Source organism: Galendromus occidentalis, unplaced genomic scaffold, assembly GCF_000255335.2.
Source record: "Galendromus occidentalis unplaced genomic scaffold, Mocc_1.1 scf7180000077471, whole genome shotgun sequence".
Taxonomy (NCBI): domain Eukaryota; kingdom Metazoa; phylum Arthropoda; class Arachnida; order Mesostigmata; family Phytoseiidae; genus Galendromus; species Galendromus occidentalis.
Window position 1 is genome coordinate 700,294 of NW_003805459.1, and position 111,079 is coordinate 811,372.

At 51.7% G+C, this 111,079-nt stretch overlaps 12 protein-coding genes and 1 non-coding gene across 13 annotated transcripts; 5 read left to right on the forward strand and 8 right to left on the reverse strand.

The window, feature by feature from the left end:
- Positions 1-9,441: 9,441 nt before the first annotated feature.
- Positions 9,442-12,524, forward strand: LOC100907611 (uncharacterized). The gene is made up of 7 exons (XM_018640054.1): positions 9,442-9,853; positions 10,104-10,186; positions 10,332-10,462; positions 10,861-10,983; positions 11,140-11,261; positions 11,385-11,390; positions 11,688-12,524. Exons 1-7 carry the CDS (start codon positions 9,554-9,556, stop codon positions 12,300-12,302), a joined length of 1,380 nt encoding a protein of 459 aa, XP_018495570.1. The 5' UTR covers positions 9,442-9,553; the 3' UTR covers positions 12,303-12,524.
- Uba4 (Ubiquitin-like activating enzyme 4) lies at positions 12,521-15,774 on the reverse strand. The gene is made up of 6 exons (XM_018640056.1): positions 15,104-15,774; positions 14,627-14,816; positions 13,929-14,115; positions 13,440-13,729; positions 13,071-13,282; positions 12,521-12,957 (listed from the first exon to the last, which is right to left on the reverse strand). The coding sequence occupies exons 1-6, from the start codon at positions 15,104-15,106 to the stop codon at positions 12,661-12,663; spliced, it is 1,179 nt and encodes a 392-aa protein (XP_018495572.1). The 5' UTR covers positions 15,107-15,774; the 3' UTR covers positions 12,521-12,660.
- A 765-nt stretch (positions 15,775-16,539) lies between these two features.
- On the reverse strand, positions 16,540-18,985 carry LOC100897747 (GTP-binding protein 10 homolog). The gene is made up of 8 exons (XM_003744596.1): positions 18,924-18,985; positions 18,673-18,838; positions 18,332-18,440; positions 18,047-18,256; positions 17,689-17,907; positions 17,236-17,474; positions 16,976-17,158; positions 16,540-16,742 (listed from the first exon to the last, which is right to left on the reverse strand). The coding sequence occupies exons 2-8, from the start codon at positions 18,706-18,708 to the stop codon at positions 16,590-16,592; spliced, it is 1,149 nt and encodes a 382-aa protein (XP_003744644.1). The 5' UTR covers positions 18,709-18,838; positions 18,924-18,985; the 3' UTR covers positions 16,540-16,589.
- Positions 18,986-23,674: 4,689 nt separating this feature from the next.
- Positions 23,675-42,119, forward strand: Ask1 (apoptotic signal-regulating kinase 1). Its single transcript, XM_029111809.1, has 21 exons — positions 23,675-23,923; positions 28,680-28,890; positions 29,101-29,304; positions 29,895-29,999; positions 30,418-30,581; positions 30,786-30,915; positions 31,020-31,165; positions 31,462-31,713; positions 31,845-31,998; positions 32,086-32,283; positions 32,404-32,685; positions 32,806-32,944; positions 33,039-33,550; positions 34,543-34,775; positions 36,152-36,346; positions 37,611-37,715; positions 38,525-38,660; positions 39,633-39,857; positions 40,788-41,092; positions 41,239-41,502; positions 41,613-42,119. The coding sequence occupies exons 1-21, from the start codon at positions 23,913-23,915 to the stop codon at positions 41,686-41,688; spliced, it is 4,047 nt and encodes a 1,348-aa protein (XP_028967642.1). The 5' UTR covers positions 23,675-23,912; the 3' UTR covers positions 41,689-42,119.
- Positions 42,120-45,468: 3,349 nt separating this feature from the next.
- On the forward strand, positions 45,469-49,875 carry Ars2 (arsenic resistance protein 2). Its single transcript, XM_029111804.1, has 8 exons — positions 45,469-45,560; positions 45,698-45,985; positions 46,958-47,224; positions 47,357-47,933; positions 48,088-48,819; positions 48,937-49,238; positions 49,491-49,573; positions 49,842-49,875. Exons 1-7 carry the CDS (start codon positions 45,469-45,471, stop codon positions 49,561-49,563), a joined length of 2,331 nt encoding a protein of 776 aa, XP_028967637.1. The 3' UTR covers positions 49,564-49,573; positions 49,842-49,875.
- Positions 49,876-50,309: 434 nt separating this feature from the next.
- On the reverse strand, positions 50,310-54,251 carry LOC100897892 (body wall muscle protein HR-29). The gene is made up of 3 exons (XM_003744597.2): positions 54,195-54,251; positions 51,309-51,709; positions 50,310-51,164 (listed from the first exon to the last, which is right to left on the reverse strand). Exons 2-3 carry the CDS (start codon positions 51,697-51,699, stop codon positions 51,043-51,045), a joined length of 513 nt encoding a protein of 170 aa, XP_003744645.1. The 5' UTR covers positions 51,700-51,709; positions 54,195-54,251; the 3' UTR covers positions 50,310-51,042.
- A 1,698-nt stretch (positions 54,252-55,949) lies between these two features.
- On the reverse strand, positions 55,950-60,238 carry Prp16 (ATP-dependent RNA helicase l(1)G0007). The gene is given in 8 exon segments (XM_029111811.1): positions 55,950-56,362; positions 56,470-58,096; positions 58,236-58,510; positions 58,624-58,885; positions 59,000-59,151; positions 59,271-59,647; positions 59,700-59,904; positions 60,124-60,238. Coding segments are annotated over 8 exon segments (3,423 nt in total). The 5' UTR covers positions 60,236-60,238.
- A 1,425-nt stretch (positions 60,239-61,663) lies between these two features.
- On the reverse strand, positions 61,664-61,868 carry LOC114828296 (small nucleolar RNA U3). Its single transcript, XR_003777113.1, has one exon. It is a non-coding gene; the product is annotated as a small nucleolar RNA U3 (small nucleolar RNA).
- Positions 61,869-62,677: 809 nt separating this feature from the next.
- LOC100898275 (glyceraldehyde-3-phosphate dehydrogenase 2) lies at positions 62,678-64,937 on the reverse strand. The gene is made up of 3 exons (XM_003744600.2): positions 64,737-64,937; positions 63,371-63,929; positions 62,678-63,240 (listed from the first exon to the last, which is right to left on the reverse strand). The coding sequence occupies exons 1-3, from the start codon at positions 64,854-64,856 to the stop codon at positions 62,918-62,920; spliced, it is 1,002 nt and encodes a 333-aa protein (XP_003744648.1). The 5' UTR covers positions 64,857-64,937; the 3' UTR covers positions 62,678-62,917.
- A 2,168-nt stretch (positions 64,938-67,105) lies between these two features.
- SamDC (S-adenosylmethionine decarboxylase) lies at positions 67,106-73,469 on the forward strand. The gene is made up of 5 exons (XM_003744599.2): positions 67,106-67,233; positions 69,745-69,831; positions 71,429-71,549; positions 71,682-71,907; positions 72,069-73,469. The coding sequence occupies exons 1-5, from the start codon at positions 67,106-67,108 to the stop codon at positions 72,512-72,514; spliced, it is 1,008 nt and encodes a 335-aa protein (XP_003744647.1). The 3' UTR covers positions 72,515-73,469.
- A 209-nt stretch (positions 73,470-73,678) lies between these two features.
- On the reverse strand, positions 73,679-75,332 carry LOC100908316 (ribosomal RNA-processing protein 8). The gene is made up of 4 exons (XM_003744663.1): positions 74,592-75,332; positions 74,281-74,418; positions 74,023-74,189; positions 73,679-73,895 (listed from the first exon to the last, which is right to left on the reverse strand). The coding sequence occupies exons 1-4, from the start codon at positions 75,330-75,332 to the stop codon at positions 73,679-73,681; spliced, it is 1,263 nt and encodes a 420-aa protein (XP_003744711.1).
- Positions 75,333-75,698: 366 nt separating this feature from the next.
- LOC100898424 (NADH dehydrogenase [ubiquinone] 1 alpha subcomplex assembly factor 4) lies at positions 75,699-77,573 on the forward strand. Its single transcript, XM_003744601.1, has 3 exons — positions 75,699-75,994; positions 76,142-76,227; positions 77,012-77,573. Exons 1-3 carry the CDS (start codon positions 75,847-75,849, stop codon positions 77,381-77,383), a joined length of 606 nt encoding a protein of 201 aa, XP_003744649.1. The 5' UTR covers positions 75,699-75,846; the 3' UTR covers positions 77,384-77,573.
- A 766-nt stretch (positions 77,574-78,339) lies between these two features.
- Positions 78,340-90,088, reverse strand: lin-28 (protein lin-28 homolog). The gene is made up of 5 exons (XM_003744664.1): positions 89,986-90,088; positions 89,630-89,766; positions 78,809-78,981; positions 78,519-78,718; positions 78,340-78,398 (listed from the first exon to the last, which is right to left on the reverse strand). Exons 1-5 carry the CDS (start codon positions 90,086-90,088, stop codon positions 78,340-78,342), a joined length of 672 nt encoding a protein of 223 aa, XP_003744712.1.
- Positions 90,089-111,079: the final 20,991 nt, after the last annotated feature.

Here is a 111,079-nt window from a genome sequence, read left to right on the forward strand (position 1 = left end):
CGGGGTTCCGCAGGTAGACTTTGGGGTTCCGCGCAATCCGCCACGGAGCCCTTGGGTTCGGTGGGACCCCGTTTGGGAACCTCTGCCGTTGAGTACCTACCGCGAACTCGACCCCGTTCGACTCATCTCGTCGATGGAGGTTTCGGCTTCTAACATTTTCGAGAGGACGATCATGGAAGTCTGCCGTCCGTATCTCGTTGATCCTGTCAACTGAGTTTTCTCTCTCTGCGTACGGGAGATTCTGGCCGAAGATGCCTGATGGGGAAGTCGCTGCTGCGTCAGAAACCTGGGGCTCGGACCGTGACGGGGGCTCCGAGCGCATAAGGGGCTTCGGATGATTTGTTGCATTACCAGTGGTAAGTTTTCCGGAGTAGAAGGAGTGAGATTCCGTCATCCGGGCGGGGGCAGTTTCCAGGACTCCCTTGACGGATTTGCTCAATGACGGCTCCTTGCGCTGCATCGCGAGCGTACGCGGCCGACGCTACGGCCTACTCTCGAGAATCGCTGGCGGAACCAATGAAAAGCATCGGAAGGGAGGCCTCGCCCTGCTGGGCCCTATACTCCCCATATCGACGTCTACACAGGCGCCATGTACGGGTAGCCGCTTCGATCCGCACTCACGTTCTTCCGGGGAAATGTTGCTGAGGATGTGAAGAATTTCTGTCGATCCTTCATTCCTCGAGCGTGCTCTCGTACGCGTTGTTTTTATACATTCTTCATCTTCGCGGAGGGCTCGCTGGCGAATGGGTGAGTGAGCGGTGGCTCGACTGCTTACGGGTCTGCCTGGAGATTCGTGTCATTCATCTCGAGCTAGCTGTCGCAAGGAGCCGTTTGGAGTTCCGGGGAAGCACTGAGAGCGGTCGACAAGGATCGGAGTGTCCCGTAAGGAGTCGTCGCCTCGGTGGAGCAGGAACCTCAGTATTCGAGGTGGAGAACTTTGGGATATCCCGGACGATATAGGCGCGAGCTCGACGTTGCTCCTGACGGAAGAGGCACAGACTCTCAGGGGGGACTGTTTGTCTCTGGCCTCAGATTCGCTGGGGGAGCCGCAACTCGAGAGAGCTGGGAAGCCGGGGTATAATTCTGAAAACGATCAACTCCTCGACCCTAGCTCATCCCGGGCCGACGGGTGATCCACGTCAGTTATTCTCCACCACCGTCAACGAAGCTTTCCGTGATAGACTGATGCGGCGTCTCTACTTACCGAGTAATTTCTCGGCCGGAGCAGCCCCCTCAAAAATGCTGACGTCCTGCAGAGAAGACTTTCCGACCTTCACCGATCCCGGATCATCTCCGATGGACACGCTTTCGTGTTTCCAGATCTTCATGCTTCCCGATCTAGATCTCGAATATGGGCGGAAGAACGGCGAGCCATATGCGAGTTGAGGCATCCGTTCATTCTTCGCGAAATAGGCCTTTCCGAGCGAAGGCGCGAGACTGGTGGCGTTGTTCCGGTGGACGCTGTCGCCAGTCTTCTCGAGGGATCAGCGACGCAAAATACTCCGATGCACTTGCTAAATGGAGAAAATACGATACTGGAATCAAGTGCCCCCCATGGTGTCAATTGTCAGCAATGGGCGCCGTCGGATCAGGTACGTTGGACACGTCGGCTCTTAGGGAGACGTAAACCGTTTCATATTATTCTATTAGCCTTTCTGAATTGACACGCGTGGGGAGAGCCACGGGAACGAGAGTTTCTCAAGCTTCTTGGCGGTATTCTCGCGCTCGTCAATTGTTGTTTCCTTCGTAAGAACAGACCGCTTGGCTGGTTTTACCAGTTCGTTCCAGACCTTCAGATCTTCGGATGAGGCGGGTGACCGAGTTTTGAGGCAAAGCCAGGACTGATCTCTCAGAGAGGACTTGACCTCTCTCTCCTGCATTCCTCTCTGCGGAAGGAAGTCAGCTACCTGGGAAGGGGGTTAGTCGAGGTGAAGCTCCGGTGACACCAAAACGAAAATGCAGTCACGAAATATCCGCTGCTGCTCAGCGAGGGGCCGCGGCAACACGAGCAACAATTTCAGCTTTTGCCCGGAGCTTGGTGGCGACTTTGAAGCTTCTGTTGTGAAATACCGCTCCGCGCTTTCGATGGCGAGGGTGGACGTGCCTGCCCAGTAACTTCTGTGGGCGACATCAATCGAATAGGGATTGACTCCCCGTATACGTGGATCCAATGAACGATCATTCGTGATCTCAAATTTCATGGGTCCTTAATTCTTCGCGGTGTCTAGACAGATGTCATACACAACCTCGATTGCAGTACGTTTCCGCTCCGCGTCGGTGAGCCAGCCGCGTTTTTCCTTCCTCATATTTGCGGTCGAGAATCGATGAGCGCCTCGGACCATACTGCTTCTAGGTTCTAAGCAATGCTGTCTGAGGCTGTATTGCTCGCAGAATTTCGCATCGGCTCATCTACTCGGGTGTTGACTCTGCTGGCTGCGATTATCGATGTGAAGTCGTGGGTGAGCTCGTGAATGACGCTCTGATGCGGCCGAGAGCAGGAGCGAAATTCCCCGATGAGATTTCATGGAGCGTGAGAGATGCGAATAACTTTTTGAGTTTATCTTTTTCGCCCTATCGGAATCCATAGCTAAATCAGCCATCCGGGATCGGGTGGAAGTGAGAATGACGAAATCGATCTCGCATGTCGATTCGAAACGACTACAATGTCTCCGCGAGATATTGCGCAAATATTTTTGCCTCTCGATTCGCTCGGGATCCGAACAATACGCGACCGACGAGGTCTCTAGAGAGATCGATTCGCGGAGTCTTCGCGACGTTCTCACATCCACCGCGAGCGAAGTCCGCGAGAGCTCAGCATTCTCTGTCGTGCTATTTCTCTGTCGGAACGCGGGACGGACGAGACGGGCGAAGATCCGCAAGGGACTACCGACATCCGCTTCGGCGAGTTCCATCGATTCGATCGTCGTTCTCCTTTCCATGTCGATTCCAATATGCCCCCCTCCGGAATGGAAAATGTCGCGACCACGAGCTGTGTTTTGCCTGCAGATTTCGGTCCGAGATCTGTCCACATCCGATTCTTATCGGCTCCATCTTGAGAGCTTAACGCGTCGGTGTCGCTCCTGAATAACGATATTCGGACTCTCCTCGATGGAAGAGGAACCGAGGAAATATCTCATTTTGCATCCCCCGTTTGGAGGATGGAGTCCCGGACAGGCTTTTCGAGCGCCGATGGCAACCAGGAGGGCACGTCCCGCCGTTGGAATTGAGCGATGCTGACTGCTCTTGCTGGTGGTGTTGTTGCCGCCGCCGCCAGTGATGATGCAGCAGACATTAGGCGCGATAGAATGCCAGGGGAAAGATAGAACAATTGCGCCCCGTCGACAGCGCTGGTGGATGAGCGAGCGGCCGTCCGAGCGAGCGAGCGAGCGAGCGAGGTCAAGCGCAGCATAGTTCCTCGCGAGCAAGCCCGTTGGCAAAAATCCGGGCGGACGCTTTTGCTCTCAGTCCGCGAGTCCCACATGGACGACATCGGAAGACTTCCGAATAGCAACGGTGGCGAATGTGGTCGCCATCCTCTTTCAGAGGAGCAATTTGGCTAGAACTCGGCCTCTTATGCCGGAGCTGGAAGCCGATGTAGATCCTTCATGTGAACGATCGTCTCTGGTCTCAGGTAGTACTTCATTCCAAGTACGTACGCAGGAGCCCGGGCCGCAGTAACAGCGGAATTGAACACGTCCGGGTCGCTCCTGTAACGAGTTTTTCGTGCGCCCCACAGATTTTCCTGCGCTCTGGCGCGTCCTTGACCGGGACTGGTTCTGTACCATACACCGGCTCTGAGCTGTGCGCGACGCTCGTTTCGGATGTCGATATTTTCCCTCTCCCCGACGCCGAGACTTGGACTGGTGGGCATCCTCCCATCTTGCAGCTGAGCGGGAAGCTGGCTCTGGGAGAGAGAGAACGTATTTTTCGCGGGTTTCTTGAAAGAAGAAGAAAGCGATTGGGAAGCCCGCCAATCGCAGCTCACAATGAGCGGAGAGGAGTGCTCCTTCGTAAGAGCCACCGACACGGGCCGCGGATATTTTCCCTAAATCCTCCTTGCGAACACGAGCTTCTGTATACGGAGCACCTATTGGGTAGATCCCAGCCAATTCGAGCGGAGGCCCCCGGGCCAGGGCCCTCTCGATAGATGCAGGGGGACCAAGCACAACGGAAGAACGTGATATTAGCTGCTTCAAATCAATAGGATGTGGTGCGAGAGTCCGAACTCGGTCTTGATTTCTCACAGAAAACTCGGAGATGACTTCGAAACTCCTTGACATCCACTCGATTGTCGCATATCGTTCTCTGTAGGCACGAAACATGATCCCGTGAATCAGGAAAATGCTCCGGGAGCCGTGCTTCTCGCTCAAGGCGGGATACCACGCCGCGCGTCGAGAACGGACAATGGATTGTATCAAACTTCAATTTCGTTTCTTTATTCGTCACTCTGTGTCCAACCCACTGCGGCGGCCAGCTCACGAACGAGACGCTTTTGCGATTGTTCGCCAACTCGGCGAACTATCCAGCTGGAAGACTCTGCCAGGGAAAAATGAAAGTCACGATTCAACGCGTCCTGTCGTTGGAAGAGAGGGAAGAAAGCTACAACCGATGGTTTTGTCTGTGCGCGTTGCTGCTCTCACTGATCTACGACACTCCGCCATACGGAGCGTAAGCGGCTCTCTTCGTTTCCTTGTCTGGGATTAGCATTTCGGCGTTGAATGTTATCGGTGGCTAATGTCATCACTCTCTTGAAGAAAGATGAGAAATTTATTGTCTTCGACAGTCTAAGCTGTTTCGCTTCCATGCGGGAGAGATCCTTGATCCGATATTGGTCGCCGCGATCTTCGGAACACGGTACCAGAATTTCTCCAGCGAGCGATACGAGCACCGATGGGAACCAGGAAACTCGTGAGCGGAAATTCGGAGTCATCTCAGAGAGTCAAGGACTTTCCGCGTCGAGCTCGTTGATCTCGGTGAGCCGATTATCTGGCCGCTCGTCCTCTTGGCGCATTCCGTCCAATTGAGTTGCATCCCCTCCGCTCCTGGGTCGTCCGTACTGAAATCTAGCGATTTGAAGGAGGTAAAGCCGAATGAGGCACGCGTTCCCATGGGCGGCGTTTTGGTCGGTTCGGCGGTTGGTTCTATCCGTCAGTAGCCTCTGACCAATGCCAACTAGATCGTCTGGGCTAATGAACTAGCGAGCGCCTAGCCGGCCGGGATACAAAGCTTGCTAAATCGTCGCCGACAAGAACAACATCAACAGCTCGGGACGGGATTCAAACACCGACTCGGTCAAGTGAACGCTGCCCGACTCGTATTGCTTTGGATGCTTGGTTACTCGCCGGCTCGCTTGCCTTCTCGCTCGCTTGCGCTGACTGCATTGCTCGATGGCTTGGTGGGCGTTGTCGTCGGGAGCGGTTTCTTTTGCCAGATCGGCGTCATCACTGATATAACAGACTCGAGGCTAGAACATCGGAGTCGCACTCGAACGTGATATTTGGTATTTGGGTCCCGAAGAGTAGGGTAAACGTTTCCCGAGATTAGAGTCGCGACTCGTCTTCCGAAAGCCCAGATCCGACTCTCCGGAATCACGCTGGATGGACTCGTTCTCCACCGTCGATTTCCCGACGTCCGCCAAGCGACGATGCTCCCGCTAATTGGCTCCGAGGAAGTTCTCTTGGAGTCTAATTTCCTCTTTTTCGGGCCCGTATGGAGCGACTCCCCTGTGAGAATCTCTCTTATGAGCATTTCCTCCTGAACGGACAACGAACGAAGCGCCGCTGCGAACTTCTGGGTAAAAATACGTCGAGCGAGGTATCAAGAAGCGGAAAATAGGCGATTCGGATGCAGGACGTCCCCGTGCATCATTTGATATCAGAGAAACTCCTAATTCTTCTCGCTCTCAGGAGGGCAGTTGCAAAGTTGTATTTTTCGCGATCGTGTCTCGGGATAGACGGGGGCTCAGGGCCGGGTAACGGGTGAAGCACCCGGTCGACGCACGTTCGAAGCAGAGAAAAAAACTCAAAGTTCCGAAGAGCTTTTGCCGACGGGAGCCTCCTCGAGCATAATACGCTCCGCTTCGCCGCTGCTCTCTTCTGTGATGGCCAGGGTTCGAGGCCGCGCGTCGAAAGAAAAAAGGCCCACCCATCCGGGGGAAATTCCAACTTCTGTCGATTGCGTATTCCCGCGAAGAGAGCTCATCTTGCCTTCGGTGATGGAAGCCACAATGCTATCGACCGTCCGCCACTCAGGCGCGCTTACAAATGCTGACAACGGCGGCGGCCGGCACCCTATCGCAGGACAGATGCACGGCGGAGAGGGAAGCGGAGGAGATCCTCCTAAAGATAGCCGAAGACTTCATCATCAGCGTCCGAAGACGCTAAACGACTGCGGGACCGACAGGTTCGCATTGAGAATTGTCGGGTCAGTCCGTCGGTGGGTCGGTGAGTGGCGTGCTTCGTTGACGACAGCGACTACGATGTCGGTTGCTGCTGCTGCCGCCGCCGCCGGTGTTGCAGCCGCCGACGTCGTCAACACTAAACCAGCAACGGACAAAGGAAACGACTACGTGAGCAGGGATCGAGAGAGGGATCGTAAGGGGAGGCATGCGATCATCGTTGACGGATTCGTCGTAGTACCGATGCGATGAGATCTGCTGGCGTCACGAAACCGAGCCTTGCGACTACTCCCATTCGACTCGTCTCTTCTCTCGAACAACTGATGAATCGAAAAAATGGGGCGATTCGGGGACTCTGCCCGGACAACCCAGCCCGGAATCGACTCGATGAGTATCGTCTCCCGATAAGCTCGATCCGTTCGATCACTGTGTCATGATACACCGCTAGATATTTCGTGGATCGGGTTCGTGAAATTCGGTCAGTTTCGATTCCAATGATTTGATTTAGGCTTGCGGCGCCTCTTCCGCCACGATTGGTATCCTGACTCGATTCGTCATTCCCGTTCCTGACGGGGATTCCCCGGGGAACGACTCTGCTGGGGGTTACGGTGCGGAGATCTGTCAGTATCAGAGAATACCGGACTGGGAATTCCCAGGAGTTTTTTCCTCTTCCCCTCTCATCCCCCGGAATAACGGCGACGAGCTGGTACGACTGCAAAACGGTTCCTGGAGGGGCCACGTAGTTCTCCGGTATCAGAACGACTCGATTGAAAAGTTTGTTTATAGGATCAGCTCCGACAAGGTTCGTGGAAATCGTTCGGCTGAAAGGTTCGTTTCCCGGTCGGCAGCTGTGTCTCACTTTCATTCTGTGCGACGACTACCCGGCTGGGAGGAATGGTTGAAACTTCCGTCACATTCGTCCATGGCCGATCTCAAGCCGGCAAGGGTAAGTTCTGTGGAGGACGGGGAGACGGACAATTACTCCTATCGGTTTTCAGGCGTTAATAATAAACAGGAGAACCCAGCTAGAGAGGACCCGGAGATAACGGACACCCGCTTGGAACAAACGAGTGGCGCGAGCCGTCGGCTGCCGATGCATCCCATGTTCATGCTCGGATATAGATATAGATATATCCGCTTGTAGGAGACATTTTTTCAAGATCCAGTGGAATCCGTTGAAAAATGGGCCTATCTGTACTTATACCTCCATTATGACCAGAAGAAGATCGTTCCTAAGGGTTCACCTTCAGAACTTTTTAAGGTATGCATGGGAACTATCGGTTTCGGAAATCCTGAAGTATGTACCAGAAAAATTCGTTTTATGCTTTTAGTGGCCTGTCCATTCGCAACAGCTCTGTCGGAGTGAGTAAGCGTATCAAAGGATCAAAGTCCAGACATCGTTAGCATCGTATAGGCTGGGTTCCCCAATTGTCTTACCCTGATTCGAATCGTCGTGAACAAATTCCGGTGGTGTAAGAGGAAACACATCGATGCACAGAAGAAGCTGCCGAGCGCAGCCTTCATCCTGTGCAAAGAAGAACCGGGTTCGATTCCCGGCCGGAACTCCGATCGTGCGATTACGATTCAGATGACAATAGGGATTTGATGTTCCTCGAGTATAATATTTGAATGCAGAGCTGGCGCTTCACTTTCAGACACTCTTTATCTTGGTTCGACCGCAATATTTTGAAACTAGCGATCCATACCGCTCAGTCGTCCTCACAGCGACTTGCTCGGAAACCGCGAAACACATGAGATCAATCCGCTCTTGCTCCCATCGAATATCGACGACTTACTCTGTGCGGACTGTGATCATCTTGTTTTGACCGAGCTGCCGATATTATATGAATGCGAAGAGCAAATAATCGACTTGCGCTGTACGCTGTACCTATAAGATTGAAAGAGGAGAGAAACGCCCACTCAGATCGGAGGAAGTGACGAATGCCCCAGATGCCAGCTCACTGACGATCTTCCTATCGTAGACCGAGGATATTTTCAAAAGCTACGAGAGGTTTCGGACCCGTTCGCTCAAGCCAGGAATCGTTCTACGGTGATAGATCATCTTCTGGAATAATTTTTCGCTTCACTCCCCTATCGTCCCAGACTCGGGAATTCCGCCTAGGAACGGAGGTCCCCCCGTATGGGGAACCCGAGGCTGGATCCGATGTCAGCGGCTTCTGGCTTCGCACTGAATAGCAGGGTATCGTCAGAATGGACCGGCCGGTTGAGGCTGAGGCTGCTGCTGTCAGGTTGGAAGTAGTCCGGCTGCCGTTAATGTCGCGTCACAAAATCTCGTTCGATTTCCCAGGTGGAGGCCCGTAGCAACGGGCTAGGTATTCTGGGTGACCTTGATCCGAAAGTGGTCGGTTGCTCGGTACTTGTTTTCTCCCAGAAAGTTTAGATACGTTCCAACCAGAAGGTTTGCTCGCATCTGAGCGTTTTCGACCTTGTAGTTTGTAGTCGGTTATAGGCTACGTGGTGAACCGAATCGAAGAAAGCGCTGTCTACGGGAGAGTGCCTCGAAGCTGGAATTCCCCGAGGAGAACTCATGGAGAGTTTGGAGGAAGCCGCGAGTGTCACGTATGCCCGGCAGCGTTGCTCGTGTAGATCATCTTCCGCGACAACTCCTATTCTACCGAAAATTACCTTCCGGGAGCGGCTCGAGAGGCCAAATAATGCGCTCTCACGTCGAATGTTTGATTTGACTTCACCCGACGTGGGGAAATTTCTGCACACGAAAGTCATTGCGGTCAAGGATTTTCTTGCTCAACAGAATCACCCTTCGGGTTTCTCATCCCGAAAGCGTCTTTTTCGTTAACAAGCGAGATGTCTACAAGCGCTGAAGCGTCTCGGTCAACAGGACGAAATAAAACTGTCGATTTGGGAATCTGCATGGGCTCATAAATTTTCGTGCGCCGCGGACGATTCACCGGAAATTTCGCCAGGGCGTAAGTTCCCTGAGCGGGCAAAGCGGCATCGGGCGAGGCATCGGACGCACGTCGAACTTTCCTGTTTCGGATGTTTGTAGAACAACATTCACATCGCTCACATACACGATACATTCCGTTCTCGACACACAGACGCACACCAAGCAAACAAGAGCGGGCGTTCGCTACGAGCAGAATTTTGTAGAGACCACCGTCAAAAAGTGTCAGCATGCGGTCCATCGTAATCGCGTTCCTCGTTTGGCAATGCTTCTCGCATGGGATCGTCTCTCAAGCTCGAACAGAGACGTCGCCACCGACAGTTAGATCCACGCACTCGGATGTGAACAAAATAATTGCCGATGCCAACGACAGAAAAGACCCAGTCATCGTCGCGAAGAATGGGAGTGTTTCGGATGAACTTCGCATAGATCCCGCCGCTGGTGAACTACCTGTCGAGGCCAGTCAAGCGGAAGTTGCATCGGATCCGATTTCGCGTGAAAATGTCGCGAAGACCCGTTCCAGAGTGAGGGTGAGATTGCGGAAGGGCTAGCTGATCGAAGATACGCCTGTCGCTCCGATTGCTCCGCAGCTTTAGTTCGAGAGGGACAGCGGTTCATTCCTAGAAAAGCGAAAAAGCGGGAGGTTCGAGAGTGCGAGCAGATTTAAGCCTCTATCATTCCGGATCTTCACGGGAACAGAGATGTGATCCGTTGAAGATCTCATAGCGACGATAAATCTTAATTTTCCTAGCAAATCATTAATCATGCTTCGCTCTCTAGGCTGCTCCAAACGACCAGCGCGAAATTGACGATATCAATGAGGATGACGTAAGCGCTTCAAGCGTCGACTCTCGGACCGTAAGGTGAGTCGAAATCTTTCAGAGCCTGTAACCTGCCAACTTTTCCATGTCTCTCAGGAGAAGATCACTTCCGGACTCCGAATATGATAATGATGGTAGTTAACCAAACAATACTCCTGACGTGACGATGATATTGCAACTTTCGTAGACCCTGCGTTACATCACGTGATTGCGACTCATCTCGGAACGAGAGATGCGTGGATTCCCCGGCAGGTCTCGTCTGCGCTTGTGGCCAAGGATATGTCCGAGACAAAGATGGCGAAAACTGCGAGATTGCTGGTGAGCTTCATCCTGACATGGAACTATCTTTCCTCCTGCTTCTCCCGGTCGGTCGACCGAGATTCATTTGACTTCGCGAAGTGCCGGCTCTAGTCAAATCTGTTTGATTGTTCAACGACCCGTCGTGCCGAATAGGTCTCCTTCACTCGCGAGATAAACATAGCAGAAAACATTCAGACCTCTCAGATAATCCAATTTTCATCCCAAAGCCGGCATGGTTCTATTGGTGGCAGTCTGATTAGCTCCGAGACCTCGGGAATGCGAATCTCGAACAAGCGACGACGCATCTCGTCCAGCAACTCCCCGACCCTCATGGGATAGAATTTGGCTCTGTGATCGGAGCCATAAACCATACAATTGTTCTGCTCCTGGAACCACGACTCGGATCTGTATTGCAGCAGGAATCGATCCGGTAGCGAAGGAGTATGAGGCCGCTTGGCAAGAGCATCTTCGCAAGCTTCGTGGAAGCGGGGAAGACCGTAACGATAGAGGAAGCAGACCAGGTCCCCAGGAATCATATGGTGAGCTCCTTCCTCCGGTTTATCCTTCCGGGATCATATTCTTCCGGAGGATATTCACACAAGCGATACATAAGGAGCTCGATTACTGGCTGAGTGGATCCAAATCGATCGTATCAAAACGTGAGACATCTTTCATTTATCGCCCGTGGTTTTTAGGCCACATGCCCCGAAAGGATTTTGTGAGAGGTTTGAACGGAGAGGATGAGTCCGATCTTCGAAGAGAAAGAGAAAGTTGGCTTAGAGCGGAACTCCGGAGGATCGAAGAAGAAACGCCGCAGGTACGCTTCCAACAAATATGGATTGTTGATGTGTCACGTGAGGAATGGAACGGTGGGAGTGCTTCCCCCACCGAGTCGAACCGCCATCGAGTCTGCATAATATCGGATGGTAATTCCTTCCAGGAAGTGGTAGCCCATGAGATAGCCTACGAAGATGGTGGGTTGAGGAGTGACGTCGAAGAACCTTCTGAAGGCTCGCAGAGGCTGTCGACAGAATCTGGCACCCCAGAAGTCCATGTGACGGAGAGACCGACCGGGAGCCCGTCCGAATTCGAGAATTCATCTACGGATTTTACGCTTGTACCCGCGGTTTCTGAAGCCTCTCCCGAAAAATCGCCGAAGTCTCGCGCCCCAGGCAGACACCGAGCTCCTACTGAAGAAGACCCCAGCCCAGAGAACCTGGAGGTAACCCGGAATTCCCCACAGGGAGCCGACGAGCCACTGATTCTTGGGGAGCCGTTGAGTTCTTCGGATGAGTCAGAACGTGCTCCAGGAGGTGGGGACGAGAGCCCGCTGATCCCAGAGGACCCACAGGCTTCGATCGAGGGAGCAGTAGAAGTTCCAGCTCTCGAGCGGCCGCGAGCTTCTGAAAGCCGAGCGTCCCGGATCTCGATCCCTCATGGAGTCTCAGGCTCATCGGATGGAGAAAACGAACCATTGACGCTGGAGAAAGCACAAGCCCCTGAAGACGGTCCCGATGGGATCTCGACCCCACATGAAGTACGAGATTCATCTGATAGGAAGCAGGAGGACGAAAAATCTTCCTCGACGGGAGCGCGAGATCCCACGAGCGAGCCTTCCCGAGTCTCAACTCCCAACCGCGAAGCTCAAGATCTCGACGAAGATGATCGCTCGGAATCCCCTCGAGCGTCGGATTCTGAGGAGAGAAGGCTAAGAGAAATGCGCGATACCTCGGCCCCGGAGCAACGGCGAGCTCTTACACACGGACGACCCCGAGATTTGGCCGTACCGGAGCCGGAATTCGTCCTGGCCCCTCCGGATGCCAACATGGAATTTCGTCGAAAGCCAAAGTCTTCCTAGTTCGTAGCAAATGCAGCTAACCGACCGGTTTCTCCGCTGATAATTGAGCGATCCAAGTGCTGCTCCTACCTCTACATGAAACAGCTATCTGGGAGACGGAAACTCTTTGTCGATCACGTCTCTCCGAAGGCGAGGAAGGAGAAATTTTACATTATTATATATTTAGAGCACAATTGTTAAATGCTTGTGTTTGTAGGATTCCATAAAGTCAACTCATACACTCGATCAAGTTTATTCTAGTGCTTAGATACACACTGGCTCCTTCGCTCCTAAGGAGCGATCTTCCCCATTTGCACAAAGCAACTCGAAACACGAATCACACTCAATCCAAAGCCAGGTATTCTACACATTTCGTTTTTCAATAGGACGGGAAGGAGACACCGGGTAATCGGCTCCACGCTTGAAGACCACCCACGACATCTTTTGCGGTAACTCCCAAATCTTTGAGCATCTTCACAGCGAGTTGGGACTCGTTGCCCCTACGGCACACAACAATAACATCCTGCAGGCCTTCGTAGAGTGAGCTAGGGCTCGCTTTCAGTTCTTCGAATGGCAGATTCAGAGAATCGGGTATGTGACAAACCGCGAACTCTTCCGACGGTCGTACGTCGATTATGTGTACGTAGGGATCGTTGAGCAATCGCTCCTTGAACTCCTGAAAGCCATGGAATGAGCATTAATTATTATTGACCTGCTACGAATAGGCAGCGCAGACCGAGCGTTGCCAGAATTCGATCTGATCGCCATCGGGAACATCTCCTAGCTCACCTCTGGTGAATAGCGGTCTTGAGGGGCAAGGATTTTCAACGAGGGGATTTTATCGCACGCAGATGAACCGCAAAAAGCATCGTAGTCGATAAGCTCGCTGACTGTCGGCTCGTCGCCGCAAACTGCACACTGCGGGTCTCGATCACGGAGACGGAACGTCCGGTGACTTCCGGACAGCCCGTCGAACATCACTAAGCGGCCGTAGAGGACACCTGCTCGAAAGAAATCGACGCATGGAGAAATCATCCTCAATACCGGGAATAACGATAATAAATGCTCAACGGGGGAGTGTGGGTACAGGGATGTGGGATCGAGGACAGACGCGAACGCGACCGAGAGGGCGTGGCATATCCCGAGTCGTGCACTAACCGTCTTCGTCCAGCAGAATCTTGATAACCTCCAGTGCTTGCATCGAGCCGATAACACCGGTGACCGGTCCCAAGACTCCTCCATCCGAGCAGTTGGTCACCGTCTCGGGTGGAGGTGGTTTCGGGAATACACATCTATAACAAGGACCCGTCTTGTGGTTGTAAACCGTGAGCTGTCCCTCCCAACGGAGCGCCGACCCTGACACAAGGGGTTTGCGGAGGAGCACACAAACATCGTTTAGTAGATATCGGCTGGATACGTTGTCGGTAGCGTCCACGACCACGTCGAAACTATCGGGAAAAGAAATCCGAATAAATATTCAGTCATGTTTGTCTCCGGAGAACAGGACAGTCGCTCGGCCGAGGGAGGCCAAGGCGTCAACGACCCTCGTATCGAGGAATATCCGGGGAGCCAGAAAGAGAATTGTGATTTGAGGGGACATTATTCTCTCAATCATCGAGATATGGAATGATCGGTCCAGCGACATACTCTTTGACGATTCCTTTGGCATTGCTGTCGCTCAGTGCTGTTTCGAAGGACATGTAGTTGATCGATGAGTTGAGCGTTTTCAAAGTGCTCACTAGGCTCTTGGCTTTGCTGAAGCCGACCGACGCCTCGCGATGTCCGATCTGCCGGTGGAGGTTCGACAATTCCACGACGTCATATTCAACAATACCTGGAAGAAGAGCGCAAACAAGATTGAGTGTCACTGCATGTGCACATTCGCTGCCGGGGAAGCTTCGGGTGGAAATCACCAAGTCCCCAGCCTCGGATTCCAGTCGGGGAAGTTGAGATCCGTCGTAAATTTCCCGAAATATACTCGAGTCGTTTCGGGGTCGCTGTCTCCGACCGTGGATTCCCTCGAAATCACGCGGACAGATTCCTCCCGGAAAACGGAAGATTCGGTCTGCTTCACGAATGAGACGTCGCTCTCCCGATCGGAGTCCGCCGGCCCAGGAAAGCGTCGAATCGGACACTCATCCAATATGACGTCAGCAGGTAGGATTAGAGGATGCGCGCGGCACGCCGGGGAAATCGATTGCCGGAGTTTGAGTCGGCTTGCAATCACGATGGACCCTACACGTCCGTACTCGGGAGCTCGTACCCGACCTATAGATGGGGGGACAGGTCCATGGGAGCGGCATAGATCATGAGAAGTCTCAGCTATGGGGTGGATTTCAACCTACCGATTGTTCCGACACCAGAAGTTGCTAAATACATGGCCACGGGGCATCCCAGACCCCCTGCTCCGACGATCAATACGCTGGCAGCTGACAACTTGTGCATTCCGTTGACACCGATCTCAGGCAGGAGAATCTGACGACTGTAACGCTCTATAGACTCGTCCGGGAGGTACTGCGAGGCTTTTAGACGATTCTGCAATGGCGTGCTGTAGTGAGCTCTCGGCATCACGATCGACGAGCAGTAGACCGCCTCGAGAAAGTCGGAGAGTCCAACTTGTGCATGGGATCGCCAGAGAGGGCGTAGAGTGGTTCTCTTGCGTCGATCGGAGGACGATCCGATCGAGAGAATCCCCTTTGATCGGAGCTCGATGGCGTCTCGGTGTGTATCCAGCCAACAGCTGTTTGTTGGGACCTATTTCGCAACATCTCGACGCCACTTCCAGAAACCCGATCGTAGCCCTTGGACTCTTGGAACCTCACCATCGTCACATGTGTTCGAGAAGTCTTCTTTTATTCCAATGTAGTCTCTCATACAGCTGAGTAAACACTCTCACGATCACAAGACGAGCTTTCTTTGGTAGACACGTAGCGCGAAGTTAAGGTGAACTCTTAAACGATTGCTTCTTTTTTACATGTATTCGACTTCTGCATTCCTTCTCGTACCTTCCTGTTCAGCTAATGGAAAATAAATCCCTCGAACGAGTCGAAATAGAGACCCGGATCCGCACGGACACAAAAGCGGAATCAGCTCCTGGACGGTGTATCCGCATCACGGAAACGACGAGAAAATGTCGATGAATACAAGAACCGCTGTGATTAGCAGGCTGTTCGGATAGAACCGGGGGAGGGGAATAAACGCTCTTCTCCTTTAGCCGTCGATCTGCCTGCTCCTACAGCTGTTATCGTGGGTATTGCTGCTCTTTCCGACCGACGATGCTTTCGCTGCTCAACAACAACAACTGGTGTGCACCACCTCGGAGGTCAACACTTTCTCCAGAGTGAGCGCCCTGACAACGTCCGGGGCTGAAACTGTCTCCTGAAGATGAGCGTCCGTAGAGACGGAACTGAAAATTTGTCAACCACGTCGCGCCAGAGCAGCACAACAAGCAAGATGCGCAAGAAAGGAGTCCTTGGAGAAGACCCTCATTCACTCAACTGACGGAATAGCAGACGGAAAAGCCTGAGCCGCTTCCTGCCTGCACATCACCAAAACAGCCGGTACCGGTGAGATGGAGAAGAGGAGAAGAGGCTTCATGAGTCCTGACAGAAATGGAGCGCTAGTCTCTAAGGCTGGGAGACGCTCGATTCGCGGGTATGAACTTCAGAGACAGGGAAATTCTCAGGTATCTCCTCCGAGGATTTCTTCGTTCGTGAGCGCTCGCGGATCGCGGAAGAGGTCCGATCTGTTGATGCTGCTGCTGATGATGATCCCTGACTGGGCACTTCGGAATCCGTGAAGGCTTCCGGCATGCACACGTCGCTCATTCTACCGCGGCAGCCGGGGCGTCGATATCATGAACTCGAGCTCGTCATGAATAGCGATAGACGATAGACTATCGCCGATAGTCGTTGAGTGGATTCGGCTCTCTTGGTTGAGTACAAGCGGTGCTGCAGATGAAGCGAGCGGACACGATGAACCAAATCTCGGAGTACCTGGAGCGCGTTCAAGGGAGACAAATGATCCGCAACTTGTATCCCAAAGAGCGGGAATCGGAATAGCTCTCCCCTTTCTGATGACTCCGGTTGGTCGTACGCCGAACTATCGAGCAATGGAAAGTCATCGACAATACCAAAAGGAAAATTCGCCGACGACCACTTTTCCCGGGAAAACTCAGGGAATTGCGTATCTGATCACGAGCACGTCTACTGGGCTTGAGCGGCTTCGCTAGGAAACTAAAGAGCATCCGGACCATGGGTGAATATATATTCTCTTCAATATATGTACAGGTATGACCAAATTGGGTCTTCACATCGATTGACGTTCCAGCTTCAGCGGTCGGGTCGATTCTGTATCTTTTTTCCCTGTTCCCTCGTTCCCTTCGAACGATTCCTCCAGGTGCTTCCTCAGATCTTCTTTGAGTTGCTCAGTATTTTCCCTTTTGGCTGCGGATATTCCAACCTGCGGGAGAACCCTCTTGATGAACTCTCTCGATAAGCTTATAGCGGGAATTTCCCCTCTGCTGATTGCGGCCGACGAATGAAAACTCGGATCGATTTTTCTCAACGATCGAGTACAGATTGGAAAGACCAACGTGTGACGACTGGCCATTCGAAGGAGGATGGGGAATGAGAACTGGACGCCTCTAACGGCCGATGCATTATCGGGCTTTAGCCTAAAAAACAGAAACTAACCAAATCCCTGAATTTAATCCGCTGCATCGGTCTGACTTCTGCTGGTAAGTCTTCGTAAGCTCCATCGCTGGTCAGTTTGTAGCGTAGATCTTTCAGTTTTTGATCCGCTCCTTCAGTATCCATTTTGTTCACGACAAGGACGGCCGGCTTCGTCAGAAGATCCTCGCGATAGAGCTCCAACTCCTGCAAGAAAAAGTGGCGTACCATTGAATGATATCTCGAGCGAGTTCTGATACCGTTCGACTCGGGGGTGGGCTCACCTTATTCAAGCTCATGATAGTTTCAAACACATCGCGTTCGGGGCTGGCAGGACCCAAACGAAAGCCTCCAATGTCGACCACGAAGAGAAGCAACGACGTTCTCTCGACGTGTCGCAGGAAATTGTGACCAAGACCAACATTCCTATGGGCGCCCTCGATCAGTCCGGGCAAATCGGCGCAGGATATTTGTCGGGCGTCAGCGTATTCCATGATTCCGATATTCGGCCGTATCGTAGTGACTGGCAGAAGAAAGCGATGCTTCATGAAGCAAGCGACACCGGATTCGAGTTGCGTATTCGACTTATCATTTCGTCTAGACTCTAGACCACTCATACAAGCCGTAATTTCGTGCGACAAGCAACGACGCATCTTCTCATATGGCCGATAAGAATACGTGTATTGAGCCGAGACTTTGCGAAGGGCCTCGGAGTCAGAGGTCTCAGCTTCACTCACATGGATAGTTGGCAACTTTTGGCTGAGCCCTAGATAGAGCCCTCAGGAGAGTGGATTTTCCCGCGTTCGGGAAACCGACGAAACCGATGTCCGCGATCAGTTTCAGTACCAGGTCTATCTGTATCTGGCTGCCTCGAAGTCCCCGATATTTGTTCTTGCTAGTTCCACCCTCCCCTCCTTCGGCAATCAAGATTTTTTGATTTGGCTTGATGAGGTCGGCTGGAATCGAAGACATATCGATCGATCAAATATTGCTCGCCGTCGAGGTGAGAGCTCGGCTCCCGAGGATCTCAGCGAGAGGTCCGAGAGACCCGGATGTAGCAAACCCTGAGTTCCCGCAAGACCGAAAAAAGCTCACCTATCACTTCTTTCCGCGGACCCATTACCGTGACACCGAGGGGGACCTCAATCGTTGTATCCGTCCCGTTTTGCCCAAGAAGCTGATGATGGGCACTGTTGCCGCCGGAACCGCCCCTCACCTTGTGATCGGGGAACGACCTCAAAATCTTCAGGAGGGTCGCCTTCGGATTCGTTTCGATATAAACGTTCCCACCTCGCCCGCCAACACCTGGAGCGAAATATTTCGAAACGTGGAAGCCTCGTCTGGCTCGCCGAGCTGTGACTCCCGATTCTCGGAACATACCCATGATCTTCGGATATCCCGATCCTCCGACACCGCCACATACGGTCAGGTGAACCCTATCGAGGAACCGTCTTCGCGGAAGAACGAGGGGTGCCGCCCGGGCGATTTGCTGCGGAAAAATAATCCATCGACAACGAACGATAGAGGTACTGGGGAGCATCGATAATTCTCTCGGGACGAAGTCATGGGTGATACCTAGGGCTGGACATCCATCGCGGAGTTTTCTCCGGAGCTCCGCGAGACATTACAAATGCCATGAGCTCCTGTTGTAGAACCGGCTCCGAATGACGCACCCCGCGGATCGCGTCTCGCGATGAATGCCAAACCCTAGTGATATGTACCTTTTCACAGAGACGCGCGATGCTGCACCGGACCATGATTCCGCGCACACGCTTCAAACAAGAGAGAAACGATTGTATGACACTAGAGATCACTGCTCTCTCGGCAGACTCTCGTTTCGGTATCGTTCGACTTCAGCAAAGAAAAGCGGCGGAATCCACCACACATCTGGAACACAGAATTTTTCAGAGCCTTCACTGATCAGTTGATCAGTGATCAGCTGGTATGAAAAGCGTGCATTGTCGGCTCTAACCATGAAAGTTTCGGCTCGAAAGCCCCTACGGTCTGGAGACGTGCTTTGTACGCCCGTACGTATGCTTGAGATAACGTACAATTGACCGTATATCACTCTCTGGGTGGAAGCGTACAAAATCAGCGCGGGGTAAAGTCCTACAAATGTGGAGGTCTGTCGAGTGTGGACAATGATGTCCATGATCTTTACTGACGATTTGAGCATGATTGGGCTATCCCTTCCGCTAAGCTACGGAATAAATTTCCTCCTTCCATTGATACACTCGGATCACCCTCGCAGTATCACGAATTGGGGGCAGCGTTTACGGGTTAGAGTCTTCTGTGTTTATTGCACGCCTTCAGAGAGCTTATACCCGTGTCTGATTCAGCAAGGATGCATGTGGTTGGGGGAACACCCGACATTGGTTCTCGGTAAGCTGATAGATGAGCGACCCCCTATTTACGTATGACGGCCACGGGGTTCGGGGAGCAAGCTCGGGTGATATCGGCCGCCCCCTGTCTACGTACGGTGGGCACGGAGTTCGTAGAGCAAGCTCGGGTAATCAATGAGAAAGAGAGACTACCGTCTCGAGGCTTGTGCTAATGACCCGCCATCGTCGTTCACGGAATTCCCCCCACGAGAGGGGAAGCCTGGTTTCTCGCGAAAACTCATTTATTTGTTATGGATTGGAAATAGTCATCAGATATGTAGTTATACTGTCGATGCGTTTGGAAGCGAGGAGAGGGATCCTCGGTCAGAGTCAATCATCTGCGGATAACTCGAAAATCTCCACAAATATCGAATAAGAGCTACGTACCGGAGTCAGGCTGCCAGAGTTGGGCGAGTTCAGGGCTAGTCGCGTCGCTTTCGCTCATTCCTACGGCGCGGCGGTGCGTTCGAGAAAATCTGGAGGAGATGCGATTCGGGTATGCGTGATTCAGGGATGTGCGATTCGAGGATCCTGGAGAATATCGAACGCAGCGCGTCTTTGACTAGATCCAAGAATTCCAACATGAACGATTCTTCGAGAGGGAAGCCGCGATCGCTGTCCGCGGCACGATGCTTCGGTAGTATCGCCCGCTTCGTGATTTGTATGTAATCGATGATATACTGTGCTTGTGATCGACCGCTACTTCTCATCTTCGCCTCCCGTGGCAGCCTACAACTCGCTGCTCCTCCATCGTCCTCGGACAAGAAGTCATGAACGAACGACGGAGTCGGGGGGGGGGGGGGTTTCTCACCCAGGATTCGATGATCCACTAGGAGAGCGAGGTTGTGCCACAAAGACAACATTGACTGGGGGTGACTCAGAGAGGTCTCGAATAGACCGCGCCTGTGAACTCTATCCCTGATCTAGGGGTAGAGAATTGGCGTCAGAAATTCCATATATGCCCTGTAGAGAGTCTATTGGGATCCGGAAATGTCGCACCAGATCTCCAGCCTCGCTTTTGAAGCTCCCAGGAGATCCAATCTCTCACGAATCATTTCAGATGAGAGCGTCTCTCGCGAGGCTTCCTGCGCCATCCAGGATGAGGAGACCTCCGTTTCAGTTCCGCGAGGAAATATATTCTGGTCCGCAAAGGTGGAGCATCAGGTACACTACGACAGAGTATTCGGGGAAGGAATATTCAGGCGAGCCAGAGCCTTCAGAGGGATCCAGATGAATGGACAATGATTCATGAACCTTCGGTGTAGATGACGCAGACTAGATCTTCAATTTTTGTGACGATGTCGCTCTACCCTGGGTGCTGATGACGGTATGCTTCACGAATGCGCGTCCGAACGGTGGACATCGCTCCCTCGATCCAGACACCTCGATCCCCGATGGTCGTGCGAAACTTGACCAGAGTTCGCCGAAATAGGTTCTCATGCGATGAATCCGCTAATTCGCTTCCCCGCCCTGATGGGAAGGTCTTCGTCGACACCAACTAACGACCGACCGAGCGACTCCCGGTGGTGGAGAAGAGCCAGTGTCGGAAGTAAGTGTCGAGATTACTCGTGCTTCGTGCTTCTAGGCACAGGCATCGTTCCATCGAAAGTTCAAATTTTCGAGAACGTGTCGCTCCAGAGGTAGCCTATGTTCTTCCTCATCCACGCGCGAAGAAGTAGAGCTTCCGATATGGCGTTCGCGATGCCCGAGTTCAACATTTACCTCTTCCAGAGGTTGGAAATCACGAACACCTTATCTGCGGGCCGTCTCGTCGAGTCCACAATCTCGTGCAATTATACCGAGTTCACCTCACTCTGACGAATCATGCTCTGTCTGAAACACTGGTTCCAAGTCATCTCCCAACCGTCGAAAGGGAAAGAAGATTATTTCCTGAGTCATGTACCCTCTTGACGATTCCCTCAGTAGGAAACGACGCCTCTGCCTAAGACCATTCCCCTGAGACCTACCACTTTCGACGCTAACATTTCTACTTGACTGGTGTCAGATGTTTCCAGCTGACTCGGACCTCGGAATCGTCCCTAGAAACTCCAACTGTCGCTGACGCCTCCCGAAGTCTCTAGAGATACTACATGATCGGACCGCGACGGAGATGTTTGCGATCATGTGGCTCAGAAACGGACAGTCCGAGCTTTTATCAAAGAGAAGACACACAGCAAATGGGAGCCTGTGCCTATTGAAGCCCGACTCCCCTTCGCAAATCCAGAGATTATCTGCATCGAAACTTTAACCTACATTGAGCGGCCGTAACAACGAGAATACACCGGGTTCTCCGGGACATAGATGAACAAAACTTTTTCTGCGTCTCGGGACACTTTCGAGGATCTTTCTACTGGAAGTTCGTCAAGAGAGGCGATTGTCCTTGCAGCGAGGAATGAAGGTACGAGAGGAAACAATGTTGATGCAAACTCCCAGGCTGGTCAGCCATGCCGGCTCGGCGTCGCGGTCTTCTACGGGTGCTCCGCATCCGTGGAAAGTGGATTGACACGCAACAGTTGGTAGACGAATGCTTTTTCATTTATTGGAATTAGGGAACGCCGGACGGTATGAAACCTAAACTCACTTGGGAAGGAATATCTCCCTGATGAAGGAATGAATAATCCGTACGTATTTATACGTGTGGATCATTGGATGTAATGTATCGTTCCCCTAACGAGCGCAGAGCGTTCCCGGATCGGGGAAAGGCGGTAGTCGACTACTTGCTCGATCGACTTGCTCTGTCCACATCGGATCCCGCCTGAGCTTCTGAGTGACAACGGCACGAAGTTGAGTGGCCGATCCTACACAGCGCTGATGACTTCGTTTCGGATAAAGCAGTTCCAGAAGACACCGCACCTCCCGCAGGGAGATGGAGTGACAGAAAGATTCGGCACTGCAATCATGCAAATGACACTCCGCGACGCTGACAGCGATATCCATCCTCACCGAGGCTTCGGAGCGGTCGGTGCCTCTTATCAATCGAGCTTATCCGTCAGCGGCCTTGATCTTCGACGGGCAGAAATCTGCAAGTGCACTAATCATTATACCTTGTTGGAGCCGATTGCAACCGCTCCGGCTGCTTCCTCGTGGACCCGGTCCTCGGCCTGCCGAACTGTCTGCCTGACTGGTAGCTTATTATACAACTGTCGACTACTCCGTGCCCTGTCGAGAACATAACGATCGCATTTGAACGTCATCAAGACGCAGCATTGCCGTTTCGCCTCACTGGCCCACTGGAAGTGCCGGTCCGATCGGCAGTTCATCTCCTGCCGCTGTCACAGTCATTGATGTGTTTCCCCGACTCGGCAGGCATCGCGGAGCGCAATAGCTCGGTTCGAGCTTTCAGAAAACCCGTCCCCTGAGTCTCAGTCGGCCGGAGCGCATCTGCGACGAAAACGTTTTGGTTCTTTTGTTTTCACCATCGATCATCGGAGAAGAATTTGGGTGAGAGCTTGTTTGAATCACAAGGAAGTTTATGGATTTCGATAAGAGTTGACTCGATAGGGACGTAAACCGAGCCCAGACCACAGACTACCTCTTTCGGAGAACTACTCCCAGCGCAGTATTTGTGTGATGATTGTTCACCTGCTTGCTTGCGGCCATGGATAACCTACGACTGTGTACAGGGAATATCGGGTTATCTACGCAGGATTGTTCCATCATGAAAGCTCTGAGCCAGATACGAGAGCATGATCTCAGGTAAGTGGGAGTAGATAGGTATCGAATTGTGGTGGAGACTTTAGAGTGACCGCAGCGGTAGCGATCGCGCCTCCGGGGAGCTCTGTGACCGCTTGGAACGATGATCCTGCGACCTCCGCTTGCTCCTCTCGATCATTTAGTTTTGAGGTCAAAGGATCCGCGCGGATTTGCGATCAAATCCCCCTGAGACGAGAGAGGTGGCTCGCGTGAGCGAGCGATCTCGGGGACTTATCGCAGCCCGATGATCTGAATAATTTGGAGCTCGTTACAGCCTGGAACAGAATGGCGGGGGGAGGGGCGGAAAGGGGGGAAATATTCAAGTTCGAGGGGGAGAACGCCGATCCGTCTCTCGGTCCCGGAATATGCGGCCGAAGGACGCTCCTCATAATCCGGTCACTCTGCTTGTGGTAAATGTTCGAAAGCCCGCGCCGTTTTACTTTCCTCCTTGCCTCCGACGCATGCGCGGTCACGGGAAACACTTTGTCAAGAATCTTTGTGTATGTGTGTGCGTTGATTCTAACGCGACGACGACCGTCTGTTGTTTGTGCTGCTGCTGGTTGGCTAGTTGTCGTCGCCGCCGCGAGTGTGTCTTTGTATGTGGTGGTGTCGATGATCTGCTGTTGCCGCTGCTGTTACTGGCACGGCCAAGGAGGTCTGTCCGACTGACTGAGTGAGGAGGCTGGTGCACAGCTGAGAACTTTGTTCAGCAGTGAGTAAAGCAGAGCGTGTTGTGGTACATACAACGGCGACGTCGAATAGAAGTGAGCAGCACTCGTACGAGAGCTCCCAGACCGAGTGCTGTGGCGTTTCGAAGTGCTCTGTGTGTTGTCGAAGATTCCGTCCCATGTGACTAACCCTCAAGGTCTGCTGGAACCAGCTCCTCTATGCTCAAAAGGTAAGTAGGATGAACAAGGACGACGATGGCGGCGGCGGCAGCGGCGGCCGCGACCGAGACACCTGCTCACTCGATCTCCCGGAGCAACAATTATCACTATTCATTTATTGATTCCGAAACTCGAGGTGACAAGCCGACGGATCGCGTGACCGAGCGGACCGGATCGAGCGAGTACGATACCGACCGCCAGGATTATAGAGGAGAGCTTCTTTGGCCATCACTTTGTGTCCGATGCAAGTGCGGTGTGTTTCAGCGACGTCAACGACGACGATAGCGTAGACAGCGAGTCGTCCTTCCGGGTTATTATTAGCTTTATTGGTTTGGATGTGCGGAGAAGTCGGCCGCTTCGGTCCTGCTCCGATTATTCGGCGAAAAGAGGACTGAGCGCGGGATTCTCAGTGCATCTCCGAGAACGGCATCCAGACGATTCGATCGGACTGTACGCCCTTGCTCGCGCAACTCGCTCGCGCAACTTGCCGCGCGGCAAAAACTCGAGAAGAGAAGCCGTGCGTCGCTCGAGAGTCTGTCTGTCAAAGGAGAGAATCAGTCATCGACATTAATCTAGGAGTCTGGAGTCTGACAGAAGACATCAGTGTCTTTTGACCGGCGGCTCGGAGTGGAATCTGTGGTGATGGTGGTTGTCGAGCCGCTAACGCCGCGCCGCTACCGACCACATGAAATAAACTCTCGTAATTGTCGGTGAGCGATCAGCGTCAATTGGAACAAGCTGCTGCTGCTACTGTCTTGCAGTATTCGCCACCACAAGCGACGAGTGACTCGCCTTGTGTGTTCTGACGCTGGACTAGGAGATTCGGAATCCCGAGCTAAGTCAGTTCAACCGCGGCAATCCATCTGGCTCGCGCCGCGCCGTGGGTCGATGCTGCAAGGCTTCGAGTGACTCGACACGAGCGGGATAATCCGTCGAGAGGTCTCTCGATCGAATTCGGCACTGGATAAAGTTTGCAAAGTTTACCCGAGCCGCTTTCCTTGGACTTCCCGCTTCGGGATCCAACGGGATCGAAGCTCTGACACCTCTTCGAATATGCTCGATTGTTATCAATCGATCGTAATCGTTCTTCCAAGCCTGTCCCAGCTCAATAGGGACCGCTGACAGCGTTTGCATCAGCGAGATTCAATGAGATAATCTACTGCTCAGCGTTGAGCGAATGCAGTCTGACATTTACGCGACCGACCGGAGAACTTCGTATCGTTGTGCATTCGCGCACGAGTAGTATCGCGTTACCGATGCTCTGTCGGATTCGGAGATGAAATGAGGTAGCTGTTCTGGCACAGAATCGGTCTACCTCGCGCGCGGACGATGAACAACCGGGACGATTCCGGGATCGGACGAACCAAATCTCCGGTCCCCCGGACAGTCAGCTCACTTAGGAAGGTTCGCGGAACCGGTTGTCGATGCGGTCTGTGTTCGCCTTCGAGCGCCGTGCGTTCTTTAGCGACTACAGGGTGAGATCCTCGCTGACCACTCTAGGTGGCATTCCACACTCGAGCGTGGCAATTCCAGCCATGAGATTCCATTGACGATGTCTCGTTCCGCAAACTCGTTACTGTCTCCTCGGGGGCATCCTAACTATCCCTTTCGGTTTCCTCGATCTCTCTGGGATTCGCGCTACGTTCCCGGAGTCGGTCTCGAGGAACCTTCAACATGAGCAAGTATTGGCCAAGTGAGCTTACGGCCTGGAACCGGTTCCCTAGCCGGACGGAAGAGCGTCGTTTTCGCGATTTTCTCGTCCCCGGGTTTCCCAGACGCGAGCTTGATCGCATCGACTGTAAAGGGGTCAAAATCTTGAGGATTTGAATGCGCAGCACGCCGAGGGAGCTTCCGAGATGGGAATGTGCGTATCTGGAGCTTTCCTGTGCGGCAGAAATCCGCGCAAATGGAGAAGGAGTCCAAGCGGAGCTCTTATTCGAAAAACAGGGTCCAAGAATGCCAGTCCAGACAGAACAGCGCTCTGTCGATAATTTACAACCAGGCAGTTGGAATCGCGAGAGCGGGTCAGCTGGTACGTGAAACCGACGTGATCTTCAGCTTCGCTATTCATTATTATTATGAACGAGGGCTTTAGAATAGACGAGAACATGGCAACGATCTCGCGCGAATTCTCGGAATGGTTTACCAAGGGAGCACACAGGGAACGGAGAGCCAAGCCGGTGAGGCAGACGAGGCGAACCGTGCGATCGGCTACTTGTGCGGCCAAATGACCCGCCCTCCCGCGACCTTGGCCCACACCCGAGAGTTCAAGAGTGCTCTACGGCACCGATCGCCGCAACCGACGTTGACAGCGAACTCGTCCAACTCGGGATGTACTCTCCAGCTGTGCAAAGTTCTGGAGCAGAGTTGGGTGCGTGCATGGAGTGTGATTTCTCGCTCAAGCAATGGGAAACGACTCTCGAGTGCCTCTGATAATTGTTCCGGCTGCGCGTGGGAGAAACGTGATGCCGATTGTGAACTTAGCGCTCTGGGTTGGCTTCGCGCCCTCTCTTTTCGAAAGATTGCTCTTTCTCCATCGAGCACTCCCAATATCGCGCTTCCTAGATCTGCTTGCCGTGGTGCGGAATTCTAGACTCGTTTCTAGCCCAAGTTTCGTCTGACTTCAATTTGTCGTGACAGTCGTCCCCAGTGACTTTAGGCTCGAACTGCGGACAGAAGTTCACTCTACCGTTGCCCTATACAGTCGAAGGTATTTCCACAGTCAGATTAGGCTCAATGTGCGATTTTTCCCTGATGCTAAGGCTTCTCATTGCCGTGTTTGAGCTCTAGCGAACGTGGTTCGTATGGGTCTGCATTCTTCAAGATACGAAGGAGCATGGGTATATATAAGTTTTCGCATCCCTCTGGTGAGACGCGAGACTTCAACGGCTGCTCCTCAAGACCTCACTTTTTCGGGCTGTTCCACACAGCCAAGGTTTAACGTCCCGGGTACTGTTATTCACATTGCTTCCGAGGACGGATCCATAGAGAAAATGTACCCAGGAGGATCAAGGCCGAGTACCTGCATATTTTTCCGGCAGCAGGGATCGAACCCACACCGCCTCCCGCGCGAGCGGCGTCGTTGCGGCTCCTCAAGACCTCAGCGGGCTTTACCAGTTTTGGCATTCGCGCAGAATCCCCCAACTCATGCGGAAGATCATTGACTTTTGCGGGAAATTTCCGTGACACTCGTCTGAGCTACAATAAGACCGAGAACCCATAACGAGTCACCCCGCGCGGAAATCCCAAGCTGGAGAATCGAATCTCTCTTCGCGCTGAGTCACGCTCCCGTCTCTTCGTTTACCCACTACCACAAGCACGACTTTAATGAAACGAAAACAAACGCATTCACGATCGCGTCGAGCTTGAGGAGGCATCTTCCCATGATCCGAAACATGGAGTGCATCTGAACGTAGGCTTCAGAATTCATTTATCAGTCTGTTTTCCGGTGAATAGGGAATCTAGAAGCTCAGGAATCCTCTCAGAAATGAAAATACCATTTGAATATCTTCAGCTTGCTTCCGCCTGATCAAAAGCACCAAAACTGGCGCGCACACATAGAATTGATAATTGGCATTTTTTTTCTGGACGATTCGCGGAATCCCTGAATCCGATCCCTACCGTTCCAGAAGAACTATGCTTTTGCGCGAGCTTCAAATTGATTCTCGGGCGTCAACTTGCCTGGTGGCGGCTGTAGCGGGAACGCTCGAAAAAGAATCTTCGTGGGTCGCATAAGAGTCCTTTACGGTCGGCCGGGAGGGCAGAAGCGCTCCCGGGGTTCCGCATGCTCCGGTCGGGCACCAAGCTGAGAATCTCCCGATTTCTCTGCCCCTTATCGTATCGACATCATTGAACAATATTTATTTTCCGAAGACCCCTCACCTCCGTCAGGACGATCCCCAATTGTCTTTCGGCGCTGGAGTATTTTGTCTCCGGACCTTGCTCTCAATCGTTCATCTCCGATGCGGAGGTGGGAATTCTGAAGGGAAAACTGGGAACCTTTCTGGAGAAATTTACGTTCGTCGCTCCATTATACGGGCTCCGACCAGAAGCGATCTATGCCGTGAATTTTGGATAGCTGTCGAACTCAGGTTCTTCAGGAAGCATTTCAAGGCTGAGCAGATTTCCGCCTCGCATCTTCTCCCTCACGAAGGCAGCTACGAATACTTCGAACCAAATATTTCAGAGGCAGAAACAGAGAATAAAAAAGTTTCCACTGCCAACTGAGATCACGGACAGGAACTTAGGAGGAGGTTGATCTTTCCTCTTGAGGAGTTTTCGAAGGAACACGTGACTCCAGTACTTCGGCTCCTGGCATTAGTTTACTTATACATGCGAATTCAGGTGGTCAGGTCGGATGAAAAACATCTTCGGACGGGGTCCCAACGCGAGTCGTGCCAAGAAGCGGGGAATTTTCATGGAGCTTTTTTTTGTCAGCTTGACAGACCTCTGGGCGGAGCTTCTTCCTCTTTACCGTAGTAATGCTCTTCGGAGAGACGTCAACGAGAACAGTGATACCGTCAGAGTGCTCTCTGACCTGGGAGATGCAGATTCATTTGCGATTTCCTCAGGATGCTCTCATGGAATTATTATCGACTGCAGGAGTCTAAAGCCAGCGCTCTGACCCGCTGCAAGAGTGCTATGTCCCCAACACAGAGACTACCATTATTCATGGATTGCCTTTGCGAATTTCCGGCTCTCACGAAATCTCCATTATTCTATCGATCCAAGCTCAAATCTAATACAATCCCCTTCCTCCCACTACAGGAAATGCAGATCGCAGGACAACCTCGTTGAGGCCGCGGGACACGCAGCGAAGCGGCCGAGCGTCACGGCATTCAACGTCACCCCCAATTCAGGATTGCCAGCTGCTTCTTCGTCGGCAACCGCGCAGATGGACCCGGATCTACCTCCGTCGCAAGGCTCCAGCACCACCACGACAGTCGCAAAAATGGAGGTCGTCCTTTTGATTGATCTCGTGAGTGTTTCCCTAAACCGCCGACCGGGTCGCATTTCTTCTGATCCTAAGGTCGACGTTCAAGCTCAATTGATCCGTGAGCTCCAGACCCCTTCTCCTCTCCTGCACCTGCTTCTCGCGTTCGCGTCAGAAATATCTCTCCTGATAATTATAATGGAGCGCGATGAAGCGACGAAATTAGCACGGAGTATTGTCATACCGTTTTCGCAGGAAACTCGGCATTCGGAATGGGGCGATCCCCAACACAGGGCAATTGCCCTCGAAGAGATCCGGAAAGCTAGTCGATGTGCGGGCGCGGAGTTCAAGACCTGTGACCTCAAGGATCTCGCTTATCATGAAGGATTCTCAGGATCAGGAGATGCTAGAGAGCAATTTTATCAGGCCGACGTAGCGATCGTCGACGTCAGCGTGCGGGTGAGTTGGAGCGCCGGGGCTCAACTTGAACACAACTCCCGAAATCAGCGAGCGACATCAATCGCATATTATGTTAAAAAGTGAATATTTAGGCAGATGGATTTGTCGCTTTTTCAAAGAACAATGGCTCGACAGCAACTGTGTCATGATAGCGCTTCGTGACGCTTCCTCTCTCGACGGACTCAGATGTGCAAGACGTCGTCTATCAAATAGCTGAAACGAAAGATCTATACAGATAGGTAGCGCTGCCTCAGCTTTCGGTCTGGCTAGCGGCTACGTAGTTGCCAAGCTCGCTAGAATAAATAAAATCGTGGTGACGTTGTCTTGGCCGCACGAACCTTCTTTGGTGAACCGTGGCGTTTTCTCCGGGAGTCATTTGACTGCTTGAGTTCATCCAAGTCTTTGCGATCAGGTTTCTATAACTCTTTGGAATAGCGTCAGCGTGATACCGGGAAGCGGGAATAGGTCTCTGTAATCTGTAAATAAACACCGAGCGCTACATCACACATATGGAAGCAATTCGATGCGACCTCCTCATCAAGGACGTTCGGCTGCCGAAAGCGATTTTCATTCCGTTTTTCCGATTGCAGAGCCAATGGAATGTATTGTTCTACCACCTGGGAATCAGAGAGAGTTTCGGGATGTCGCAGAGCATTCTAATCGGGAACGCATCCAGTAAAACGGGCGACCACAAGGTATGATGAGCTCTAATGAGCGATCTGGAACGATCCCGATTCAAGGGACGATTGGCCCTTAAGCCGGCTGGCCTATAGACAAGTTCAGAGAATGGTCGACACTGGCGACCTGAACATCTTCCAATAGATTCTCCCGTCACCATGGAATCTGATCAGACCCGCATGAGTGAGAGATTAGGTGGAAGGAATTAAAAAATCCCAAACAAGCTGCGCCGCTCACACCGCCCGCGACGACCGTGACCGGTGAAGCCATCGCTCCATAGCATTAACAAACGAAAGTTCCGGCTTATCGAGATAGCGGATGCCTCAAAACATCACAAAACACTACCCGGAACCGCAGATGCCTGAATTCAGCGGCAGACGAGGAAAATCCGACGCGAATGGAGTTCCCGAAAGACTCAAGTCCAATCGATTTCAGAGTCAGCTATTCAGCTACAAGCCAGTCTACTACCGTGTGACAGAGAAAAATTTTTGTTACGTCAGCGACATCGGGCCCTTCCATGACAGCATAACGTCTTCAAATGAGAAATCGCTCACCGAGGTCATCAGGAAGAGTCTGCTCGAACTCGAAGTTCAAACGAAGTAAGATCGGATCTCTTGCTGTCGGGACGGCGCGGACAGCCGCCACGGTGCTTAGTCCCCTCTTGTTCTCGAATAATTGTCGGAACGATGCTCACACTCATATTCAGAGCTTTCGGCTCCGAATCGCATCGGTTTGAGGGTGCCCAAACGAAACTGTGAAGAGCGCGCGAACGAAATTGTGAAGGGCGTCGAATCGGATTCCAGGGAATTCCTAAAAGACAGATTCCTGAAGGACCTCCGACACCTCCCAGAAACTCTGAGGGGGGACGAGCTGAGAGCGGCGTTGAAGAACTTCCGGATACGGCTCGACGATCCCAACGTCATCTCGCTGGAAGTGAGTTCGGATTGAATCTCATGGTGCTTCCACCAGATTCAATGAAAATCATAATCTCTAAAAACCATGTCCAAAGTCTAATCTGTTCCCCTGCGATTCCGCAGGTTGTACACGCGTTACTGAATGCATTGAACGACGCACAGGATTATGACTCCTCAGTGAAGCTCGTCGAAGATCTCCAGGAGGTTTCGACGCTGAGCTTCATGCACTGTGCTGCCATCCAGTACTTGTATGCTTTCGCCCTCAATAGGTAAGCTCTCCCTGGCTCTTCCGAACCGCGGGGCATTCCGTAGGTGGGAGAGTTCCATCCAAACAAAAGCTCCAGCAGACCAGGATGGAGAGAATTAATTCAGATGATTCCACGGAAAAATAATCCAAACATTCGATGTTTTTGTTGGAAGCGGATTCGAAGATTAGCTACTAGGTAGTTTCATCCATCTATCGCTATACCAGTCAATACATGAGATTATACATGAGCATGGCACGTCGGCTGGGGGAGGCTGTAGCTCCGGTCCAAGCCCGGCTAACGCTCCGACTGATCTACAGGCGGAAGAAAGAAGGCGATACCGACCGAGCCCTCGCTGTCATGGAGAAAGCCCTGGAAAAAAAAGAAAACGAGATCCCAGACTACTTGGGGCTGTGCGGGAGAATATACAAGGACAAGTACCTGAACAGTGACTGTAAAGATACGGACTCACTGAAGAAAGCGATCGAATGGTATCGAAAAGGTTTCGATGCCCTCCAGTCGGTCTACAACGGCATAAATTTAGCGACGCTACTCACCGCTGACGGCCACAGGTTCGTTTATGAAAGATCGATGCTGATTCGTTGTGGCTCCGTGATTGTGCTTCTCGATTGATGGTCTTTGTATTCCTCGCCTCATGGTACTGCGAGTATGTCGAAAGTGAAGTCTTCCGTCCGACCCACAGATCCGAGGAGAGCCACGACCTCCAGTACGTGTTTTTGGTGCTTAACAACTTGATCGGGAAGAAAGGCGAAATCGATGCGATGACTGATTATTGGGACGTAGCGACATACTTCGAGGTTTGCTACTTGGTCGAGGACTACACGCGCGCCATCAAGGTACTCGAGTCGTTCTTCATGATTTGAGCTTGCGGGAGGGTTACGCAGCGGGTGGGCCCCAGTTGACGATCGGTTTCCGGTCCCCAGGTTGCCATAAAAATGTTCCACCTCAACCCGGCGAGTTGGTGCTTGGCGAGCACGCTTCTCAACATTCAACTCATAGCGAGAAAACGAAGAAAAGGCGACACAACGGAAATCAAACCTGAGGAACACATCATGGGTTTCTGGATCGACTATTTCAGCATGGCCACACAGAAGGATCTAGAGGATCATATTTTGTTTCCGGTGAGTCATGTGGGAGCTTTTCCTGAAAAGGACTCCGAACGCCTCAGACTGTTTGAGAAAATGTCTCCGCTCCACCACGCTGTACGTCGACACTAATACGATCCTCTGGCCCATCTCCAGGTTCTGATCAATGAACCCACCGAGACTCTTATGCCGTCGTACGTCACGCTGAATTTAGACACGGGCGATCAGAAGAAGTCCATCCAGATCTCCCACAAATGCGTCGACACGATGCGTGGCACCTGCAAGCGGCGCCACGAATGGCTCTTCACTTCGCCGACGATAAAGGGCGTCTCGCTCTACAAACAAGACGACCGCTGCATCTTATTATACGTACACGAGAACTCTGATGATTTCCAGATGTTCTTCCCCTCATCTGCTGCTCGAGGAAGATTCTATCAGGTCAGTGCCGGATCGCTATCGGATATTGTCTGATTGATTCATGAAGGGGCATATTATTTATTCTCCCCAAGCCGTTCTTGTGATTGAACTCCCGAGAATGTCCACACGCTCCTCACGCAGGTGGTCCAAGGTATGATCAACGAAAACCAGCAGAACGAGGACGCCATGTGTCTTGCTTTCGACTACGATGCTCAGTTTCAATGTATAGACTTCGAATACGAGCTCGACGAAAATCGACAGAAGAAGGTTCTCGGCAAAGGTTCGGAACATTTCGAGTAGTCAGACACAGGCACGGCTTCCTTATGAATGATTCGATCCAGGGGGTGCGGAATACCCACTCTGATTTCCCGCAGGAACCTACGGTGTCGTCTACGCCGCTACGGACACGAAAACCATGACTCAAATAGCCGTGAAAGAAATTCATGAAAAAAATCTCAAGGATGTTCAACCTCTGCACGAGGAGATCATGCTGCACATGCATCTCCGACACAAGAACATCGTCCAATATCTAGGATCGAAAAGCGAGGATGGCTTCGTGAAGATCTGTATGGAGCGCGTGCCCGGTGGGAGCTTGTCACACCTGCTACGCTTCAACTGGGGTCCTCTGAGATTCGAGAGCACAATCGCGCATTATACGAAACAGATCCTGGAGGGGATAAAATATCTCCACAAAAACAACATAGTACACAGAGACATCAAGGGCGACAATGTGCTAATAAACACCTACTCCGGGATCGTGAAAATCTCCGACTTCGGAACTTCGAAACGAATGGTCTCCGGCCGTCTTGTGGAAACTTTCGCTGGAACCTTCCAATATATGGCGCCTGAAGTGATGGACAACGGTGACCGAGGCTACGGAAAACCGGTAAGCTCACCATCGAAGTATCGCTGCTCGTCCCGAATGGATCCTGACCGTGCCCCTCTTATGTCTGTGTGCAAACCCTCTCACAAATCTCGTCATGAGCACCAACGTTTTGGAGACATGGGATGCGCTGCCTGTTCCCGTCGGATCATTGGGCATACGAACTCGAGAGATTTCCGGGAATATCGATTGACAAGGGCCGGAGCGCAGTATAACCAGTACAGTATAACCCCGGTATTACGGACTCGGATATAGCGAACACTCCATTCTTAGTGTGCGGTCACGGCCAATGGTATCTCCCGATTCTAGGTGACTGGGCTGTAGTGGACTGAAAAACGGACATTCGGATTTGACGGACTGATTCCTCGGTCCCGGTCCTAACTCGTCCCGTGTTATAAGGGACCCGCTATACCCCTCTCGCGAGGCGGAACTAACTAACTTCGATCTAACTTTGAACAAGATTGAGATTGGGATTAGGGATCCGTGGGAGCATCCGAGCGGCTCTTCTGATTCACCGCGGGTCTCACGAAGTCCAGGTCCGGATACAGCGGACTGTTTATACCGGTCCCGTGGAGTCCTTTAATTTCCTCAAGTTTGCTTCTGAAAAATTATCCGCGTCATTACATAGCTGGCTCGCTGACTTCTCGAACCCGGAAGACTCTTTTCCGAGTCAATCAGGGGTTTGTGTGCTGCGTCATTGCATGAGATATGCCATTCGTTCGTCATCCCTCTGCACTCTGCACGTAGTGATTTTTCCCGGCTAGCTTGCCGTGTCTACCTCGTGCTGAATAGATGCTCGGCATCGGGTCTTGATATACTGCTTGATGCTCTTACCGGAGATGCGCCGTCAGTGCACCCTCATTCTCACATCTGAAGATCCTCTCTGAGTCACAGCTCTTACACCTCGATATTCCTGTGACGAGGCCATCAGGAACACGGTGTTTCTTTGGCATCCACGAACAGGAAGAATGAACCGAATCTCGATTTCGTTTCAGGCCGACATCTGGTCATTGGGCTGCACGATCATCGAGATGGCGACGGGAAAGTACCCCTTCCCTAATCTTCCCCCGCAAGCAGCTCTCTTCAAAGTAGGACAATTCAAGATTCACCCGGATATACCCGAGAAGATGAGCGATATCGCCAAAAATTTCATCGAAAAGTGTTTCGATCCGGATCCGGATAAACGAGCGACAGCGGATGACCTCCTCGTGGATCCCTTCCTGAACGCGTGAGTTCTCTCATTGTGGACTGAAAGAGCGTGATTTCAAGGAGACCAGTCCGTTCATTGGTACCTTATTCGGAGGCTCCTGAGCATTAGTTTCAACGCTTGTGATGAAGCTCCCGGGCATAATCGTTATGGATCTGTGATGGTCCGGCAACCGTATTCCTAGTCTGTAGTTTTCCGCTCCTCTGATTAATTCCTTTGAACTCTCACGATAGTGTGTGTGGCGGTCCTGGCTCATTGTTCGGTCACATCATTGTCCGGAGCCCTTCCGCCTTCGCGGTGAGGAATATTTCCTGGTCAACATATTCATTGACCGTGCTTTCCTCCGAGATTTGGCGCCGTCGAATCGTGCCGCGGAAGTTTCCCGATATGATGTCTCCGTCGAGAGCCGTCTCAGACCTTGGCTCTCGGGGGGGATTCATCCGAGTTTCTTTTCGCAGTTTCGATATCATCCAGCTTCTGGGACCGTGTCCCTCTCCAACCAAACAATCCAGCTTGCCGAGCACCACGTAAGGAATTACGTATTATGAGTATTCGCTCATGATTCTGAGTCTTGTTTCGAATCCTCTGCTCCTCCGAAAAGCTCGCTTCCCTCCATTCGTCACCGCGTCCATCATTCGCCAAACAAGAGAGATGTGTGATTGAATGGATTTATGGGAGTCATGTATCCACGATGGCCTAGGTCCTCGGTAGAGGAGAGGAGTCTGGCCGCTTGACGAGCTGAAGTGAAACGGATAGCCATTGCGGTCAAGCCACACCACGATTGGACCCTGAAGCGCCAGATGATAGAATGAATAGAGAAGCCCTCGAACGATGTGCTTCTATTGTTATGCAACAATCAGGCACGTCTCGGATCGTGCTCAGGGCAGACGGGCCGGCGCTTCCCTGACCCCTATGAATGGTCCCGCATGAGCTTTCGATCTAGAGCGGAAACAAGTCTTGCCACAACCGCCAGCGGTATCTCTGACAAAGAACTTCCCGTGAAAGACTCCTCGCGACGAACTACCGCCTCATCACAGGATCTTCGCGCTCTTTCATCCTTTCGATCCGTCTCGAAACTATTTCCAAATCCACCGGTTGCCAAACATCTTTGTGAGTTCGCATTGATTTCACCTCAAGGAGCTCCTTTCTGACGCTTGAATATTCTGCTCATGCAGACTTCTCATCCTCTCGGGGATATTCCTTGGAACGCCTCATTCATTCTCTGATGTTTTTGAAACATTCAGACCGGGCAAGCGAGTATCAGCGCATCAGCGCCGTTCCAACATTGTCACTCCGCTTGAACCTAGCTATTAAGTAAGGAGGGCAACCTCGCGAGGGAATGTTCAAAATTACCTCTGATGACTAATCGCAGAAACCCGATTTCTCCCGAATCCTAGGCCCGAGCGTAAGAAACGACAGCGACCGACAGGACCCCCGATCGAAATTCCGCGCAGCATGTCGGTACCCTACCCGGGCCACACCGGGGGACGCGTGAGCAGATTTTCATCTACCGGTGAGGACGGAGCGTACCGTGTCGCGGCTAGTCCGACATCAGAAGGTTTGCCCAGAAGTCCTGGAGCTTATTCGTACAGGTGAGCTTGTTCGACCGAAAGACAAGAAGCATAGACCCGCACTGGTGGTGGAAAGCTTCGGTGCAAAAACTCAATGATCAGATGATCGGCACTTCAACGCGAGTCTCGAACATCGAGGGGAGACAGAAATTCGATGAGAGATTCTCGCGTCGACATTCAGACTACGGGAGAATCTATTCTCGGGACTCGGAGATCCGCAATTCGTTCTGAGCCCTCTCTAGGCTCTCGTAGGAGCAGATTTGACATTTGTGAGATCAGGCCCCTGCCTCTGGAATCTCATTCCAGCTGTCAAGCTCCGTTCTATATTTCCTCTGCGGTGGATTCTCTCCTCTGCAAGGGATCGCTCTTTGAAAGTGTCGTCACAGTAGGAGATCCCGACGTGGAAGTCGCTCGATGCGATCGAACATCATGGCCACCGCGCTCTGTGGTGTTTACGCCGACCCGGCCGTAATCCATGCCGGAGCGAAGAAGATGAAAGGTAACCAGGGACAGTTAGAAACATCAACGCCGTTGAAGAGCCATCGGAAGCTCGAGCGGCTCTCCCAGACATTCCCTCTCCAAGAGAACTTCGTCTTTCCAAGCGATGACCCGCCACACGCCACACTCCAGTAGAAAAGAATATTCGGAACTCTCGACTTACATTCCGAGCGTTGATTCATCCAATAATCATCGCCGAGTCGGACCCTCCGGTCTGTTGATCTTTTCCCGCGTAGCATCGTAGCTCCACGGAGCGAAAACGCAATGGACGCTTTGTCTCGGTTCGTTCGCGTAACCAGCTTCCCCGAAGCTTCTCCGCTGTTCCCAGTTGGTGACGCGGTCTGACGTCACGTAATGCCAGATGCCGGCGGAGGGCTGTACCGTTCTTGCGCGCCGTAGCTCTTTTACAGAGGCACGCTTTGAAACCTCTGCAGCAACCAATACAAGCACCGTCGCCGTCGCTACAACTTGCTGGGACGAGCTAGACTGTGGCGGCCAGTGTGGTAGATTGATAGATTTCCTCCACCGAATTCGCCTAGGGTTGCTTACGACGACGATTCTGTCGTGGATCTCCAGGTCCGGATCCCGCTTTCGTTCCTAGATCAGCAGTGCGTGCGTGCATTTCTGTAGTGGATGACATCGCGAATGTTTGCGTGGACGACTAGGACGAGTTCATGCTATGCATAGTTCGGCGCGCGATGAGAAGGTCGATTCGATTCTTCTGGAGATCAATGTAGAAGATTCTGAAGTCAGGACCCGGACTGCCATTTGAGTTTTCTAAATTCAGAACCCGATCATGTTTATGTTCTAGTCGTGGTGTCGATCCTCAAACTCCTTTGACGCCGTCGATGAGTTCCACCTTCAACTGGAACTTGGTGGCCACGGGTGCAAAGTAAGACAGTGAAAAACTATAGACGAGTAGTTCTCACTCAGTGCGTGCACGCCGACTCCCGCTGCTGTGTTCCTCTCATTCGGCATTGACTGGGTGTGGTTGTGTGTTTTCGCTTAGTTGTCGTAAAAGAAAAACTCGATATCCCTCGACCGGTGGAACTAGACAGCCGTGGCATCAGCGGGTGCTGAACAGAAACAAAAGCAGAATATTGAAACGCGGTCCGTTAGCAGCTGACGACGGCAGCCGTTAAGGACCCTCGTTGTTGAAGCCGCGCGCCGACTTGCCGGAATGAAAACACTCTTGGCAAGCACCGGGAGCGTTCGCCGTGGCAAGCCAAGATCTTGAATGCTGCATTTCTGTGCCTTCTGCGATCCGTGTACCTTCAGACGATTTCGCTTCTCCGTCAACGAGCGAAAAGAAGAAGTGCATGATACGAATGCCTAGATTCTCTGCGTGGTCTTCGGTTTCCGTATGAACTCAAAAATAGTGACTCCCTAAAGTGAGATTTTGAGAGAAAGCTTGGCCTGCTGGCTGTGTACCTCTGTGGACAGAAGAGAAGCGCAGGGAAAAGCAGAGAGCATGTTCGAGTCAGGTGCTGCTAGATCGACCGTTCCGAACCTCGAGAATCGCGACCCTCTGGGTCCGGGTCCTCGGGAGCTGCGATGGTCGTTGATGCGGGTGCATTGCTGGGACTGTTACGATGAGCCAGGTGCTTGGTCTGCATGCGAAGACCTCGACTTGGACTCGAACGATGAAAACCACGAGCTCACTAACTCAATGACCAACGTTGTGACTCCGCTCGTAATCAGCTCGGCTCTTATCAGTCCTCCAGTGGATGGGGGCCCACAGAATGGCGTGGAGGAAGGTCAAGAATTCTATATGCTCAAGAAGGATTCTCAGCGAAGACAAACGATTGTGAAGGTTCTTCAGGACGACGGTGAACAGGTGAGTGTCGTTTATGAGGAATTTCGCTCAAGAGGCGATTGAATAGAGAGGGGATTTGGATAGTCCAGAGATCATCGGGAATTACGCACTGAAAATGAGCCGCCGGACACCAGTGACACGTTTCGTGCATTTCTGCTGCTGATAGGAATCGAAGAAAATCGATCGATGTGATATTCAAACTTTCTTTGGTTGGCCTCGTGAGCCTCATGGGATCTGTCGATAAGAGAAATGTCAAGAAAAAGTTTCCGAGCCACGAGCTGCCGCTCTTCATAGCCGCAACGCATGACGCTGTCTGATGTAATTCTCCGAAATGACTCTGTCTATCGAGTCGGAGCGTCGAGAATTCGGGCTAAGTAATAGAAAATTCTGGATTGGCGACGCTCCCAAGCGCGCATCTTTTCTGTGAGAGCGGTTCCAGACTGGAAGAAACCTCTCGAATTTCCTGGTTTCTCCATCGCGTGCGTCCTCTGTGGATTGCTCGAGGTGTGATCCCGTCGAATGATAGAGGTGCTGTAGCGCTCGTTCGTGGGACGACATGGTCGATTCAAGTGATTCGGATCGATCTGAGGTTCGTTTTGCGCAGATTCGGATTGCAATCGCTTTCTGGAGAACCTCACGATCCGTGAGTCGACCCGATGCATATTCATCAACCGGAAAATTTAATCAACGCCTTGATTCCGAGCGATTCAATCGAGGCACCCGGACCGTATCAGACATATCCAGTCGTCCAGCTCTGATTTTCCATGGACGAATCTGGCGACGACAATTTCGAATCGAAAATTTCTTACCCTGTCATTGCGACTCTGCCTCGATCACCGGGAAGACTCGCGCTTCTCCGGATGAAACAAGCGGACCCTTCTCTCGAGAACAAATCCAACATTGAGTCGGGAACTCAGTCTTATTGTGAATTGTTAGAACCACTCACGAAAAGAAAAACAGTGCTTACAGGGAATCGGATAATTTTTTTCGCAGATTTTGAAAATCTGGATGGACAAAATCCAAGCGAACTTGGGCTCGTCCGCTCTCCTGATCAACGAGGAGCATCTTACGAAACTCTTGAGTGGAATGATCTCATTCCTCCCCGAGCAGAACAAGAACCAATTGTCAAAAGTTCTGGCCCAGCTGAAAGAGTCACTCGACTACGACGGAAGCGCTCTCAATCAGCTGCAGACCGCGCTATTCGTATTTCAACATTCGGTGAGTTCAATTTAAAACTCGATCTCTCATCGGCGCCCACGTCATCCAACGGCATCTGTGGGAACGTGCCCTAACTATGTCACTCCGCGCCGAGAACATACCTAAACCATCCAATCCGCGACGGACGCGACCGGGACGGAGACCGAGAGATCAAGCATTCCATACCGAGAGCGCTTTTCACGACTTTCCCAGCCCGGAAAATCGTCGATTGAGCCCTCAGCCCTCATTCTATTCCGCATGCCACTAGGAAGCCATCGATCTACGTGAGCGGAGTGCGTGTCGAGCTTTATTTTGGTGGCGGCCAGCCTCGTCTCAAGGAATGTCCGGCGAACTCTCTGAGGGCGAACAATCTCCTGGCATTTCCGCTTTGATGGAAGAGAAGATTTTAGAGGCGCCGCCGGCTGGAGTGCCAGCGTTCGCCATCGTCCTTATAAGACGCTATGGGGAAGGATCATCTCTGGAAGACATTGAACGCTTTTCTCCGTCATTTCCGCAGTCGTCGAGTCATATTAGGAAAAGTATAAAAATGTCCCGGAAAATATGCGACAACGGAAGCAGACCGGAATGCTTGCGCACTGAGAGATCCGTTATCTATCTAGCTATCTTTGGTGATCTGCTCAAGGAGGCGGTCAGTCGGTCGCTCGACTGACCGCGTAGCGTTTCCATTGACTTGTTTAATCCATTATGACGTCATCGACGTCATGACTGCGATTACAGCAGATACGCCTGGTCGAATGCGGCCTTCGATTCTCCGCCGTCGTCCTCCTCTTTGTTCTATTGATACCTGGATGAAGGAAAATGCAATCGCCTACTGATCATCTTCGGCTGACAAGCATATGAAGACACACCGAGGAGGACTGAAGCACGTATGACAATTCGACGGCTACCGACGAGTCGCTCGTCTCTCACCTCTCTCGATCTCCGTTCCAGGTCATGGATATTCTCAAACGCCAGAATATCAAGCCCCATTGGATGTTCGCCCTCGACAACCTCGTGAAACAGTGTTGTCAAGCCGCGATTTCCATCCTTTCTCCGGAGCTGGCCGCGAACATAATCGGACACAATATCGAGGAGGAAGAAGATCGGGCGTCAAGTGTTACGAGCGGCGTATCCACGACAGCGTCGATACGATCCGCTCAGAAACAGGACGGTCTGTCGCACATGGACGGAGACGTTCTGGGCCGGGTGCTAGATCAGTTCGGAAATCTGCCCGTGAATAAAGAGGACACAACAAAGTGAGTGTTCCCATCGGTGCCAACCCCTTATCCCGGCCTCGTTGGGTGCCCATGATTTCCTCCGATGAGTTCCCCTCATGAGTCCTAACGCATGGGCGATCAGAGCGACCGAAACCGGCTCTCATCCGATCATTTTCCTCCAACAGCTTAGTCAAAGCTCTGATGGAGCAGGAGATGCGATGTTGTGGTTTGGTCCTGTCTCTGATTAAAAACGGTCAAATGGGTGCGGACGGAAGCTCATCCACATCGAGACTCTTAGCCAAGGATGACGGCGATCCTGAAATGGTGCGGTGGCTGGAGAACATAGGGCTCGATGAAGCAAGTGTGATGAAATTCGTGCAGGAACGCTTCTCCATGGAAGACGTTCTACAGCTCGTTGATCGAGAAGATTTGAAACGCCTTGGACTCAAGTAAAGTTCCTCGACTTGTTCCCTTTCGCATCTTCCCCATCAGTATAGGTTTTGACCTGCACAAAGCCTCACCATAAATATTTCTGCTCTCTAATCGTAATTTCTCTCAGGTTGGGCTACGAGGTTCGCGTCTGGACGGCGATTCAAAAACATCGGAATCGGAAGGATTGCGAAAATACGACTTGACATCGGATCGGCCACATCTTCGGAACTAGGAAATTACTCCCATGATCACGGAGAAGGATGCACGAGCGTTTGTGGGAACTGCTCTGACGATTGAAGAGGGCGCCAGGTGTTGTTTTGAGCTGTCTTGTGCTCCACGACGGAAGCTACGATTAATGTCTCCGAGCCCTCAATTTCCCCATGATCTCAATCCAACTTGTTAATGTTTCTGTTAGGAAGGCCAATTGTGAGTTTGGGCACTCAGAACACTCATAATTTGTATCTATATATATTTCTAATAGAGCCGTTGAGCCGCGCAAGTCGATCGTGGCCAGGAGTACAGTTGTTCAGAGAGAGTTCAGGGACGAAAGTGACTGACTCATTACTCGACTGAAACTTTTGTGTGGTTGATGAATACAAATCCTCCGATCTTGGTGGAAACCGACTTCAGAACACGTTCCAGATTTATTCAAGGATGGAGGGGACGTGTGCACCAGCAAAGCCTTTCGTTGATTTGAATTATTCGCGTAGTTTGTTCCGCTTTGGAACCAGGATATATACCTGAAGGTTTTTCTGAGGGAGCACGTGCGTTCCTCAGGGATGAGAGCTCGTGGGACGACGTTGTTGGAGAGAGGCCTTTTCTCGCCTTCCGAAGCGGTCCTTCAGCTAGTCTGGAGCATGGATCCGGAATCGAGACAGGAAGCGACATCATTCCGTCCCCTTGACTGGCCTCGTCTCTGTCATCCATATAATGAATAACAATCCATGAATTCTCCCATGCGCTCGCCGAAATGTCATGCGGTCACTCGCAGGTGGGCATGATCAGATCCCGGCGGTCGGGCGGAATGTGCGTAGGGGGGCCCATTTGAGCAAGCCAGTGGACCCCACTTGGATTCTCCGGGACCCGGTCACAAGAACTCGCGAGAGCTTCGTTTGGGTACCGGAATGTTCCTCACGGCAGCTACTTTCGGGTGTCTGGCTCGAGAGAAAGTGAATCCACGTTCGATCTTACTGGGGGATTCTTGCACTAGAGAAGACTCCATAGATTGTTACCCGATTCTCGAATTTCATGGTCGAGATTCTGAGGGGGCTGAGACCAGGGAAAGGATAGGATGCAGGAAACGGGTGTTGCACGAGATCAATGAGGACATTAGGTGGGAGAAAGAAAGGCGAACGAATATACATATGGTAGGATGACGATAAATCTACACACTTCATACATACCGCTGATATTCCAAGAAGAAGGCGGACTTTAGTATACAGCAGTCGCCGCCGAACAGGCAAATTTCGGAGGATAGATGAAATCGACGCACAGTCTCAATTAAATGGTCAGTTTTGAGGGTAGCAATTCAGGTACTCGACTCGCGAAGAGTGCAGAACTCCTCTCGTTGCTCTGTTGAGTGAGTATCAACTAGGCTTGCGGTATTCATCTGATTGAATTAGACGGGCAGGTTTTGGGTTCTCGGAGAAGATGGATGGGCAGTCTCTCATGAAGGGGCGGGTTCAGGATGGTCGGGAAAAAGATGGGCATCCCCTTCAATCAGGATAGTACGGTAACTGGCACGGATAAGGTCTCTACGCGTCTCTGATTTCGTAGGCCAGAACGCTTTTTCGCAAAATCGCGCCTTTGTTCAGAATTATGTTCGAATAGGCTGGCTGTCTCGTGAGATTTGCATGATCAACGGCTGAATCGCAGGCGATATCCTTATTCTGAAAGATGAAATTCAGAACCGCAAGCGTGAGGGAGTGATATTCTCGCTGGGCTTGGCAGGGAAAACGATTCTACACCATGTTCGAACTTGCCGACCATGGCTTGGGATCGTCCAAGTTAGACCTGCTGGGCCGTCACGAAAATCACGCATCGGCAGGGATGCTCCCCGGGTCGGAAGTCAAATGCTCTGAGAAACGTTCGATCTCGGTTATCGGGGAGCCCTGGGTTGAATCGAGCCCCCGCCGACGCGCGGCGCTTCCTTATGCTCTATAACGATAAGCACAGCTCCCAAATCTTCCTTCGATGTTTCCACAGACTCGGTAAATGGAATCCGACGAATCATCCATGGCGAACATAGATGTTCCGATGAAATTCGGAGAAACAGAGCGTGTGCGACTAGTCGAAGTCCAGTGTTCCACATCCGTTACCCTGTTAATTCAATGGCATGCCTGCCCCGAGCATTCCCTCTGACACAGCTCTTCTTCGAATAGACCGATGCTGCCGAGAAGATCATTTCAGCATCTGGGATTCTGAGCAGCGCGCTGGAATTATGCCCACCCCGTTTTCGAATTATCGGAACATTCATCCAATCGGATCGGAGTGCTCCGGTCTCGACGTGTTCCCAGTACGTTGATCCCACTTTATTCCGAAGACCAGGTTCCCCCCGCTCTGTACAATCAATCAATCAATCAATCACAATTATTTCTGTCGTCGTGCTCGTTCGAATTAACACGAGAATCGATGCCGAGAATATTTGCAGGGTCCCACCTCGGGGTCCCGATGGTATTCGCGCGAGGATTGTGGAAGTCGTAGCAGGGCTGGGAGAATTCCCTTCCTCTCAGCAGCAAGTCCGAAAATATGATTGACTCAGATGGGAACGATTATCCGTGAAGAGACGACGCTTCTACAATTATCACGGCTCGCCCTACTTGAGGAGATCTTGACAGATCATAGAGACCGAGGATCTACCTGCTGATGGGTGGGCGACCGCAGTGTTCCCGCCGAACGCATCCAGAACTACGCGCCAAGTTCAAAAGGAACGCACTCCGAGCGCAGACTCGAGATTTCTCTGCGAGATATTTGTCCGAGATGCCCGTAGATGAGTGGCGGTGGTGTTTTTTTGTTGCGACTGGTATCTCAGAGGGAAAAGTTCTCCGAGCTCCCGCCAGTCATTCCTCCTCCCTAGTCCTGGTTAATGCGGCGCCCGGCGGATCGATATTCCGAGTGTTGCCATTGTGGGAGCGTCTGCAGCCGAGCAAGAGGACAAAACTACCGGTCCTTCGCCGTCCGCGTTTCTGTCGTCACTTGATTCGCGTTGGTTTTTGAAATACCGCTGAGCTGATTGTCGCGAAGTCCCTGGGAGGAAAAGTAAGTGATTGCTAGATTCGAATTCGAAACTCCGTGCGCTGACTTCTTCGGATGGATTTTGGGACTCGGAGGGGTCTCTCGATACGCGTTTTGCTTTCGGCGTCCGGTCGGCCACCGATCGTGAGAAATCTGCAAATTGAATCAGTGATACGTTCATCGTCTCTATAAGCTGTGTAATGTGGAGCTATGTTTCCATTGAATGACGATGCGACTGATTCGCTCCCGTCGTGGGGTTGTTCTCAGTCAGTCGCCCCAAGTGATCACGGCGTACGGAAGGTGGAAGAAACCCCTGGGATGTCTAACGTCTCACGACGAAGTTCTCATCCTCATCTCGGCGAAACTCATGGCACAATTTTCCGGCTACCTTTAAACTCCAGACTGCTAGTCCTCGAATTCCGCCCGAGCGGATACCGAGAGTGATACTAGAGAGGATACCAGCAATCCGGTAGAGGAGGACCCTCGGAAATCCCAGCTCCGATTTCCGTCCATGTCCTTCAGGACATCAAGGCGGACTCGTTCGATGGCGTAGCCGAACGAGATTTCCGAATCGCGCTTTCATAATGACTGGGTCTTCCGAGCTTTCTCTCTCCGGATATTCGTTCTCGACTCCGTCCAAGGTTTTCGGGAACGTCGTAGGGTACATCGATTTTGGAGGTCGTAGGCTGATCAGGACTGTTGTTTTCCGTAGTCGTCGTTGCTAACCCCAACCCCATCTTCCAGGACAAATGGCGGACAGCGACGATGAGTTCGATCGCCGCCGCAGAGATAAATTCACTCGCGAGCGAAATGATTACCGAGATCGCAGGGATTACGAAAGGTGTGAGCCCATCCTCTGATCATTCAATCATATCAGTGCCTTTCTGGGACGCCCCCCCCTCTCCCTGATCATGGAAGAGGGTGAAAAATTTCGGATCATTCGGGCAGCATGGATACTTAACCTCCCGACTTCTCCAGAGACAACTATGGACGAGGTGGACGTGACTACGGAAGGGATTACGACCGTAGGCGCGCGTATAGTCCTCTGCGCGGCGGCAGGGATGTCTCGCCTCCTATGAAGAGGAGTCGGTACGATTCGGATCAGGGTCTCAGCCAACCGGCCATGATGACTTTCAAACAGTTCCTCGGACAACAGGACGACTGCATCGACGACCAGGACGCCGTCAAGAAATACGCTGACTACAAGACCGACTTCAAGCGTCAACAGCTGGAGGAATTCTTCAAAAATCATAAAGATGAGGAATGGTATGTAATTTCTCGATTCTAAGACTTGAATTCGGAATCATCGGGGATTCTGATCCTGTTCTCCGAGAATATTTGCCGTCGAGTCCATGGTCGGTCTTTGTCCTCTGTGGGCTCGGAATGTTCGGCCACGGCTCGGAGTGCTCGCAGAGGCCAGGATCGTCGAGAGGCGTCTTCTTGTCTTCGAAGTCACGAGAGTCCAATTTTAATCCTGTGGGTAGTTAATGTTCGAGTCAAGACTCCAATCGTCGACGAGAGTCGCCGGTTGAGGTGCCCGTCACTGGTCGCGGCGTCCAGGTGACCTCTTATTGAAAAGGTCGTGTCCGGAGGAGCCTCTCGGAGCCCTAATTAACTCGGAATTTAAGTGGCGGACTCCATGAATTCCGTGCGCCCCTGAAACGATTGCCCGACTCGAGGGGGCACCCCGCTCGGGGTCCGCTGGAGGAGGTCTCGATTCGAGTGGATGCTCATACTTTTGAGATCTGTGGAGAGCTTGAAGTCGGGAATTCGATCGTCTCATCCATCGATGATTGCACGAGAATAACGCCAAACTTTCAGGGTGGACTCATTTGACGCTGAGCATGTTGGCCAACTTCACCCTTGGACATGTGTTTACTGTTTAGGCACGGGTATGCGCGCAAAGCATAACCCTAGATTTTCAACAGCGGGCCTTCAGTCCGACTGGTGTAGGCTGTTAGTTTCAATCACGGGTGGTGATTTCATCACATTCAGATTATGGGTAAGAGATCGAAATTCTACGACCGCACACTAATCTTTTCCCCAAGATGATTTTGATGATGTCATTTTGGAGGTCGAATTTTCACGCTTACACGTTCGGAGGCTGACGAGCGAAAAATACTCGAGTACTCTGAGAAGGGAGCTGAGTCGAGTGCGTCGAGTTCTCAATGGCACGGAATCGACATCGGAAAATCCTATTTTCCCTGAAATATAGAAACTCAATGTTCCTTCGCGCAGGTTCCGAGTCAAGTACCACCCCGATGAATGTCACAAGCGCAAGGAAGAAGCTCAGGCCAACATCCAAAAAAGACTCGAGGTTTACGACAAGATTCGAGACATGGGCTTGCTGGACAACGTGACATTGGACGTCGACAGCAACAATGACGTCATCATACGTCTCATGGATACGGTGGCGATCTTTCTTGAAGGTGGTGACGAGGAAGATCTCAAAGCTCTCGACGAACCAGAACGAGACGTCGCACCGCAGGTTTTGGAGCCTCTACGGTGGGTCCTAGGTGTCTTCTTCGGCTCCGACGATTCGCCCTTTATTATGATCATAATCATAATAATTATAACAATAATCATGAGTCATAATATATTATCACTTATCACGTATGGATTATTGTGATTTGTGAGGAGGTTCATAGCTGCCCCTCGTCTGACTCAATCTCCGAATATCAGGTCTGAACCATCGAAGAAACCCGATGGTGGAGAATCTGTCGGATCCGACAAGGCCGACTCACCCGAAAAAGTCGAGAGATCGAAGCCCCCTGAAGGTTCTGACGAATCGAAGAACGGCGATGAGAGCCAAGAGCCGAAGGAGCCTGAGGAGCCCGCAAAGAAGAAACCAAAAGGCTCGTGGTCTAGCGATGATGGAGAAACGGCTATGGATGCCGAAGCCAGCAAGAAATGCGATGATAATGACGATGGGGAGAAAGAGAAACCGGAAGAGGAGAAAATCTCGGACAGCCCTAAGACGGACACCGTTCGAAGACCACGCCACCTGCATCGAACATCATCGATATTCCTCCGAACTTTATCCCCCGCAATCACAAAACAGGAGGTCGAGGCCATGTGCAAGAACTACAACGGGTTCCTCCGAGTCGCCCTTGCCGACCCGCAACTCGAGAAGAAATTCGCTCGGAGAGGGTGGGTCACGTTCGAGCGCAACGTGAACACCAAGGAAATATGCTGGAAGCTAAATAATATTCGGGTGAGCTGATAGAACCCATCTTTCTTCTCCAATAAGCTAAACATGGCCTAATTAGCTCCTATCGCTGTATCGATACGTCACCTCATCATTTAGCATTAATCATTCAGACCATCATCATCATACACGAATTCCGAATGTTCTCGTTTTTTCACAGCTCCGTGACACCGAGCTTGGCGCAATCCTCAACAGGGACCTCACACGTCGAGTGCGTTCGGTCAATGGAATCACGGCTGCCAAGCAGGTGATGAAATCGGATATTAAATTAGCAGCGAAAATCATTCAAAATCTCGACACTCAGAGGGAGCTTCACATGAAGGATAAAGAGTCGAAGAATCCTCTCCTCGTTAATATCACCGACTATCTCATCGAAGAGGCTAGCGCCGAAGAGGAAGAACTACTAGGCGGCAACCTCGAGGAGGGTAAAACTGAGAATGGCAACTCGTTGGAAAAAGACGAAGAGCTCACCAAAGTTCTCGACCGTCTCCTTCTGTATCTTCGTATTGTCCACTCGATGGACTATTACGCCCACAGTGAATATCAAAACGAGGACGAAATGCCAAACCGATGCGGGATCATACACGCCCGAGGGAGCATGCCTACATCTTCCGTCTCGCCCCAAGAGATCGAAGACTACGTCACGAACTTCACGCAGAAATGCGCCGGCTTCGTCGAGCCGGCTCGCCCAGTGTCCCTCGACGAGGCGAAGAAGCTCGGATTCAAAGATGAGGACGAGGAGGTCGAGAAGTTCATGAACGCCAACTGCGAACAACTGGATAAGGACAAATTTTTGTGTCCACTCTCTGGGAAGAAGTTCAAGGCTCCCGAGTTCGTCCACAAGCATATCCAGAATCGACACGGAGAAAAAATCGATGAAGTCAAGAAGAATGTAAGTGCATAGCGCTTCTTCGTATTCTGACGTGGCCGGCGCAGATTCCCGGACGGAGGTTAATTTAGCGTGCATAGTTTCTTACATCCCTAGATATAAATATTCTTTCCTCCGAAGGCGACGTACTTCAACAACTACATCATGGACCCGAAGAGACCCTCCCTACCGGAGCATCCTTCGAATAGAACCCGCACCGGCGGGAACACCAGCGCTGCGAGTCACGGCCCCGAATCAATCTCTCTCGGACCCTATGGTCACTATAACGGGCCGAGCCCCTACGGTTATCCGCCGCGTCCAGGCTACAGCCATCCCAACTATCCCGTCCGAGGTTATCCTCCCCCCGACCCCTACCGTTACGGCGGCAACAAGAGAGGCGGCTACGGTGGAGGGGGAGGCGGCGGTGGCGGCGGAGGACCAAGGTGCGTATTCTCAGCCAATCCTCGATGGGGAGTCTCGACGCAGTAGCAGTCGTTTTATACATTTGTATTGTCCCAACGCGCGAGTCTCATGCGTTTGTCTCCCACCGCGCGAGTTTCCGACCCCGCAGACCCGTCTCGCTAGCTTCCTATCCGACGATTCTCAGGTCGGAATGTCCACTCGGGCTTGGAACAACCGTCGAAAAAAGTGCAGTAGGGATCTTTCGCTCAGAGGAGACTGGTTGTATTTTTCAGGGGCATTCGCGACCCCCGGCCTGTTGTGGCCTACCACGATTTGGACGTTCCACCTGAGTTTGATTTATTCTAGATGATCTAAGGCAAGTTGATTGATCGCATGCCGGTCTAATACTTGATGTAGATCCGATAGAGGAAGTCTCCTAGCTTCGTCACGGAGAAATCTCACGAATCGCGTCTTAAAACCTCAGGGAACTAGTCGACCTCGATCGTTGCCTGCTCGTTCCCATTTGTACATTACTGATCCGAGCGTTTAGCTTGAGGGGTCTCGGGGTTCGCGCGCTTAGAGATGGACTCAGGATCAAAATTCTTCCCCGCTCCGCTCTCTAAGTTTCTTCCTCTCTCCAACAGAGGCCGCCGGAGACAATACACTGACTGGGATGCGCCGGAAGAGTTCTGAGAAACTATTCCGAACACCATGGGCTGACGATGAGGGAGCTCATTCATCACACAGCAGGAGTTTTTTAATTTAAGTATCTACAGGATCACAAGGTGATCCTTCACACACCGTCACCTATCACCTCAAATCGACATCGAGCATCGTAGAGTTTTTGTAAATGAACTCGTGCTATACCATCGAGGCGTCAACCTGCACGGGTTTCCAACGATTGAGGATTGTCATTCTATCAAAGAGAATGTTTCGACGACAGACTTTGAGCATGACGTCAAAGAAATATACGCTAAATAAATCCGTTCCGACTCCGAAGTGTGTTCTCATTATTTTCTCCGATGCAATCGCCTACACCGTTCGAGCTTCTTGGATTATCGAGAGGAGTCACATCACAGAAACTTCCTGGGAAAGAGTTCACAAGCTTCGGATGATCCTCTCGGGACAACGGTTTTATTCATATATAATTGTTATCCAGGATATTTCGAATAAGTCATGAAATATTGCTGTTGGGAATTTTCTCTCCAAGAAAAAGACGACGCCTCTTCTCCGAGTCAGGCTAGCCACGGGGGTCGAACAAGGGCACTCCGCACTACGCTTACGTTATCCAATCGCAAGAAGTCGAGAACCGCCGTTTTCCACCCTCCATCCCCGATGCGACCGAATGCGTCTGCTACATCGCCATATTTCAACTCGGGAGCTTTCAACTCCACTCCCCACTCGTCACCATGATGAACTCGAAAATTCCCGGAGGGAATTTCCCGATGGAATGATGAGGGTGGAAAACGTCTGAGCCGGCTAGGGCCCGAACCTCCCGGCCCAATTCACGACCTGATCTTATAATAATAAAACAATATAAGGCACGATCAGAGAAACATTCCATCGGAATTCGACAGCAGCTCTGAAGTTTCACAACAGCTTTCACTAGGGTACACAGAAGCTGAACAAGTGCGAATTTGATCGCGGCGAAGTCCTGTTGAGTAATCGGATACTGATCGAATCTAGTTCTGAGAAGTTTTTGAAGAACGTGCGAAGCATCAAACAGTGGATTATTCAGTGAGACTCCTATGTCCTTCCGGTCCTTCGCGTCGTCTCCTGACAGTCTGCGGAAGTCGCTTCAAAATTACCTCCCATGACATCAGTCTGCCGTTTCGACTTCCACTTTTAGTGGTGAGCTATGGGGATCATTTTCTCGCCGCGAGCTTCTTCGATCGCGGGAAGCGGTGCCGTGATTGTCAGAACCCCGTCACGAGACAAGGAAGATGTGATGCGCTCGGGACTAACTCCTGTAAGAATTCGTTCGGGTTAATGGAATCATTCCATCCTCTTGCGAAGTCGTATCGGCAGGTGTTGAGACCTCCGAACAAGATCCCTCGGAATAAATTCAAAGGACCGGATCTCAGAAGAGCTCAGCATTCCCTTAAACTTACCTTTGGGGAGCATGAAGTCTCTTTTGTACTCGCGGAATACGCTCTTGGTTTCACTCTTCTCCTCGTGCTTGGCATGCACAAAAAGCTTGTTGTCGACGGTTTTCACCACGATCTCCTCGGGAGCGTAGTTGCTGACGTCGAAACGAAGCTTGATCTCACGTCCATTGGCCGTCTCCTGAATGAGGGGCGAGTTTAAGTCGAAGTAGGTTCTCGCCTGGCTAGTGGGTCCTTTCGAGAAAACGTCGTGGTCCCTTAGCTGGGTGCGGAACCTTTCCATCTCATCCTCCATCCAGCGCATTTCCTGGTCGAATCTTTCGCGGACATTTGAGAACTCGTTGTCAAGAATCGAATGTTCCGTCCGGGAAATATGGAGACGGCGTTCAGGGGCCATCGCGGTTCGCCTGCAATATCATCAAAAAGAGGTTAGACATGTCGTGTTCAAGTCTTCCGGAACCACGGCGAGAATCGCACATCGGCTCGACGCGCAGAGGTGAGCAGAAGTGAGGAGAGTCATTTCCGGGCTTGCGAATAACTTCTGCACTGCACGGATCCTCAACAGAAGCCCCAAAAACTATCCACATCGGCATCATGCGACTGATACCGCTTCAGATCATCAATTGCATAATTTTGCAGAACAACCGGAGGGGAGAGGCATGAATTCTGATACATTTCGATGTTTATCAACTTGACTTGACGTTCCGTTCTCGCTATATCTCCCCAAGGCTCATTGGGCCCTTTCAGAGTCAATGAACGTAAATGCAATAATTCTGCGCGCAAAACGAAGCTTATTACAGCTCCGTGGAGAATCGGCTGCTCGTAGGTTTTCACGCTAAATTATGCAGCTGGCAACGCGTCCTTCCGCGGGAAGTGCAACCGACGAGGTCCCGAATCAGAACGTGAGCCGTGAACGGCGAAGCACGACAAGTCACGAGACTTCGGATGACGGCGAAATCTATCATCCTGATATTATGAAGCCTGCCTCGGAGGCATTCACTCATGAGCTGGGAAGAGTAAATTACCTAGTCTATCGATTTGGGAAAAAGGCTATCAAAATTGCGCCCTTCGCGTGGAGTTGGAGCACCGGGTTCGCCTTGGCCGCACGGTGTGGTGACCGGGTCGGGGTATACGCGACGAATTTAGCAAAACACGAGACTCCGAATTTGGATAAAGGGGTAGGCGGGATTGGTAAGGAGGTCAGAAGTCTGAATAAAGTCCTTGCAATATGAATTGACGATCGCCATGTTTGGGGATTCGATCAATATCTTTCCGCTCCCTCGACTGCGGTATTTTCACCCGGGAAGCACTACGATGTGCGCTCGTTTGCGACGCTGACGAAGGTTCGGCAGTGGCGGTGAGCCCGGACTCCGTGAAACGTTGCGGGACATCGGGTCGAAGAAAGCCCGGATCCGGCGCCGAGGAGTCTGAGCGACGCCGATACCCGTTTCAGCGGAACTCGATGCCCTTCGTGGCGCCGTGCGGGGATGGAGCAAATGAATCTCGCGTACGATCACTTGCTCCATCGCTCCGATCATCCCGCGTAAAGAGCGGCGATAGTTCACTTTTCCGATCCTATGCTGGTCAAATAATCGTCTGGGGACAGCCCTAGCCGGGGTCGAAGGAGGCGTACGACAGGGCGTGGTTGGTCTCTTGTCGAGATGAAGGGAACCGTTCCTGAGAGCTGTGCTGAGACGATCTACCGCATGCTTCAGATTGTCCCATAACCCACTTGCTTGCTCGATTCGCAGGCTGACGGAATGGGCGAAGAATTACCGCGGCAGGTCAAGGCGATGTTTCCTCTTTTTACGCAAAGGTGGAATGGAATCGTAGAACGGAACCGCCTCTCATTCCGAACTTCGGGAACGCCTCGCATTATCCCATGGAGTAGTCATCGCGATTTTGGATCCGGCTATTTGAAATATGCAATGGGCTCGCTCGAATTTCTCGTTATCATGTCGATTAGACGGCGGGATTCTTCCCACGAGGGATTGGGAGGCATTGGCTGGTATCGCAGACCTCAGAGAGATGACGGAGGATCGCAGTGAATTACGAGACCGATGATGTGTTCTGAGGATGGGTGACGCTTCCAAAACGCCCGTGGTCGATCGAGATTCGCTCCCGCGTATACGTTGCGGTCGGGCATCTCTCTGACCGCATGCAGCCCCGATCGGTCGGCATCGATCTCAGGCCGACTGGAGTGAGTGTTTTGAATATTCACTCGGTGTGAAGTGATTATTTCCAAATCACTCGTCAAGGGGGCAAACTTAGCGCAACCGTCGTTTAGCCGCTCGGAAACTGCCGATGGATCAAAACTCGATGGCCTCAAACCTCGCCGCACCACCTCCTTTTTCTCACCGCGAGAATCCCGCTCCAAGCTTTCGCTGATTCGCTCTACCCATTCCGGGCAGTGCAAGTGAGTGGGTGTTCGACGACGCGTCGGTCGCGTGCAGAAAAAAATACGAGCGTCCAAATTAGGAGTTACGTTCAGAAAATGCTCGAAAACTCCACATCGATCGGATCCCCTAACCGTCTCGAACCACGGCGATCGCGTCAACGTTTCAGACATTCCGTCAGCCGGCGAGACGCAATGCAGGGGGATTTCGAATAATCGATGGGGAACCTCGAATCTTTGCGCGCCTTCGCAGAATAATCGCCTCGCGATTGGGAGCATGGTCGCAGGTTCTGCTGCATTCTAGCCGAAAAGCTTCCCAAGCGGACATGACAAGCTTTGGATATCCGACTCTGGGGTTTAGAAATCCAGCACCGAGACTCTCGACATCTCGATAGGCCGAGCGTCAAGTCACGATGGAGCCTCCGAGAAAAGCGATTGCACGTCGAGGTTCTGACAGACAGTACGACTTGATGAAAAAGCACACGAAGATGACTCACCTTGGTTTCGTTTAGCTCTAAGATCGACTACGTATCGCTGAAGTATCCGCCGCGCTTCTGACTGACTGACAGACAATTGGTTCCTCGAACGGCAACGGTGGCCCGAACGGCCCTCACCATGAGGAGGAGGGTGGACAAGCGGCGACCACCACCAACACCAGCCGCGGCGGCGCGACAAAACCACGCAGTGAGTCAACAGTATAGACAACGGCTTCCTTTGATTTCTAGAATATATTATCGTTTGAGGAGACGGGTCGATAGCTCCAGTCGATCGTTGATAGTTATTGTTGGTGAGGAGTATTTTGCTTCTACTACAGTTATCGCTCAGAAGCCAAACGACCCCCTCTGCATCACATAAAAATTGCCGTATGTCACAAACGATACCCGGAGCATTCGGAACGCTCTTTGAGAAATCGCCATAAATGGTATACACTACGGCCTTTTCCAAGTTCGGCGCCATGCTGTACAGCAACGAAAACGAAATCCGCGTTTCGAGTAGTTATCTGGATATGAGTCAGAACGGAAACAGTGACCGAAGATTTTTTGTGGGCTTTCCTGGCTGCCATTCACGGCTCAGACGTGGGATCGACGAAGGAACTCACTCCGAAACGAGAAACACGGTGGTTCCGTCAGTAGATGCAGATTAATGTCACCGTGGGATCTTCCAGCGCTATCGATTCTCCGACATCCTCGATGAGGGCCAGAACCAATAGGCTGATGGATTACTTTATATCGGGAGTTTCGGTGGGACATGAGACAAGACCATGCACAAACATGGAGCGACGTCGATCGCGGGGTCTGATCACGATCGTTATAGTTCCTGCGAGGGAGCAGGTTCGCGAGGAGGGACTTCACTTATGACCTATGCGATAGGGACACGGAGGGGACCCCAAAATCCTGCCCGTCAAGGACAGACAGATCAAGGACAAAGTCGTTAAAGTGTCTAGCTCCACCCGAGTGCCCACGTGACATCGGTGGTTAGGTGCTCCACGTGAGGCATGAGAGATCGAGGAATGACAGAGAAGAACGTCCAGCTCTGGTTTGCGGTCTTCACTTCCGCAACCATGCGCTCGCAAGTGTCCATTCTCGAACCTCAGAAGCTCGAATGTATCTAGCTATCAATGAGCACAATACGAGAACCGCTTTCGGACCAGACTCGGATCTTGTAAGGAACAGACTCGATTCGGGTATCAGATCCCTTGCCCTCCCAAGTTCACCGAGCTAACGATTTTTCTCCTTTCGGAGACTCTTATTCCGTCTGACTCGAATCGTGCTCCTCATCTTATCTCCCGACCAGAAATTCTTCATGATACTCTTTCACGATCATCCTTCCGTTTTTTTTCATTGCGAGACGGATTTCGCTTTGTGGCATCCGCTCGAACTCCTGAAGACGATCTGATGACTGCTGCTCAGCGCAGCAGCCTCATGCATCGGATATCCGTCGAATATCATGGAAGCTCATGGGGAGTTTTCAGGATCATAATGTACGATGAATGGGAATGATCCTGGAAGAGCGAGAGCAAGGCGGGCAGTATCAGTGGTCTCTGCCTCGAAGCACCGGTTCCGTTTCCCCCGAAAACAGTGACCTCTGGGCTGAAAGCTCTCAAGCTAGGTTGGAGCAGGAGTTCTGAGAGAATACGAAACTTCTTGGATCGTTCAAATAGGCAATATAATAGTATTCGATCTCAATGTACAGATGTTGGGCATTCGATATAACAAATCACAACGTAGTAAATACAACAATCTCTCTCTGCTTCAGAGACCCATCCTGCGAGGGGTAGCGCCTTTGAGTCGCGGCGTCGCTCCAGGCGTTGCGATCACGCTCCTAGATGATCGTATGCTTTGTTGCAGTTCTAGATCTTTTTTCTTCTGCTCCAGCTGTTGTTGTGCTATCTCCATCTCCTCCTCCATGCGACTGGCATGGTCTCTCTCTGCGCGGTGTTTCTCCAGTCTCGATTTCCCCGTTGTTTTCACACTGTAAAACATCGGTCCGAGTTCGGCAAGCCAATGCCCGTCCACAGCAGTTACGCACTGCATGTATTCTTTCGACGTCATGACCAACTCATGGTAGACGACGTAATCCGGGGTGTAACCCATGCCGTACAAGGCGGAGGTCGGATGGAGATGACATGGCATACCGGTGCGACAGTTTATGTATTCGCCTATACCTGCGATCCGGGGAGAGAAACGAGTTTAAATATTGGGGTCGGGTATCGATGTATGAGGCAATGTAAATGAAGTTCTGACGCTTCGTCATCACCGTTCCCGAACTCACCTTTGAGCCTCGCCGCCTGGTGGAAGAATGACGAGCAAATACATTTGCGAGCAATGTCCCAATCCATCCCGCACGAGATGAGCTTCATCTTCTGCTGCACGAAAATGTCCCTCAGCTGCTCTCTGACCTCACGTACTTTCCGCATGGATTTCACGTGCACAAAATGCTCGCCACACCAAGATGACGAGTATCGGGTCATCTTCCATTTTTGATAAACGTTGAGGAATGTCAAGTGATCTGATTCAGGTACTTGTAGTTTTTCTCGCACCGAATCGCTCTCCTCTTCCCGGCCCTTGGGTCGATAGAAAATCGAGGGAACCGAGAGCATGGAAACGATCGTCAGAATCTCCTCGGAGCATCCCATTTCTTCCGAAACGATCACCATTTTTGAGAGCGGTGGATCCAGGGGGAATTCCACCATTTTCCTTCCAAGATGTGTCAGTTGACCAATGTTGTCCAAGGCACCGAGAATCCACAGCTGATACATTGAGTTTAGGATGTTGTCTTGAGGGGGTGGGTCCATGAAATGGAACTCAAGGAGGTTTTCGACCCTCAGGGATTTGAGCAACAGCACGACGTTCGCGAGGTTGGTTCGCTGAATTTCCGGAACAGTCGTCGTGAGGAGTTCGTTCTCGTACTGGCTCGCCGTGTACAATCGGAAACAAACTCCCGGACCTGTACGTCCAGCCCGACCCGATCTCTGATTGGCGTTCGCTTGACTGACCGGGTAGATTTGCAAAGCGTCCATTCCGATCCGGGGGTTGTAGACTTTCAGCTTGCAGTATCCACTGTCGACGACAAAGGAGATTCCGTCGACAGTGAGAGAAGTTTCGGCGATGTTCGTGGCCACGATGCATTTCCGAATGCCATCGGGCGCTTTCTGGAAAATCTTCGCCTGCAGATCGCTCGGCAGTTGGGAATAGATCGGCAAAATTGCCAAAGGGGGAGAGTTCTCGACTTGACTGAGGCGCTCCTGAATCAGGTCGCAAGTGACCTCGATGTCTTCTTGGCCCGGCATGAAGATCAAGATGTCTCCCGAGCTCGGTTGGAGGTGGATCTGTATCGCTTGCTTCACGGCCCCGTCGACGTAGTCTTCGATCATATTTTTGGCGAAGAACAGATCTACGGGGAAGGTACGACCCGGTACGGTAAAAACAGGCGCGTTGCCGAAGAATTCGGCGAATTTCGACGCGTCCATGGTAGCCGAAGTGACAATCAGCTTGAGATCATGCCGGTCGGCGATGACGTTGCGGAGGAGACCGAAGAGAACCTCGGTGTTGAGAGACCTCTCGTGAGCTTCATCCATGATAATTGCCGAGTAGTTGTCGAGATCGTGTAGACGCAGCTTCTCTCGGAGCAGGATACCGTCGGTCATGTATTTGATGACAGTTTTCGGAGATGTGCAGTCTTCAAAACGTATGGCGTAACCGACTTCTTCGCCCAACTTACAACCTACTTCTTCGGAGACTCTTTTAGCGACTGACATCGCAGCCACTCGTCTCGGTTGGGTACAACCGATCATTCCGTATTTGGTGTAGCCATCCTCGTGCAGATATTGGGTGAGCTGAGTGGTTTTCCCTGAGCCGGTCTCTCCGACGATGATGACGACCTGGTTGTCTCGAATCACCTACAGGTATCCGGAAGAACAGAAATCATTCAAAAGCCCCAATCAATGAGCATCTCTGGAGAACAGAGGCACTGACAGTGGGGAATACCCAAACGAGTAGAGCTGGGGGTGAGCTCCGACCCCGCGGTCAGGTTCTCACCTTGAGGAGTTCCTCTCTGGCTGCGAAAACGGGCAGATACTGTCTCTGTTGAGTAATTGTCTTCTTCCTTGCGAACTCGCTCGATTTCGCGGCCTCCTCCTCTTTCATGTGGTCGGCGTAGCGGCTCTCAATTTTGTAATCCTTTGGCTGATCGACCTCCTCCTCTTTCTTAACACCGAGTATATTCCCGAGTTTCGTTCCCGCCAGTTCCCACTCCTTCTTTTGAGCTTTGCGTCTCTCCTTCTGCTCGCGGAAGAAACGAACCACGGCACTGCCTGAAAATGTCCCGAAAGAGATCAAAAAGGTGAAGAGGCGAAAGATACCGACCAGCAACCTTTTTTCAGGACGCAGAATAAAGGCAAATTACAAGCAAGTATCGGGGGCCCACCTTTTCTAGCGACGATTGCCATGTCACACGTGGGATCTCTGACAGGATTCACCGGCTCGGGTTGTTTTGTGAACACGATCCGACCATCGAGGAACGGGGGCACGATGTTGTGCACCAAAACGTGAACTTTGGCCTCGGCAACTTCGTCGAAATCGTCGTCTAACTCGGTTTTCTGAACGACACCCGAGGTCAACATTCTGTTTGTCTCCCATTTCTCGTTATCAGCATTATGTTGACGCTGCTTCGCTGATAGTTTCTTTTGCTGTGGGGTGGAGTATATGATTATTCACTCTCGGGTGATTCTTTTCGAGTTCTCTATGAAGTCTTTTAGGTACATGATAGTGAGTGATGGATGGTGAGTCGTGCTAATGCCTACCCTTCGGGCTTCGAGTTGCTGTTCGCGCTTGTCGATGTATTCTTGCGCAACGTCATTGAACGGGTTATCCGACTCCGCGTGGCCCTCGTCCATCATGTACCACTCCCGGTCCAGGCGAACCTGTTCCGAGCTCCAATCCTCGTCGTCCCAGCCTGAGCGAATACGAAGGAAGGTTATCCTGCGCGCTCGATGGAGAAACCCTTCGGGATCCTCGTCCTACGATTCGAAGTGGAGATCGTATCAGATGTCTCTACGAATGAACGTGACTCACCTTCTTTCCTCAAGTTATCCCCATCTTCTTCCCAGTGTGAGTTCGACGGGGTTTCGTAGGCCCGTATGCTGCGAGGCGTTCGGATGTCTTTCCTATAGCTCCGGTCGGACCTCGAGCTGAGAGCGCTTCTGTCGCTTCTCTGAGACCAATTAGGACGTGAACTCCGACGCGAGTCGTCACGTGATCTCTCACGGCTGGGAGGGCTTCTTGGGGAGTCGCTGTCGTACCTATGGGATCTCCTCGAGCTCTCCGAGCTCCGGGACCGATGTCGACGCTCTGAACGATCTCTGCCGGTCGAGCGGTCGGAATGTCTGAAGGATGCAAAGACATGACTCTGTAGCAGCAGCCCCTCTTATTGATGGATTGTTCATCATTCGCTCGGAGGGCTCCGGGACATCTGCTTCAATCGATGGAAATCAATCGACTAACCTCTTTCGCTCTTTGTCCTCCCTGCGTACTTCTATTCCACGGTGATATTCTCTTTTGCGTCGGACGAATTTCTCGCTGACTCCCCCTGTGTGAGTGGGGGTCTCATCAAGACGATCTCTATATTTTCGCCCTGCCTTGGAAGCGTCTTCATCTGCTTTGATTTTCCTCCGCTCGGCAGCCAGAACATCTAGTCCGAGGATCGAGCCTGTGAACGGAATTCCCCCAAATTCAGTCGTGAACATCTTCCGGAGGATTATGATCGCGTTTGCCAGCTACTCTCCACACGCGGGAACCTGGTTCACGGACCCGGCGAGATCTAATGCGTGAATTGGAGCCGATGCGGCTCTGGGAGTAATTCTTAGAGTTTCTGCAGTAACAAAGAAGGACTGGGGGAGATCGGCGTTGCGGGTGAATGAGTACTCACTCTTCGGAGGCTCGGGTTTCTTGAACAAATGTTCTTCTACTGCTCTCTTACGTATGATCAGACCACCGACTTGCTCCGACGGCGCGTCCAAACGGTGGATGTTGTCAGCCATCGCCAACCTTAGAAGAAGGAAGAAGTATACTTCTCCAGCTTTCTTGAAAGCTCTCACACCCTGGGGCGAAGGACCAACATTCTGCTGCAAGGGAAAGTGTTCGAAAATCGAAATTCGAACGACGCTCTGTGTTTGTTTGGAATTATCTGCGCTCGCGAGCGTCGTCGTACAGTAGAGTGTTGGCGATAAGTTCAAAAATTGGCGCGTACGCTGAATTTGTTGGAGGCTGGGACCCTCCGCTGGAGCAATATTCACCTGTCCAATGCCGGGAAGTTCAGGAATCGCATGCGATTAGCACAGGCCGATGGAAACGCTAGAAATCGGAATCTGATGGTCAGGGAGCGAAAAATGATGCTAGTGATCATTTCGGATCCATTGTACGTCTTCGGGCGGCTCTCCCTCTTCATCTGAGCCCGTGGAAGTTCGGTCTCAAAGAGCACGATTTGGAAATCGATTGAACCTTGGTATGTCCCTGTGAGGCCGAAACGCCTCGCCGTTCCATCTCCTTCCCTGTGACGAAAAATCTCTTCCATGACGGGAGACAATCATTTTTGTATAGATCTTCTTCTCAAAGCTCGGCGGGCAATTAGAGCCAGATGAATATTGCATGCGACGAAAAATTGTAGTTCTTGCCATTCCGGCTTGTATCGATACTCGGTCCGGCAATGAAGGAACAGGAACTCAAACACCCTATCGGATACCGCGAGAGTGAACGGGCATGCCCTCGAAGCGAAGAGAATGCGGCGATCCTCTGAAGCAAATAGTTTTTCCCCCGATCTTCGAGGAGAGCAGGGGTATTATGTGTACTATGACGACCCCGTCGGGGGAACGGGAAGCGATAGAGGGCTCGCCTCGAATCTCGAAATGGAGAGGGACGGACCTCACGTATCCAGGGTTGTCGCTCAGGTTCATTCTGATTCCTCTCTGTTTCTGTGCCATATTTCGGATTCCGAATCACAGTTTATTCTTGAGTTAACGTTCGGGAATCGCAAAGAGAACGTGGTTTGCGACGCCGGTCGACAGAGCTCGCAACTCGAAGGACAAGCGAACCTCCGATCAATCGATTATCACATAGGCTCTCCCTGGCTCCCCTTCACATTGGACTTCAGATGTAAAGTGTCCAATATTATTAACTTCTCAGAGATTTATAATGAACTACATATATTACTATATTACTGCCCCAAGTACCCTGGGCGCATATCGATTCGACTCAGACGACTGATGAGTGTCCAACATTGATAAAGACCGAGAGTGATCATACGTACTTCCGAAATCGTCTGGAGGAGACGCCCGCTGCACCGCATCTAGCCGGAACCAGTTCTTCCGAGACGGCAGAGCGGTGGTTCGCGGAAGAAATGTAAAATCCCGCATGTAATTTCCGCTCGTGGGGTATAGGGTCGCATATTTTTGGAATATATGTGAACTGAAACCGCTCAGACTGAGTGCGTGCCACCGTACCTGTTGCCAGGTCCGAACGATCTTCAAGGAGAGATACTACCCCGAAGGGTTGCGTCAATCCAGTTTCACGCTCAGGCTCACACCCTCGACGCATCATCGAGGCTTCAGGGTGTACGAATCCGGCAAGCGGAAACGTTAGATCGACTACAGAAATGATCCTGTGAAGTACGATCTTAATTCTACAATGCTCGTGTGCATCTGTCATAACATGCAGGACTTCGCCGCGGGTTCCTCTGGATAGCGCGCGAAACTTTAACTCTCCGGGATTCCTCTCCGGGAGAATAGTATCGGATGCATTCATGATAGGGGCGACGACAATGAAAATCGTTCTGTAACGGTGTTTGTTCCAGAGTCGGGACTATAACTTCGTCGTTACGATATATCAAGCCTGTCAGATTAACGCGGGACGGGCTCATCCCGTCCAGTGTTGTCTGCATGTCGACACACCGAAAAGACGGTGAGCGATGTGGTTCGACCGTGGTACACCCGTGGTTCGCTATCCGCCGGTTCACGATGCGCCATCTAGTCGAGAGAATCTCGACCGCGCATACAGGGAAACCTTCGGGAGGGTCCCGAGCCGCGCGTTCACTACGCTGGAACGGAACTCATTGGGCTCTTTCGCTCGCGACCTTGAGCGTGCATTCCGACGGAAAGCACGTGCGCCATGGTTCCGCGTCTCCGTCTCGGAGGAGAGAGACGAATTCTCCGCATCCATCCAACGCTCAAATCAAGATGACTGGCCGTGCGTACACATCGGACCGCCCATGAGCAGGGAGCTTTAACGGCTTCATGTCACAGCGTTCCTTCGTGGCGCTACCTGATTCCCCACTCTTCGTCAGCTACTGGCCGGAGGATCATTCGATGCCGAAAAATTTCATTTATTCGTCGCATCGACGCCTCAATGGCTTCCCCGGAGATGCGTCTATCGTTCGAATCAATCCTTCAAATTTTTCCAGGAACCCGAGTGATCAAAGACAGTCTCGTGTTAGCCTCAGCTAGTTGAATGACTTATTTTATTGACACTCATTCATAATCGAACAGCCTTTATCGACATAGCTTGATCACCGACATCAACTAAAAAGCCCACGGGACAGGGCTGCTATGAAAGAGCAACTCGGTGCGGGGACGAGAAATCGGCGAGATTCCTGATTGTATCCCCACTCCAGCGTCATTACATGATCCGGAGTACGGCTCTCGAGTAGTCGATAAGGGAAGGTCATGAGTTTATTCCTTGGACTTCATGTACTTGATGAGGTCAACCACGCGATGGCTGTATCCGTACTCGTTGTCGTACCAAGCGACAAGCTTCACGAAAGTCGGTGAGAGAGAGATTCCGGCCTTCGCGTCGAAGATCGAAGAGTGAGTGTCTCCGAGGAAGTCGGTGGACACGACCTCGTCCTCAGTGTATCCGAGGATTCCTTTCCATTGATCGGAGTTGGCAGCGGCCTTCAGAGCAGCTTTGATCTGGTCGTACGAAGCTTCCTTGCCGAGTCGGACAGTCAGATCCACGACAGAGACGTCGGGAGTCGGGACACGGAAAGCCATTCCTTGGGGGGAAAATCACAATCATAACTCACCAAAGACTCTCTTTGAGCATAAGAAAAATCATCCGACGACTTCCGAAATTATCAATTCATCGAATTGTGTAGGCAACATATGGATGCTTCCGGGACTGACCTGTGAGCTTTCCGTTGAGCTCTGGGATGACTTTTCCGACAGCCTTGGCGGCGCCGGTGGAGGACGGGATGATGTTCTGGGCAGCGCCACGTCCACCACGCCAATCCTTCTTCGAGGGACCGTCGACAGTCTTCTGCGTGGCAGTAGTGGCATGCACGGTGGTCATGAGACCTTCGACAATGGTGAAGTTGTCGTTGATTACCTTGGCAAGAGGAGCCAAGCAGTTGGTGGTGCAAGAGGCGTTCGACACGATGTGCATGCTGTTGTCGTATTTGTCGTGGTTGACACCCATGACGAACATGGGGGCGTCGGGGGACGGGGCTGAAATGATGACTTTCTTCGCTCCAGCCTTTCGGTGAGCCTCCGCCTTCTCGAGAGAGGTGAACACTCCGGTAGACTCGACAATGTATTCAGCTCCGGCCTTCGCCCATGGGATGTTGGTGGGGTCAGACTCCTGGAAGACTTGGATTTTCTTGCCGCCGACGACGAGCATGCCACCCTCCTCGTGGACGTCACACTTGAAGCGTCCGTGGGTAGAGTCATATTTGACCATGTAGACCTGAGAAGCAGAATGTGAATTTTAGTGATTCTGAACGAAAAAACAAATCAGGAGACGTGCGTAATTCCGTGTATCTGGCCGCATTGGATGCGCTCGGAAGTCCTCATGACTCAGCATCGGTCACGAATGATCCCAAGGAGGAGCATGGCATCTCGCGATAAAATCGAGCATTTAGGGATAACGATAAGATTGGGAAGGATCTCGATTCATCGCTCAACGAAGCCCGGACTCGAGCATTGTCCATAAACACTCGATCGAGATTCTCTCGAGGACGCAGGCAAAGTCACGCGCAAGAAAACAACAGGGCTCGCAGTCCGCTCTCGGATTGACACAAAAATCTCCCCTCCCGACTCTCCCAGAGTTTGCGATTCGCCGCGACATTGGCGATGACTCAGAATTCCCGAAGGTGACAGGAGCTCACACCAACCTCTCGGACGACGCCATGGGTTATCGAGTGGAGGTCAACGAGAATTCGATGTTCATCGTCGTCAAAGAGGCTGTCTTCGAAACAAATTAGGGAAATCTGAGCTACTCATCCAGATCTCGTTGGGATATTATGCGGGGAATAGCATCCGCAGTCCAGTCTCAGCGTTTCCGCGCAGCGATAGTGAAGCCACGCCACTTGACAGCCGGCATCGCCACGCCATCGCCTACTGCATGAGAACCACGCGGAAGAGCCGAGGATCGCATTTAGCGCTTGGGCACAGATGAACTCGATGACGAGTTGAATCGAGTCGACGAATGGACCGAGCGAGCAATGCGAACACCGCATCGGGTCATGCTTGGGGTCAAGTACGAATCACTCACCATGTAGGTGACATCGATGAACGGGTCGTTGACGGCGACAACCTCGACGCCTTTCTCCAGGGCAGCGCGGAGCACAAGGCGACCGATACGACCGAATCCGTTGATTCCGATTTTCGCCATTGTCAAGCTTAAAAAGAGTTCAGTACGGGACTGAGGTTCACACTTCGACCGCTGGTAGTCGACTGAGTGAATCGCTGATGCTATTGGCTTGGTCAAGGTGACTCGACGAAGCGCATGCGCGTCTGTGGCGCCACCGAGCGCGCTTGCTTTGAATCTCCGCACTCCCTCCAATCGTGAGGAAAAGAAGCGGATGCCCGAGAGTGCAGTGCCTCTGTGGCCTACGTGCACCATGCAAAGTAACCTTCTATTATTTCTAGCTCGGGTTCTCGGCCAAAGTCAATGATCTGCGATCGGGCTACTTTTCCCGAGGCTCTGGAGTCCGGATGTCCTGGAGCAGACCAAGATCCGAGCGACGACGCCAGCTGTCTGCGGGAGTCAGCAGGATCATAGCAGAGAATAGGATGTTGATTCAAGCCGCTCGACCGTCGCGGCGAACACCGGAACTAGCGATCGATATATGTCGACACGGGAGGATCATCTGATCGGGAGATCAGTCACATCGGGCGCTTTCAATGCGTTGGATGATTTCGAAGCCCCGGAGAATCGGAGGGGGACGACACGAGGGCCCCAAGTGATTCTCGTTAGTGGTCTTGTCTCTTCTCAACGTGAACCATTCACGTGGTAGACGAATATCCAGAGCTATGATGCTTACTGGGGAGGGCTAGCTTCATGATTGATATAAGTTGCGCCGGAATCCTGGTTGCGGAGGGAGCAGGAGGTACTTACTTACCCCATTTTTTGTACTTTATATGTTCCGGCTACGATTCGTCGCTTTCATACGAAACGGCACGTTCCTTGACTGTTTCGTTGTTTTCATTCAGTTCGCATTTTTTTCTTGCAAACACTCCAGAACTCGCAGTTTGCAGTCTGTTAGAGATGATGTTTACGGCTGAATTAGGTCTTGTCGCTCTGCTTTGCGGATCGAGGAAAATACTTAGCAATCGCTTGCTCGGTGCGCGTTGCGACTGAGAATTAGTGAGAGATCGCCCCTTGGCAGCTCCAATGTACTGAATGGATACCCGTCCCCGTTCAACATAATTGGGGATCCCGGTGCTCTGAGCACATTAGCCCATCATCGGTCATAGGAAGCGGATGACATACGACTTCGTCATCATGAAGAGAAGTTCCCCAATTTTAGCGACTCTGCGCTGATTCGCCATCGAGCCGAGAGCGCATCCAGCTCCCCCAATGACCCATGACATGACCGCTCACCCGACTCTCTCTGTCGCGCGAAGGCTCGCCGATTCCCCCCTTGAACCTAGGACTCCATCCTACCTTACGAATGGATCCCTTTCGTTGCCCGGATTCGTTATTGAGGAATGATCGACATAAGCTGGAACGGAAGACGCAGAAAACCCGGAGTCGTGTTGTCGTGTGCCAATCTGCCGATCCTCATTTCTGTCACGCGCCCAATGGTCGAGCGCGGAGCCTGCCGGCCGCCGTACCGAGCACGACTTGCCGCAAGCGACGCTCAGGCTCTCTAAGAACGCGATGCATGTCTGGTGGAATGCAATTCGGAATGTTCTTGGCAACACTAGGCCAATGGATCGAAAGTCGTAGAGCGGAATCGCCAGATTCCCCAGGGTTTCCCCAAGGTGGAATCCTCGTGGAGCTTCCCTTGGATCGGGGGGGAGTACGGCGTGAGAAGCCCCAGACCGTCGTGTCCGAAATCGGCTGGAGTTTCGAGTCTCGACGTTAAGCTCAGCGGAGTCTCGCGGACGTCAAACCATCAATCTCGATGGGGACTAAGTGAGAGGCGAGGACATATCCCGCAATCGATCGTTAGAGACGATGTTGACGTTATGCGCGTAACGTCACATGCTCCAGCCGCGGCCATCACCAGTCAGACAGTCAATGCAGAGCAGTCGTGTTGCCCTACAGGACCCATGCTACCATAGAGCCCTGTCCCGCAACCCGGTTCTTTCGAACAACCGGTCATCCTGGTTGCGCTCATTGCCCTTTAAACAGGGGTCATCGGCCCGCTGTCTCAACGAGATTTCCGAGTTGCCGGCCATCGAAAGTTTGGTAAAAGACCGACGGCTCATCGTTTCTCGACTAGATGCCCCTTCGAAACTGTTTCGTGGTACTGTGTGGTGTTTTGTGGCACCGCCGCCGGAGTTCACTGCAGAATCCTCTCTTTGTCGATCCTCCTCTCCTTCTTCTAGGTGCGATCGCGGAAGACGGGTTCCTGTCGCAAATCCGAGTGACAGACTTCGGTTGAGCAGAGTACCCAGTGTACCGGGAACGAGATGAGTGAATCCAGTGAAGAGTTCCAGAGCGACTTTTTCGAAGGCACCGAGAAGCTACTTGAGGTCTGGTTCGGAACCCGCTCTGGAAATGAAGGTCCGAAAAAATGCGACCTCCGAGTCATTCGCAGGTCAGTATCATTCTTGATCGCGCGGAGATCGAGTGTCATCACTCAACTCCGACGAGAGATAGGTGGTCGATGTCCATCCGAATCGCTCGCGCTGTAAAGATTCTGATGCGTTACGATTGTTACGCTCACTTTTCCGCGCGGAGAAATCTAACGGTTCATGAGCTGTCCGATGTAAATATTCGAATCTTTGTCGATCATCGCGGAGATGGGTTCCTCGCGGCTCCTTCACGCAGAATCGTTTTCTCTCCGACGGATCGGGCTCATCTCGATGTACCTACATTCCCATCGTATCTAGGTTAGAGAAGCTCGGTGCTCGATGACGAGAATCGGCGACGGATAATAAACTCAAGTTTTGAAGCACTGCGAGACACTTTTCGTCGGACTCTTGCATCTAGTTCTATATCCGGAAGGCAAATCATCCGATTTGAATATTGATTCATGACTTTGGGGGCCAAGTACCTCGAGCGAAATGATCGGTATACTCTCCTCTATTGTAAAGCCCCACCTCGAGGTCTAGTCGTGAACTTCGGAGGAAAGCTCTGCCGCAGTATCTGAGAACGTGTCCAGACCCCAGGAATTCGATCCGAACGCCGATATCCGTGGCTCATTATCATTAAGCATGAGTGGGGTCGTGCTATTCGCGATAGAGACCTCGTGTAGAATTCTTTCACTGGCCCATTATCGCATGCCGAGATTGAGAGTCGAGGCGGCTTATTGGAACTACCTCTACATCTACGGTTTGCGGATACCTTGGCCGTGCTCCCCACTATATAACCTCGATGCGAGCTCGATGACTGAGCTGACTTTGCGGAGCATCACTGATTCGCTGTATGAGAAGAAAATTGTCTGTTCGAATCTTCGCCTAATAAACCCCGTCATATTAGATGGGCAATATCCGCTCCTATGAGTTTGGGGATTTCAGAGGAGCTCGCACGAATATACTCAAGGAAAAGCGTTCGCGGGCTACCTCGCAACCAGGAGTAATTCGGTGGGATTGTGCACACACCGAATACTGAAACAAATCAGCAGCTGAGCGGCCGGTGATCGGGCTGCGCATTGTCCGCCGAGTGGAGCTGGTTTTGTCTGGTATCTATTCTATTTCTATATTACGATTCCGTGCTATACTGTTCGGAAAGGCGAGGAAGCTCTGGGAGACTGACAACCATTTTTGAAATAATTGTTGCATCGGATAAATGTTCGACTATGCTGCGTTCTCTTGGTAGGCTCGAAGCACGCTTCCTCAAGATAAGGCTTCGCCTGTTCTTCCCCGGTAATTTCGCTATGCAGCCTGGCTTGACCCTGAGCAACAACGGTGAATCGAGAGTAAATTATTCAAAAGCTCTCCGATTCTTCAGGAGGTGTGCGTTCTCCCTCGGTCGAGATTCGAGGGTTCTCAAAGGTACGATCGATCCAACGCTCTCGATGCCGAAATATCATCCGATTCTGCTCCGAATAAGTCTCATGGATCTATTTCGATGCTGCTCTCAAGCAGCGCGCCCTGTCTCATCGCTCTCGGACGGTATCTCAGAAGTGGATGGGCTTAATCGAAACATTCGAGAATCTGGATCCCCTCGAAAGTCCAAATTCTATCCGCAGCAGTCTTCTGTTTATGCAGGATGGCGGGGCGATAGAGCATTAGGACTAGGGTAGTAATCATGGACCGAATTGCGGAGCCTCTCGAGTTCCTCTGCTACCTTGTACGTGGTGGAATGCAGCCGAGATCAGTATCGCACAGAATCCGAATCATGAGCTCCGCTAGGGAGTCGGATTTTCCTGCGGGCTAGAGCTGCAATAACTGTCCGGAGGAATGAGTTTCGGAGACGACCGTACATGAGCCGTTTTCTTTGAAGTACGTACACCGATTCTGCCCAACGACGACATCGATCGATCAGCCGGATCATGCACTCGTACCGGTCGTCGTCACCGGTCGAAACCAGAGCTCTCACTCCAGAATTTTGTTTCTCCCCGCTCATCTGTTGCTCAAGATAGCATCGAGTAACATTGTTGCAAAAAAAGGGATTAGAATCTCGATTCATGGGCTCGCCGTCTCGGGGGCTTGGGCGATTGAGAGTATCGTTCTCTACCTTCGTTTATGTGGTCGGAGGACGGAGACTCATTGCCAATATCGGAAATCTGCGGAATCGGATCGTTCCGGAACGATTCGGTCTAAACAGAACTCGATAGTCTGTGGAAACACTGCGCTCTGTAGGCAGGATGTGCTATCATGTTGAGTCATCGCGATGCTTAAACGGCTGATACGGATGGGTCACGCTTTCGATTGCCATCGATTTTGTATGCAGATCCTCACGCTACCACCGTCAGATTCTCGCATGCTTGTTCTTGCAGACTACCTATGTCATGCCGTTTCATCTCTAGTCACGACGAAAACCCAGAGAAGCGGTCAATCGAGTCCCGTATTTTGCCCCCGTCCCTGCAGCCAGTGATAACGCCCGAGAGAGCCCGCCGTCTCCAAAAGTCGAACCTTTCAGTAAATCACTGGTTTCTCCACAGAGCTACCTGGGAATCGATGCTGAAACTCGTCAAGTGCGAAATCATTTCTCAAATGAGTAACGAAGACGTAGACGCCTACGTGCTGAGGTGAGAATTTGCTAACATATTCATTATGACTCTCTGTGAATCGTCGTATATCTTATGCTTCTTCTATCGCGTAGAATGAAAGTGCAGACAATGAAAGAGAGTTTTTGATGGGCATCCTGCATAGAGCCTTTTAGTCATGAATTCATTTCGTTGCTCAATCGATCGTGTTCCTCCACGGGACCGATTACCGAACTATCGCCCTCTGTTAAACTTGCTCACGAGAAAATTTCTACGATAAGTCCGATCTTGATGAATAAAATTGATGTCATGCTTGGTCGATGAAAAGCTCAAACAGAGGAGGTCATAACAGTCACGGAGGGATCCGTGAATGACCTAGGGGTGAGTTAGTGTGGCGAGTTTGAGTCTTCGAGTTTTTGACGCTGTTCCATTTGAATTTCGACTGGATGAGTTAACAAGTGCATTTCAGCTCGAAAACGAATCTCTTTACGCGGTATCGTGGAGCCATGCGGGCCTTCCACGAAACCGGGTAAAAGTGTGAGTTTTCATGGGTTCAACGAGGTTGAAAGTCTCCGGCACCTGAAATGTTCCGCCGTTCCAAACGTCGTGTTCGGCCAGACCTCAAGAGCCTGTCCGCCGATGCCATCCTTGATGGCGCGGTCGGTCTGGAGCAACCACTGACTCCGTGGTGCTAGGGTATATTACACTTTGGTTATTTTCCAAAGAACTGACGGCGACACAATGATGCAGTCGAGCCCTGGACTGCTTTCTCTGAGAAGCAGATCATTGCAGAAAATTGACGATTCATTCGATAGAACAAGACGCATCTTTGAATCAACGTATTATTTCTTAGAACCGATTCTCTTCACTCATGATGTTCGGTGGGATCGCGTGTTTCGAAACTCGTGATCGCTCTCGACTCTCCAGGCCTGGACTTCAGTGTTCGATTTCTCTCGGAGGATTCGCGAATTCCGTCGGAATATGACTCTCTGAATGAGCTTGCTCTTGAAATGTGTTCTCGAGTTTCGAGATTCGTGGATCCCGAATCGCTCGAGCGTAGATCTTGTTCCTCCTTCTCTACCGGCCGTCATCATGAGGCTCGAGTACCGCTCTAAACCCAAACAATTGAATGCGCTGATCAATGGAAGAATCGAAGCTCCATAGACGTATCGAATTATGGATTGAAAGTCCTCGGTATCGTTCGGTGCGAGTATTTTGCTTTCCCGTGTACAAAGTTCACAAAAGCGTTCATATATGAGCATCTTCTTCATTTAATTTTTCCTTTCCAGATATCTTAGGTAGGTTCACTGCGTCTTAGGGCTCGCTGCGGGTTATTATAGCTCAACTCAAGACCAAAATCAACAACGTCCCGGTGTTGGCGAAGATTCCACCGGTTGGACTATAAGTTTCCTATCCCCTTTCTCCGTCTCTTCAATATAAGGGGTCGAGCAAAGGTCTTGAGCGGGGCTTGATAACTGGTCGTTGGACTCCGGGGTTGGCACTGGCCAAGCCACAGGCTATCCATTACTTTCGATCCACGAATAAGTTGTGTCCAACCGTCTTATGGTTCCCTTGCGAACCATTCAGTTCACAGGCGTTCGAGCTCAGGGAACTCATTTCGGAATTCGACGTTTTACAGCGAGAGCTCCATGTTCATCTCTAAAGATCGCTTCATCCTGAAAACATGCGGGACCACAACACTGCTATGTTGTGTAGAGGCCCTGCTCTACATCGTGAACCAGTTCACTGGATTCGACAAGGTAGGTTCACGTCCCCCGCAGGACCAAATTACCACTGCGCGATATTACGGGCTCGCGGAGTTTTCCATCGGCTAACGGAGTACATTGTATTATTTTCTGATCTTTATTGCCAACCTTCGAGGAACATTCCAGGTTCGAGACGTGTTTTACTCACGAAAGAACTACATGAGGCCCGAGCTCCAGGACAAGCCGCACTCTTCTTTCGAGGAAGAAGCTGCAGCGCTCGACACGTACTTCAAGGACGGCAATGCCTACTGTTTGGGGAGCATCAATCGAGATTGTTGGTACCTCTATACGCTCCAAGGTCACCATATCAATCGTGCCGACCAAACCTTGGAGCTCATCATGCAAGACTTGGGTAAGCGGTCTGACGACGCTTCTCTCTCTTTCGGGAAATCTCTTACGACGTATTCGGTCAAGAGAACCTTTTTGACCTCGCGGATCTCCGCTGAGAATGCGAAATCCTGAAAAGCTGAAAGAATGCGAAATCCTAAAATCAATGCCGTGACGTGTCCGCAGACCCCCGCGTGATGTCGATCTTCACCCAGGCCGAGTCAAATTCGGCTCTGGAGGCGACTCGGAAGTCCGGAATCGATACAATATATCCAGGAGCGAAGATCGACGACTTCCTGTTCTCCCCTTGCGGTTATTCGATGAACGGACTCATCAAAGGCGACCACTACATGACCATTCACATCACGCCAGAAGCTCAATGTAGTTACGTGAGCTTCGAGACCAATTTCCCTCACGACAAGTACGATCAGGTCGTATCGACGGTGATGCGTATATTCAGGCCGAGCAAGTGTGTCGCCACCGTTTTCGCATCGAAGGATTCCGTGGCCTCGAGAGCTGTTCGACACTTCGACGATCTCGCCGTGCAAGGCTTCCAACAGAAAGAACTCCAAATGTGTCGTTTCACTGAGTACGATCTCACTTTCGCTCTGTTCGCCAAGGCGCCCAGTTGAGGCCTGGCCGCGCGGGGGGGCCATTCTTCCAGCGCGACTATTCGAACTCTCAAGCCACCTAATAGTTTTTGGAGCGACAAGGTCGCCCTGATCGCTTTCCTCAACGTTCTCTACTCTCTGCTACTCCTAAAGACGCATCAAAGTTTCTATCAGCACCCTCCGCGTAAACAGCTAATTGTGGTCGGAAATCCGCTGTGGCGGCTTCGTTCCGTACCGTTCACCTGATGAGGTTTTTAAAAATTCTAAATGAAATTCATCCTGAACTACGAGTCTCATGGGGACTCCGTTCCAGCCGCTCCGCGCTGGAGCAGCCTCAGAGTTCGCTGAAGCGAGGACTGGTACTAGCTCACGAAGCGTCATTGATTTTGATTCTCCGGCAATGAGCCATGAGCTCGAGAGCTTCCACGACCGGATGGTCACGGACTCGAACCACGATGACAAGTGGAAATGAATCACGGTGAACCCTGACGGGCATCGTCGGACATCATGACTGCGGTTTGAGGCTTTGGCGACCGCTCGCCGAGCGACTCGATTTTCTTGATGATCCCAGATTAGGCCTGCTCGATCTCCCCATCGGTCGATAACAAAGGGTAGAATCGAACTCAGGACCATCCGGATAGGTCTTCCGTCACCAAGGTCCGAGAAATATTCGATTAAATAGGGCCTGGCAAGAGGTTTCCCCTCGCGAAGAGGGTTCGGAAGTCGATGGAATTTTCAATGAGCTCTATCAGAGTGGCCCCTCTGAGAGCATGAATAAGCCGATTCGTCGCCTATTCTATTAATTCCTTCATGGATTAGTTTGGACCGAGATGGTCGATTTCTCTACGATTCCCCGCATTTCCCTCGTGGGCTGGAAGGAATTTTCCAGTGGTCACGTTACTTAATTGTTCTGATGTCGAAATGGACAAGTATGGGAAAAATACACTGACGAAGTTAATAAATCTTGAAGTTGATTTCAATCCGTTCTAGTGAATTCTTCCCAATAACTTTCTTCCCTGGAAGAGACGCTCCGGATGTCTTCCATGGCGGGGAAAACACTCAGCTTCGCTTTGGGACAGACATCCCCGAGTTAATGTTTATATGTGTATATATATATATATCTCCCGCGGGAATTCCCAATCGGTAGCCAGGGAAGCCGCGGAACCACCACAACCCACTCCGATATCAGCGTTTTTTGTACAAACAAGGATTCAGCCACAAAACATTGTCCATGGTATTTTCCGCTCCTCTAGGCATGGTTTTCGATTTTCGAAAACTGAAGAAATGGAAGACACGAGCTGTATCCTTGTATTTCAAGGCGAAGCCGTACCGCTTCATAGCTTTCACGAACAACTCGACCGATGGCATTCTGCTCTCAACTTCCGCAATCAGAAGTTCGCCGCTGAAAAATGCCGGATCTATTATTCTCTCTTATCGTCAGCGACGGTTCCAGGGGGGAGGGAGATGCTGGTCGGCAAAAAGAACAAAGGAGAAAGCGTGGGGACAGGACTCTCGTCAATTCTACTCACTTTGGTATTAGAATACGATTCGCTTCAAGTACAAACTGACCCATGTCAGTCCCCATCAACGAAAGGCACATGACAGCCAGGTCCACGCTTTCAGCCGCCAAGGGCACGTTCCGTATGTTGCACGCCACCACGTGCTCATTCGCAGCAACGAGATCGAAAGAATGAATCTGCAACATGAATGAGGGAAGGGTGAGCCTAGCGGAGACATGCCCGGAAGGAAGGTCCGTCGATGAATAATTCCTTCGTGCTTGGACGTGCCTGGAATCCGAGAGGTTTGAGAACCTCGGCCAGTTTAGCTTCTCCGCAACCGAGATCAGCGATCCTTGAGGTTCGAGGGAACGACTCCTTGATTTCCGAGATGATTCTGTCGAGGGGATTCAGGCGCCATCTGCCTACCTGCTCGGCAAGATGATGAACCATTTTAGCGGATGCGGGCTACAACAGACTCAATCGAAATCAACTGCTTGGGTGGGATCTACGCTCCGTGATGAAACTTCGACGGCCCTTCGACTCCACAGCCGTCGTGCTTTTTTTCTGTTCTCAACGATATCATGTCAGACGAGACGTACCTGGTGACGATACCCCTCATGGTACACTTGGAAGTTATTCGGGTCCTCATTGAACAGCTGCTCTGCCTCGTCACTCTTGGAGGTATACAGCATCTCGTTTATCATCCGGAACTGAGCTACTCTCATTTGTTGGAGCGCCTTGCTGCCGTGCGTTCCCACGATAGTGGGATAATTCACAACGTCGATGATCTCGTCCTCATCGTCTTCTTTGGCGGGCTCAAGTTCAAGTTTTTTCATTTCCCTAGCCAAAGAGTTCCGATTGCGGCTCGCGGGTTCATCGTCGCCCTCCGACGAGCCATCAGAGTTCATCTCCTTGAGATCTTCCTGTGGAAAGCCGAACAACAGGTAATTCCTCTCCAGCTTCTCGATGCTGTCCTTCAGCCGGCCGTTCTTCCCTCTGAGCAGCGTGCGATGTTTTAGTCTGTACTCCAGCTCCGCTTCGCTCGGAGGATCTCGTCTCTTAGCAGGATCCACCCGAAGATTCGCCAGGCTACTCTTGTGCTTGTCACTGCCGACGCTCGATCCTGGACTGTTCTTTGGTGCCTCCCGTGGACATCTGGACGTTGAGCTACCCTTCCGAGAATGCCGTTTGGGTTCACTTGAGCCGATCTTCAAGGCGCTCAACACAGCTTTTTCCATTGTTGATTCTTTTTTCATCGGTAATCGCTTCGAGTTTTTCCGGTTCCGTTTCCTCTCGCGTTCCTTTCGCTTCCGATTGACATGCTGTCTGAAATTCCCCATCTCCGGTGGGGGTTGAGGTTCCAGGTGAGTCCAGCGTGGAGAAACAAAATTCGATGCACCCTTTCACCTGTCAGCCGAAGGCACGGAGCCCAGCAACGAAGCACGCGCCAATATTTTGGTTCCAGCTACTTCCCTTAAAACGCGGACCGCTCCGCAGACACGGATCGAAGGTCAAGACCTCTCTTTGAGTTCAATGGGATCTCATCTCAACGGAGCATGAGAGGGCGAGGGAATAAACTTTGAGATCGCCCCAAATGATCCTACCCCGAAGTAATCGCGGTCTTGCAGGGCATCGTGGCTGCGAAATATTATCCCGAGCAAGTGGGAGATGCCGTCTTCCGTGATTTAAGGTTATCCGCCGGCCCCATCGCCATGTCTCTCCGCCACCCGAACAGACGAATCGCGCATTGGTCTCCGGGTTCAGAGTTTCGAATGACTCTTTGTCTCCACGAGTGGCTGTGTTCCTAAAGTCTCACGACTTGCTTTTCCACGTACAAGGCATTCGAAGACCGGCATGGGTAACGCGATTCGGAGAACCGTCACGAAGCCGTTCCGGTCATTCAACGTCGAAAACCGGGCTCAGAGAGTACTTTCCCGGGAAAAACCGGTACAGGCGCCCCACTATGAGACCGCGCAACAAGATTTGCCCAAAGAAATGCAAGGTAAGGTAGCCGACCTGGTGGAGTTTGAGAAATCGATTAAAGATTATAATTGATAACCACGAAAACACACTGGTCAACCCCAGAACGTTCGTCGGTCGGTGACTCCCTCGCAAAAGCTCTAATCCCTTTATTCTTGCTGAATTCCAGAGCAAATTCGCTCGAAGATTGTCTCCAGAAGCGATGCTCTCAACGAACGCCTGCGAGATGTCCGAGTTGTCTCTGATGGAGTTAATGTGAGTATGAATGTGGATCCGGAGAGTCTGATGCATCAACGGCGCGGAACGCTTCCCCCTTTTTTCGTACTTCTGAGTCAGAACATGCCGAATCTGACCCAACCGTCTTACGAGGTCGCTTTCGGCGCTCGAGTTCTCCTGAGAATCGCAGAGTTAGCTCGGATTCTGAGTAAGCCGGAGCCTACGACGAAGATGAACTGTTGGGCGAATTTCCGCCGTAGTCATGATTTTGTCGTCGTGACACACATGCGTATGATTAATATCGTGGTCATACTTATGATCGTTGCTATAATCACAGACATGCGTATTATAACGGTGGTTCTCATCATCATCTCCATCGATCATTATCAGGGAATCATTGCTGTCACAGGCGATTTCCTAGTTATTGGGTCTCATTGTGGTCAAGATGATCGTCATAATCACTTTTCGCGGAGATTAGCTTAGCGACTCTCATTTCTGATCGGAGATGAATGCTTCGACTCCGGAGTCGAGGCCACGAGCTCGACTGCGACATCGTTTCAGACCGACAGCGCGAGGGTCGCGATGCAGAAGTATCTCTATCTAGGTGATCCCTGCACAGCTCGTTTGATGCTAGGAGAAAATCCGCTATGAGCGAATATCATCAATTAGCATCGCCCCTCTATCTTCGATATCCGCGTCTCGTTCTCATTCACCTCTAAATCACCTGCGCCATGGGCGTCATTGATCATTTTATGCACATGCCGAACGAGGTTGATGGATCCCGAAGAGAACTCGATGAATCGAACCTAATTCTATGTTCCAGCCCGAGATAAAACGGATTCAGGAAAATCTTCCCAGGGACCGCTTCCCGAGTGCACTACCTGCATACGGATTCGTGGAACCGAAGAGCGTACCGAAAGGGAAACTCTCGCTCTCGCAGTCTATATCCTTGTTAGAGAAGCACTACAGCAACCCCGCAAAATATACAGCAGCTGAAGCCGCCAAGGAATTTCACTTGGACGTACGGGACGCGGAACTCATCATAGAGTACTACATGCCCTTGACGCTTATGGATCCGGAAAGCCCCGTAGACATGGCTAAATTAGGAGTGGAGACGAGGACAGAGTTGCAAAGCATACCGGAGCACCCTGATATTGAACGCGAGGAAGATCCGCAAACGGACAAGAAGCCCTAAGTTGCTGGAATAAAGTCAGCGAATAGCAGGTTTTTGGTATGCACATGGTTTTCCTCCGATAGGCGGCTCACACGAGATACTTCGAAGTTTCGGAGGGGGTTCTTGCTGGTTCGCGAGTACTCGAATTGAGCTTCGCCTCATTCGCCACACCATCATATAAAACACTCGATTTTCTACTTATCCATAAGAAGTTCGTTTATTCGTTTCCACTCGCTGATTCAGATCTATACATCAGTTCAGAATACCTAAAGTTTAGTTATATATACAGAGTTGTTCTGCTGGACAGCGGCTCTCCGCCACCGTCCGGGATGTTTTTTGATTTCCGCTCAGAAAGACGTTCTTTCTAGAGACGAGACTAACTTACAGCTCCTTGTATAAGATCGCGCCCCGGTCGCAAACCGGTGATCGCTCTGCGAGAGAATTCAACGGAAACATTCGCGAACGCTTCGCCTTGTCGTCTTAGTGAGGGACCGGGCGACAAGTTCTCAGCATTCGAGGAGAAAAATAATTATTTGGAAATGACCGATCTACGTTCGTTTCTCGTCAGTGCTCCGCCGCATGCGGTCTGGAACACTCGAGGACTAGAGTTTCTCACAAAAGCTGCCGCATACCGACTCCGGCTGAGAGGTCGTCAGTCGGCATCTCAGGCAGCTTAAAATGGGTGATAGATAGTGATCACAAAGACATAATGAATCTATAACGGGGAATCAACATTGGAACAAATATGAACCCAGGAGTCGAAACAAGACATCGTCCTTCCGATGAGGTATTTCTGCGCGGACGACGATTCTCGATCGAGTTTCTCGAAAGTTGCGATCGAGAGTTTCTTCTCGCCTCACGAGACGTTTCTCTCAAACACTGCGTCTATTTACAAGATTACGAACTGGATTATTCGCTCCGCTTTCGGAAGAGCCGGGCAGATTATTCCCCTTGCTTCCTGACGTCGGACGGAGAAATTATTCCTTGTTTTTTTCGTCGGTCTCCTCCTCGGAGCTCTGATTCTCTAAACCGGAATCTGAAAAAATAGGTTCCATGGGAAATTCGATGCATATTCAGTACCCCTGACAGGCCAGACACCTATGGACATGTCCTCGATGAGGCGAAGGCCAATCCCGCAGAGAGCTTCCTATCTTACCTGAATGCACAGCGTTCCCGGTCGGTACTTCTTCCTCTGGATGATCTTCATTTTCCTGATTCTCTCCGAGTTTGATCGTTCTCGCCGGACAGTCTGCTATGAGATGCTCAGACGACTTGCACTGATGGCATCGCTTTGGTAAAGGGCCTTCGTTGCATTTGGCGGCGATGTGATTCGCGAATTCACCACAATTATAGCATCTGAAGGGAGAAAGTCGAGGTGATTACATCCCGGGAACTATCGGTGGGGAGCATTCTGGTGGACGGGCTCAAATCCCGATCGGTACGCACCTGACTTTTCGGAATTTCTTCTTAGACATCGGTCTCCTATGGGAACCCTTACAGTCGCCAGTCCCTGGCCCACAAACCAGGGTCGCTTCGAAGCCTTTATCGGACACTTTGCATTCAAATTCAACTTCTTCATCGTCGCCAAGACTGCGGAAACCAGGCATTTGGATGACAGACTGAAAGAGAGGTGAATATTGTTGAAGACTCAAGTCCCTCCTCAAATACTGTCAGCTCGAATCCATGTCGCACGTCACACCCACTGACAACGACGGCGGCTCCGCACTCCATTGAAGCTCAAAAACAATTCAACGCGCACCCGACCCCTGTGAATTCGAGTGAATTTGGGTCTGGGCGGGATGTAGAATAATAACAAGTCTATCGAGTATCTAATCGGTTATACAAGCCCCCAGCGGAAAATGTAGCTTCGACCTTCTTCCGACTACGTCTCGAAAAAACTCGTACATCACAGAAATGTTCGGGGCCCTACGGCGATTTCCCGCCTCAGTCAGCATCCATTCGAAAGTATAGTTTAATGGCCCTCGTGGACTCTGATCAATCGGTCTGGGAATACTTCGGATCGTTCAGGCTCATTTCATCACCTGCTGCCTTCCACCCAATCAATTTCGGCAACCTTCTGGTGACCTTGAAGCCACGCGCCGCGGATCTTCTCTCCGAATCTCCTCTCGTCCGAGTCCCCTCACTCTCTCTCTCTCTATCCGCGAACTTGAAGCACGAGCTTGTTTTTTTTGACTCGCGAACAAATCACGAAAGTGAGGACAGACCGGTCGTAAGAATGGCGCGTCCGTCTGTCCCCCGATCCATCAATCGGAGCTGAGTTTTAGACCACTCTGGTCTCGACCGCTGTCTGTATCGACCAGGAACGGGATCGACGGAAACTTCCCTTCGACGCCCCGCCATAAATGGAGGCTTCTCTGGGGCTGGTGCTCGGCCGACTTAGTTCAGAGGAGAGCCCGTGTGGAGAAAAGTTGGCAAGGATTGGTTTTCGCCATCATTCGTTCTTTCCACAGCGGAGCGATCTGTCCTCCCTGAGGTTCAATTTGACGTCGACTGTGATGGCCGGTCGGCTGCCTTGCCGGCGTGGTATCTTTAGAAGGCACTCGGTCCCCGGAGATGGAGTCGAACAGAAATCAAACTCCCAAGCTGGCTGACTGACTGGCCGCTCCGTCGATGGTCCTCCTGGCAGGCCCCTCTCCTTACAAGAAAGTTTCTATTGCGTGCTGTGCGATTGATCAGCACAAAAAGAGAGATCCAGAGACTTCCACAATTTTTCCCCGAGGATCCACTGAACATGTGTGCTAGTATTCTCGCCTATTTTTCCCGCGAGAGAGTCGCGCAGGAAAACGGAAGAAGTAATTAGAGAATCTCTGCATCTTTGCCGCGATCAACGCGTCTGGGTTTTAGATTGTCGGTGTTTTTGTGCTCGAATAATACAAAGTACTCTTTCGAGAGATTCGGCCACTGCAGCTGAGCTGGAAGTGTTCTGCGTGAATCCATTGGATTTTATGAGCCTTCAGGGATTCGATCCGAGTCGGGAGTTGAAGTCCCGATCAGAGCTAAGGTTCAAGCCGGCGGATTCGTCCGGCAAAATAGCAGCGCAGGCGGATCCTGGCGAGGAGAAAAGGAGACAAATGTGCAGGAGTCTCCAATTCACCTGATTCTACGGGCAGAGGGGTGGGGGCGCAGAGGGAGAAGGAGGAGGAGGCGTGATTACGAATTCCGATTTGTAGCCCTGGTCTTCAATGGCGGAGCCAGATAACGCCTAAATGTCCCTTTAAAGGCCTTCGCAAGCGCGCTGTAACAGCCAGCGTGCTGTAGCTTCGGAGTGTTTGTATGTACTACGCACGAGATCGACAGCACGTAGCGAACATGCTCTAGGGCGAACCCTTCAAGCCATTAGATGCGTGTCATCTAGCCGAACCCAGCGACTGGGTCAAGTCGGAGCATTGCTCAGCTTCTCGTTGTGATTCTCGCCGCGTCTCCGGGTCGCTCAGCACAAAGGCATTATGGTCGTCATGTTGTCGATTCGTACACCGCCTATACTCCGCCTGTGTGAAAACGTGTAGGTGTCGTTTACCATCGAAGCACTAGAGCTTGCAACACAAAAAACCTGCTAACGTGTGCCGGGCATCATCCGCCAAGGGGATAGACTCATGGAGAACGGAGACTGTCCCAGTTCAGCTGGATCAGCAAATCGTTCGATTTCTTCCTCTGTCGAGTGAGGAATTCCCGGGGCGACCGATCCGTTCTCCTTCTTCCCTTCCTCGGATCGACCGTGCGAAGGAGTGAGTGAGAAAGTGAGTCGGCGACCGAATATGGAATAGCAATCGGACTCCAGCAGGCGGAAACATCGCCGACGTCATCAGGTCTTTTCCGGGCGGCATTTGCGCACGATTAAACTGAGCCGCTCTTCGTCGAGACGAGATACTCGATCCGACGAAGACAGCCACGGAGCCGGTGCTCGAAGCACCTGAATCCGTTCGGAATGCGACCGTATCATCGAACGAGTTTACGAAGTCCTTTTCAATTTTTGCGTGTCGGCTAGTCGGATCCGATCCGTGTCCGATGCTCGTAGCAACAGGGGAGGGGGAATCGAGAGAATATTCCCCGCAGTTTCGGCAGATGCTTCAGAGCAGTGAGGGAATTATTTATATCCGGGAAATGTGTTCGGCGGAAAACGATACCAACGGTTGGGAAAGGAGACCCGGACTCGGTCAGACTCGGAAAAGCCGACGAGAGATTCCCGCTGAAATAGGACTCCCGGACGACGGTCAAGTTCTGTTTCAGGAGTTTGGCAATGTAGCCTGACGGAGGACGGAACGAAGTAAGATTGCCGGACAGATTCAGTTCGATTGAAACTCGATACGTCGTCCGTCACCAGCGAAAATGGACCAAAATAGAAGATACTGTAACACAGCGGCGGCCAGAGAAAATAAAGAAAAACACTCGTCTTCTCGATGCGCGGTTTCGTCGCGCTTCCCGATAGCGCTGGTTCCGTGGGAGAAGCAAAGTGCACGGATGCAACCGCGACGACCGGCGTGGACCAACCCAAGAAGACGAGAAAGGACCCGAAAATAGAGCAGGGGCTCTGGGGTTCGACCAAAAGAAGTCGACTTGGACGCCGGGGGCGAGAAGCAGTTTTTTCTTCTAATATAGCAAAAAGCTTCTTTTCCTTTCAGCGGGAGCGGGTGTTGGGGGAACATTTGGCAATTTTTCTACAAACTCCCTTCTCAACGGTTGCTATGGGAACGAGAATCGATCGCGAAGAAGCATTCCGATTTCGTTCGACAACAACCCCAAGGGTTCTTTCTAAAGAGAGAGAGAGAGGTCTCGTCGAAACCCGCTCCAAAAGGAGCGGGGGATTGGTGCGGGGAGACAGGCGGGGGAGAAGGAGCTGAGAAGAGCCACAGGGACCGGAGCTAGCCGACGAGCCGCCGCTTCAGCAATGAAGGAAGGAAGCAGCGAGCCAACGAATGGCTCGCTCTGTAGAGAAAAATAGCATCAGGGGTGGGTAGGTGGAGAGTTGGGAGTTTCGAAAAGTTTTTGAGAATTGACGAAATTCTCCGAGAACATTATGCTGAACTCGCGGGGAGGAGTCTGACACCATAATGCGAGAATAGTGTTTGTTGTCGAACTGTTTCTCTCCCTCAGACCATTCGTCATTACAGTCTTCAGGGTGCTCTATGAGGTGAGAATTGGTAGGGTTTTCAGATGTCTTCGACTTGCATGCTCGGGGAGACGAATTCGCGAAATCCGTATGAATCTGCGTGGGATCAGAGTAGCTTCGAGGTTTCCCCTCTGATTGGGTATCTCCCGGAGCCTCGTCCCTTCGCGAAATACGCTCTAGACTCGAAGCGCGTGAATGAGCGGGACGAGTCCGTCGAATGAGAACGCTGATCGTATCGACTTCCATTGCGTCATAAGCAACAACTCCATGCTGTCGGTGCCCACTTTTCGGCTATAGCGATCCATCTCGACGAGCGGGCTGTGGAAACCGATATGGGCGATGATGATGTGTGAGAAGAAGGGTCTTCGACGAGGTATTTCCTCCCCATTGTGTTGAAGTCTCTCAGATTTCATCAAAACGCGTGAGCAGCAAAAATAGTGAAAATATTTCCATAGAGGCCGAGTGGTATAAAAAATGAAGACTCGAGTTCAAACTGGACGGGGGTCAGTTAGAGGTTCGTTCATGAGCTTGGTCCATCCGCAAACAATTTCGTCACCACGAGTGCGTCGCGAGCTCGATGAGCTCGGAGCCTCAGAAATTGTGACAAACATGGGATTCCCCTCGAAGCGTCCGCCGCTATGCAATGAATTCGATCTCGGTCGGTCCTCTTTCAAGGAATTTTCGAGGGGTTCCTGTCTCGAGAGGAGGAATCTCTGGAAAGGCGAGGTCGGACGAAGGGGGGAAACTCAACGTGGCAGAGAAACCTTCTGAACACATATCAATGCAATACATGAAGGGTTTCTCGTCCACGGAGCAATCTGCGATCCTTCAAGAGGTCGGTGGTCTCGCCCGCGTCCTGAACTCGTCGAAATAATCGGACAGCTTGTCTTCAAGAACCCTTGGAGTTGAATCTGGACCACTGGTCAGTTTGGGCGTGAGCCATTCGGGCCTCTCACCTTGGAGGCCATCGATGAACGAAATGAACGAAAAAGCGAGAGCGGCCCAGGCGACCATCCACACGACTCAGTGAGGGTCCAATTACTTCTTGGGGATTATCATCAGCTTTCGAGATGACGAGCTTGAGAGGGAGGGGTTGCCTGCAGCTTGCCTTGTTTCCCTCGGTCAGTGAAAATTTATGGAAAGCCAATCATTCCGCTGTTGGACCATCAAATCTACTTTGATCTAGTGGCGTGAGTCTCGTCGGAGAATCCTTGATTCAACGAGCAAGCGAACGTTAACCCTGAGCTCGCAGCAATCGGTCGGGCCCAACTGCGTGGCGATGGACTTTCTGAAGTTGTCGCCGGGCGCATGCAGCTACTGCTGACGAATGGCACATGCCATGTGCTCAGTCGTCGTCTCCGAGGGCCGTTGAGCGTTGCCGAGTGCCACGGAAGGAACGGTCTAACGACTTCTGAGCCATTGAACAGCGTTGTCACAACTTTGCACACACGCACTCGCGACTGTCCCAGGCCGGCACTAGAGGCGCGAAACTCCGATGCGTACATAACTGCGCACATTCTGCGACAGATATACGTCCGGGCTTAGCCGCAGCTCACATACGCAGACTTTCATAGATGAGCTTTTGTCGTGGAGACGTCGAGGTAGAATTTGAGATAAGAACCCGGCGGCGGGCCGCTCGGCCGGTCAGTCGGTCGGCTGGGCTGGGGATCTCTGCCGGCCTACTCCAGTACTCAGCTAACCCGAACATGGACAACATTTGAAAAATGCTCGCCATAAATTGTTCCCTTGTGGGCGGCCGGCCAGCCGCCAGGCCGTTCGGTCGTTCGCTCGCTTGTCCGTTGCTCCGTCCGCGCGCTCACCCTCACCGAGCAAATATCAGCAGAACTTAGGGTCGTTTGGCAAAAAAGCCATCTATATGTTCCCATATAAACATATATACCTAAATACATACATATATACGTACACCCTCAAACTCTTCCTGCCTCTCTTCCCGCCTCCCGGAGAACGGGAGAGGCGCGTCTCAGCAAGACACACTTTCATACGTAAGTACGTGTAGCCGAGCTGTATTTGTTGTGAATATATATGGCTGCTCCATTCGGTCTGCCTCTTCTGCTCGCTTGTGGACGGCATGAACGAAGCACGATGACAGTGCTCTTATCGGAATAAAAATGGTTTCTTTGTCGAACGACAGCGGAAATCGTTTGCATCATGCCGGAATCCCATGAGCCCAGCTAAATCCTGCGGAGAGCATTTCTCGCGACATCGCGCTCGACGATTGATTGAATTCTCGTTCTGCCGGGCGAACCCTCAAAGAACACTACCTCCATTGGAGAACCTCTGAGGGCGTACACACGTATGCTATCGATTCGACGTCCGAAAAAGCAGCGAAGTCGTCGTCGAATCGCATATTCATGAAAAAAAATCGAATGTTCATGAAAAGAGGTCAAAGCTAAATCCGCTGCTTAGCTCTCGCATCTCGAAGAGTCAGCGGACATGAATGACCAGTCGAGTCGGGAGTGTTTGGACCGTCTGGCTCCGAGTTGACTGACTGTTCTCGTTGATGGCGTCGGCGGTGGAGGCGGTCCACTGGCTTACACACAAGCTGCATAGTTAGACTGGATATCTGGTCAGCTATTCGAATCGCCTGGCAGCGAGGCGCGCAAGGAGTCTGCTGGCTGGCGAGTGAGCAAGCAAGCAAGCGAGCAAACCAACCAGCCGGCTGGTCGACTAGCAGACCGACCGACCGACTGACTGACCGACTGGCGGTCCGTCCGTCCGAGATGACCGAGCAGGCTTTAAAGCATCTGCTTTATTCGATTCTCGTCTCCGCCCTCTACATCGAGTATTTTCTGGCCAGAGCTCTCGGATGATGGGCTCGACTTGACTTAGCAAGCCGCAAGCCAGACCGCAAGGCTTAAGGGAGAACGATTGCTGGATCCATCCGGATATCCTCGACTTCAGAGGAGGGCCTTCGTCACTTCAACGGGTTGAACATTCGTCGATCTCACTTCTCATGATTGCGCAAACATCCCTTTCAACGAATCAAGCTCCGAAGACCACCTCCAGGACGATGTGATCGGGGGATATCTCAGCCAAAGTGAGAGGATGCGGTCGTCTCTGCCTTGTGCGAAGAAGAGGGGGAGAAACGTTCTCCTCTGTCTTCGCTCTCGAGGGGTTGACGACTGTTGCTCCTCTCAGATTTTTTTCACATTATCACCAGGTTGAGTGAAGCTTCTTATCTGCTTATCTGAGACATTGAGATCACGATCGGACAACCCCTCGATCAGATCCAACTTTCATCTCTGATCCGCCTGCGCCTCAAGCGAAATAGTCCATCAAGGGAGAGGAAAGACGAACAAGTGAGAAAAAAGGACGGAACCTCGCCAAGGCCTCCTCACTCCCGAGCCGAGTTGGAGCAACGTAAGCTTTCCGATCACGGATCCGAATACCTTCGGGAAAAGAAAACCCCAAGTTCCGACCGGTGAGGACGAGCGACGGAATCGTCCTCGAAAAATTCCCCCGGCCGACGGCGTGAAGTGTTGGAGGCGACGGCGCGGCGGGTATCCACTGCAAGCTGTCATATGGCAGCTCTGAGTGACGTTTTATCATCGATGCTTTCGAGTAGCTTTTATTTTTTCGGAGAAACATACCGAAAGCTCCGGTGGTCAATGTTGACAGTCCTTGCTCTGACGGCGGTTGACAATTGCGACAAGTCCTGCTGACTGGCCGACATGAGAACTGCATTCGATTGAAGTGAAAGCCCTTACGCTCATACCCGCGCTCTCAGGAGCCCAAGTGGCTATTGTACCGCATCCCGGAGCCAGCGTTCCGCGGGACGGGAGAAACTCCCGCGGAGGGAGCACCGCCTCGTCAACGTCTCGTACAGAAACGGTAGGGATTCGAGGATCAATCTCGTGACGTTGGTTGCGGAAACGAACATCGGAGCTCGATTGATCGGGGAGAAGGCGAAGGCGCTCGTGGCTTTCGGAGGAAGGATCACCGTTGGATTCGGAGCGGTTCCGCATGCATGCTGACCGCTGAGGTGACCGAGGTCGTCAACGGCTAAGGAGCATCTGTGTGTGCTCAAGCAAACAGATGCTTGTTAAACAATCCTCGTCACAACAGGATCAGATAGACCACAGCAATCCGCTCGTCTGTCGGTGCGACCGCATACCGGGAGCTGACGAGTAACGGAACGAGCGAGATTGAGGAGTTTTCGTGCCATTCGCGAGCGGCTCTCCCGTGTTCCATTCCGTCAAGGACCCTGAATGGGCTACAATCATCAATGCGTCGGATTCCGTGAAAATTTCGGCGCTACTATAGAGTACCTGTAATTGAAGTTCCGGAGGAGTTCGGTCTCCGGCAAGGCAGCTCGAGCGAATCATTTCACGGGTGCGGGTGATTGCGGAAGCTCGGCCAAGACTCCGCGGCTACCCAAGTTTCATTGAGTTGATCGAGAGATGCACCTAACCCGCATCGAGTTCCCCCTTCATTCCAACGAGCTCACTAGCGTGCTGGTTTGCAGTGAGGCAGGTCATTCCGGTCGCCGATGTCGGAGTCCACGCTTCACTGACTCGTCTGGGATGTGCGGCCGCTTCGCCCATGTTTCAGCATTTGTTCGCTGGCTCGCTAAATCAATCGTTTGTTTCTGGATTGGCCCGAGCTCATCGAGCTATCGATGAGAGTTTCAACCGATGAATCCATGCTTTTGCATTCGTCGTCCCTCTTGTCATCCGATTGATTCACCCATCTGATCATGGCCCCAATCAGTCAGCGGTTGAGAACCATCGGAAAAGAGTCGAGGGAGAGAGAGAAAGAGTCCACTCGCTTGAAGCCGGTCCCACTGGCTGGTGGTCGCCATAACTCACAATCAATTCACGAGCGGAGTTGTCCACCGCAATTGGGTTGAGTTGTAAACTACGATCTATGCGTAGTTCCGTTCCTACTTGTGGTCAGCGGCAGTCGCAAGTGAAGCAGGAGCTGATTGAAGATGAACATATTGTACTTCCTCCCTGTCCCTCAACTCGGTCGTGCTTGCTCGCGTGTTCCACACTCACGACTCTCGTCGGACTTTCTCGCCGAAAACCGACTTTCCTTGGGTGCTCTCCTCCAGGAAAACTCCATCTATGGCTTTCAACGGAGCGGAGGGAGATTCGCTGCATGGACTTCAATCGGAGCAGCTCACCGTTCGACACTCGACCACAGAGAGACGAGACCACACGATGATCATATGGAATCCTGGGAGGCTCTTCGGATAAGAAACTATTCCTGGAAGGGTCCGACTCCGCCGCTGATGGAGGAAAAATCTAGGTCGACATCGCGTCCACCACCCCCGCAGCGGGGATGCGAGGAGTGGAGAATAAAAGAACTCAGATCCTCAGCGGCCAGCTGCTTCCACGAAATACTAAGAACAGGGCAAGGCAGGGAAGGCGTGTTGGTCACATCAGACCGATAGAAATAAAAGATGGCCAGCGATTGAGCTCTACCGCTTATTCAACATAATGCTCCTCGGTTCCCACTATGCGTCCCGCTGCCCGTGGGTCCATCTGTATCCCAGAGCGTCTCACGGATTGGTCACTCTGACACGATCTATCCAGCCTGAGGCGTGCATAGATCTTATCCGAGTGCGACAAGCAAGGGCAGTTCCGAATATCGTCGACGCCGTAGTTTTCCGAGAAATCCGCAGGATCCGAGGGCTCCCGGTGAATTCTGAGTTTCGTGAATCCTTCCAGTCTCGTATTGGTCGGGGATAAGTCCAAGACCTCCGAGCCAGCTGTGTCTAGCACGGTGATTTATTCTTCGGAAGTCAAAGAGGAGTGAAGCAGCACACAGGGCTTTCCGAAGTACTAGTTATCGATTATGCGGCAGTGCGGGACTTGCGCATCCCGCCATTATCGATGTGTAGTGGGGAGGAATAAAAAAAGAGAGAGAGAATCGGGAGAAAAATGAGAAATTTCGAGAGCTCCCCCTCTTTTCGATTCGGAGCGGAGAATCGTTTCGAATAGGGTTCGCGGCCTACTCCGCCGGCTCATCATTGAGCCGAGCTCTCGACCATGTAGATCACGTAATAACATTATGATAATAAAGAACAAGGCATCCCGAATGGAATTGACGATCTGTTGCGTCACAGAACATGGATCCTTTTGGCCGGTTTCCTCCCGCTTTGAGTTCCTCAATGCGAAGAGCCAATGGCCCGCTAAGGATGGCGAGGATCGAGGACGATACGAGCCATTGCTCGAAACTCCTTTCAATGTGGCGTCTCTTTGCGCGCTGTCCTGCCAAGCGCCGTTTATTTATGTCCGAAGCTCGTAGTTATTGATAAAACATTATCCGAGGCGGAAGGACATCAGATGGAACGGAACAACGACGCTCACAGACGCAACGAGGTCAGCGGTACATAATATATGAGAAGCCTCCTCTATCATCACTTCCGAGGCTTTTGAAGATTCCGTGAGGGAGCGCGATTCTCGGCACCGTTTGAAAGCCTAGACGCTCAAGTGACCCATCACGCGATACTTTCATTGGCTTCCTTCTCCGTTTTTTTCAAGCGAGCGTCGCCCTCCTCGAGCCTCCTCGCTTTTTCCAGGGCTCAACTTAATAGCGTAGAAGAAAATCATAAAATATATAAAGGACTCGCGGGCAAAGTTATAAAGTGCTTAAAAAGGCCATAAAATGTCTTATTCGGACGCGTCTCTCAGGGCACCTCGGCGATCCGTGCGGCTAGATTGTACGCCAATCGAAATCCCTCCCGCTCCGCCTGAATCAAGAAAAAGGCGATCCTTCCCGAAGATCCGAGCCGTTCGACCCAACTCGACTTCAAACAGTCGCGAGATCGGGGAGGAGGTGTCGCACAATCAGAGAGCTCTTCCAGTTTCATTGACCTTCTCATATTCTTCTGGTGAGAAGCCGAGCCTCTGTATTTGAAGGCGCGATTTGTCGTCCTTTGTGAAGTCCAGACTCTCTATAACGACAATAGGAGCCGCCAGACGGCCGAGATCCGACCGGTAGTCTTGACAACCGGCCCCAGCGGCTTGCGCTGACAAAAGCAAAGCGCACGTACGACGCCGCTCTCTTCTCCCGTCCCGAGTGTCCCGAAAACTTTACCATTCGGCTCGCGCATTCTTCGAAGGAACCGCCCCCGGTCCGCGGCAGAAGCCGAGCAATGACTCCTTACTCACCTGATGCACAAAGACATCTGGTCCTTCGTCCAAAGGAGAAATGAATCCCCAGCCTTTGGCGACGTTAAACCACTTGCATCTACCTCTGCGTCGCGTTCCGTTCGGGCCTGAGAGCGATGAGACCGTGGATTGATCATCTGTCGAAAGATCAGCGATTTGTTAATGATAATTCTGCCTATTGAACTTCGCCTGGCCATTCCGGCTGACCTGAAAAAGTTCGAATGGCCGAAGCGGCAACCCTCGTTTTCATTCGCTATCGATTGGCACCCGCAATGAGTCCAACAAGTTCTCCATTCTGTGATTCCTTGCGTAGATATTCGCGGAAGCGACAGTCTCTGTCAATGGAAAACTCAAACTCTCAACTGGAAAAGCCGCCAAGCTCCTGACGGTGCCGGGCAGCGAATGCTTCCCGTGCTGAGCGAAGGCGGTACCATAAAGGGCTCTCTCCGCTTGGCCCATCGTCAATCTAGCTGCGCTCGGGAAAAGAGACAGCAAGCATGTTTAGGACCGAAGCGGCGTTAATTGTTGTAACTCGCGCCGAGAGCTCGTCAGATTCCTCCTCCCAGCCTACAAGCATGACAGTCGTCACCTGCACCGCCAAAATAAAGAACAGATGAGCCGAACTTCCAGGGCAGGATATCTTTCCAGTCGATGAACGCCAAGCCACATCCATCGGCGATCCCATCTCTCATTCGCTTATCCGCAGATCACATCGAGCGGCTATTGTCTATTGGTACCGTGGCTCGACCTGACTTCGTCTGAATGTCCATCACCCCGCATCCGAAAGCTTTGGAGGCGCTGATTGAGTTCTAGAGGAGCCATCCATATCACATCGGATTCTATCTCTGAAACCTACGCGTGGCGGCCTCTCAGAGTTTGACTCTCCCGGAGGCAGATCTGAGAACCAAATCCGGCTCCATTTTTCCCGGAGGCACATCAGAAAGTGAAACTCCGGCTTCATTTTCCTCGGAGTTTGCTTCAGAAAGGAGACTCGATGATCCTACGTGGAAGGAGAATGCATCCGGTGGACGGGGCGGTCTCGGAACAATTTAGATTTATTTCCAATATTCGAGAAACTGGCATTGAGCCGAGAATTCGAGAAGAGCTCAAGACATTCTACCATCAGAGGAAAACACGGAGACACTCTGATCACGAGGAGTCGTCTCTGGAGGGAAAGATTGGGTCTACGGCGGAAAAAGTGAGCACTTCCTCAGCTTTCGCCTTCTTTATGACCCATTGTCGATTCGCCGATGCTCGAACAATGCTGCTTCTTAGCAAGAGTTAAACGGAGAGTTCCGCATGGCGGACCTCTTCTTTCGGGACTTCTCGGAGTGTGCTCGTTCTTTTCGTCTGGATGTCTTTTCCTCGCTTTCTTGCCAAGACATCGACCCCCTTGATTTTGAGTGAGCACACTATCCAACGAGCGCTCGATCGCTGAACAAGAATAAGAAGAACACACAAAGGAGGGAAAAACACTTCGAAGAAGGGGAAAAGGGAGGGAAAACTCGGGTTGTGTCCGGATGGATTCCCAGGTTCGCCATAACAATGATTAACGATTCATTAGACGATTCTCTTAGAGAGCTCTTTGGCTTCGGAATGATGAGAACACTTTATTGTCGGACAGCAGCTCTCCGGAAATACATCCCTCTCGGACTGGACTAATTCGATCGGTTTAGAGACCAGGAGGAATTTAAGAAAATCTTTCGGAAACTTCGGAGGTGAGGTGGCGGCCTTCACCGCGTCCCTCCCGCTGAGACATATGTATGTACCTAAATCATCCGACAGTACGGACTTGCTCCGGCCGGGGTAATATGGAGCAGGAGCTCGAGCATGCGTATCCGACCGGTTATAAATTTTCATATTCCACCGCCGTATGCGGAGTGACAATCGTATACATGCCAGCGAAAGTGATCCGCCACCGCGAATCATGGAGATTGGATCGGCATAAACGGGAAGATATCTCTCAAACTTATTTTACGACGATATCGACTTTCCGGCGATTTTATGCGGTATACCGCGATCGGCTCTGTTCCCTGACAAATTGTGATTTGTTTACCACTACACTTCCCTGCTCTCGATGAATCGGACAGGCTTCCTTCATGGACAGTACCTCGACAACGCGGCGGAATGCGAAATAATTCTTCCCGACCTCGTTCTTAGCTCATTTAATCCCCTCAGGATGACCCACCGGCGTCTTCCCGATTCATTCGAAGTCTCTCTCGAATGGCGAGAACCGTTTCCGTTACGCTGCTACGGCTACGTACCTCGCACGCTGTCGTCAGTCGCTTCCGATGTTGGGGTGTCCGGGCAGAGACTCCGGCTCTCCGTATGAGGCGAACAGAGGGTGACCTCGGAACCTGGAATAGAATTCAAATTTCAAAAACACGGCCGTCTCGTTCTCCACGAAAGTGATTCGACCGGGCTCTGAATACATGAACATTGGAGGAATCTCTGATGAGCCGCAATACGGGGAAAGAATGAAAGCTAATCTCAAGAAACGAATGTATATTTCATGGCCAAAAGGAATAACACTCGAGTCGTTCACGACAATCTCTAACATGTGAATTATGGATCACTTTGTCCGCGGACCTCAGCTTTAGTTGTCGAGGAAGGTTGCTCCCTCGAAGCACCTGTCTCATAGCACACGACATTGTCCTCCCGTCTTGCCCACAGACTTGCCGTTCGCTCACTCGACAGCTCGCGGCCTGCGAAATGTCCGCCCTAGGCCTCGGACTACGCTCTCTGTGCTCCAGAAGCTGTGCTCGGCGACAGCAAATCTCATATCGGAATCGGCCACGAGAATCACCCGACAGGCGCTACATAATGTGATCCGTGATCGATCCTGGACAGGGCTGAGAATCTTTCTTTGAAAATTGAGGGAAAATCGCGCGGCCGATGTCATCACCGAAAAGGAAGCGTAATGTCTCACAGTCCGATCCGGTTCGCCGGAGGGAAGCTGGATCCAATCCAACGGAAAGAACACCAGTTGGAGGAAGGACAATCGACTTTATAATCAAAGTGGTCAGCGATGGCGGAGGGATCGACGACGAGGACATCGAATCTTTCCTGACATGCGGTGGGCGGACTGTTGAGCAGATAGATATCTTGTCAATGATCCCGGCGGCATGCTGTCCGGCCAGTAAACGATTCCTGTTCGTTTCTGTTTGAAGTGAAGCAATGTTCTCAAATAGGGTTTCGCAAGGAGTGGACATTGCGCGACTGACGAAGCCAACTATTCACTTGGTCGCACGGGCGCTCGCTCGCTCACTCGGACGGGCGGACAGACGAACTGACAGGCGAAAGTCCGAAAGTCCGAACGAACAACGAATCTCATGCCGTGACTTCAAGCTACAACCCTGAAGTCTCGTACCCCACCTCCATCCCGAGGCAGCGATCAGACTCTTATCGTCGAACGCCAGGGTACAAGCCAACGAATGAAATGTCTGCCTGTCCGGTCATACATCCACCCCCGCAGCTGGCCAGAGCGAAGAGCCGCTGTTCGGCCGTCCACTAGCAGAACGGCCAGTGGCGCTCGATGGTTTTTTTTTATAAACGAAGCGAGCTCGCGTGAAATTTTTACTCCCCGACCTTGGAGGCCTCTGTGAAATTGCTGAAGGCTTGCAGGTCCACAAAAGCCTCCTGTATACTGAGCGAACCTACGCACTCGCTTCACGCTCAGATGGAGTTCGACTTCGTAGATGATCAATGGCCTCAACGAGATCTGTTTTCGCTCGCGACATATCCAAGCGTGAAAGTTACTGCGTTGATTCATCGGATCCCGCTTCTGCCAAGATGAGCTGGACGCTGAGGCTCGAGCTAAAGAAATCGTGCGTTGTCTGAGTGACGCGGGTTCGACGCATTCGAACGCACGGAATGATCCTCTCGATGACGGTCCGCACAAGATTTCGACGAGCTCGTCCGACCGCGCTAGATGGACGATCATCATCATAAGCTGTGAAATATCTATTCACCTGTCCTTGAACAAGTAACATCGAGAGTCTTCCGAGACTCGTTCAGCGGAAGGTGATAGGCCATCTGACCGTGCTGATAACGCGAATTCACCCGTCGGCAGACTTTCCCTCGAAGACCAGCAATTCTCAGCTTGCCGCATAATTTTGAAGAGCCGAATGAAGTGGACGAGATTCGGTAAGGCAGCATTGAGCCCCTGGTGCAGGACAAATTCTCCCGAGCTCCCCAGTACGAAGATCCGTTAGCTCAGCTTCGGGGTCCCTCCTCGCACGGTCCTTTGTCGGGTTGGTAGAGTTTCCTCACTTTAAAAGGAGGGAATAAACTGACAGCGGCCCTACTTTTTCCCGCCTGTCGGCTCCCCATTTATTTCGCTCCCTCGCCTCCCCGTTTCTCAACCCCGCCCCTTCCTACTGAGTTTCATCCCGCTCGGTCGATGTTCCTGCTTCCCGAAACCCCCACAATGGGCACCCGAAACTTCTTCTCAGTGGGCCTCTTCCGTTGGCTCAGTAAGCCCGAGGGCAAATAAAGGAAGGAGCGGACTCTAAATCCTCAAAGAGGAACTGACCAGCGGAAAACTGCAAGGGATTCAATGTTTCCCCCTTGGCTTCCTTTTTATGTTTCTTTCGTTGGCTTCAATCGGTCCCTCTAGTAGAGCCTGCAGCTCGCGAACTCCTCAGCGGATCGACTGTGAGCGGACGTTCGGATGATTTTCACCCAAACCACGTGCTCATAAGTCGATATCCCCATTGAGTGCCTATCTGAGCGACCCTCGAAATCAGGATTCTTGGAAAGAAAGAAGCTGTACGACGGGAGGCAACCGCGCAGATCTCCGATTCCGGACTCGCCAATCTTGTCACGTTGAGGCAACTCTTTCGAGAAATGGAGCGGTAGAGACGAAATGACACTCATGCAGAGCCTGGAGGCCGCAATACGCGACGCATGCTTCCATGGGCGCAAGAATACGTATCAGATTTCAGGAGAATGATTTCTTCCGAGGCTCTTTCATTGCCCGTGATCTTCGGAACAGTACCCCGATTACACCGAAAAGGCAATCGAATACACCTATGTGCTGCCTCGTTCATGAAGGAACACTACAGCTACGCATGAATCGGAACCGCGGAAGGATCCTCAAGTGAAAATTTTCCCCCATTATTAATCTCGAAAATCGAAAAGCGGGGGACAGGAGGAGGGAGTCGATAGCATCGAAACATAATGTCACAGTGTGAGCGCTATAGGAGGGAGGAGGACAGCGCGGTCGAAGTGAAAACTTAAAAATGTGAGCGAAAGAACCCTCTCCCCAGACCAATCCGACTCCTGCGGGCGGGATTTAAAGTCTGCGCGCCAGTGGCGATCATTTATGCTCAAAAAGGTATGTATCTCCTGATGATAGGTGAGGCCACAAATGTTCCTCAAATTTTTCGGGTTTCTCCATGGGAGTCGCTCCCCAACGTCCTCGAGCCTTTCCCGACGAGTTCCAGTTCGACCAATGCTCAAGTTTACCATGAATCTTGTCGGAAATTGTGCGACACTAAGTGAGTAAAATTGGTCCATTGAAGGATCCTGTCTCGCAGAGGCGAAAGTTTCGGTCGAGAAAACGATTGGAAATGAAGGAGAACTCCGAGTGGCCAATCGAGCAACAAACGAACGAGAGAAGCGAACTGCCAGTCTGGCCACGGAGAAGGCCTTCGGCGTGGCAGCCCGAACGAGAGGGGAAGCGACGGTAATTTGGTTCATTTTCGGAACAAATCGAGCGTTCCAAAGCCGATCCTGGAACAGAACACGAGAGACCACCGACGTCGCCTAGAGGAACCACTAGCAACGAGCGAGAGCACCGAGGATGCGGCGAAACAGCTACGATATCAGCCCTCGGCCTTTCCGCTCTCATTGTTGCTGCTGCTGTTGTTGTTAGTGTCGTTCTCGTTTATCTTCAACTCTAATGAGGGTTTGTACGCTAATGTCAAAACTCGATAGATTTGTCAGATAGCTGGCTTTCTTTAGCTCCACTTTCTAGTGCTCATCGTAGGGGTGACCGCAACCGAGACCCGACTAGGTCTTTGAGGTACTACTCCGGATTGAGTGAGTTTGCCGATGGACGATCAGGACCGGCCGTCTGCGCGGGTCCTCCCTCTCAAGCTAGCTTCTCGTCCAGAGATATTTCTCGTCATGTCCACCAGCTCTATCCCGAAGTAGGACAATACAGTGTCGATAATCGACTCTTCCGGTTATTCGAGAGATCGTCAAACTACGGGTTTGAGCTAGGAATATCGATATAGTATGGTCATACATCATATGACTCCATACGTGGATACGCGGTCCTACAAGTCGTACTAGTCCGATTATCTGCGCTCTCGGAATTTCTTCCGTCGCTTGCGATCCACGATTTGATCGATTCGCAGAAGGAAAGCCTCGAGAGAACGCTAATCAGAAGATTTTCTTGCGAGGCGGTCAGCCGGCATTCATTGATTTCCTCATGTCATAGAGCTTCTTCGAGCTCGCTTTAATGTCTCTTCGATGATCTGATACGCTGGGACAACCTCGATCTCGTCAGCTGTCTGGTGCGAAAGAACCTCAATCTCACAGAAGGACTGTCACCCGAGAACCGAGTTTTATGAGAGACCGCACCGCCGGAAAACACATGATCCGCAAGCTTTCTTCCCGCTAATCTTTTGAATCGTATCCGGACGTATCCCAGGCGAGGATTTTAGCGGACAGAACCTCCCGTCCTCAGACTATACGACCGCAAACGCAGGGATTGAAACTTCGCATTGAAGTCTTCACTCGATTGGATGCTCGAGAATAGGACCAAAAAGTATCAACTTGTCCGTATAACAGGAATGAACAAGAATCGAACTTACTGAAGACCGTTGGTAAGTTGTCAAGCGCCCATGGAGAGCCCGGCGGCGTTGGCGGGAGCACATAATCAGCGACGACAGGTGCCGTGACAGCCAACATCGCTCGCCGCTAACAAATGAATTTCTCACGCCGGTTGCCAATCAGCACGTTGTCTATTGCTGTTTTGTACGGAGTGTCCGATCACTGTTCTCCTGGTGCACTCTGAGCTTCAAGTGATTCGCGGGCTCCAAGGTATGAGGTGCTCAGCTGAGTTTCCAGAGGGCGCTGTACTGGGAGGGACATCGTTCATGCCTCGCTCGCTGGCTAGCTGTTTCTCTCGTTTGTTCCTTCCTCCGCTCGCGCCGGCGAATGGAGTGCTCAACAGCGGTCGCCGTATGCTCCAGTACTCAAACTCATACGGAATGTGCTGAGATTTTACTCGATCTCTGAACGAGCCGAGTAAACTTTTCGGATAGTGGTGGATCGACTCTCGAGGAGGCTCGAAGGAAACTCTGGTCGGCTGCTAATTTTTCTGAGTCGACCCCGAGAATTGACAGCCTGCCGAATCGGAGACTCAGCGTTTCGAAACGAAAAATTTTACGCACCTCTCCGCCGGAGCTTGTTGTCAGAAGTGCCACCGTCCTGGACGACGACCATTGCAGCATTCTCTTGAGCTTAAGTTGATAGACTGGCGATTGCCCAAAAAATAAACAATCAAAAGAGTAGCACTCATCGTCAGAACTCCCCGATTTTCTCCATGAACGACTTCGGAACGCTCCCGAGTGAATCCGATCATTCATAGCTCCGAAAATCCTAGTTTCCTCCTCATAGCTTGGGAAATTCGTGAGCCTATCGGGAGAAAATAATGAAGTCGACCTCGCCAACTGATTCTCGCAATCCTTGGAGCTCTATAGATCTCTACTTCTCGGACGCGTGATCTCGAGCGTTGTCGGAGGATGCGAGCGAGATCAAGGGCCGAGGATCGAGAAGTTCCTTCTCCCCAGAAGTTGTCTGAAGTTGAACGGAATCGATAAAAATCGCAACTGATTTCACCGAGACCGTGCAGGCACCGCGGAGGGGAAAAATTTAATCGTCGAGTCAGAGTTCCACCCTTAACAATGATACGAAACGACGGATTGTTGTTACGGTGTAGCCCCTCTTCCAGTTGGCCCAAACGGCGAACACGGACGCCTAAAACTAGCTGGGACCGTGCGGTACGAGGATCAAGAAAGAGCATCGTCTTTGAATCATTCGTACTTCGAGGCGAATACTCCCATACCGATCCGCGCGAAAGCCATCCTGAGCCATGTCACTCCGTCTGGTGGGGATAGCTAGAGGCTCCGCGCGGTCACTCTGGGGTCATTCTCGGCTTCACCGAAAGAGGTCCCCACTGGTCAGGTAGCTGGTCGGAATCGATCTGCTCTGTCCTCTCGGCGAGTCGGAGAAATGAGCTCCGATTCAGCGCCCCCGATTTCGGATTTGGCGATTTTCAGAAAGGCCAATGTCGAGAGAGCTCTGTCGTGGGAAAAATTTCATCGGCGGCAAAATCTGCTCGCGATGGATCTCTGAAGTTCCAGACTTCATTCTTTGGGGGAACTCAGCTTGCCTGCAACGACACCTCCAGCGATGAAGAACTTCCTCCGACGTTCCAGTCAGGCCCTGATATCAGACAACCTCCTTCCAGGCACGGTGTGCTTGGAGGCAGCTGCGCTCGTTCCCGAAACCACAACAGCCGACCAATTCCCTCAGAAGAATGGGGAGAGCCTTCCACATGATTAGTCGACGTGCCAGAGACTTCCGAGGAAAGCGAAATATTCCTCGGGCGTTTTCGAATCGAATACTTCCTTCGCTATCCTACTTTTCGCGAATTCGCACCAATCGCGGTTTGCATGGCTCATCTAGTGAGTGTGCTAGATAATCCTCAGTGTGCTGCGCATGAATCAGGGACTCTCCTGAGCCCCGAGGCGAGCTCTCGAGGTCTCCTCCCGAAACGGACGCTCTACTACTGGAAAGCAGCACCGTAGCGTCGGAGTCGTGGAGTCGGAATCTTACGGCATGGCTTCCCGCTCGACTTGACAGGACGAAGGAGAAAGTTTTCACAATTTCTCGGCGGAGTTCAGCCAACTGAAACCTCTGATCTTCCCGGTCGGTAGGGGAATTGAAATTCCGACGCTTGAATCTCCGCAAAGGTGAGGCTGGCTCTCGAGAGGGCAAGATACGACTATGCCGCTCGCGCTTTCTCGCTCACGGCGAACAAGTATGGCGGGGTTTCGCATTGGTCGCACAGCGATTGAGTCCTCAGGCAATATATCAATTCAAGGTGTGCCTGCCGGTATCCGGCTTCGATTAGGGACGAAAACCGGGGAGCGATTAGGCACGACGTTTTCGTGTCGGACGGGTACGTCGTCGATCGAGGGAGCGAAATGACGAGTCAGCTGGCTCAGGCACCGAGCGGTCCCCGACAGATCTGAATCGAGGGGAGCTAGGGAGATATCGGGGAGGGGCAGGTGGCTAGTTTTCGCTTTGGTCCTCTCTCGCGCTCCTATCCCACGCCGACATATCATTTTCATAAATAGTGCTCAGTTCTGCTGCAGACAAACTCTCCTTGGATGAACCTCCAGCACATCGATGCAGTTTGTCCCAGATATCTGCATCGTACTCGGCTCGCCTTGCAAATTTCCACATCAGCTCCCGGAATCATCAATTCTATCTCAGCCATTCTCACCTCCCGAGAAGGAGTCCATCCAGAATCCTTCATTCTTCTGAGAGTCACGAGCTGAGGATTTCTCACGGGGTAGGGAGGGTCAACCTCAGCGACGACCGCCGCGCACTTGTTGGCACAAGTATCCCCAATCTCCGGAATCGGAAGAAGTGGTAGAAGCGATCAGGAGCGACATCTCTACTCCGTTCACAAGTCGAATTTCTGAGGAAGGAGTATCCCACGGGGCTTCCGGACAAAGATCCTCGAAGTCCCTCGAGCTGCGGACCCCTCTATGTTTCATTCGCATTAGATCCATGAATCCGTTGGACCCCCTCCTACAGCAACCTATGTAGACCCGGAAATCGCCGTGAACTCGCACGGGTCCATATGGACTACTTCTTCTGCACAAAACTCCTGTCGTTGACTATCGCGAATATTGAGCACAAGCAATCAATGAGCCGCTCGCTGTACGTCGATTGTATGAGCTCCCCCTGATATTGGGACAGAAGAAGCCTGATATTCCATCCGAATACAGCTGGAACTGTCCCACAGCCCCGGTGCGTCCTTCGCTCCCTTGGGCAAATCAGCCGAGTAATCATGATGTCCTGCACCTTTCGAATACAGATCACGAGCAGGCTCTCATTACGGCATACCTTGAATTAGCTCAAACAGAGGTCTCGAATCGAAGCTCGTCGATCGACCAGGAAAAGCATCGCGCGTACTTGATGCGATTATTGTGGAGCGGGAATCGAGCGAGAAAAACTGTCTCGGAATAGGAAACGCAAGACTCGTCCTGAACCCTTGAGATAATTTGAATGGGACCTCTGATCGATGAATTTCAACGCCTCGGTTGTGGGAAAAATGCCGAAATTCGTTTCTTCCCTATATCATGGTTGAGATGTCATAGGGCAGAGGACGGGGAGCGATCTCGCGATCATAACGTGGCGGGCATTAGCCGACTTGATGAGAAAAATGAACGAGCCTTCTCTCATTGATCAACAGACCAACCCCATCATCACTATCCCGATCGTCGCTGGAACTTTCGATTGATCGCGAGGGATCTCGAGCCGTGCTATCCGCGATGATTGTAGACGTAGCCGTCTCCCACGGAGTTTGGCCTTGTTGTTCGGCGGAAAAAAAATCGTCTCCTGGCTTCGAGCTTCTTCATAACGCAAGAATGAAAGTTTTTCCAATTTTTCTATCCATCCCGGTTTCAAATCGACGCGACGTTCTCTTATTTGAACCCGATCAGATTCGTCAGTCTCCGATGGTAGACAGCAGAATGCTTTTTCGGATTACTTGAACTTTGAAGGTAGTTTTTGAAGCACTAGGAGGAGCCCAGGAATGCCTTGACCAGCACGAAGCTTCGTCGGAACGAAGCCTGGCGATCGAGAGGTAATCTGCGGCATCACACAGAGCTGCTCGGAACACGTTAGGGACAATATAGTCCAGTTGGATTGTGAAGGCCTCATCCGGTGTGAGTATGTGAGTGACTGCGTCTGTGAACCTCGCGGTTCAGACAACAATCCTTCCTCCACCCCTTCATGCATGCGTCATCCACAACAACCCCATCGCCATCGCAAGTCTGGGCTCCTCGACCCAGACTCCTTCTATCTATTTCTCTATTCAGCGAGACTGCGCTCCTCGCGAGCGCCTATTCGATTCCTCGATATTTTTCCAACGGATTTCGAGCTCCGAGGCCTTTATTCTAGCGCGAATTTGGCTCGGCGGGATCGTTTCGTAATAGTTCTTACGTGCATCGAGCTTACGGTCTCACCCTCCCGGGGAACCAGTCGGGTCACGCGTAGAGCGGGAAAGTTTGGGAACTGGAAGGAGACTGGAAAGTCTCTTCTTTTGATTTGTGACGACGTTTCCTGGAAGTCGACGGCATACCGGTCAACCGGGGCAAGGGAATCGAGCTGCTGTCGGCTGGAACCCCTAAGAATCTGCGGTGTTCTCGTAGTTTTCAGGAGAATCGAGATCCCGCTCAAGCGGGTCCTCCGGCGGAAAACTCACCGGAGTCGGGATCCACAAGCTTCCGCTTCGTCTGCTCTTGTCAACCGGTTCCTCCGATAGAGTCAATCTTTGGTCCTAAACGAAAAATTGAACTACAGCGGGGAGCAAGCCAAATCTTAGCCACATGAAATGACGTCTTTCAACTCTACGTCGGGAGGCTCGCAAGGATGCGGAGACTCTGTCCTTACAGATTGGCGCAGTATCACGAGCGATAGAAGGTGTCTATGATTCCCGGTCTCCTGCAGATGTATATTTATCAGGCGATGAGCGATTACGTTTCGGCAGCGAACCTCTGGGGAAGCGGAAGGGTTCGAACTCTGTTTCGATTATCATGGCTCGGAATTCAATCTTCCCAGAGCTGTGTTCCGTTCTTCGATGCTCGATCATGGGGCGATCGAGAGCACCATATTCTCTACTTCCAACCAAGCGCTAAGAATGAGAACGTCTCGAGTCTTCATTTCCAGAAGCGGAGAGATGATAACCAGATTGGTCGGCCAAAACACTCAGCGACGAGAAGAGCAGGAGGACGTTTGATACAGCGGCAGCGGGAGGAGCGAAAAATTTTCTATGAATGCTTAGAAAATGACGAGAAGCAGCACAGGGTATATCTGTCGTACTGCCCGACTCTCAGAAAGGTACAGGCTGGCATTGGATATAGGGTGGAACGCTATGTAAGCCGTCATTTATGACGTCCATTTAATATTCGAACCGCCCCCGAACTCCTGAACGAACCTCGATGCTGAAGCGCAAGCCCCTGGAAGTCGAGATCTGTCGCTCCAAAAATTATTGATAATTCTCAGTTTGACGACGCCGACGTTTCTCACAGGTCTTCAGGGAGTGTCCCACGGAACCTAGAGGCTCTGCGTGTCGAATCGAGGAGTCCCGGCTGGTTTCTATCCAACTGTCTCCGATACGATCTCAGTAGAAATTAGAACGCTATAGACTATAGAACAGCGGTTCCCGATTTCTTCCCGGCGCGGGACCCCCTCCGAAGTCCTCGACTGTCCGGGACCCTTAGCGATGTCATTCCGAGAGTAGTATTCCATGGCCTCGCCAGACAAAGAATATTTTCCACTCTTTCATTGAGCAAGCTCAGCATGGTAAGAGATTCTGACGCGTTGTGGCTCGTCAATATTCTTGCAAGTGGTGTCGAATATATTTTTCCTAAGGAGCATGACATGAACTATTCACGCCGACCTCTCACCTCTGGGACCCCCGAGCGGCAGCCAGGATCCATTTCGGGAATCCCTGCCATAGACTTCGATTATTGCTGATCCCAAACCTCATCTCGGATAGAATACCTAGCTTCAATTCAGACGGAAGGAATCGTATCTCGGTCGATGCTGACCGCGTCCTCCGACCGGATCCTGAGTACTCCATGGAGCGAGTTCGTGAGCTACCGCAGGACAAAGTTTCCTCATCGTCTGTTTTGACAGATTTTGCGCCGCGTGAATTTGTGCATTCTCTCCGGCACGGCCAGCCATTCAGGAAGTGTTTCCGTCCGGACAAGAATCGAATTCAGAGATCCTCCACATTCTTAGCGCGGTGTGCAGTCAAGCAGCCTCGGAGTCTGAACTACGGCCGATTTCTACTTGGGGTTTTGAGGCTTCCAGCAAATTGATCGGACACTCCTTCAATATAGCTGAATTTTCGGAGCAATCTATGATTGAAATGGCGGCGTTCACAGATCCGCCCCGGATTCCTTTCGTGAATTTGTATTCACGGTCGAAACTCTCGAAATCAGCGAATCGTCGAGCCCTGTGATTGTTCAAAGATGCACGTGAGCCTCCAGACCACGGAACCATCATATGCGAAAATGTCCGCTATCGCGGGCGAGAGTCTTGAAGTGGGTACACATTTGAAGTCGACCACAGATCACTGATATGGAGACTCATTCGAGCCGTAATAACCGTATCAAAGAGGAGAGCTCCAGTTAAGGAGTTCCGTGGCTTTTTCGTGGTTCGATCGGCGCTCCGCGAGAAAAAGTTTGGCAACTACTCATCCGAGTTCCCCGATCCCAGATATGCAAGCGAGGCAGCCCGAGACCCTCGAGTAATTCCGATTGCTGACGATTGCGAGCTGCACCCCCGGATTCTCTTCAGCATGTTGGCGATGAATCTCGCGATGAAAACATGCTCCTCGCCTGCGCGTAAAACGACGCGACGACTGAACGGAGAGGGCTCGACAGCTGACACTCTTGGCAAAAGGTGACAGAAGTCTCACCCCTATCTGCCGCGCTCCGATCTCGGTAACTTAGTCAGTGGATTCCACTTCCTGATTCCCGTCTCCGCTAGAATCTCGGTGCCCGGAGGAGACCTTCGCGAGGGAAGCGAACTTCCGGATTTGAGCCGGGTTTTGTGTGATGATGCTCATCCTCGGATAATCTTGCACCGAGCGATGATCATCGGGGCAGAGGCAGATCCTCGTTCGGGTCTGAACACCGATTTTCCTTGCGCCAAGGCTTTTGTGAAATGCTTCATCATTGCGTTTTCGTAACCGGCATTCAAAGGTCATGCTTCGAAGACTTGAGGCTGACAGCTCCTAGACGCTCGAAGGAAACATTGCCGGCGCATCCAGTCGCTCATCAGCGATATTGCGACGACTGTTATGATGGGCTCCAATATTTCGGGTCACCAATGAGGGACGTTCATCCCGCGGTTTCGGATTCAGTAGGACGTCATCCTAGCTTTTCAAGTCGTTTCTTCAAATACCTAGAGCTCTGGGCTAGCGAGGGGAACTCTCCGTTTCTGCTCTGAGCGAGCTCGGTAGGCAATACATCAGCAATGAAGCACCTCCGATACATAGATTAAATCCTCAATAACGGGATCGGAAAAACGTAGGCTCACCAGACTTTCCAGATGTAGCCGTCATCTCGTAGCTAGTAGCAGGGTCTATCAAAAACTCCTGTGTACAGTTTGTGCTTCCGGATAAAATTTGTACTAAACTTGATGTGACGGTTTCACAAGGGGCTTTTTCCTTCAGTTGCTCTGCTTTCCAGATGCTTTTTCTTCCGCCGGTTCTCGCCTTCTGGAGTTTTTCGTAGGGAACGAAAAACTTCACAGGTATGCACGAGCACTGAAGTGAAGCTAAGTACTGCCAAAGCTCACAGATAGCGGCTCCGATGTAGTGCAGCTAGATAACAGTTACGCACGAATTCAAAAAAACGCCACTGTGTTGTCTTGTTGACGACAGAGACGAAATAGTAAAAGGAAATTTTGGCAAATATTTTTTTCGAGAGAGCTTAGCCTCCGTAGGAGGGACCAGCTCGAGACCAGGTCGAGAGTCCGCCCAGAGAAGCGCGAGGGAGACGGCTCTGGTCCCGAGGCGGCGGCGCAGCGGCCGCGGCGGAAGGTAGTGCTCACCCTGAGCTCTGAACCTGCCGTCGCGTCGCAGTCATCGGGATGACAGAAAACGCTGCGAAGTCGAGGATTTCTCGAAATTCCTTCGCAGTTGTCTGCGACGCCGACGTCGAGTCACTCAAACATCTAGAGAGGTCGTACAATCAGGTGCATGGGACAATGCTCGTCGCCGCAATACCCTCACTCCCTCTCGCTCCCAGGACAGAGTCGTGCACACTCGCACAGATGACAGGCCGAAAGAGATCTGCTCGCGCGCCGGCTCGCTCACTCGCTCGCTCGAGGGGAGTTGAAATTTTGATCCACCCATTGAGAATTTTTTTATTGGGTCCCGGGCACCCCATTATGCAAGCATTTGGAGGCTGCAACAGGTTGGCTACTCAAATTGAAATAAATCGGAGAATAAATACATGAAAAATGTTCATTAGTCGAGAGCTGTCCTTGTATAAGTATCCCCGAACCGAGGGATTCCTATGGGAATGTGTCACGGAAGAGAAGAAATCTATGCGGCCATGGCTGTATAGCGTGAGCTTTCTCGCCTCCATGAGGATTCGAAAGGCATGTTTCCAAACTCTGCGTCACAGTACGAATCGAAATTAGGCCTCGGGATACGCGGTAGCCCCGAGCGAAGATCCCAATCAGATGTGGTACCCAGTGGTGTCAATTGACCGGTCGAAGAGCTCGCGAGCTTCACTCTTTCGTCGGGTCAGCTCGAGGTACCCCTCCAGAACAGGCACGATCAAAGGGAATCGGAAATCTTCATTGCTTTTGGGTTAAAATGAGAACTTCTGCGGGATTTACGTATGTAGGTACGTAACTGTCGGGAGACTTCAGCGGGATCTCGGCGGTACTCTGTGGCTTAGGTACTTCCTTGGGCTGCTAGTTGCTATCGCTATTCAGGGTAGAAGAAAGTTGGTGAGAATCCAGGTTTCGAGTGATGCTGACCTCTCCGATGGGATGAATCAATCAGCCATTCGTCTCTCGATGATTGCAGATTGAGGCAATGTAGTAGATATACCTCCTCCTCGATCTCGAAAACGGAAGAATCCTCGGTCATCGATCACGGATCTCATCGCGTACCCCATCCCATGGTGCAGATCGCACGCGACTTGCATAAAAATACTCAATCGGTAGCTTTCCCCCGCCCCGTCCCTCTGTTGTTCAGCCTAAGCATCGACGGTCCCTACTGTTCTGGCTACTTCCTGCTCGGGACGGAAGTTGGTCCGTGGAGCCCACCCTGGAGACTGTTGTGTAGGTGTCGAGGAGTCGGCCGACAGCCGATCACGCAGGCACAGACAGTTACACTGGCTGCTCACCGATCATGTGCAACGGCTATTTCGTGACTCGCTAACCAGTTAGGATCCCGAGCTCAATTCAACTCTCGCTTCGGACCGACTCAGAATCACGTGCAGTATTGTAGATGACCTCACCCAATAAGATCACAGAATCGTCGGCGAGGGGCTGCCTTTGAAGTCTTTTCCAGAGCTACCCACAAACATTTCAGACCCGTACTTCTGAAAGTCTATGCTTGCGTTGCCTCGCCCTGGTGGGTTCCCCCGGTGATCTGATCAGCGTAGGGTATTAGTATTAGAAAGGATGAACGGATAGCATACGAAGGAGCGATGACTTTCGAGAGCCGGACATGACCCACTTCCAGCATCCGAAGAGAGAATGGAGAACTCATTTGTTCGAAGCTTGTCCACTTTATTTATTGCCTCTCAAGGCCCGGGTGCACACAAATAATGTTGTGGTCTTCTAGCTCTCTGAACAGAGACGCGTGAATTCGCAGCTTAGGTGGTTTGGGTAGCCCGAAGACAACGCGTAGCATGTGTTGCTCTCTGTACTCAGATGTTTCAGAGCAACCTCCGACGCGAGAGAGAGGGGAAGAGTGAAAAAGGATAAAGAAGAGAGCGTGGCCAAAGGAGATCGGCGTGAAGACATATATTTCCTACGGGTCATAGGGCACCCAATAGTGGTCCATCGGAGTTCTCGAGATCCTCCATTACCCTGGGGTGAAGTGGCCACAACTCTGGGTAGCACCGCTTCGTACTGCATGAAGCGAAGAGCTAATCCGACGATTTTCGGCCATTTCGAGCGCTCAGTCATCAGCATTCTCGAGACAATGCGGTTCGATGCCCTCCGTACGAGCACGAGCGATGTCCGAAGGAGCCAAATTCACAGAAACCTTGCACGTGGCCTTCTGAGTTTCTTGAATTCTAGAGGCGGAATCATTGAGGAGAGCTTCACCTTGTTTTTGCCACAAACAGATCTCATGTCGTTTTTGGAACGGAGCACCTCGGTGTCGTGCGTCTTCCGTGATCTCACAGATTCTCCCGAAGTCGACATCGATCAAATCCGAAATGTTCCCCTTGGGTCGTTCCGCTTCACCACAAGAAATCCGCTATTTCAGGTCGATCCGGCTTGGTCTGTGAAACGAGCTTGAGGAGACTGAGAATTGACAGGGTGACAGGCTCTAATTCCGCGTTCAAGCCTTGTGTCCGTCTTCGCGGAGGCCGCATTCATAGACGAGCGCGAGTCGATCACAGGCGATAAACAATTATTTGTGTCGAGCCGCGGTATGACTCAGGGCTGGTATAGGGGGAGTCGAACTCCGTCGGACTCCTCCGCGCAGTAGAGCGGCGTGGAGCTGACCGGCTCGACAACAACAGGGACAACAAGATGCAAGACAACAGGGGATCGACAGGAGCGGCTACCACAGAGCTAGCGAGCTTTTCGCTGGGGAAAAGTCATGGATGCTCGACGTATCGACCTGACACGCGGGAAGTTCTCAGGTATCCAGAATCCAGTGAATTTCATGTCTAGTTGAATTCATGGATGAAGCGGGTTCAGGAACTATGATGAACATGGAGATTGGAGATGGGCAGCTTTTTTCGGAGGATAAAAGTAACGGTGAACGACTGCGTGGTCCTCCATCACACCCATCGAGCCCACAAGGCACACAAGTTCAGGGTGGGGTTTACTTGACCCGGTTTGATCGTGAGGCCGTTCGATTCATCTCCGTGCCTCTAGTTGTTTGCTGTGAGTATTTGTCGACTTCTGTCTAATTGCTTCGCCGGTCAGCTGGTCAGCGGTCGTTTACGCGCCTCCCTAACAAAAAGACAGAGAAACTTTGCTCATCGTGAGCAGGGCGTGGACGTCTCGAAAGCGACGAATCTGCGGTGGTGACACGCTCGAGTCGATCCCGACATAGACCATCACGGGGAGAAACGGAATTTTGTGACTTGCTCGCAGGTCGAATTGGGACGGATAGAATCCAATAGGTGTATTGAGTCGAGTGGAGCTTCTCTCTACTGCAGATCAGTTATTCTCATCCTGGACGCGGGCCTCGATATAATCCTCCCCGGTTATTTTGATGACTCGTCCGGGATACATCTTCCTGGAACAGCTTTGTGGACATCCAAACAGCGTCCGCCATTCGCAGAATGTCTCACTCATCGTCAGTCAATGAATCCTCATCCATATCATCCAGGATGGAATGAATATCACGACTCGTGGTCTCTCTCGCCACGAGTATCTCGAGCTGAAATACCCCGCCGGAGAGGACGTCTCCATAACCGGGCTCGCCTTACGAAATTCACCGATGGTTTACCTTCGGGAATCTACCCTTCCGACGGCCGCAACTGCGATCTTCGGGAACCGAATCCCGTCCTCCCTTGCCCCAGCCCCGAGGAACAACGGGTGATGCGGTCGACGGGAATCGAAGATAAACCCCGAACTAATGAGGAGGATTTTTCATGACCATAGCTCACTTTTAGAGTGAGTCTACGCGGCGAATGCTGTGTCTCCAGCGAGCCCATCCGTACGATTCCGCATCGCTTTACACGGAAGCGACCCGAGTACCGAGCTCGTCTCGTGATGTGTGGAAAGCATTAGTGCAAGGTTGTGCGATAGTTTTGGTTTCAGAGCTCCCAGTGGGTGCGAACTATATCCCCGGGACGGCTACGACGACACTCGATGCAACAATCCTCTAGATAGAGATCGAGCCTGGCTTTGGGCTCTGGCCAGCTGAATAGGGACTGACCGGAAGCGAACGGGGGTGCTGTCAGCCGAACGGTCTGGCGAGGTATCCTGCTTGCATTTGATGATGTGCTGATTTATGACTTGCTACTGCGGACGGCTCCATAGCCTTCTTCTCCCTTTAATTACACCGACTCGCGTCCTCGCGCTGAAATGGAGTGTGCCAGGCAACGGAGTGCCGCAGATATGAAAACCCTCCTCATCCAATTGAATCAGAATCGGTGGGCGGATTGATTTGCATTCATATTGGTTCAGCTTCGACGAGTCGAGTTCCTTCTTTTCTCTCGAGTAGGTCCCCATGTGACTCTTCGGATGCATAGCGGCTAGGCGAATGAATGAGGAATTGAAAATATCGACGGCTTCAGACTTGGGAGTCCAAATGTGTTCAGCCTTCGGACTTTGAACGTGTTCCAGTGAGGAGACTAAGGAGGGAAAAAACCACGGAACACTCCGGAAGATGCCCAACCGCCGGCGCTGTTTCGTGTGGAACTCGTCTTCATGAGCTCGGTCGCGAATTATTCCCCGGATGGTCGCTGATTTCATGCAAACTCTCCCGGTTCTTCGACAGATTTCACTAAAACAGTCGGAGCATTGAGAGATATCATCGAGATTTCGCTGCATAGCTGGTACTGATAGAGTCTCGATCTGTCGATAGACGTGCCATATTGAGGCTGACGGCCGCCGTCTTATCTCGCTCGTTTCGAGCGGTCATCGTAGACAGGGAATATGAGTAATGCCTTAGCGGCCAGTGTGCACCCCCACGTGTAGATCCATCTGAAGCTCTGACTGAGCCGCTGCTAGCGGGCCAGACTAACCCCTGCCTACACATGCGTGGGTCACTCACTCCCACGAAAACATTCCCCATTTTTATTTAGGTCACAACGCGGGACAGGAGGATAAAAATTATGATTCAATATTTTTATACCAATCACTATCGATGAGGACCGTTCTGACGTCATCAGACTCGGGGGAGGGTGGCGGCCTCAACGTAGGGTGATAGCCCCTCGTCGTCTTCGAGAGTTTTTCCAGATTGAAGGTCGAGAATATCTCTTGAGGGGGTTCCGCTCCTCTCCGTCACGGAGTGGAATTCGGGAGCGTTCCCTACAGCGATTTATTGCGTTCAGGTCTATTCGCCGTCGACATTCGCGTCACCCTTCGAAGATCCGTGCGATGCTTGCTGTCATCTCAAAGTGTGTTGTTGCTCAGCCGCTCCCCCCGCGCCTCATTATTGAGGAGCGTCGGACAGCTCGGACTCGGCCGGTCAGTGACAACTAGCATTCAGGTAGAAAACAGCAACAATGCTTCTAGCGGCAATGACCGGTCATAACTATAAACAACGAATGATCCGACAGATTCAGGACATGCTACATTGTCGAGCAGAACGGAACATCCGCTTCGAAATGCCTCCCGCCGCACAAATCAATACAAATATCACGATGAGAAGTTATCCCTGGAAGAAGATTCCTCTCATTGGCTCCTTTGACTCGCCCGGTCACGAGGGAGACGGAGTCCTGTTTGACGCGTCAGTTTCTACAGAATGCTCCAGCTTCGCTCTGCGATTGCGACATCGAGAAGCTCGGGAAATCGGCTGAGGATTGGTCTGCGAGAGCATGCAATGAATTGCGATGAGCGAGACCAGACCGTTCCTTCGCAACTGTCATCGATCACACTCGATGACAATCTGCTTGTCGTAATCTCTCGTAATCTCCGCCAAAGTTTACTTTAAACACTTCACCTTGAGTCGACCTTCAAATCGGATCACCCCACCCACGCGAGCCTTAATGCAGCTGCTCAGCTCCCCGAAGTTCCTCCTAGCCGCTCATATCTGTTACCGTGCCCCGGCGTTATCGCCCAGGCTGAACAGGAATCGGACACGGAATCCTGTGACGGGTCTTGTTGCTTTCGAATGAGTAAAGCAAGGATAGAGGCCGAGCTCTCAGTGGTTTCTTCTTTTTTTCGAAATGCATTCGACCACACCGATCGCCGATGGCCTTGAAAGGATTTGAAGTGTTGTTTTTCTTCATCACCAGCGAATCTGTCTGAGATGGCTAATGGCCGGCCTTCGAATCGGGGTCCACTTGAGACTCCGATGTCCATCGAACCACACTCGACTGGACCATGACCAAGTCTAAGTGCCCGATCCTCCCCCGCTGCACAGAACGGTGTAGGATTTCAAGTGATTATGCGTTCATTATCGACCAGAGAATCGTGTATTTCGCGCAGCTGCGAACACGAGCTCTTGTGAGCTCAGTCGCTCGCAAGCTCGCAAATCTCGACTGAATGGAAGAAGGAGAATGGTGTCTTGCAAGCAACATGGAAACGAAAAAACGGAAACGATGCGTCTGAAAGTCGAAGCACCCGGCACTTGAGAGAGCTAACCGCTGAGCTACCTTCAACAGGCGCGTATCCACAGGAAGATTGGCGGCGGAGTCCTCGCTGAAAATTGGGAAGTTTCGCGCCGCGAACTCGGATACTCGGTCATTACGAACACCGATTCGCCGTGTTCACAAACTCAAACGAGGGCTCCCTCTTTTTTAT

Bases quoted from the DNA above. Each gene is read 5' to 3' on its own strand.
- LOC100897892 (XM_003744597.2), bottom strand. From the start codon at position 51,699: ATGGCCCCTGAACGCCGTCTCCATATTTCCCGGACGGAACATTCGATT. The intron at 51,165-51,308 runs GTAAGTTTAAGG...GAATTCTTACAG, and splicing joins AGACTTCATGCTCCCCAAAG to GAGTTAGTCCCGAGCGCATC.
- Ask1 (XM_029111809.1), top strand. The intron at 32,686-32,805 runs GTCAGTGCCGGA...CTCCTCACGCAG, and splicing joins CTCGAGGAAGATTCTATCAG to GTGGTCCAAGGTATGATCAA. The intron at 34,776-36,151 runs GTGAGTTCTCTC...CCCGAATCCTAG, and splicing joins GTGGATCCCTTCCTGAACGC to GCCCGAGCGTAAGAAACGAC.
- LOC100898275 (XM_003744600.2), bottom strand. From the start codon at position 64,856: ATGGCGAAAATCGGAATCAACGGATTCGGTCGTATCGGTCGCCTTGTG. The intron at 63,930-64,736 runs GTGAGTGATTCG...TCTGCTTCTCAG, and splicing joins TCATCGATGTCACCTACATG to GTCTACATGGTCAAATATGA. The intron at 63,241-63,370 runs GTCAGTCCCGGA...TTTCCCCCCAAG, and splicing joins GCTCAACGGAAAGCTCACAG to GAATGGCTTTCCGTGTCCCG.
- LOC100897747 (XM_003744596.1), bottom strand. From the start codon at position 18,708: ATGGTCCGGTGCAGCATCGCGCGTCTCTGTGAAAAG. The intron at 17,908-18,046 runs GTGAGCTTTTTT...CTTCGATTCCAG, and splicing joins TCCGCGGAAAGAAGTGATAG to CCGACCTCATCAAGCCAAAT. The intron at 16,743-16,975 runs GTTAGTTTCTGT...GTTCTCCCGCAG, and splicing joins GGATTAAATTCAGGGATTTG to GTTGGAATATCCGCAGCCAA.
- LOC100907611 (XM_018640054.1), top strand. From the start codon at position 9,554: ATGCGGTCCATCGTAATCGCGTTCCTCGTTTGGCAATGCTTCTCGCAT. The intron at 10,187-10,331 runs GTGAGTCGAAAT...CAACTTTCGTAG, and splicing joins GTCGACTCTCGGACCGTAAG to ACCCTGCGTTACATCACGTG. The intron at 10,984-11,139 runs GTGAGCTCCTTC...CGTGGTTTTTAG, and splicing joins AGGTCCCCAGGAATCATATG to GCCACATGCCCCGAAAGGAT.
- LOC100908316 (XM_003744663.1), bottom strand. From the start codon at position 75,332: ATGGGGAATTTCAGACAGCATGTCAATCGGAAGCGAAAGGAACGCGAG. The intron at 74,419-74,591 runs GTACGTCTCGTC...CTTGCCGAGCAG, and splicing joins ATGAGGGGTATCGTCACCAG to GTAGGCAGATGGCGCCTGAA. The intron at 73,896-74,022 runs GTGAGTAGAATT...GGCATTTTTCAG, and splicing joins AATCGTATTCTAATACCAAA to CGGCGAACTTCTGATTGCGG.
- Uba4 (XM_018640056.1), bottom strand. The intron at 13,730-13,928 runs GTATGTCGCTGG...TTTTCCCGATAG, and splicing joins GCCAAAGGAATCGTCAAAGA to TTTCGACGTGGTCGTGGACG. The intron at 12,958-13,070 runs GTGAGCTAGGAG...CATGGCTTTCAG, and splicing joins AAGACCGCTATTCACCAGAG to GAGTTCAAGGAGCGATTGCT.
- LOC100898424 (XM_003744601.1), top strand. From the start codon at position 75,847: ATGGGTAACGCGATTCGGAGAACCGTCACGAAGCCGTTCCGGTCATTC. The intron at 75,995-76,141 runs GTAAGGTAGCCG...GCTGAATTCCAG, and splicing joins TTTGCCCAAAGAAATGCAAG to AGCAAATTCGCTCGAAGATT. The intron at 76,228-77,011 runs GTGAGTATGAAT...TCTATGTTCCAG, and splicing joins TTGTCTCTGATGGAGTTAAT to CCCGAGATAAAACGGATTCA.
- Ars2 (XM_029111804.1), top strand. From the start codon at position 45,469: ATGGCGGACAGCGACGATGAGTTCGATCGCCGCCGCAGAGATAAATTC. The intron at 45,561-45,697 runs GTGTGAGCCCAT...CGACTTCTCCAG, and splicing joins GATCGCAGGGATTACGAAAG to AGACAACTATGGACGAGGTG. The intron at 47,225-47,356 runs GTGGGTCCTAGG...GTGATTTGTGAG, and splicing joins CAGGTTTTGGAGCCTCTACG to GAGGTTCATAGCTGCCCCTC.
- lin-28 (XM_003744664.1), bottom strand. From the start codon at position 90,088: ATGGGCCAAGCGGAGAGAGCCCTTTATGGTACCGCCTTCGCTCAGCAC. The intron at 78,719-78,808 runs GTGCGTACCGAT...TTCTCCCTTCAG, and splicing joins AAGAAATTCCGAAAAGTCAG to ATGCTATAATTGTGGTGAAT. The intron at 78,399-78,518 runs GTAAGATAGGAA...CTATTTTTTCAG, and splicing joins CGGGAACGCTGTGCATTCAG to ATTCCGGTTTAGAGAATCAG.
- SamDC (XM_003744599.2), top strand. From the start codon at position 67,106: ATGAGTGAATCCAGTGAAGAGTTCCAGAGCGACTTTTTCGAAGGCACC. The intron at 67,234-69,744 runs GTCAGTATCATT...GTTTCTCCACAG, and splicing joins GACCTCCGAGTCATTCGCAG to AGCTACCTGGGAATCGATGC. The intron at 69,832-71,428 runs GTGAGAATTTGC...GACGTTTTACAG, and splicing joins GTAGACGCCTACGTGCTGAG to CGAGAGCTCCATGTTCATCT.